General features: G+C 42.6%; 1 protein-coding gene and 2 non-coding genes across 3 annotated transcripts; 1 reads left to right on the top strand and 2 right to left on the bottom strand.

Annotated features, from left to right (window-relative positions):
• Window positions 1–33,859: 33,859 nt before the first annotated feature.
• Window positions 33,860–33,943, bottom strand: Trnas-gga (transfer RNA serine (anticodon GGA)). The gene is given in 2 exon segments: window positions 33,860–33,894; window positions 33,904–33,943. It is a non-coding gene; the product is annotated as a tRNA-Ser (tRNA).
• Window positions 33,944–43,016: 9,073 nt separating this feature from the next.
• Window positions 43,017–43,091, bottom strand: Trnas-cga (transfer RNA serine (anticodon CGA)). The gene has a single exon. It is a non-coding gene; the product is annotated as a tRNA-Ser (tRNA).
• A 56,262-nt stretch (window positions 43,092–99,353) lies between these two features.
• LOC126457217 (cysteine-rich motor neuron 1 protein-like) lies at window positions 99,354–143,327 on the top strand. The gene is made up of 9 exons (XM_050093337.1): window positions 99,354–99,565; window positions 109,069–109,260; window positions 115,464–115,649; window positions 117,496–117,609; window positions 124,635–124,811; window positions 126,511–126,669; window positions 133,695–134,105; window positions 134,332–134,514; window positions 140,565–143,327. The coding sequence occupies exons 1-9, from the start codon at window positions 99,430–99,432 to the stop codon at window positions 140,921–140,923; spliced, it is 1,917 nt and encodes a 638-aa protein (XP_049949294.1). The 5' UTR covers window positions 99,354–99,429; the 3' UTR covers window positions 140,924–143,327.
• The last annotated feature ends 852 nt before the right edge of the window (window positions 143,328–144,179 follow it).

The raw sequence follows: 144,179 nt of genomic DNA, 5'->3' as shown, positions 1-144,179 counted from the left end.
GTCTTGCTCTGAAAATAAATGGCACACCAGACTGTGATTCCTGGTTGTCGGGCCACATGGCGGCAAACGGGTTGGCATCCCACCGCTCTCCGGTGCGTCTACAGAGCCGTCCCCGACCTGAAATCTGCCGGCCGGTGTGGCCGAGCGGTTCTAGGCGCTACAGTCTGGAACCGCGCGACCGCTACGGTCGCAGGTTCGAATTCTGCCTCGGGCATGGATGTGTGTGATGTTCTTAGGTTAGTTAGGTTTAAGTAGTTCTAAGTTCTAGAGGACTGATGACCTTTGAAGTCCCATAGCGCTCAGAGCCAGAGCCTGAAATCTCACTGACTCCATGGCAAGTCATCCTGGGCTTACATTTCAGCAAGATAACACCCACCCGCACACGGCGAGAGTTTCTACTGCTTGTCATCGTGCTTGCCAAAGCCTACCTTGGCCAGCAAAGTAGCCGGATCTCTCCCCAACTGAGAACGTTTGGAGTATTATGATAAGGGACCCATATCCAGCTCGGGATTTTGACGACCTAGCGCTTCAGTTGGACCGAATTTGGCACGACATCCCTCAGGAGGACATCCAACAACTCTATTAATCAGTGCCAAGTCGAATAACTGCATGCATCAGCGCCAGAGGTGGATCAACGCATTACTGACGTGCTCAGTTTGTGGAGCTCTCTCTCGTGAATAAATCATCCTATTTTTCTGAAATTCTAGTGATTCGTTTGTCTGTACTTGTACGTCACATCTACCGATTTCCGGATTTCCGTCCCATTCGGATTATTCCTTCGTCGTTTTCTTGTCATAGAGTGAATTTACTTCTCTTGATAATCGAAATAGTGGCAAGTTCGGTTCGCGCCACGAATCGCCCTTCGGCGCCACGCGGTTGTTGGTAGGTGAAATGGCGCTGCGGTAGCTGGTGTGGAGGGATAACCCTGGGGCGCGGCCAGCCAGGTGGCTCGAGTCACGCCCAGCAGTGAATCAGCTGCCGCCGCCACTGTCGCCGATTACTTGCCAGCGCCAGCCACGCAGCGGCGCGCACCATGAATATGGATGGCGCCACCACCCCGGCCTCCAGCCTCCAGGTTGCCCTCTGCAAAAAGGACCATCGAAACCGTACAGTACAACAGCGCTGGGCTTCGCGTGCTGATGGAAGCGCCAAGAGTGTTTGCGGTAACCCCCCGTCGTAATTCCATAACTTTGTAAAATCTCATTATCGAATACAGTGCCTACGACAATGGAATCGTGTTCGTGAGGGGCGACGTTCACATCTTCTGACATCTATAATCTGTTGCATTACTGCGCCTTTTAAATTACTAAATTTTTTGTTCCAGTTATTATTAATTTTTCATAGAGTCTATACGTAGTATATGTAACATATACTCGAGCGCGACGGCTCTATGGATTGTATTACGGCGCGCATATCGTTCGAACACCTACGGGAATCACGAATTTGCGAGTAGGAAGTGTAATAGACGAGGCACGCTGCAATACAGTGAGCAGTAAGTTCAGAGTTTGGTCGGACGGAGGCTTATCGGTGTGGCCGAGACTATTAGGACAACCGTTATAGAGAAGTGGAACATCTGGGTTCGGGTCCTGGCCTGGCATAAATTTTCAGCTGTCGCCTTTGCAATAACACAAGGCCCTATGAGGTGGGATTCATGATTTTCCTCCATACTCTTTTCCCTTTCTTCCTCCTCACACCCTCTCGTCTATTTCAGGAATATATATACGAGGACTATTCGGAAAGTCAGGTCCAATAGGTTCAAATGGTTCAAATGGCTCTGAGCACTATGGGACTTAACTGTGGAGGTCATCAGTCCCCTAGAACTTAGAACTACTTAAACCTAACTAACCTAAGGACGTCACACACATCCATACCCGAGACAGGATTCGAACCTGCGACCGTAGCGGTCGCGCGGTTCCAGGCTGTAGCGCCTAGAACCGCTTGGCCACTCTGGCCGGCGGTCCAATAGGTCTCGAAATGAAAACGACAGTAAAAATCCGATGACGTTTTGCACAGATGTGTTGGACAGTGTCTCTAGTATGCCCGTCGATCACGTCACGTCACTCTTTTCAGTTCTGAGCAAACAGTAAAGATCGTAGGACAGTAGTGTCTCCCACCGAATAGGGGTGCACTTTGAGTTGTTTCGCCTGATTTCGCGCAACCACGCATAACGTACCTGTGGTGTATTTCCTTCTTGACAGTTCTCTACCGCACACTGCAGGGACAATGAGGGAGCCCCTGCAGCGTCTTCGATGGCTAGTGTACGATCACCCACGATACATCCCGGACTTGGCACCTTGCAAAGTTCATCTCTGCCCATATGAACCGCTGGATGTGAAGACAACGTTTTGGCTCAGACAATGAACTGCAGATCAGCGTAGAGAAGTGACGGAAGGCACACGCGGCTGCCTTCTATGACGAGGGTATTTGAAAATTGGTATAACGCTACGATAAATGTCCAAGAGACTATGTAGAGAAAAAGCTGGAAGTTTTAGCAAACTGTTGCAAATAACACAGTTTTCATTTTCGCTGTGGTTTACATTTCACAACCAATCTGACCTTACTTTCCAAATAGCCCCCGCGTGCAGTAATTAAGCAAAGTTACACTTAAATTTGTTATCCAGATTATGATTTTGAATGTGCTGATTACATCTGTGAATGTACTTTTCGTGAGAACTTTGCTAATTGAAAAACACAACGAATTGAACTTAATACTATTGTTCGTCATGTGTGATACCTAGTGATCTAATCAATATATTTGGACAAAGTGACATCAGCACTTTGTTGGCAATCATGTGCATAGAAGCGAAGATTTGGAAGAACTAAAGAGTATTATCCAAGAACTAAAACTTGCCTCCGTAGATATTGGCTTGGAAATGAAGTTAATTAAAAGAAAAATTCTAAGCCCAGACAATTAACCATTTACAGAAGAAAACCAATCTACAGTAGCTTTGACGAATTCGTCTATCTTGGGCACGGGATTACACTAGACAAAAACAATCACAAGTTAGAGATTGCTCGCGGAATAGAACTGCGTTGGGCAGCATTTCAGAAACTGATGTTTATCCTGACCAACAAGGATGTCCCAAATAACCTGAAGGCAAAGATCTATAATGCAAAGAAACTGGTAGAGGCGCGCGTATTCAAATACAGCGATATGTAAACAGGCAGAATGCGGCACTAAGGTGAGCAACGCCTTTATAAGACGACAAGTGTCTGGCGTAGTTGTTAGATCGGTTACTGCTGCTACAATGGCAGTTTATCAAGATTTGAGTGAGTTTGAACGTAGTGTTTTAGTTGGCGCACGAGCGATTGGACAAAGCATCTCCGAGGTAGCGATGAAGTGCGGATTTTCCCGTACGGCCATTTCACGAGTGTACCGTGAATCCGGTAAAACATCAAATCTCCGATATCGCTGCGGCCGGAAAAAGATCCTGCAAGAGCGGGACCAACGACGACGGAAGAGAATCGTTCAATGTGACGGAAGTGCAACACTTCCTCAAATTTCTGCAGGTTTCAATGCTGCGTCATAAACAAGTGTCAGCGTGCGAACTATTCAACAAACCATCATCGATATGGGTTTTCGGAGCCGAAGGCCCACTCGTGTACCCTTGATAACTGCACGACAGCAGGACAATTGCGACACCCCACATGTCCAAAATGCTACAGAGTGGCTCCAGACACACTCTTCTGAGTTAAACTTTTCCGATGACCACCAAACTCCCCAGAAATGAACATTATTGAGCATATCTGGGATGCCTTACAACGTGCTGTTCAGAAGAGATCTTCACTCTCTTATGGATCTATGGACAGCCCTGCAGGACTCATGATGTCAGTTCCCTCTAGCACTACATTAGAAATCAGTGGAGTCCATGCCACGTCGTGTTGCGGTACTTCTGGGTGCTCACGGAGGGGGGGGGGGCTACACGATATTAGGCAAGTGTACCAGTTTCTTTGCCTCTTCAGTGACATGCAGACTACCAGTTACAACCTACGGTCTGGGAACTATGACTGAGGCAAGTTCTCGCACACGAAGTGTCATGGAGTTAATTGCAGGCATGGCACCGACATTTAAATTTATTTTACATTATAATAAGTTAAGCAGAAGTCAGCCTCAGGGTTACGATTCGTTTAAATGATATTAGGAGGAGAACAAAGGTAAAAGACGTCTTGAGACAACTGTAAGACTGAAGTGACAGAGGTGACAGAGTGCTGGAGACGTAGTCCGACAAAATCACAGCAAGTCAACCCTCAGAATTATTTACTGGAGAGCATGGGATCACGAGAGAGCAGTGGACGACCCCAAAAGAGATGGTTTGATGACGTGAAGCTGGTGGCTGGAACGTGATGGTACCAGACAATGGAAACATTTGAAAGAGGACTGTGTTCAGCAGTGGACTGAGATAGGTTGAAGAAGAAAAAGACATATGCCATTAAATAGGATGGTAGTCCAACACTTAATAACGTACTTAAAATTAAATAAGGCTAATTAAGTAACCAAATTATTGATACTTAAGTTCTATATAGTCTTTATGGTTCAAATGGCTCTAAGCGATAAGGGCCTTAACGTCTGAGATCATCAGTCCCCTAGGCTTAGAACTACTGAAACCTAACTAACCTAAGGACGTAACACACACCCATGCCCGAGGCAGGATTCGAACCTGCGACCGTAGCAGCAGTTCGGTTCCGGACTGAAACGCCTAGAACCTACAGTCTTTATTTTCTATGCCAGAACTTCCCTATGTGTTTATTAGGTTCCGATCTTTACCACTGAACTGTTGTTGCCATCACTTTTATGAACAAGTTGACATACACTCCTGGAAATTGAAATAAGAACACCGTGAATTCATTGTCCCAGGAAGGGGAAACTTTATTGACACATTCCTGGGGTCAGATACATCACATGATCACACTGACAGAACCACAGGCACATAGACACAGGCAACAGAGCATGCACAATGTCGGCACTAGTACAGTGTATATCCACCTTTCGCAGCAATGCAGGCTGCTATTCTCCCATGGAGACGATCGTAGAGATGCTGGATGTAGTCCTGTGGAACGGCTTGCCATGCCATTTCCACCTGGCGCCTCAGTTGGACCAGCGTTCGTGCTGGACGTGCAGACTGCGTGAGACGACGCTTCATCCAGTCCCAAACATGCTCAATGGGGGACAGATCCGGAGATCTTGCTGGCCAGGGTAGTTGACTTACACCTTCTAGAGCACGTTGGGTGGCACGGGATACATGCGGACGTGCATTGTCCTGTTGGAACAGCAAGTTCCCTTGCCGGTCTAGGAATGGTAGAACGATGGGTTCGATGACGGTTTGGATGTACCGTGCACTATTCAGTGTCCCTTCGACGATCACCAGTGGTGTACGGCCAGTGTAGGAGATCGCTCCCCACACCATGATGCCGGGTGTTGGCCCTGTGTGCCTCGGTCGTATGCAGTCCTGATTGTGGCGCTCACCTGCACGGCGCCAAACACGCATACGACCATCATTGGCACCAAGGCAGAAGCGACTCTCATCGCTGAAGACGACACGTCTCTATTCGTCCCTCCATTCACGCCTGTCGCGACACCACTGGAGGCGGGCTGCACGATGTTGGGGCGTGAGCGGAAGACGGCCTAACGGTGTGCGGGACCGTAGCCCAGCTTCATGGAGACGGTTGCGAATGGTCCTCGCCGATACCCCAGGAGCAACAGTGTCCCTAATTTGCTGGGAAGTGGCGGTGCGGTCCCCTACGGCACTGCGTAGGATCCTACGGTCTTGGCGTGCATCCGTGCGTCGCTGCGATCCGGTCCCAGGTCGACGGGCACGTGCACCTTCCGCCGACCACTGGCGACAACATCGATGTACTGTGGAGACCTCACGCCCCACGTGTTGAGCAATTCGGCGGTACGTCCACCCGGTCTCCCGCATGCCCACTATACGCCCTCGCTCAAAGTCCGTCAACTGCACATACGGTTCACGTCCACGCTGTCGCGGCATGCTACCAGTGTTAAAGACTGCGATGGAGCTCCGTATGCCACGGCAAACTGGCTGACACTGACGGCGGCGGTGCACAAATGCTGCGCAGCTAGCGCCATTCGACGGCGAACACCGCGGTTCCTGGTGTGTCCGCTGTGCCGTGCGTGTGATCATTGCTTGTACAGCCCTCTCGCAGTGTCCGGAGCAAGTATGGTGGGTCTGACACACCGGTGTCAATGTGTTCTTTTTTCCATTTCCAGGAGTGTATTTCATTAATAGATTCAACCATTAATTAAGATTCTGCATAGTTTATAATAATGTAAAATAAATTTAAATGTGGGTGCCATGCTTGCAGTTAAGGAAATCCTAGTGCAATGCATAAAATGATACTATAAACTTAGTCCACAACATATTTTGTAAAACACATTCCTGTCTCGTATAGTCTATTCAGAATAGTAAAATCTAAGTATGTTTTCACCTGTCTCTCTAAATAGTCGAACGCCACCCAGAATCCTCAGTCTAGGCTAAGCCACGCTAAGATCTATGTGCAGTTAGCCCGTAAAAAGTCCGCGGTTGGAAAACTCACAAGCAAAGCCTGTGGTGACAGAGTCCACGCTAACATTTCTTTAAAAAAAGTGCGCGTGAAAGTCGGCTGCTAGCAGGCTTGTACTAACATCATGTAACTAAGTCTGCGACCGACAAGTAACCGCGTAACGTCAAGGTAACTGTCCCCAGCGCGCTAGCAAATATGTAATATCTCCGCGTAATTCTCGCGAGTAAAGATTATACTCGGAAAGCAAACTCGAAATAACTAACTGCTCCATGAACATTACGCACTGGACATTTTAATCATGGTGTTGATTTTCTACACGACAAAAACATATGCATTGTGTCAATTTTTCACTGTTTTCATTGATTATTATGTCACTTCACTGAGACGCCGGCCGAAGTGGCCGTGCGGTTAAAGGCGCTGCAGTCTGGAACCGCAAGACCGCTACGGTCGCAGGTTCGAATCCTGCCTCAGGCATGGATGTTTGTGATGTCCTTAGGTTAGTTAGGTTTAACTAGTTCTAAGTTCTAGGGGACTAATGACCTCAGCAGTTGAGTCCCATAGTGCTCCGAGCCATTTGAACCATTTTGATTCACTGAGACGGTGTTATCAAGATTATGTTTGATGAAAGAAGTGTACGACGTGCAAATGTGAAACAGGGCTTTATCGCTGCAGAATTTACAGCAATAATAAACGTTGGAAGAACCTCTTAACTGAAACAACTGCACTGTGTACGTCTTTTGTACGACCCTAGAAAACAGGTTTTAGCTATTTCACCGAAACATCGAGCTCCGAGACAACGAGGACAAACCAGACACGGGACCTTTACATTCTCCGTCCGGTCATTCTGTTTTATATACTACATTTTACTATCCTACTGAACATCGGTAGCAAAAATATTGTATTATTGGGCACACAGTGACGCGGTGACCGGTGGAACATACAGCAGTTTCAAGTGGTCGGTAACGACTAACTTCGTTAATTGATACCACGTCTCAGGAACCGTGATCTCAGTTGTTACAATGAATGAAAAGTCCGCCCCCGGTAGCTGAGTGGTGCCGGCACGGTAGCTCAGCGTGTTCGGCCAGAGAGCTGTTTAGCCTCTGTAATAAAAAAAAACTGAGTGGAAGGATCAACAAAACGAATTTTAACGGATGTCATGTGACGTCCGCAACGACAAAAAAAAAAAGGCTCAAATGGCTCTGAGCACTATGGGACTTCACATCTACGGTCATCAGTCCCCTAGAACTTAGAACTACTTAAACCTAACTAACCTAAGGACATCACACAACACCCAGTCATCACGAGGCAGAAAGAAAATCCCTAACCCCGCCGGGAATCGAACCCGGGAACCCGGGTGCGGGAAGCGAGACCGCTACCGCACGACCACGAGCTGCGGACCCGCAACGACAAAACACAACGATCAACAACGAACAAAATTTTAAAAAAAAGTGGTCAGCGACAGAATGTTAATCCTCAGGGTCCGGTTTCGATTTCCGGCTGCGTCGGAGATTTTCTCCACTCAGGGACTGGGTGTTGTGTTGTCTTAATCATCATCATTTCATCCCTATCGACGCGCAAGTCGCCGAAGTGGCGAACGGTCTACCTGACGGGAGGCCCTAGTCACACGACATTTACGTTGAATGAAAAAACACCACCAGGATCACTATTTCTGTTATTATTTATCTCCTCAGCAGATCATCTTCAGACCAAAAGTGAGAAAAAAAAAAAACAAAAATGAGGCGACAACATAAAAATTACATAAGTTGGTATTACGGTACCATCAAAGTTACTACAAATAATCTCAACATCATTAAACATATACACACCTGACGTCGCAATGTGTAGTTTGTCAACAATGGAATGAGTGATACAAAACTGAAATAAAAAAATGGCTCTGAGCACTATGGGACTTAACTTCTGAGGTCATCAGTCCCCTAGAACTTCGAACTACTTAAACCTAACTAACCTAAGGACATCACACACATCCATGCCCGAGGCAGGATTCGAACCTGCGACCGTAGCGGTGGCGCGGTTCCAGACTGTAGCGCCTAGAACCGCTCGGCCACACCGGCAGGCCTGAAAGAAAAATATGAAGGATGTAGCGGGGGAAAAATACTATACGCAGTCACTTGACATGTACACGAGTTATTGTCTCGTACGCTAACGTAAGGCAAAGGACGTTCTTCCATCATAAAAAATAGTTTATAAAATTAAACGACGCAATTCACGTAGTCAACGGCTGGCTAGAGTCGGAAGAATATCTGTCCAGAGTGAATACTAAAGCAGAAAAAACAAACAAGGAATAGTCGAGCACGCACCATATCAAACGGCGCGGTCTGAAATCTTCTTGTTCTAACAGACAATTAGCAGTACGCGACTGTGCGCGTATTTAAGCTCAGAACTCCGCCAGAGGGCGCGTTCACTGTACCCTCGACTTAACGCCGTCTGTGGAGCCGCGATTAACTGGGTCTAGCCGTCTGTGGAGCCGCGAGTAACTGTATCTACTTGCCAGCCGCAGTATCTCGAACTCCATGTCAACACCGGGGCTTAGCGTGGAATGCGAATCACTGTCGAATACAAAATCCGTGATTACCCTAAATCAGTTTCCCATTCCGGAATGTTTTGCTCAATAAGTCCAAGACCGATGACATCCATATGTAAGTGTGCTAAGTCACTGGTGTGTTAAGAAGAAACATAGTACGTGTTTGTACTCGTGCAGTCGCTTGTGGACACTTGTAATCGAGCTGCATGGTCGATTAACACTGCCATTGAAATGTGTGGCTCATGAGAAGCTGCTCGCCCATTGTATCCCATTCTTATTAAATCTCTACGCACAGTGCTGGTAGAACTTAAAAAATTCCTTTTCTATTCTTACGTATTTAAACAATACAGAAGTCGTGTGAGCTCTCTATACAAGAATAGTTATGAAGTACAACGTTATCTTCGCCGTACAAAGACTAAACATAATTTTCTTATACATGGTTTCTCTGAAGCGCTATTTCCTTGCTAGGTAACACATTCCATCAGGATATTTTGATCTCATACACTGAAGAGCCAAATAAACTGGTACACTTGCTTAATATCGTGTAGGGCCCCCGAGAGCACGCAGAAGTGCCGCAACAGGATGTAGCATGGACTCGACTAATGTCTGACCTAGTGTTGGAGGGAATTGACACCATGCATCCTACACGGCTCTCCGTAAGAGTACGAGGGAGTGGAGATTTCTTCTGAACAGCACGTTGCAAGGCATCCCAGATATGCTCAATAATGTTCATGTCTGGAGAGTTTGGTAGCCAAAGGAAGGGTCTAAACTCAGAAGAGCGTTCCTGGAGCCACTCTGAAGCAATTCTGGATGTATACGGTGTCGCATTGTCCTGCAGGAATTGCCCATGTCCGTCGGAATGCACAATGGCCGTGAATGGATGCAGGTGATCAGACAGGATGCTTATTCTGGAATTGCACAAGTCTATCGGAATGCACAATGGACATGAGCGGATGCAGGTGATTAGACAGGAAGCTTACGTACGTGTCACTTATCAAAGTCGTATCGAGACGTATCACTCCAACTGCACACACTCCACACCATTACAGAGCCTCCACCAGCTTGAACAGTCCCCGGCTGACATGCAGAGTCCATGGATTCATGAGGTTGTCTCCATACCCGTACACGTCCATCCGCTCGATACAATTTGAAACGAGACTCGTCCGACCAGGCAACATGTTTCCAGTCATCAACAGTCCAACGTCGGTGTTGACGGGCCCAAAGGAGGCGTAAAGCTTTGTGTCGTGCGGTTATCAAGGGTACACGAGTGGGCCTTCGGCTCCGAAAACCCATATTGATTATGTTTCGTTGAATGGTTCGCCCGCTGATATTTGTTGAAGGGCTAGCATTGAAATCTGCAGAAATTTGCGGAAGGGTTGCACTTCTGTCACGTCGAACGATTCTCTTCAGTCGTCGTTGGTCCCGTTCTTGCAGGATCCTATTTACGGCCGCAGCGATGTCGGAAATTTGATGTTTTACCGCATTCCTGGTATTCACGGTACAATCGTGAAATGACCGTACGGGAAAATCCGCACATCATCGCTACCTCGGAGATGCTTGTCCAATCGCTCGTGCGCCGACTATAAAACTACGTTCAAACTAACTTAAATCTTGATAAAGTGCCATTGTAGCAGCAGTAACCGATTTACCAACTAGCCAGACACTTGTCTTATATAGGCGTTGCCGACCACAGCGCCGTATTCTGCCCGTTTACATATTGTATCTCTGTATTTGAATACTCCTGGCTACACCAGTTTCTTTGGTGCTCCAGTCTGTCTGTATAGTCACAGCTTCATGTGGCCAAAAAATGGTTCAAATGACTCCAAGCACTATGGGGCTTAACCTCTGAGGTCATCAGTCCGCTAGAACTTAGAATTACTTAATCCTAACTAACCTAAGGACATCACACACATCCATGCCCAAGGCAGGCTTCGAACCTGCGACCGTAGCAGCAGCGCGGTTCCGGACTGAAGCGGCTAGAACCGCTCGGCCACAGGGGCCGGCTCTTGTGGCCAAGAGATATTTCTAAACACTGAGTTGAGACGTTTTAACTCTGCATATGTTCAGAAAATTGAGTTCTTCGTAACACACACTCAACCGAACATACACCCCGTATTTAAATTATTTCCATTTCAAAGTACAGCTTGAATCTGCGTATGCATACTATGCTGAACGAAGAAAATTGTCGTGAGCTGCGGAAAATCGCCGCATCTGGATAATGCTGCAGACTCACAAAGGCTCTTTATCATTTAAAAAAGTAGGTATGCCCCATATCTAATTGTATTATATCAGCGAGAACAGTAGTCATTCCGTTCTCTACTTTTTTTCCTCTTGCGTTTTTACACTTTACTGTTTCTGGACACATGTCAACATCTCCAGTTCGTCTTCCCCGCCGCGAGACACGATTCTATCGGGAGTGGCAAAGTGGTAACACCGCAACTGCAACCACAGGTAAATCGAACTGTATGTAAATACTCTGGGTTCCACAAGGTAGAGGAAAATTAAAAAAAAAGAAAAGCAGTAAGACTGCGAAAGAGGAAGTTATTGTCACGACTATCGAGTATACTTTTCCACAGCAGGGCCACATAAAACAATCGCATTGCTGATCTGCGGCACTGTAAGCCTCTTGTATTATGCGTGTGTCTACAGAATCAGTGTAGCGCTGGTACTGTAGCTGTGGGAAAGTGAGACCTTGGCGAATGGTCTCGAGACTTAAGGGACGATCTGCGATGGAGAGCTATTAGCATGTTGGCGTTAGGTATAAGGCGCAGTCAAATGAAAACGACACAGATTTGGAAAAAGTGAGTGAACTCTTTATTATTTGAAAAGTAACCGCCATAGCTGTTACTAAATTTATCCCAGTATGAGACAAGACGGTCAATGCCTTCATGGAAAAAGGCTGCAGTTGCCTACGTAACTACGTTTCTATCCAGGCATGCACCTCTTCGTCCGAGGCAACCTAGCAGCTGCGAATGTCGTTCTTTAGGGCTCCGAAAATATGGAAATCGCATGGAGAGAAATCAGGACTGTATGGATGTTTTGTGTAAAGGCTTCCCCAGTGAAACTTCTGCAGGGTAGTCGAAACGACATTGGCAACATGTCGGCCTGTTGCAGAAGTTTCGCTGGGAAGCCCTCAAACATCTTTCATATAGTCCCGATCTCTCCCCATGCGATTTCCATATTTTTGGACCACTGAAGAGGAGCAGAGATCATGAGAGACGGAGCACTGAAGAAAGGCACTCGTTGCCGTCGTTTTGCTTCCCACGAAGCCTGGGTACAATCATGGTTCCGGAGGCAGCCACAAGCAGTTTTCCGTGAAGGCATTGACCGTCATATCTCATATGGGATAAATGTATTAACAGCTATGGTGATTGCCTTTGAAATAAGAACCGTTTATTTACTTTTTCCCAGTCTGTCTTGTTTTTATTTGAGTGCCCCTTATAAAACTTAGATTTAGCTTGCCGGATACGTCTGTTGTTCTAGACAGCGACAGTAATTTCTAACTATTGGTTAAACGCAAGAAAGATACAGCAAAAGACGCCCTTCGATGGCCAAAATTAGTGTTAACCAGAACTGCGTTTCCATCTGAACAATGGTATGTTCTTGCTGAAACCAGCGAAAGCGTTTCTACTGTTAGCCGTTCTTGACAAGGGTAGATGGCAGCGAATCGTCAAAATCGATACCGAACTACTGATCAAGTATTAGTCTCCAACAATCTGCTGGCATTCATTCTTTAGCTTGTAAGACATTATATAGCTTTTTCGTTTGAGAAATCCGAAACCTGGTATCATCCATGAAATAACTGTGAATGGAACGTGATCACTGTATTTTCCACACATAAAAATTTATTCATCCTGGATAATATTAGGGCTAATCTGCAGTATCTGAACTAGAGTTTCACTTGAGGCGCGTCCTAGACCTTTTTTTCTATGTAAAGTGCTCCAGCGATTGTATAAGAAATAAGTGTACGTAGACATCGTCTTAAGACAACGGGATAGTGTGTTGGAGTGCCTCCCAAAGAATAGCTGTGCGTTTTAAAAGTGTTTCACATAGTTGAAGATTCTAATTATAGAACACGGGAATGTATGTAGCTGCACACATACCAACCAATAATAACCCTAAAATAATCTAGAATATATATCATAATCATACAAATAAAATAAAATAAATATAAACCATAAAAATATCATATAGATATCATAAATCACAAAAAAATCAGATAAAGTAATCTAGAATATATATCTTAACATCTCCGACACATTTCTGCTCCGCAAGCTCACTTACGGTGTGTGGTGGAGGGAAATTTGTGTATCACTGTCACTTCCCTCTTGTCCTATTCCAGTGGCGAATTGTCCACGGGAAGAACAATTGCCCATAAGCCTCAGGGTTGAGCTCGAATCTACCAGATTTTACCTTCATGATTTTTTCGTGAGGTACACGAAATAGGAAGCAATACATAGACTGACTTCTAGGAATGCACCCTCACTGAATTTTAATAGTAAACCACGTAGTGATGCACGACGTAGATGTGACGAACATGTGCAGACAGACAAATGATTACAAGTGGCATTTGTTGCAGGATTCTCGAACATATTCTCAGTTCGAATATAATGAATTTCCTTGAGACAGAGAATTTGCTGTCCACGCATCAGCACGGCTTTAGAAAGCATCGCTCCTGCGAAACGCAACTCGCCCTTTTTTCACATGATATCTTGCGATCCATGGATGAAGGGTATCACACGGACGCCATATTCCTTGACTTCCGGAAAGCGTTTGACTCGGTGCCCCACTGCAGACTGCTAACTAAGGTACGAGCATATGGGATTGGTTCCCAAATATGTGAGTGGCTCGAAGACTTCTTAAGTAATAGAACCCAGTACGTTGTCCTCGATGGTGAGTGTTCATCGGAGGTGAGGGTATCATCTGGAGTGCCCCAGGGAAGTGTGGTAGGTCTGCTGTTGTTTTCTATCTATACAAATAATCTTTTGGATAGGGTGGACAGCAATGTGCGGCTGTTTGCTGATGATGCTGTGGTGTACGGGAAGGCGTCGTCGTTGAGTGACTGTAGAAGGATACAAGATGACTTGCACAGGATTTGTGATTGATGTAAAGAATGGCAGCTAACTCTAAATATAGATAAATGTAAATTAATGCAGATGAATAGGAAAAAGAATCCCGTAATGTTTGAATACTCCATTAGTAGTGTAGCGCTTGACACAGTCACGTCGATTAAATATTTGGGCGTAACATTTCAGAGCGATATGAAGTGGGACAAGCATGTAATGGCAGTTGTGGGGAAGGCGGATAGTCGTCTTCGGTTCATTGGTAGAATTTTGGGAAGATGTGGTTCATCTGTAAAGGAGACCGCTTATACACTAACGCGACCTATTCTTGAGTACTGCTCCAGCATTTGGGATCCCTATCAGGTCAGATTGAGGGAGAACATAGAAGCAATTCACAGGCGGGCTGCTAGATTTGTTACTGGTAGGTTTGATCATCACGCGAGTGTTACGGAAATGCTTCAGGAACTCGGGTGGGAGTCTCTAGAGGAAAGGAGGCGTTCTTTTTGTGAGTCGGTACTGAGGAAATTTAGAGAACCAGCATTTGAGGCTGACTGCAGTACAATTTTACTGCCGCCAACTTATATTTCGCGGAAAGACCACAAAGATAAGATAAGAGAGATTAGGACTCGAACAGAGGCATACGAGTACCCTCTGCCACGCACCGTATGGTGGATTGCGGAGTATGTATGTAGATGTAGATGTAGACAATTCCAGAAAAATTGGATGATTTATTCACGGAAAAAAGCTTCACTAGTTAAGCAAGTCAATAACGCGTTGGTCCACCTCTGCCCCTTATGCAAGCATATATTCGGCTTGGTACTGAATGTCCTACTGAGCGATATCATACGCAAGTCTGTCCAGCTGGCGTGTTAGATCGTCAAAATCTCGATCTGGTTGGAAGTTCCTGCCCATAAAACTCGAAACATTCTCACTCGGGAAAGATCCAGCGACCTTGCTGGCCAAGGCAGGGATTGGCGAGCACGAAGACAAGCAGTAAAAACACTTGCCGTGCGCGTCCGGGCATTATCTTGCTGAAATCTAAGGCCAGCATGACTTGCCGAGAAGGGCAACAAAACGGGGCGTAGAATATCGTCGACGTACCGCTGTGCTGTATGGATGCAGCGGATGACAGCCAAACGGGTCCTGCTGTGGAGAGAAATGACACACCAGACCATCACTCCTGGCTGTCGGGCCGAATGGCGGGCGACAGTCTGGCAGGTATTCCACAGCTATCTGGGTCGTATCTGGTCATAGGGGCTCAGTTCGAAGCAGGATTCATCACTTACATCGATTCTACTCCAGTCAATGAGATTCCAGGTCGACGACGTGTGTGGAGACGTCTCAGACAGCAGTGCGATAGCAACCTGACTGTCGCCAACAGCCAAGAGTGATGGTCTGGTACACCATTTCATTTCACACCAGGAACCCTTTGGTTGTCATCCGCGGCACTGTTACAGCACAGCGATACGTCGACGATATTCTACACCCCGTTTTGTTGCCCTTCAAGACAGGCCATGCTGGGCTTCAGCAAGATAATGCCCGCCCGCACACAGCTTGTTTTCGAGCTTGTCAATCCCTACCTTGACCAGCAAGGTCAACGGATCTCTCACCAACTGAAAACTTTGGAGTGTTATGGACAGGACCCTCCAAGCAGCCCGGCATTTTGATAACCTAACGCTCCAATTGGACAGAACTTGGCATCGATATACCTCAGGAGGAAATCAAACAGCTCTGTCAATAAATGTCTAGTCAAATAATTACTTGCGAGAGGGCCATTTTTTTAAGAGTGCATATGGAAAACCCAGTTCCTAGCAAAGAAGGGAAAGCAGAAAGGTGGAAGGAGTATATAGAGGGTCCACGCAAGGGCTGTGTACTTGAGGAGAATATTATGGAAATGGAAGAGGTTGTAGATGAAGATGAAATGGGAGATGTGATACTGAGTGAAGAGTTTGACAGAGCACTGAAAGACCTGAGTCAAAACAAGACCCCCGGAGTAGACAACATTCCATTGGAACTACTGACAGCCTTGGGAGAGCCAGTTCTGGCAAAACTCTACCATCTGGTGAACAAGATGTATGAGACAGGCGAAATACCCTCAGACTTCAAGAAGAATATAATAATTCCAATCTCAAAGAAAGCAGGTGTTGACAGATGTGAAAATTACCGAACTATAATAAGTCACAGCTGCAAAATACTAACACGAATTCTTTACAGGCGAATGGAAAAACTGATAGAAGCTGACCTCGGGCAAGATCAATTTGGATTCCGTAGAAATGTTGGAACACGTGAGGCAATACTGACCCTACGACTTATCTTAGAATAAAGATTAAGGAAAGGCAAATCTACGTTTCTAGTATTTGTATACTTAGAGAAAGCTTTTGACAATCTTGACTGGAATACTCTCTTTCAAATTCTAAGGGTGGCAGGGGTAAAATACAGGGAACGAAAGGCTATTTACAATTTGTACAGAAACCAGATGGCAGTTATAAGAGTCGAGGGACATGAAAGGGAAGCTGTGGTTGGGAAGGGAGTGAGACAGGCTTGTAGCCTCTCGCCGATGTTATTCAATCTGTATATTGAGCAAGCACTAAAGGAAACAAAAGAAAAATTTGGAGTAGGTATTAAAATCCTTGGAGAAGAAATAAAAACTTTGAGGTTCGCCGATGACATTGTAATTCTGTCAGAGACAGCAAAGGACTTGGAAGAGCAGTTGAACGGAATGGACAGTGTCTTGAAAGGACGGTATAATATGAACATCAACAAAAGCAAAACGAGAATGGTGGAATGTAGTCGAATTAAATCGGATGATGCTGCAGGAATTAGATTAGGAAATGAGACGCTTAAAGTAGTAAATGAGTTTTTCTATTTGTGGAGCAAAATAACTGATGATGGTCGAAGTAGAGAGGATATAAAATGTAGACTGACAGTGGCAAGGAAAGCGTTTCTGAAGAAGAGAAATTTGTTAACATCGACTATAGATTTAAGTTTCAGGAAGTCGTTTCTGAAAGTATTTGTATGGAGTGTAGCCATGCATGGAAGTGAAACATGGACGATAAATAGTTTGGACAAGAAGAGAACAGAAGCTTTCGAAATGTGGTGCTACAGAAGAATTCTGAAGATTAGATGGGTAGATCACATAACTAATGAGGAGGTATTGAATAGAATTGGGGAGGAGTTTGTGGTACAACTTGACAAGAAGAAGGGACCGGTTCGTAGGACATGTTCTGAGGCATCAATGTATCACAAATTTAGCATTGGAGGGCAGCGTGGAGGGTAAAAATCGTAGAGGGCGACCAAGAGATGAATACACTAAGCAGATTCAGAAGGATGTAGGTTGCAGTAAGTACTGGGAGATGAAGAAGCTTGCACGGGATAGAGTAGCACGGGAGCTGCATCAAACCAGTCTCAGGACTGAAGACAACAACAACAACAACAACAACATGAGAAATGAGACATCCCATTTCTCGAAGTTATTTATGTTTAATTCGTCTTCAAACGCCGTCCTCACTCGAAGAAAATTAACATGAAAGCATTAAAATATGGTGTATCTCATTCTGTTTATACATCCTGAAAATGAGTTTGAAAAATTGAAACTTCTATGAGGTGAATAAATAGACTTGTAGTTAAGTACTTGGAGGTGATGTTTCATTGTTCTTGTCAGTTGTGAACTGAGACCGGTTATGAAGCATTCTAGACAACAGCCGCCGCCAAGGTAGTCGCGCCATATGGTTGCGATGGCATTTAATGGCCGGAGTGCAGTGTGCGTTGCGCCCGCCGTCGGCTGTGAGCGCGAGCTGGGCAGGACAATGGCCGGCCGCCCACTCGTGCGCGGACGGACACGCCGGCCTTCGACACGGCCGTTCACCGCGCCGCACCGCGCCGGGTAAACCTCCACCTGTTTGCGCTGCACGCATCCCATAACAGCTCCGGCAAACAGCGCGGCCGCCGCTCTGGTTACCACCTCCCCGAGAGATCAGCTGGCCGCGCCGCGCCACGCCACGCTGCAGCAAACGCCGGGGCGCCGCCTGGCGAAAGCCGCCTCCTCTTCAGCACCGCTCTTCACGCTGGCGCCAGACACACAGCGGTCCGCTCTGTACAGTATTCCTCTAAAGCTCTCGCTATCGCAATTTTTTCCAAGTGGGTTTATCTCCGCAGCTGAGAGTGAAAGTTCCGGGTTCGGTTTTTGATTCTGCCAAAGACTTTCACTTGGTAGCAGGACTTAAGAATGTGCAATGTTTAGCCGGCCGAAGTGGCCGTGCGGTTAAAGGCGCTGCAGTCTGGAACTGCAAGACCGCTACGGTCGCAGGTTCGAATCCTGCCTCGGGCATGGATGTTTGTGATGTCCTTAGGTTAGTTAGGTTTAACTAGTTCTAAGTTCTAGGGGACTAATGACCTCAGCAGTTGAGTCCCATAGTGCTCAGAGCCATTTGAACCATTTTTTGTGCAATGTTTACGAATCACTGATGCTGATTTCGATTTCTTCATCGACGTCTGAACGTAAATGACTGATATTTATTTATTTATTTATTTATTTTGACTCAATGGTCTTCTGACTGTTTCGATGCGGCCCGCCACGAATTCCTCTCCTGTACTAACGTCTTCATCTCAGAGTAGCACTCCGTCGGCCGGGGTGGCCGAGCGGTTCTCAGCGCTACAGTCTGGAACTGCGCGACCGCTGCGGTCGCAGTTTCGAATCCTGCCTCGGGCATGAATGTGTGTGATGTCCTTAGGTTAGTTAGGTTTAAGTAGTTCTAAGTTCTAGGGGACTGATGACCTCAGAAGTTAAGTCCCATAATACTCAGAGCCATTTGAGCCATCAGAGTAGCAGTTGCAACCTACGTCCTCAATTGTATGCTTGATGTATGCCAGTCTCTGTCTTCTTCTACTATTTTTGCCCTCTACAGCTCCGTTTATTATCATTATTATTCCGTGATGCCTCAACAGATGTCCTACCATCCTTTTCCTTCTTCTCGTCAGTGTATTCCATATATTTCTTTCCTAATTGATTCTCCGGAGAACGACCTCATTCCTTACCTCTTCAGAACACCCAAATTTCACATTCTTCTGTAGCATCGCATCTCAACTACATCGGTACTCTTCTTTTCCGGCTTTCCCACAGTCCATGTTTCACTACGATAAATTGCTGTGCTCCAAACGTATGTTCTCAGAAATTTCTTCCTCAAACTTAAGGCCTATTTTTGATTTTAGTAATCTTCTCTTTGCCAGGAATGCCCTTTTTGTCAATTTTATATCCTTCTTGCTCCGTCCACCATGGGTTATTTTGGTGCCTAAGAAGCAGAATTCCTTAACTTCATAATAATCATTATTTTTCAAAATCACAAGCAAAAAGAGTAAAATCATTCGAAGACTGACAGAACATAAACATCAGAAAAACATTAACTGTAGATATGTTGATTTCCTCCCAGTAAGTACTTTATTTACGTGTATCATGTAATCTTACGCATCATAAATGTAAAATGTGCTTACATAATTAGAAACGTCATTTTAGCAATAAAAAACGTTCCAAATAATACGAGCGCACTCTGCTTGACTAAACGAAAGCATGAATTTAATAAACAATGAAAGGCAAAAAATGGTTGAAATGGCTCTGAGCACTATGGGATAACTGCTGAGGTCATCAGTCCCCTAGAACTTAGAACTACTTAAACCTAACTAACCTAAGGACATCACACACATCCATGCCCGAGGCAGGATTCGAACCTGCGACCGTAGCGGTGTCGCGGCTCCAGACTGCAGAGCCTAGAACCGCACGGCCACTTCGGCCGGCCAATGAAAGGCATGAGCCCACGATTAGCTACAACAATAGCTAATGTTCTTGCCGTAGCTCGATCAAAAATATTGTTCCTCCACAATTACATTTACCAAGTTGCAAAAGTATCGTTCTGCTGTCGTCATGACAGAAATATTCCCATTAAGATGAGGAAAAAATTATTCCCAGTGCTAACAAGTATCCTATACCCCTGCCCCCTACATTAAAGGTCGATATCGTGTCTTTAAAATAGATGCTGCAATGTTTCAAACACTATAATGATAATATTGAAATACAGTTTTCTGAGCACCCCAAATTCGATATTCAACAAATATCGATGATCATCGAATACCTGTAACAGGACTGTGACAATACTTCACTAACGTAGTGAAGTTGCATGAACTAAAAGCTGCCGAAATTAGAAGTAGCCGCTTCGCAGTTAATAGTTGCACAAACGGTCTGCTTCTCAATGACGCTTTAGAATAGAAGTGAGGTAGCATAGAAGTTTCCAGACACTGATCGTTCAGTTTATTTAATATGTGGACCCTTATTTAGTCTATTTTCCGCCAGCTTCCTATCCTATACCTGTCTTCTCTTTGCTGTATATTACACGAGGGCGATTTTTTTTCAACCTCTGATCGGTCGCGAAATTAAAGCCGCAACGAAAATCTGATGAAACTTTAGGCAGTCGTGATACGCCGTGTCTCTAATATACCTCTCTATCGAGTCACGATGCACTTTTCAATTCTGAGCCTAGGAAGTAGTGTCTCCCGCCAAGTGTGAATTCCTTCTGAGGGATTTCGCCTGATTTCATGCAGCCCACAGGACTTAACTGTCACGCTTTCCCCTCTTCATGGCAACTCTCGGCCACATAGTGCAGCTGCAGCTTTTTCGATGGGTAGTGTTTGATTACCAACCTTAGAGCCCGGACTTGGCCTCCTCTGATTCTCATCTCGTCGCTCACATGAACCGCTGGCTATGAGGACGGCATTTTGGCACGAAAAACGACCTGCAGATCAGCGCATGGACTTGGCGGAAATCATAGGCTGGTGCCTTCTTTGATGAGGGTACTGGAAAGTTGGTACCGCGCTACGACAAATCACAACTCACCGCCCTGTAATTTACGGAAATTGCGCGGCCTGTGCGAAGCCTTCGAGTGCCACATATCTCCGGAAACCTATCAAAGACTTGTTGATTCCATGTGGCACAGAACTGCTGCTGCATTGCCTTTCAAAGGTGAACCAAGACGCTGTTAAACAGGTGTCCGTAATTCTTTTGCCAGTGTGTTTCAATAGGAATGCAAGTGTGCGAGTGTGAGATATTGGCAATGAAAAAAATTATTCGATTACAGAAGAATCAACAAAAGCTAATGGTGTCTCTGAAAGTGTAAATTAACGCAGCTCAGTACAAGCTCGTCCACTTCCATCTCCTGGCTACGGTTGTTAAGCCTGCCCGTAGTTTTCTGGTGAATTTCGGAGGTAAGCTCAGCTTGTATGTAAAAATTAGAGATTTCATGATGAGAGGTTTCGTTTACAAAGCCTGTAGCACACCGCTTGTTCAAGTAGATGCCGCGATTGCTGGCGGCGGACAACAAATGAGGGCGGCTTTCTATATCGAAGCTGTTTTTGGAGCAACTTAAGAAAGCTAAGAAGAATTCACATGAAATTGTTACCACTAATAATTCCCAATTCCATCATTATGCCCGGTAAACAAACCAAAAATCAAAACAATGGGTTGCTTCCCATGAATCTGCTCATAGAAGGCGAAGGCGCCAAGGGCGTCATAGACGTATTTACAAAAAGGGGAAAACAAGGACTAGACATATACAACTTTATAATGTGGGCAGCCACAGCCGTTGACATTCATAGTAAATTTAACTTGAATATAACCGCAAACAGTTTTTAATTGCTGGTTTATTCTCGACCGGTTTCGGTATAGTAAAGCAGCATCTTCAAGTATAATAGTGTCACAGAGTCCATCCTTATGAAGACGGGAAGTAGTCAGCAAATAATAACAGGCAGAGCGTTGGGGCGAAGAGTGCAGGGGATGAGGCACAAAAACTAGTAAGAAACGAGAACGATCTCAGATAATAAGGGACCCCTTTTATTAGGCAAATCCTGTAGCTGCTTGTCGCGAGGGTTTTCCTTTATCAATTATCTGACGTTCATCCTCGGTGCCTCATCCCCTGCACTATGAGCCCCAGTGCTCTGACGGATATTATTTGTTGAATTCTTCCCCTCTTCACGGGGATGGATCCTGGACTACGAACGTTGGGGGCGTCTCCATGTGCTAATCCATGTGACATTACTAGGAACCTGAAGATGTTGCATTAAGACAGTAAAACAGGTTGTGAATAAGTCATCCATTAACAACTATTTGCGGTTTTATTTAAGTTCAATTTTTACCATGACGACTAGACAATACTAAAGTGCGATATTGGACAACTTCAGCAAGAAACTGAAGGGATCGCGGCGTCGTTTGAGGAAGAAGGAAGTACTGTTTACCGTGTAAACGTACCAGCACATTCATCTAGAGATTTATTATTCTTATTACCTGAACTTCAGCATGAGTACACAATTTACCCATTGACAATTACAATTTTTAGTCTTCAACAAGGACTCTCTTTAGGCATCAACAATTACGAAAATGGGAGTATATTTAAACACAGAAATGAACGAATTACACTGAAGTAACTACGATTATTACATAAGATTTCTTTACTATTTAACAAAAATGAAAAAACGTTTTAATTTCTAAACAGAAACGTAATAATTACATTTTTTCTACAAAAAAGATTTACAAACAGGTCTGTAAAGTCACTGCTGTCTGAAGTAAAAGTTATGTTACAATTAGCCAATAAAATGGTGACTGCACTTTTCCTGTAATCCTATGGTCAAATTTTAAAATTCCTAACTGAAATAAATGCCTTATCATTCTTTATTATAAGACAAATAACATTTGTCGAGAATGGTACCCGAAGTTTTCTAAATTCTTGTAGCAGTTCTTGTCTACGTTGCTGGAACATGGAGCAAGCGAAGATTAAATGATTAATATCTCCAACCTCTGAATTGATGCACTCACAAATGGTTCAAATGGCTCTGAGCACTATGGGACTCAACTTCTGAGGTCATTAGTCCCCTAGAACTTAGAACTAGTTAAACCTAACTAACCTAAAGACATCACAAACATCCATGCCCGAGGCAGGATTCGAACCTGCGACCGTAGCGGTCTTGCGGTTCCAGACTGCAGCGCCGGCCGGCCACTCACAAATGTCTGACTTCCTTAGTTATAAGCGATACAAATGAGCAGCGAAGCTACCAGAGTGAATCTCACCAGAGCGATTATATAGATAGCTCTGCGGTATACAGACATTTTATGAGACCAAGGTAAGTGAATTACGCGTGCCAACGGTAGCGCACGCTAGACCCCCCCATCAGGCGGCATGTACCACAAGTGGATCACGCTCGACTCTACTAATCGTGCTACCAGCAATACACTAACACATGATGCATTACATATCAGCCAGCCGCAACGAATAGCTCTGAATACAATTTTGTGCGATCCTTCAACGAGTGAGCTTTCTGAACAAATGAGATATCATATAATTTGAGATTGATGTAGTGTAAAATCATAAATCATTTCTTGTGTTCTCTCGCAAATTTAAGAATAAAAGGTCAATATATTACATTCTCCCAGTGAAATGTGCTACAATTTTTCCCAACCAACTGTTTCTACTCCACATCAGGGCTCTCTCTCTCTCTCTCTCTCTCTCTCTCTCTCTCTCTCTCTTTAATTTTTGTAAATGCTCTGAGCTGAAGAGCAGGATATTGTACCGCTGGCAACCCGCCCCACGCTCATATGGGGCGAGGGAGATGAAGTAACAATAAATAAAGAAAAAAATGAATGCGTGCGCTGCCCCACAGCGAGAAACAGAATTCGCAGCGCTGCCGTGAACTTGTCAAACACATCCGTAATACTTTCCTTTATTCACATGTGATGCTTCCCATTCCTCTTTCCACTGGGACATGACTTCCAGTTTCCTTGATGTAAAAAGTCAGTGGGTGATAATTGGACATCAAAGTAAGCTGCGAATATAGCAGCTTCCTTCATCTGGAGTTACAGCCGCAGTAGTGCAAGAACAGCGTTACGAATTGCTGCTGGATCCTGTAATCTTACCCTCCCACACATCACCATTAAAGTTCTATGTCTCTGCAAAAAAAGTTTAGAAAGCTTCGAGACGCGTAAGATACACAAATGAAAAATATTCTACTTATATTCATTATCTCGCTGTTGTTGTTGGCTCCAGCTCTTGTTGTGTCTATGGGTACATTCTTGAGGCTGTAATTTTGATTTGACGGGTTGCTGAAGACGAAATAACCGATGAAGATTTGCCTGTTGCTATGAATATCTTTTTATTTCATCCCATTCTTCTATACCACACTGACCTAGCAAGCTCCATTTTCACACCACAAATTACATTATTAGAGACACACTCATCACAGGCATGACCACTAGTACTTAACATTCTTCGGTATTCACAATATTTCAAAGAGTTTACAAAGCAAAAGAGTTTACAAACTTTCTCGACAAAAAAAAAATTTTTACTGAATTATATAATTACCTTATAAATTAATCCAAACGTAAATTTAATAATTAGCGTTAGTTCGTGCAATTGATAATATGAATTTTAAGTATGTCTGAAATTTCGTAATTTCAGTTATTTTTAAAAGAAGAGTAATTTTTGCCGTATACCCGCCAGGATAGCCGAGAGCGCTAACGCACTGCTTCCTGGACTCGGGTAGGCGCGCCGGCCCCGGATCGAATCCGCCCGGCGGATTAACGACGACGGCCGGCGTGCCAGCCACCGTGGATGTGGTTTTTAGGCGGTTTTCCACACCCTACTAGGTGAATACCTGGCTGGTCCCCACGTCCCGCCTCAGTTGCTCGACTCGCAGACATTTGAAACACATTCACACGATTTCCACAAAACGCACACAGCTGGGGTACACTAATTCCGTCCCGGGAGGTATGGGGTGGCGGCAGGAAGGTATCCGGCCACTCCTTCAAATTAACCATGCCAAATCCGTACTTAACCCTGCCGACCCTGCCCCAATGCGGGTTACAGGCAGTAGCAAAAGAAGAAAGTAATTTTAACCGTACGTACCGAGGGTAACAAATTGATTTTTTTGTACATTTCAGCCCGCAACATAAAGCATCGTATACAAAATCATAAGAAGTTCATTCAGCTAGACAGTTGATATAATGTTCACCTATATAAAAATCGATAGTTTACATGGTATCGGTTATTTCTATAAAAATGGTAATTTTAGAAGAGGGTGGCCCATTATAAACCCAACTCCTCCTTTATTCGCCCGACCTGCAACCGTGCGATTTCTTCTTCGATTCAGACGCGAAGCGCGAAGAACTATTTCGCAAGTAAAAAAAAAAAAAAAAAAAAAAACCTCAAACGAAGAGATCATCACATCTTAGAGAGTTTGACACTCCTATTTTTTTCTGCCGGGGGGGGGGGGGGGGGGAGGGGGAAGTGGAGGGGAAGGGGGTGTTAAACAGTGAACGAAGCACTGGGGAATAGCGACATCGCTAAAGCAATATTTCTTTTTAAATTTAAATGCCGTTTGCCGGCCGGGGTGGCCGACCGGTTCTAGGCGCTACAGTCTGGAACCGCGCGACCGCTACGGTCGCAGGTTCGAATCCTGCCTCGGGCATGGATGTGTGTGATGTCCTTAGGTTAGTTTGGTTTAAGTAGTTCTAAGTTCTAGGGGACTGGCTCAGAGCCATTTTTTTTAATGCCGTTTTCATTCCTAGCACTGGCATGTACTGAACCACCCTCGTACCTGCCGCGTTGATGGCAACACAGGAGTGCCAGTGGATGCTGCGGACGCGACGGAAAGCTCCGTTAAGGCACGTGGGCGAGCGTGAGTGTCTCGACCCAGGCGCAGGCTGGTGGGCCAGTAAAAAGAGGAGCGGCGGCCGGGCCGCGGCGAGGTGTGAAGCAGGCGCACGCCAAACAAAGGCTTGGCCGCTGCCCCCAGAGCCAGTCCACATGTCACAGCCAAGTCGCAAGTGCTACGCGTCACGAGTGGTTTTTGGGCGACAGTCAACTTCGTGCATGTCGTTAGAATGATGTCAGGGCTGTCTTGCATTTGTTGCACAGCAAAATTGTAAGCAAGTGAGGAATAAGATTTTGTTGAAACCTCCTGGGACGACGCTAAGTGGAGCACGCTATTCGACTACGCAACAATGGCGTGACCAATGACAACACGCGGAAGAGCAGGAACACAAACAATTCGTTGTTTCCAAATGTGTCCAAGACTAAATGACCGTGCACTACAAGGAGTGGCACAGTGGTCCTCTCCTCCTGACAATGTCAGGAAACCATTATTTGGAATATTTAAACAAGTGATGTACAGTAGTAAAAATGTGATTTTATTGTTCGGATGGGCGTTATTGTTTTCACTGTACTTTGCGCTTTTTACGCATGCACATACAGACAATTCAAAAATAAATGCTAATTAGTTTCACACACTGCAAAAAGTAAGTACCATACTCACACATGTTGAGAAGTGAATTTTGTACTGCATGGTATGTAAAAAAAAGTCAACAAGAATGTTTCTAAATAAACTTACATAAAATCACAGTCTGTTTTTACGCTCATATTAAATAAATTTTAGGCCATAAATGCATATTTCACTGTTTTTAGGTTATTAAAATCTGGACCCTAACAATATATATTGAGAAGGAGTTGTCAGAAAAACAAGTTTCTCCAAGATGTGTAGATCCTATCTACACATTTCTATTTTCTGAAAGTTATTTCCCAGTAAATTTTGTTTCTCCAAATACACTAGTTTGTTTTCATTCTTAAATCGTTTCAGCATTAATCAGTGTGCTACAAACGCAGCTTATTTAATGTGCTTCATTAATTCAAGGCTGTGGGCTTTCCAATTATGCCTTTGATCTGTCGTAAGGCGAAAAACCTTGTATTATCTGCGGAAAGGACAGTATTTGAAGTTCGCTGTCAGGCCACTCGGAGCGCTACTGTCGTTCCTTGTTTTCGTAGCGTAATACGCTTCGGGCAGTTCTTATAATTGACAGCTACCGTGTCCATGCTAAGTCGTCTCCAGCAGTTCGTCGTGTTTGGAACAGCCAGAGGCAGCAAGGCGTCCCCCCCCCCCCCCTTTCCACCGCCTTCCGCCGTAGTCCCGAGCCGAGTAGGCAGCACGGACAGCGCAAGCGCCCCACACTGGAGGGGCCGCTCATCTACATAATGAGCGTCTGTTTATTATCCCACAGCCAGCGAGTGGACCTGCCCGGCTGCGCTTTTATTGGTCCATTAAAGCCCCCAGCGCTGTTTGGAGAAGCCGGGCCCGCTAGGTACGCGCCTAATAGCCCGGGCCTATACATTCCCCCGCGCCACTCTGTTACTGCAGTGTCTCCCCCGCCGGCCTCCTTTAGCCAGTCGTATCGCACATTCCTGACACAAGTAACGCACAGAGACTCTGTATCTGGCTACAGAATTTGCCAGCAGTGTTTCTCAAAATACCAAAGGCGTTTCTACTTTTGTCTGGAGAGCTAGCGCAGTCGCATTACAGAAAATGGCTCTTTGAAGTAACAGTCGAAGCCATTTTAACACACTCATGCTGTAACATCACGAGGAAAAAAGAATGAGAGGAAGGAGGTAGTTGCCTTCCTGAAGGCTCCATTCCGCTATTCTTCTGAAGTCGTTTATGAAAACGATACATAACCTAAATCTGCTTGACCTGACTTGGACTTGAAGCCCAGTCCTCTCTAATATAATCCACTTTCTCTGTATTATAAGAGATCTTACTTATTTTGGTAAAAGATTGTAATAAAAAATTGAAAACAGTACTCATTTCACAACATAATATTCATTGAGCTTAATTCATTTCATCCAGCGAGATTCCTATTGTTGAATTCCCTTAGAAAAAATTGTTTCGGATTCTGTTCAATACTTACAACACGAATAATCTCTTCAACATTTTGCGGCCCTGTCAGCAACTGTATAAATATTAATTTTAATTTTAATAACCAACAGCCTCAGTTGCACCGTTTACCCAGAATTTACCTAGGTTTCAGTCGGGATAACCCAACCATCTTCAGAATAACAGTAACTACCGCTTGTCCATAGTGGACATTGTCAAGCTAAAACTGCAGTTCCAGTACGGCACTCGTGGCTGCCGCATCGCGGTCGCGAAGTGGGGCCGAGGCAGTTTCAGATAAGTTTTTACACTCTGACGATAATTTATGGATTTGTAGTTTTAGCTTGACGATGTCCACTATGGACAAACGGTAGTTACTGTTATTCTGAAGAAGGTTGGGTTATCCCGACTGAAACCTAGGTAAATTCTGGGTAAACGGTGCAACTGAGGCTGTTGGTTATTAAAATTAAAATTAACAAATAACCTCTTCATTCGACGAAAATGTCTTTCTCCAATCCATTTTTGAGCTTAGGAAACACAAATGACCGCACGAGACAAAGACGCACCATACGAAGAGCTGGGAGGTACTAAGAAACTCCTTTCGTCCACTTATCATCGCAATGATCGATATTCGGATGTTTAAAAGCAAACGAGGTAGTGTTGAGTAATAAGAGTTATTCACTGCTTAATCATTCTGAAATAGTAAATTGTGATTATATCCTGTGAATTTCAAAACTACAGTGCGATCCTCGGACGTAGCTAAAGTTTTGTCTCTGGAATGTAATGGTGGAGCCATGTTTCGTCTATTCACATAATAATGCTGTTTTTTTAATGCCTTTCCCTGAGAACTTTTTTATGGAGTCAAGAAACCTGGCTTATAATTTCATTCGGAAAACTGAAATACCCATTTCTATGAGATTCATAACGTCTCGCAGTTACGAATATTAGCGCGCTCGTCGTTCATCACCATGTGGTGAGATGATTTCTTCAGTAGAAACTGGAATCAGATGTTCGAGGCGTACCAAATATGCAATTCTCGTATGATGCATGTATTAATTTAATTATTAATAAACAGAATGCTGCTGTCGGTCCCCATGAACTTCCCCGTGGACTTCAATATCGCAGATAAAAGCTTTTATCACTACAAAATATTAGATTTTACCATCTCTATGGAAAGGGGCCCCAGATCACTTGAGGCAGCTTCCAACAAGCAACTATCGATGTTTGAATCAACAGTTTCAGTTCTTACGATTATCAACAGCCATGACATTCAGTAAATTTTCGCACTACTTCGTTGATGTTTACGAGAACTTTCGATAACCGGCCGGTGTGACCGAGCTGTTCTAGGCGCTTCAGTCCGGAACAGCGCGATCGTTACGGTCGCAGGTTCGAATCCTGCCTCGGACATGGATGTGTGTGATGTCGTTAGGTTAGTTAGGTTTAAGTAGTTCTACGTCTAGGGGACTGATGACCTCAGATGTTAAGTCCCATAGTGCTCAAAGCCATTTGAACCATTTTTGAAGTTTCGATCCGACGCTGCACAGAGATCACGGAATCCAGGCAGCTGGAGCGTACAAACAACACAACCGGTCTCCTACCAGCTGCTCTAACGGTCTGGTAACGAAATAATTCAGAAAATTAATCTAAATAAAACTGATCCGTACTTAAAGGAAAATGCTCTGTTGCAGTTTATTCGATGCGCTAATCCCCAATTCTAATTTTTGTATGACGATGGAGTATTTCTCTACGCTCCTCGTAGTTACGTTAAGTAACTAATTTCATCCTTGATCTCAAGTTCCCACTGGTTTAATATTCTTCATCTCTTCTCATATATAGGTGAGTGATATCGCTTTCCGCAATTTAGATGACTATATGTAATGGAGTTCACCAGTACATGCCGCAGGAGAATGCGGTAATTAGTTGGCTTTTTTTTTTTATTTTCACAGTAAAGAACAAAAAATTAACTGGCAGTGTGAATACCATCTTCTCGTGATCACGTCGGCTAAAAGATCGTTTGCCGTCTCTGTGAGGGTGTGCCTGAAGTGAAATGGGGAGACCAGGTTGTCGTGATTCTCATTAATTCCACATGAAACATTTAACAAATATTCTTGCATTAATATGTTGGAACATAACTATCGCAAATACGTTCAGATATTCAAATGTGAACATTTACTTTTCAGTGCTTAGCTGGAAAACATAGCTGTGTTACCAACAGTAGTTTATAGCACTAATGTGGAAAGAGTCTTTATGTTGCATCTGACGATATTACTGCGACACAAGTGCGGATTGTACTGCTCACAAAGACAGGAATTCAAAAATGTGCTGTTCGTTTCTTGTAATTTCAATAGCATCCTTCGAAATATTTTCTACAGTTACACATAATCATCTCAATACCAGGTGACTGCACTTGTTAACAAATCCATTATTCTCTCTGGAGACTAGGCAGTCTTACGCACACCAGAAACGCTACCCAGTGTCTTCAGGTGTACCTGTTATGATTCGTACAAAACGTTGTAGTAGGGGCACAGCACTGATGAAATACATTTTTCTCGTGAGATTCGCCACACTGATGAACCAGCAGCATAACGTTACGACATGCAAGTAAATGATCAAATGAAATGTAGCTGCACTTTGACAATATTGTCACAGAAGGAGCTGAGTATCACTGTGGTGTAATGGATATGATAATAAACGGTTGCGTCGAAAGTCGTGAATTCAAAACTCACCTGGACTGTACAATTTTTAATTTCTACATTCGATTCGCGTACATTTTAGAAGTATCCACAAATGACAAGAATCATTGTACTGGAATGTTCTGTAGCTGTATATCTACTGTATGTGTTCTGACCAGAGGCAGTTTGCTCCGCGCTCTTGTATGTGCAAGTGCTGAATAATCCTTCGTTAAGTCAAGTTAGTGTTCGTCATTCACGTACTTACACCTTCCTCTACGTGACATTATTTCTGTTCACATTAAGTAGAATTCGGCAGATTCACTATTCTTATGGAAGAAATATCTTCACACATCTTAGTCTGAGAGACCTGTGAACGGCAGGGACGCCGAAATGGGCTTCAAAGATCTCTAAAAATATCAGTGTAGTTCTGTACGACTTCGCCAACTTACTGCTTAGTTTAACCAGCCTATAGCGTACAGACGAGCAAGGGAAACAACGCCCATTGTTTCTCTTCGGTCACGGAGGTCATCGTAAATTAGGCCTATCGTGTGCCCTCGTGTCGGTGTCAATAGCTGAGGTTAATTTGCTTAATTCCGTTTCAGTCTAATTCTTCGATGGTTAATGACTTCGCTGTCAACTGTTTGTTAAATTCTAATAAAAAACAATTTCTGTCCCTTCCTCCATCAGTCTAAGAAAAACAATCCGTATTATAGAACGTCGATGCCCGCATGTGAGGAAAAGGTTAAGTGTTTGACCCCGTTGGATCTCGTTTGAAGCACACACAAAAAGTAGGGCTACTTGCTTCTAACAAGATCAATTATATGAATGTCAGCGAGGAGAAGGAAGTTTTTTGAGGGGAGAGTGCCGGGAGGGCAGGGTGGGGGAAACACCTCGCTGAAATAAAGTTGAAAGAACACTACCAGTGTTTTCCGTGTATTATTGAAAATAGGTGTGACAGGTTTTTTCCACACTTACTACTGTAAGCAATGGCGAAATTACCGTGATGTCGCGTAGTATTTTCCTGTATGCATAGTCATTTTAGGTGACGTGTTTTTCAGTCCTTCACCATGTCGCTGACAATAAACAAATGTACTGCTTCTAGAGAAGACTTTTGTTTCATGATACGTGATCAGTCGGTCCAGACGTTTGTTAATACGCTCAGATGCACTAGGGTGTGACAGTCCTGGTGTTGCTTTTTACAGAATATCGAGCGATGCGATGGATTTCCGGCATTAATTTTTTAAACGTATTTCATTCCTCTCCGCACTGTCATTTATATTTACTATCTCCGATGCCATGCTGAGTAGTAGCGGGGGAGAGGGGGGGGGGAGGGAGTTATTTAGCTTTGAATTGGGAGGTTATTCGTAGGATTTATGGGGGACGGCTGCAAAAGTCTGAGATTAAAGTTGTGTCCCAGGTCGTTAACACGCAATACGCCCGAAGCTACTTTTGCATAACGATGACTCTCTGTCCAAGGTAACATGCTGCACATTCGGGAGGACGGCGGTTCAATCCCGCGTCCGGCCATCCTGATTTAGATTTTCCGTGATTTCCCTAAATCACTCCAGGCAAATGCCGGGATGGTTCCTCTGAAAGGGCACGGCCGACTTCCTTCCCCATCCTTCCCTAATCCGATGAGACCGATGACCACGCTGTCTGGTCTCCTTCCCCAAAAACAACCAACCAACATGCTGCGCCATCTCTACCAAGAAATCCTTAAACCCAGTCACACATTTTGTCTGATACTCCATATGACTGTACTATCGTTGATAAGCGCTGATTCGGTACCGAGTCAAATGCTTTTCTGGCGCGAAGAAATACTGCCTCTATCTGTCATGCCCCCATAGCTCCCAAGACATGGGATGAGAAATCTGCGAGTTGAGTTTCGCATGATCGATGTTCACGGAATACTTGCTGGTTGGGACGGAGCAAGTCATTCTGTTCGAGGTACTTCATTAAGTTTGAGCTCAGAATACGTTCTAAGATCCCGCAATAGCTGGATGCCAGTGATGCTAGTTTTGTGAGTTACTTCTGCTACTACATGATCCGATCATATTAATGTGATCGCCGTCTATGTTCGACGTCAACCTGCAATACCCACTCACAGACGGTAGGTGGCAACACTAGCAGTGAAGGGTATCTAAAGCGTGGCGCGGAAAAACAGTGCAGTCGTTGTCGTAATGCGGAAACAGAGCGATTTATCTGATTTCCAAAAGGGTGTGATCATTGGCCTTCGGACCAAAAGTGGAAGCGTTTCCGAAACGGCTAAGTTTGTAAACTGTTCGCGTGCCGCCGTGATTAAAGTGTACCGTACACAGCAAATTGGCGCTAGGCAACCGTGGTGCACCACGGACCGTAGCTGACAGGCGTTAACGACGGGGTCAGCCGCTGTGGCCGAGCGGTTTTAGGCGCTTCAGTCTGGAACCGCGCTGCTGCTACGGTCGTAGGTTCGAATCCTGCCTAGGGCATGGATGTGTGTGATGTCCTTAGGTTAATTAGGTTTAAGTAGTTATAAGTCTAGAAGACTGACGACCTCAGATGTTAAAAAAGTCCCATAGTGCTTAGAGCCACTCTTTTTGTTAACGACGCCTGCGGAGATGTCTACGGGCGATTGGACGTGCAACTGTCGAGCAACTGGCAGCCCAAATGAGCCACTGGGCTACCAACAGTGCCTCCTCAACGTCCGTTCAGCGAACGTTGCTGCACATGGGTCTCTGCAGCAGGCACCCGGTTCATCATTCACGCTGACTGCAGTTCATCGGCGACCAAGGCTGGAATTTGCACGCCACTACTGGAACTGGACGTCCATTGCGTTGCGACAGGTGGCTTTTCAGATGAATCACATTTTATGCTCCATCGGACAGGTGGTCGTTGGCGTGTACGACGTGAAACGTCTGAAAGCAAAGGCCCGGTAACAATCGTCGGAAGGGTGCAGCCTGGAGGAGGGAGCGTTATGGTCTGCGAAAATGTTTTTGTGGCATTCCCTGTATGACATCGTCAATCTAGAAGGCACACTGGACCTAACCTACTCGTGGCATTTTCCCTTGGCACGATTGCATCTATCAGCACGACATTGAAATATGTCGCAGTGTATGTCCGTGCACCAGGGTGATGGTTCAAATGGCTCTAAGCACTATTGGACTTAACATGTGAGGTCATCAGTCCCCTAGACTACTTAAACCTAACAAACCTAAGGACATCACACACATCCATGCCCGAGGCAGGATTCGATTCAAATGGCTCTGAGCACTATGGGACTTGACTTCTGAGGCCATCAGTCCCCTCGAACGTAGCACTACTTAAACCAACTAACCTAAGGACATCACACACATCCATGCCCGAGGCAGGATTCGAACCTGCGACCGCAGCGGTCGCGCAGTTCCAGACTGTAGCGCCTAGAACCGCTCGGCCACCCAGGCCGGCGCAGGATTCGAACTTGCGACAGTAGCAGCAGGGCTGTTCCGGACTGAAGCTCCTAGAACCGCTAGGCCACAGCGGTCGGTGCACCAGGATGAGTTTACCGTACTCCCCTGGCCGCTAAACCCCCCAGCTTCAAACCCAACCAAGAATCTGTGGGACCATCTCGGTGGAGCTGTTCGCGGCACTAGTGCTCAGTCGAGAAATCTAGCGCAGCTGGCCATGGCACTGCAGTTGCCATGGCTCCACATCCCTGTCGGTACCTCATTGACATTCCATCTGTACGTCTCACAGTTGGCCGCCCTGCAAAAGGCAGTTATTCAGGCTTTTGACAGGTGACTGGACAGTATATCTTGTAGAGGGGTCTGGACCGCGCTTTCTTCCAACCAGTAGCCACTTTGTTCGAGCGATCGACAGTGTTTGTGTTGGAGCATTAAAGGGTTACGGAGGCAGGGCCTATAAAACAAGCGATTGGGTGTCGGGCTGTGCGTGCCGTGTGGGACGGCCGCATTCCTGGGCGGACAGGGTCCCGGGCCGGGCTCAAATCTGTAGGCGGCCGCGGGTCAAGTGGCTGCCACTGGCGCTGCCGCTGGCGACGGCTTCATCTGCCTGCTGCTGCTGCTGCTGCTGCTGCTGCCGCTGCCCGCCGGCTGTGGACGTGATTTGTGGCTGTCACGGACCAGCGCCCCGCTCCGCCCTGCTCGCATTGACCGCCGGATGCTGGCTCTGCTTCTGCCACGTCCCCGCCCACTGCGCCCGCGCCCTGCTCTGTATTAAGAACCGTTACGTGACCGCACGCTTGTCCGTCCGCTGTTTACAATGGGCTATCGATTGCCCTCTGCAACAGTCAGCCGACACATCCAGCCTTGAAAGAAAGAAATTTATTCGCAGTTGCGAAAGTGTATAGATCTCAGCTGTACAACGACAGTGAAAATTTGTGCCGGACAAGGACTCAAAACAGGATTTCTCCCTTATCACGAACGGTCGTCTTAACCACTTCGCCTATCCGAGCACGCCTACATCTAAATCTACATGATTACTCTGCAATCCACAATTAAGTGTCTGTCAGGGATTTCATAGAAGCACCTTCAAGCTGTTTCTCTACCGTTCCAGTCTCGAACAGCGCGCGAGAAAAACGGATGGTTATGGGGATATTGTACCTGAAATTCACTGAAATTTGACATTTCCTGTTTTCTACTCCATAATGTGATTTGGACTTTCCTGAACATTTTGGTACATAATACATTAAAACCAGACAATTGTGAGACCTTCAAATAATGTTTTGAATGTTGACGTCTGACTCAATTTTCGCGGCTACACATATACTGCCAGAGTTCAGCAGTCATATCTTGGAACTACACAGTCTAGAAGGCTGTGAATTGCTTTGTTTTGTGCCTACTGCTGCGTCTCAGAAGTTGGGATTACGAATAAACAAAACAGTCTTTTGTTTCTGATATTAGTTTTCGTTGAAAGTAGTGTGATTATTTGCTATTTTTGTAGTAAACTAACTTCTATTGCTTTTTATACGTTAATAAAATGAGTAAGTGTAAAAGTAACTTCAAGAAACGCAAATTTGCGGGTAACAGATATGTGAGATGCTGCATTTCCTTCTGAAGTACTTGAAAACACCGACGAAAAGCCATGTCATGCTTCGTGTCCACTTCCACCAAACACTTAGTGTTAATATAGGCAAGCTGGATTTTCTGGCACCTTGCATGAATTTACACACAAACGTTCTCTTACTTTGGCAGTAATGGAGGCAATCAAATCTATTACGGTGATTTGGCAAATTCTAAGCTACTAAAGAAGTGTTTACATGGGAAGACCCAGAATGTGGTTCAAATGGTTCAAATGGCTCTGAGCACTATGGGACTTAACATCGATGGTTATCAGTCCCCTAGAACTGAGAACTACTTAAACCTAACTAACCTAAGGACATCACACAACACCCAGCCATCTCGAGGCAGAGAAAATCCCTGACCCCGCCGGGAATCGAACCCGGGAACCCGGGCGTTGGAAGCGAGAACGCTACCGCACGACCACGAGATGCGGGCCCCAGAATGTGAATGAGTTCTTCAATAATGTTGTGTGGTGCCGTGTGTCTAAAAATGTATTTTTTGGCCTTATGACTCTAAAGTTAGCAGTGTCTGGTGCTGTAATAACTTTTAATGGTGGGAACTATGAAAGACTTAAGATTCTGGAGAAGATTTGGACAGAACACAGCCAAAGCATTGCGGGAACTGGATGAGCTTCGTGTACGTGAGGCAGAGTTAGCTGCTCAACAAATGACAAAAGAAGCAAGAAAGGTAAGGAATAGGCAAGCACTGGGCTGTTGTGACACTGAAGAAGACACAGACTATGGGCCAGGTCAATTCTAGTGCATAAAAGAGGCAGAAATGTAAGTCTGTATAAGAATTTGTAATAAAAAATATTTTAAACCTCAATGTCTCTGAACTAGATTTTTTGCAATAAATGACCCGTTTTCTAAAAAAGTACTGATGGTAGAGACATGAAAATTTCACAGCATGCCAAGTTTGAGATTCAACACATTTGGAACTAGAATAATTAAAATATCCTAAGTTGTTTTGTTTTTATGCTCATTTATTTACAAAATTCTGTCAAAAAATTGGGTGTTCGATTAAAAAAAAAAAAGATAACATGCCCAGCAATGCAATTTTAGTAATAATTCTAGTTCAGTGTATCTAGAAAGGTGCCTTCAGTAATTATGAAAAATTGTAAGTTGGTGTCTTAAAACGTTTCCAAGATAATCGGTCACAAAATTCGATACATTAACATTGGCGGCATAGGACATTCAATGTCCCTTTAAATCTCCAGGATCGACCCATACTTCCATATGTCAATCTGTCGTGTTTATGTTGGTTCCTAGTCACTTCGGTCTGACAGGAAACGAGGCCGCTGACGCTGCTGCCAAGGCTGCAGTCCTCGTACCTCAGCCCGCTGGGTCTTACATTCCCTCCGATGATCTTCGTGTTGCCGTCTGTCAGAAGGTGGTGTCCCTTTGGCGTCGCCACTGGTCCTCCCTTCATGGAAACAAGCTCCCGGTTATTAAGCTCCACCCAGCGCCTTGGACGATCTCCTCTCGGCCATCTCGCCGTGAGGAGATCATTGTAGCTAGGTTGCGTATCGGGCACTGTCTCTTTAGCCATCGCCATTTGTTAAGTGGTGCTCCCCCACCACTTTGTACTCATTGCGCTCAACCTTTGACGGTCGGCCATTTCCTGACGGAATGCCCTTTTTTTTATCCACTTACGTTCTCGTTTGTGGTTGCCGTCTCAGTTACCGTCCGTTTAAGCGAATAACGTGCGGGCTGTCGGCCTCATTTTACTTTTTATCCGTCGTAGCAATACGGCGAACGCCATTTAAGTTTTAGTACAAGACCTCAGTTTCTTTATGGCATATTTTATAGACCTTTCTCCTCGTCCCTGTTTTTAGCTGTCTTCTCTCCCGCCGATTGGGATTAATGTGTAGTCGTTTTAACTCCTTTCTTTGTATTTGTGTTCTACAGTTCTGATGGGAGCGTATGCCCCTAGTTGTTTTTGCGCCCGACAACAAAACAAAACAAAACAAATTTTCATTATCACTAATCAACTGCGCAGCTGAAAGCTAAACGTATTCGCAATTGCAATTAAATTTCTTTTATTTTATACAGCTGTCGACCGCCGCAGCGTCTGTTCCTGCATCTCTGAAGGACATTGCATAGCCTATGACACAGACACTGCAAATAGTAGTAGCAATCCAGCCTTGACGCCACCTCCCGAGTGAAGTTCCGCTTTTAACTGTGCCGCGAGCAGTGGGAGCGGACACAATCTCTCGCCACTGTTCACTGCGTAGGTTCACAGTGATCACTATTTACAGATATTTTTTTCTGGACATTTTCGTCATGGCTACACTTATTACCTATTTTTTTCACCCATAATCACAAGTTCTTCTTAGGATCTTGTAGACATACATTAAAAGGGTGGAGAAAACATTTTAGTGTTGAAAATATTCCTTTCGTCGTGTTGAGTTTTCTGTAGCTGCAGAAACGTACTGTAATTCTGACTTTGCTGCTCCAAAGATACTCCATAAGTATCAGTTGCAGCCGACATTTTACTAACGAATTTTGGATTATATAAATCTTATTATTGATGATAAGTGTTGCCTCCATCTTTAGAAAATTAATAGATATCAATATTTGACTTGGACCGCCCACTTCCTACCTTTGGTTAAAATTGCTTTAATTACTGCATAATTAATTCACTGGTCACGTCTTTCCACGTAAATTCAATACTCCAGAGACGTTCGTTAATATTCGACATTTTTGGTGATGAATTATTAAATTTTTTAACATATCTTTCATTTGCTGTATATACTGTAGTAAAACTATCATGTGATTCAGCTACATTACATTCTTTGCAAATGATCAAACACAATATACAGCAGAATGGCACAATAATGTAATACTTCCAGTATAAATGTAATAGTTCCAATGCTATGAATAGCTCGCCAAATAAAAACTTACAGTTTGGCACGTAGACTAGGCTCCTTTACAAGGTTATTGTAAATGATGGAAACGACCTCATAAATTCAATGTAGCTACATCAATAGACAGACATATTGTGACAAAACTCAACATTCTTACACAAACACCCAAAAACTGTTGTATTGTTGCAGCCGCACTTCAGATCTTTGCCACGAGAGCGCAGCAGTTAGTGAAGACGGTGACAGACGCCGAGGAAGCATATGTTACGCTTGAAATGCATTCACATTAGTCTGCGGTAACAGTGCAGCGACACTTCAGAACGAAGTTCAACAATGATCCACCGCGCTGACGGGCAGCACATTCGAGATTCACGAACAGTTCATGTTTTCTGTGCAGTTTCACGGTTTAAAGTTTTCCTTCTGGGAAAAGATCGTTACAGGACACGTGTATCTGGACGCTCTGGAAAACTGGCTCATGCCACAACTGGAACCGACAGTGTAGACTCATCTAACAACAGGATGGTGTTCCACCCCACTTCCATCAGATGATGTTCGTGATTTCTTAAACAGAAATTGAGAAAGCGATGGATCGGTAGTGTTGGGGTTGATGATCAGCAATTCGTGTCATGGTCTCCGAATCTAACCCCGTGCGATTTTTTTTTCTTTGTGTGGGGTTATATGAAAGCTCCAGTGTTTACACCTCCTCTACCAACAAACCTACCAGAACTGCGAGCTCGGATCACCAGTGCTTTTGAACAATTTATAGGGACACGCTGCGTCGAACTTGGGAAGAACTTGGTTATCGACTTGATATCTGCAGAATCAGAAGGGGGTACATATGTAGGACTTGTAATATATCCAAAAGCCCTTTTTAGTTCTTTTATGTGTGTGCAAAGCCCTGTAACAATATGCCAAATAACATAGCTACAACAGATTTCTGAATTCGCTTCAATCATTTACAATAACCCTGTACAACCTCACAATATTTTATCCATTTAGAATAATACATACTTTAACAATGAGCACCAAATATCAGCGACGAAGTGGCATGTTCTCCTTGGGGATGGGGGGCGAGACGTCGGTTGGTAGGTTTTCTCCAACCGGTACCAATAAGACGCTTTACAAAGGAAGTCTACGACACTGGTCTCTATGGCTCCCGCTTGGTGATGTATAACAAGAAAAAATAAACACAATTATGTAGTTTTATTTACTGCGTCGAACCTAATAAATTAAAGTTACTTAAAAATGACAGAACTCACATAATGTCACTCAGCTGTCCATCAACGTAGTGCACCGAAAAGTTTGTCAGACTACAGGATACCTGTCTTAAGTGAGTCCGCCTCCGTGGCTTAGCAGTCAGTGCTTCTGAGCGCCAGGCGGAGAACTTACAGTCAATTCCTGGCACAACCAGCGATTTTTACCTGTCGCGAGGAATGGAGCAAGATGCAGTCAACCTCGTAAGACCAACTGAGCTTATTGAACGAGAAATAGTGGCTCCAAGGTCTGGATAGCTGACAACGGCTGGGATAGCGATGCGCCGACACAGTGACCTCCAATGCCACATCCAAATGGCGCCATTTGGCGGACAGTGACAAGGCGACTGCTCTGCGTAGTCCTCTGGACCTGACCGCTAAAGTTCCACGAGGACGAAATAACAGTGATAACAATGCTTACGGGAGCATAACAGTTGTTCGTTCGTTCCACACGACCCGGAATAGGACAGGGAAGCTATAATGGGTCATGGCACACAGTGATAAACCAAAACATTATAACCAACTGCTTGATAACGTGTTGTCCCCTTTTGGATAGAAACACAGTAATGATACTACTTTTCATGTATTCTAGAAGTCCTCGGTAGGGTTCCGGAGGTATCTAGCACCAGATGTCCTCCCACAGGTGAGGCAGTTCCCATAAATTAGTAGCTGCTGGTTTTGTGTGCGCGGAGCCAGCGGCCTATGTTTTACATCATGTGGAGATCAGACGAATCTGGCGTCAAATGCATTGTGGTGAATTTACTGCCGTGCTCTCCAAAACACTGTAGCACGATTCTGGCCCTGTGGCACGGACAGTTATCCTGTTGGAAGATGACACCGGCGTCGGGAAAGACTTGAAGCGTGAAGGGATGCAGGTAGTCCACATTCACATTTCCGGCAGTCTAATCAGCCAAGTACTGTATTTAAACAGTTTTTGATGATTCTCTTGTAAAATTATACAGTGAAACTGGTAAAAATAAAACGTACTGATTGAGACTTGTGTCTGACTAGATAAACATAAGCGTAATATTGTCCCTAGTAGCCAGTGACGTGCCGCGGGGCATCTACCGAGCAGCCGTTCGCCTTGATGACGGTATATCTGGACACAATCATCGACCTGCTGTAACGAGCAACGCGACACATCCGAGCAGGCGGCACTTTTCCATCGATACATTGGCCAATGTCGATGAGCCCGTGTCCACTGTAGTCATAACTGACAGTGCTGTTGGGTGAACACTTAAGAGTCTTCTCTGTGGAGCTCCATGTTCAACGAAGTGTGCTGAGTGGTGTGCTCCAAGACGTCCCTGCACCACCATTGTTCTCTGTCGTCATATCTGTCATAGACCGCTTTCTATCCAGGTTTATAGAGTAGGCCAGCTTCCTACATTCAGCAGTGAGGCGTGTATGTCCAACACCTTGTCACCACTCGTGGTTTCACCGTACTTCAACGACTTTCTGTAGGTGCTTGTAACTGTAGCACACCAGTTTCGCTGTTTCCTAGATGCTCGCTGCCAGGGACCGGTCCACAACAATCTTTGACGAAGTCGCTTAGTCAGTGCTTTTTCCCATTCTCGGTCTGTAACGTCGCTAGAATGAATCATCATTCTTGTCTGCTTCTTCGATATGCTTTCTTCACCATGCCAGCTATCAGCACCGCCAACAGCCGACATTGTCCCGCCGTGGGCAATGGTCAAATGGTTTTAGCTCTTCAAAAACTTTCCGTCTGAAGATGTTGCTGCAGCATGTATGCATCGCAGCGCAGCTCCTATGTGAGTATATAAGCACCGACATGTAGGCAAGGAATTAGGTCGGCAGTGGTGTCTTTCCGACGTGAGTGTAGTAAATGCAGACACACGAACTATGGCGTCGTTAATACCAAACGCGTCCTAACAGGAGAAACGTGCTGTTAGTCTTTTCTCAGCTACCGAAGGACAAACACCGGTAGACATCCATCAGAGCATGAACAATGTGTATGGGGCAGAATGTCTGTCGAAAACCACCGTTGTGGAATGGTGCGCCAAGTTCCATGTGACAAGGGGAGTAATGCTTCATCGCAAATGTCGTAACGCGGAAGTTACGCCAACTCAAGTGGGAGGCACTCGAGCACCCGTCCTATGGTCCTGGTCTTTCCCCATTTGATTATCACGCCTATTGCCTCTTAAAAAAGGTCTTGAAGGGTCAACGATTCCGGGCCGGACGAGGACGTGCAGCAGGCACTTTCGAACTTCTTCATGCAGCAGGTGGGTTCATCAAACAGGTTCGTCGGTGGGATGTTTGTCTCAATTCTCAGGGACATTTTGCCTAATTGGTATACCAATTCTGGACTGTACGACATTAGAACGGAACTTTTTGACTGCCCCTTGTACAGCTTGTCCCAGATATATTATGACAAACTTCAAGAGGCTGTAGAGGATGTGTCGAGGAACAAATCTAGGATAGAAACCCGTGACCTGATACGTCATCCAACGATGCTACAGAGGATCGAAGTTACGGGCGATAGCGACTGCCACTAGCACACACCTTTGGCAGCAAACATGACTTCTCACTGCAGGTGGAACGTCTCGCAATGTTGCCTGTCATTCAGTGATCGCGACCGATTGCCACGATCGCTAGTGGAGAAGACAAAGCTAGCTGCTGCACAGAAAGGCCCTATGTCCTAAGAATGCCACGATCTATTGCCTCGGAGGTTGACGGTGACATGGGTTTCCTTCTGCAGTTTATTTTTCCCCAGGAACTCTCTAAAATCTCCAATGTTTTTCGGTATACAGGTGAAAAATAAACTGCAGATGTCTGAAACCGTTATCCACCAAGGCAACAGAAGATCGCATTCGTAGTACGCAAGGCCTGTTACACAGCAGCTAGCTCCATCGTCCCCATTGGCGATCGTGGCCAATAATAAAGAACACAACGAAACATATGGTCCCTCAGCATACAAAGTCAGGTTTGCTGCCGCGCCGTGGCCTAGTGGTATGCGCCGGCGTCTGTAACATCGACGCTCGTTGGATGACGTTTCCGGACATGGGTTCCTATCCCCGATTGTCCGCCCCCGGTAGCTGACTAGTCAGCCCGAGTTCGATTCCCGGCTGGCTCGGAGATTTTCTCCACGCTGGGACTGGGTGTTGTGTTGTCTTAATCATCATCATTTCATCCCCATCGACGCGCAAGTCGCCTAAGTGGCGTCAAATCGAAAGACCTGCACCAGGCGAACGGTCTACCAGACGGGAGGCCCTAGTCACACGACATTTTTTTTATCCCCAATTTATTCCTTAAGGCTCCATATGTAACCGCTCTAAGATAGACGCAACATTTCTGGGAGAAACTTTCTGACAGATTAAAACTGTGTGTCGGGCCGAGACTCGAACTCGGGACCTTTGCCTTTCGCGGGCAAGTGCTCTACCAACTGAGCTACCCAAGCACGACTCACCCCCCGTCCTCACAGCTTTACTTCTGCCAGTACCTCGTCTCCTACCTTCCAAACTTCCTCCATTTCTGGGACACTCTGTATATGCATTTTACAGTGTTTTCTGAACTATATATACTGATCAGCCAGAACATTATGATCACCGACCTACTATCTATTTAAAATCGTCCAGGCAATAGCAGAGACACCTGGTGAGCAGTGACTGCGAGTCACACACTCGCACGGTGCATGTAGTATCAGTACTGTCCGTGTGTAGAATGGGGAAGGCGCGCGATCTATCCGCGTTTGACCGAAAGCAGACTGTGATGGCCCAGAGGTACGACACGAACATTTCGGAAACTGCATGACTTGTCGAGTGTTCGAAGAGTGCTGTGGTGAGTGTCTTCAGGACGTGACGAAACCAATGCGAAACCAGGTCCAGACGCCATTGGGGGTGGACAGCCACTCCTCATTGATATGTCGGACGTTGTAGGCTGGGCAAACTGATAAAATAGGACAGGCGGCGAAGTGTAGCGGAACTGACATGCTGGGCAAAGTACAAGTCTGTCTGAAAACACAGTGCACAGAATACTTCTAACGATGGGCCCCCGCAGCCGCAACCCATGTATGTTCCAATGTTAACACCACGACATCGGCATCTACGACTGAAAAGGACATGTGACTATCGACACTGGATGTTGGCGCAGTGGCATAGCATTTTATGGTCTGATAAAACCCGAAACCTTCTTCATCATGCCGGTGGGAGATCGCGAATTCGTCGTCTTCCACGGGTAGAGCTCCTTGATAACTTTGCTGCGGGACGGAGACAAGATGGCGGCGGCTCTATTCATCGGCGTTCACGTGGGCGTACTCGGGTCCAGTGGAGCTCGTACGAGGCACCATGTTGGCGAAGGAGTTTCGTAAACTGGTTCTAAATCACGTACACCCCTTCTTGACGATAATGCTTCCCGACAGCAGTGGCATTTTTCAGTAAGATGATGCACCATGTCTCAAGACCATCAGTATGATGGAGTGGTTTGAGGAATACAGTGGCGAGTCCCAATTGATGTACTGCCCCGCCACCAGCTCGCCAGATCTGAACCTGATCGAACACATCTGGGATATGATTGAACGTGGCGTCAGAGCCTATCCTCCCTCCAACCCCCCCCCCCCCCCCCTCCGCAATTTAGGGGAATTTGGTGACTTTTGTGTGCAGATGTGGTTCCAACTCCCTCCAGCGACCTACCAACCCCTCATTGTTTCCATGCCACGACGCGTCGCCGCTGATAACCGTGCCAAAGGTGGACATACCAGCTGTTAGGTAGGTGGTCATAATATTCAGACTGATCACTGTACGTTGAGATATTACATGCATAAAATACCAAAATATATTAAAGAGATGAAGGCGGTTACTATGGAGTTTACCGCGAATGAAACGCCAGATGTAGTGATGCATGGGACAAGGAATTCGTAACACTGGCCACAACACAAGGCAGCCTCTGGGAGACCGGTAGCCGCTTTGCCGAACCGCAGCCCCAACCAGTCAGCGCGTGTAACGAGCGCCATCTCAATCCCCGCGGGCAACAATTTTCCGATGCAATTTATTGGCGCGCGCGTAATGTAAATTGTTTAAATTCCCGTTACTCTGCTCTGCTCTGGCTCCTCCTTTCCCCCTTTTTTCCGCTCGCGGCGGGCCGTGTCGGCGGTACGAGGCTTCGCTGATGTAATTATTTTACGCTGAGCTGCACGACGCGGAACGGCCATTCGCTTGCTTTATAACTTACGGCTGACAACTCGTGCGAAAATATCTCTAGAGAATGTCTAGCCGAAAGCTCAGCGTTGGAAGAGGTATTGTTCTAACCGCAATACCGAGACGATATATTCCAGCTCTGACATTGAAATACGAAGTGAAGTTAATGGCTGACAATAGCTGTAACAAATCAGCAGAAAATTCGTTTCGCCCCAATAATGAAATATGTTGCAGCGACGAATGAATTTTAAATACGTCTCCAATCGCGATGAGCCTAACAAGAGAGAATGTACCGAGGGATGTCGGCATGGTGACTCGCATTGCCAAATTATATCCACTTTGGACCTATTTACACGTCACTGAGCCAAAATTGCGCAAAATCCAGGAAACTGTACTGCACCCACAATTAAAGAGTTAAGTGATCCTCAAACAATAATTTTCTGAACTTAAGCTAACATGGATACCACACGGCAACCGTATTAAACCGAACCCTTAAAGAATCACTTTGTTGTCTATCCTTCTGTCTGACCAGCTATTGAGAACCTCTTCTCTCAGGAACGGATAGACGTATCAACTTGAATTTTATGTCACATACTATGATCTGTGGTCCCCTGGCAGTGTAAAAAATTTAAGCTTCTACATCAATACAGTCAAAAGATACGGCAATTTATGTCACATATTTAGATATCTTGCCAGTATATATCGAAATTTTCGATTCTCGTGATGGATAAACTATCTACACTCTACAGTCAGTTCCACAAGAAAGTGTACCCCATAATTTTGAATGTAACGTCCGCAACGACATCTCTGGTTGTGGTCTCGTATCTGTAACCAAAGCGATTTTGCACAGTGAGAGATTTGAATGTTTTGTTTTGTTGGTTGCGGTTTAAAATGAGTGTAAAATATCTGAAGCGTCACGAGGCAGTGTTCCTTGTAAATCATCCAAAGGCACTAAAGTTTTCGTACGGAGGTACTGCTAAAATTCTTAGAAAGTCAAAGATATTCGTTGCAAAGTGGTTCCGACGATGTTTAGAGGTTCGAAACGTGGATGATTTTCCCGGAGAGAGAGCTAAGCTGTCAAGCTATAATTGTTAATGGTGGCCATTGGATTAACTATTAGGTAATTTTGCAATTAGTAATAACATGTGTTTTCATGTAAACATGTATTTCTTTCATACAGATAACGGCGTACACTTTCATCTGGAACTGATTAATTAAATTAAATTAAATTAAATTTGGCGAAATTCGCAAGAAAATCGACTTTGAAGTTTTGCGAATGTCTGTGACACCGGAAAGCATTTCTTTTTTCTTTTTTTTACAGGGGAGTGTGGCACTGTTGTTAAATGCTCGCTTGCCATGTGAGTGGCCTAAGTTCGACTAGAAATTTATATTTGGAGTCAAAAAGGTGTTTTTGAATGTGACGTATAATTACAATTATGAAGACGTGCGATTGTCTTAAAAATGTCAATTAGATATGTGTCTGTTAGCATATATTTGGTGAATTTTATATTTAAATTATGTAGATATTCAAAAGAAACGAAGTAAAAAAAACGGAAAAATTAATAAGCGGATCGACATTCGGAGCAGCAACACCCAGTCACGAGGGTTGTCGATATTATTCCTTCTTTGTGTATTTCACGCTTCACGGAAATGCTCGTTAAACAAGCACCTTTATTAAAAAATTTGCACCGGTTAGGAAACGTACCTAGGGCACCCATATGGCACGCGAGCACTCTGATACAGAGCAACACCGTTACCTTACTTTAGAGTATTAACTTTGCTCGGGAAACTTCAAAGTTGATTTTCTCGAGAATTTTTTAGGATTGGGTCTAACTGCTGTGGGAAAGTGATATTTGGGTTCTGAACTTCACGTACCATAAATATAAAAAAGATACAAAAACCCGATTGTCTTTAAGTCTCCTTGTGAGCCAGTTGCACACTAATGAATTGATTGTTGGGCGTAGAAGGGGGAATCCCGTGTTACCATTCTGGGGAAGGTCGTGGTGGAGGTGGTTAACCCTTGCTTTCTCCCGACCTGTTACGAAGTGTTACGATGGTATCTGCGTCGATGACTATGATGACTACTTGTAATACAGTGTAGTGTTTGTTTTGTTATGAGTGGAGCTAAGGGAGGGGGTGGAACCTGGTGCCGGCAAATAGTCTACTCCTCGTGGTCACCATCAACAATGACACATGCCATCGCTTCTTGAGGTACTGCGCTGAAGTGTGTTTTACTCAGGACATTTGCGGAAAGTATGCTATTCAAGAAATGTACGCCACCACCTCTCCTCCTTTTGCCACTCAAACACTAGAAGTAAACTTTTCTGCAGCTCCACGATTCGAAGCGGCTGCCTCCTAGCATAGCAGCACAACACTGGAGTGCGTTAGTTACCTCGGCTACCCTCTACAAACTCATAAGTTTTCAGTACGATAAAGTTACCGCGTGAGTGAATACCAGGAGCCGGCCGCTGTGGCCGAGCACTTCTAGGCGCTTCAGTCCGGAACCGCGCTGCTGCTACGGTCGCAGATTCGAATTCTGCCTCGGGCAAGGATGTGTGTCATGTCCTTAGGTTAGTTAGGTTTAAGTAGTTCTACGTCGAGGGGACTGATGACCTCATATGTTAAGTCCCATGGTAGAGCCATTGAACCATTTGAATACCAGGAAACACTTAGCAGACGCTCCACTGAGTAAACCAGAGCTTGTGACGTTATGTAACATCTCTGGTAAATGGAGGAGGAGTTTAAAGCAGGAATACTAGATGTTATAGTTATTCCACGATATTTTAAAGAAATGTAATCTGTTGTGGATTGGCAGGAGACCAACCCATTAAATTGAGAGGAAGCCGAAAGGCACGCGTTTAAGCTCACGCAGGCTGGCGTGAGGTCTGGAACAGGACAAGGTAATTAGAACTTAGAAAAAAGGAGATAACTGGTAGAATACTTAACTTTAATCCATTAATGTTGAACGTAGCTCTTGTCTCTACATTATTTACAGTATCAATAGCAACTGATAATGGCGCCTTGCTAGGTCGTAGCAAATAACGTAGCTGAAGGCTATGCTAACTATCGTCTCGGCAAATGAGAACGTATTTTGTCAGTGAACCATCGCTAGCAAAGTCGACTGTACAACTGGGGCGAGTGCTAGGAAGTCTCTCTAGACCTGGCGTGTGGCGGCGCTCGGTCTGCAATCACTGATAGTGGCGACACGCGGGTCCGACGTATACTAATGGACCGCGGCCGATTTAAAGGCTACCACCTAGCAAGTGTGGTGTCTGGCGGTGACACCACATAATCAATTAAGAGCAGTCCATCAAGCAGCACGTATACGGCTCGACAAGAAGGAGAAAAGCAAATGTAGATGCGTTGTCTCCAAAGGGACAACCTTAGAACATACCCCTCTGAATCCGTCAACAGTCACTAGCATGTTAAAAGAGATCATCAATAATTATTAGCAGAGAGGTGTCTAGTGCACAGAAGGACCGCGTTCATCGGACTTCGTCCCTGAAGCGAATGAAGTATTTTAATACTGTATATTTAAATTCGATTGCCAGGATACCGTGCCAAAACCTGTATCGAAAGTAAATAAAGAGAGCTGTTGTAATATGAGAGAAAGTTAATACTGGATTTCAGTGTATGGATGGTATTTAGTTTTCACAATTGCAGCGGCGGCTCTGAAGTGTGATAGACTGCAATCCGCAGATAGCAGATAAAAACATGTATCCCAGTTCTTTGAAAATAAATATGTTGTTGCACTTCCCTTGGGAAAAGTGCCTTTATACGAAAGAGTGAGTGAATATGTCTAATCAAAATTATCTAGCTAACATCTCCCTCGCTGTTGTAATCATACCATCTGTTGCAGTGTGAATTACTCTTGTGTAATGGCTTTTCAGTTTATCTACTCGGTGAACAGATGTCGTACTACGCTTCTTTCTGAAAATAAATAGTAACGGCTCGACAAGAGGGAAATGCAATGGGTGTGCGATTCACAATAGCTTACATACATCACCAGCAAAACTCGCTCGTACTGAATTTTTAAAACTAAAAGGTTATAATTCAATGTTTACAAGAACCGTTTACTTCATTACATTTTAACATTCTAGTTAATCAGCAAGGATTCCTTATTTATATTCTATCTAAAGTTTTACAATGCCCAATGCTCTTTCCGCCTTCAAATCTCACAACGAAACCTTTTTTCGTGTCCATAATCTCACATGTCATTTTCATTATCATTCCAGAAGGAGACAACTCATTCTCTTTCTCCATCCTAGAAGCCAGAACATTCTTAAGAATAATTAATTAAAACATCGCCATACCAAAAACTACGAAATAAAATCCATTTCAACTACTACTTTCTCCTTACCCACATAAGTTACAGTAAAACGTTTGTCTGCTATGAGAAATTATGTTCGTTTCATGAAGTACGGATAACAGACCGCTTGTGAACGAAATTCACGTGAAACTATATAAGTGAAAAAGTGTTCCCTTATTTACATAGGCAGTTGTACTGATTCTTATGAAATCTAACTGTGCTCTGCTGACAAATATCATGAATAAACTACGAGGAAAATTAAACTAGACTTTATAATTATTAATAAGCGACAGCACTTGACATGAGCAATGAGCACCAGCTCACTGCCACAAATGTTAAACCCTGATCTCACTTCATACAACTGAGTGCATGACTTCCTCTGTTGTCCATCCGAACTTTAGCAGCAGAAGCGACCATCATACCTGGGAAAGCTCACGCCATTCAGACTTTACCACTTCAGTATTTCTCTTTTCATCAGGTACCGTTCTCTTCAGTTCATGTCGCGGCAAATTTTCGCTAAGTTCAGTTTACTATTTTTGAACGTAAATGTTCGTACAAATCATTATAGATTTAATTCTGAACTAAAGTATGTGTAAATGATGGTTGTGCTTGTGGTGCTGTTGCAACCAAAACCAGCTATTAATATTTTTTACTTTATTTTCCTAGTTACAGGATGAAATTAAAATATTTCAAGTAAATATTTCGTTTTTATAAAATTAACTTCTATAATTTAAAATTATTGTAACAAGTACACAAAAATATAAAAAGAAATGTATTATTTTAAATCAGCCAAAGCAAACCTTTATATTTCATTATTATTGTACGTTAGTTATATCTGTGAATGTGGTTTGTGGTCGAGAATTTTTGGCGGGAATTGTACTGTGACAAGAGTGGTGAATGAAAGCATAGGTAAGGTGAAGAAAGGTGCTTATCTGCCATCGATGTTTTGGAAACGATAGTAATAAATTGTAAACGATAAAGCATCGATAAAGCATGAAAGTTAAAATTATTTCATAAAATCACCAGTTCCAGACGTAGCATACATACAGTAAAAATCCAGGCATCTAAATGAATGACTACAATCAACAATAATCGAGAGCATCGATTCAAAAGATATATAAAATTATGCTGCACTTTCTGTTCTTGAGTAAATGTGAAAAACAATTCACAAATCTCGTTATTTTTAGACTAAATTGCAATTACACTTGAAGTCTCAATATATTTAACAGTCGAGAACATTGACTGCAGGAGCGTTATACCCTACACTAACCCACTGGTTACAAATCATACATTTCACTCACACAACTCTGAAATATGAAAACATAATATGAACAAACAATATTTTTAAAATGAATTTGCACTAAACAAGCATAGGCAGTCAATCAGAGAACAAATTCACTTTTTTTGATTTGAGTGGAAAAAATTTCTTAAAGCAGCTGGGTTTGAGCATTACCTTTCTTACCATTCCTTAGGGTAGAATGACTCCATGAATGTTAGTATTTTTAAAAAAATCATAAAGAAAAAAATATTTTAACTTAGCTTGGCACCTATTTTTGTTTTTTGCCAAAACGTCTCCTCTACCGGGGCATTCAGAGTACATGATAACATATCACTCCTGCGGGTTACCGGTATCATTTGATTGTATCACTGGTAATATTCTATTTCAAAAATTAAATTTTTGTGAGGTACATGGTTCTACACATAAATGGTTTAATTGGTGATTAAGAAGCAGGACTCAGAAAATTACTCTAGGGTGATCAGTTAATACAGAGATGGACGCGACAAGGTGGACAGGATAAAAACAGAAAATTCTTGCATGTATATATTGATGTAAACTTTAGCTGTAAAAACTGCTCAGAACACCTGCAAAACTCTTATTATCAACTACGAATGCTGAAAGAGTAACTGCCGACGTTTTTGATGTAGAAATCAGTAAATTAAAGTATTTTTTAATATTTTCGTTCACTGATGTCTTGTGCGATATTATTCTGGCGTAATTCCCCACTTAGGCAAACAGTATTCATTTCATGAGAGAAAGTAATTAGAATTATTACTGTTATAGACATCCATTGAAACAACTGAGCATATTAATCACAGCCGCTCAGTAATTTAATCAGCCAAGAAATTTGTTGCTAACAACTGATTGCAATTTGAAAGTAATAGAGTGAAACGTCCCCTTTGGAAAATTATAAATTACTGTGCTGGTAAACCTCTTACGTTATTTGATTTTCGAACAGCTGAGCAAAACTGAACGTACTCAGACATTTCTTTCTTTACTTATTCTGATCAACAGTAAACTGACACACAACATTTCTTTTTTAGCGCAACGCAATCTAACTTTGAATAATCCCTACAAAAGAATGGCGCTGACTAACAATAACCTATACATTTCATGAATCACTTACCTCACAAAAATCTTCGTTACTCAAACTACTGCAATACATCGTGCGCCAATACTGCCAGATAAATAAAAGATTCTAACTACTGAAGGCACTAACAACTGATAGGCATAGTTAGCAAATGAAAGATTTTGATGGAGAACAATGTATTTACCTTAATAGTGTTCAAAAGTCATAATATATATATATCAGTTCATAACATCCAGTCTTACAAATTTCCCTTTTCTGACGGACACACGTCCAGATCGTCCGCTCTCAAAACTCTGCCATCTCTCACCCCACATCCACCACTGCTGGCGTCTCACCTCCAACTGCGCAACGCTACGCGCTGTTCACATCCAGCTGCCACACTACAATAGCAAATATTCCCACAATGCAAACCAGCCACAGACTGCACACAGCACAGTCAGTGATTTTCATACAGAGCGCTACGTGACGTTACCAACATAAAAACGTAAACAGCCTACTTACAAGAGAAATTCACAAGTATCGTACTAGGAAAATACATGATCTGTACTTCCCTGTACCGAAAGTTTTGAAATATACAGTTACGGAGACCTTTGGTAGTTTGTCCATAGAAATAAACCATCTGACAACAGACAATGAAGCGTTTTCACGTGTAGATAAATATGTTTCTCGTTAACAAGCTCTTCTGTTCCATCCAGGAAATATTGAGGAGAAATAAATAGTTAGTTACAAATCTGGTAATGGCCATCATTTAGCCATGTAAATATTATTTAATTACAGATTTAGCTTTTGTTCGATTGACGTGTTCATCTCTTCCGCTGTATGTGCTACGGCTCAAGTAATTTGGCTAACACGAAGCAGAGAAGGAGAGATTTTTAGGGGTAATAAATACGAGCTTTCCAATTTTCGAGGAGCAGATGGTAGGTGTTGAAGTTCTGTCACGCATTTATTCGAGACTTCGATTATCAGGTAAGAGAATCCCTTCTCACCAGAAGTTTACTGGGGAAAAAACCCACCGGAACTGATTTAAGCCGAAGTATAAGCAGCTGCAGCGGCTCAACATTTTCCGCTCCTTACGAATGGCCGATAAATTTACTTTGCGAGCCTCATATTCAGAATGTCCGGAAAATCCCTGCTGGCGGAAGCGCTATATTTTACGTCCCCATATAGGGCCGTATCCCGGCCCTCTTTTACCGTCTGGCTTAGGCGTAAAAGTAGGGCTTAGGGCGGCCAGGCGGCTGTCTGGCTCCCCTTTCTTGCGACGGCTGCTCTGGCCGGAAGAGACGACGCGGAGGCGGATGCGGCGAGGAAGAGAACTGGCAAGAAGAGGCAGCCGCCTGCGGTCGGCCGCGCGCCGCCTTCCTCCGGAGGCAGCTAATTGGGGCTCTGCTGCACAGTCGGACGCCTCGGGCCCTGAGCGCCGGCCACCCTTCAAGGCGAGGGCGCGCCATGAATATGCACGCGACCGCAGGACACCTCGTGATTGGCAACCACCCGGAACACTGCCGGCGGACCCCTTCTCTCTGCTACACAGTCGGATATCACTTCCCCTCTGTTCTGTCACCGATACAACAACGAGCTAGCGTCTGTCCATAGCGGAAACGCACCTACTATTTCCCGATGTGGGCAACACTTAGCTTTGAAAATAAATTGCTAGCCATTAAAATTGCAAGACGATGAAGGTAGCGAAGTGTTAAACTCGCATGAGGTGTACAACATACCTGGATTGGTCCGTAACTTACACACGGGCCTTTCACAATAATGTAACCACCGGCTAGGTTAGATGTCAACGGGCACAGACGGCAGGTGGCAACACTAGCAGTAGTATACCGCGTGGTTATAATTAAACTTTCCCAATTTAACACGTTACAACATGGAAACTAGTTACCGTACGAGGACCAAACTTGGAAGCATTAATGTCAACGATATGGGGAAGAGAAATAATGCAGAATCAGTTCAATTGAAACAATTTTAATGTTTCACCAACTGCGACATGGTCGTGTATACAAACAGTGATCCAATACTGTCAAATGTTTTTTATTCCAGTCTTTGATCACAATATGAATTCTTTAGACGATGACCGGTTTCAGTCCGTAATGACCATCCTCAGATCTATAATATACAAATATATACACCTAGTGAGCAGTGTGTCTTTCAACATAATACAGCAATACGTATCAAAATATACTATCACACAACCAGAGAGATGTACAGAAAATACGGTAAAACGTACCTCTTTTACACCATGTCCTAAAGTGATAAGGCCATAATGGCATCGTCAAAACATATAAATATAATCAGCATAGCATCGTCACATAGATCTAAAATAAGGTGTAGAATAGGCCGCATCGTCCACACAGTCATTGTTGCAACTGGCTACTGAAGTACAGCAGCTACCAGAAATCTGTTTGCCTACATCATCCCTAGATGTCGCTACTGTCGGCTTAGATGTAGCCGTCATTTATGCAAAAAACATAATCTCATAAAAACACATTATGTAAATTATGTAAAATAAATGTAGCAGACTTTTAAAATTGAGAACTATCATAGAAACTAAATTGTGATACATTAAAAGACGAATCCAGCTACCCATATCAAATTATTAAAAATAAATATATGAATAGCATAGGACTGATCCTTTTTATGATGAATTTACGGTCAACAATTAATATGCGTATTACATTGTCTGTAGCAACCTATAAATTGCCTATGAAACATAAAAGGTCTATATGACAGCTGAAAAAAGGACAGATCAATGATCAGCGCCCTCTATAGGGTCCGTCGCCAGAATGTTATTTAGGCGTGCACCGATCTTAAGAACTTAACCACTAGAGGGTTTTACATACAACTGATATATCTCCCACAGGAAACATTTAAACAACATATTAACAGTCAATAAATAAAATTATATAGTCTGGTTATATATTTAATGAGTAAGTAGGACATAATCAGTTACCAAAAAAAAAATGGCTCTGAGCACTATGGGACTTAACATCGGAGGTCATCACTCCCCTAGAACTTAGAACTACTTAAACCTAGCTAACCTAAGGACATTACACACATCCATGCCCGAGACAGGACTCGAACCTGCGAACGTAGCGGTCTTGCGGTTCCGGACTGTAGCGCCGAGAACCGCTCGGCCACCCCGGCTGGCATAATCAGTTACAGGATTAGTGCGATAAATGTATGGAAGCAAGGCAAATGCCTACTGTTCTCGACATAAATCATCAAGTAAGGCTAGGTATAAATACGCGGGGCATGCTTTGGTTATCATAGTACGTTATCAAACAAAGCAAAGTAGGCGCTGGGCACCCAAGTGGGCACATGCTTTTTCGCTTTGTAAATCTCCAACTCCTCCAACAAGTCAAGAGCGCGACCCTTCTCTGCGCTGTGTAGAATACGCATACAACTCTCGATATTGCCTAGGGTGTGGCCGGTTTCTGCTAAATGCATTCCCAATGCAGTTTTGTTATGTGCCTACAAGTGGTCATCATCTAAAGAATTCATATTGTGATCAAAGACTGGAATAAAAAACATTTGACAATTTTAATGTGCTGCTACCGTACATCACACCATTAATATCGGTACCACTAGAGCTACAAAAGGGGCTCAATTTGGCGCCCATCAGTGTCCAGAAGTATGAAGGCGCAGGACTGCATTCTGCACAGCAGAACGAAGCATGTCTATAGGTATGCTGGCTACCTCTCTTGATATGCTGCGCTTCAGATCAGCTCATGTGTGAATGTTCCCCTGGTAAACCCTGCCCTTCAAGTAGCCCCACAACCAAGAATCACAGGAGGTGAGATCTGGTAATCGTGCCGGCCAAGTATTTGGAAACGATCGGCTGATAATTCGATCGTTTCCAAATGTGTTTCGGAGAAGCAGGTGAATTTCACGAGTGATGTGCGGTGGGCCCCATCTTGCATGAAAACTGTTGAGTTCAATGAGTCTCTCTCCCGTAGGGTGGGTATACCATGCTGGAGAAGAATATCGCAGTAACGCTGGCGAGTCACACTGCACGTCATTGGTCCTTGAGCGCCAACCTCTTCATAAAAGAATGGGCCAATTATGAACGTAGCCGTGAAGCCACACCATTTGGTCACACGTTCACCGTACAGAGGGATTTCATGCACAGTGACTGGAGGTGAAGATACCCACACTCGGCAGTTCTGTGTGTTCACCTCACCTGTCAGAGAAAAATGAGCTTCGTCTGTCCATAGGATGGTCCACGTCGTTGTGCATCATGTGGTGCATATGGTGTCGGTTCTTTCGGACATGTCCGAAAGAACAGACACCATATCAGTATATAGTTGTGGCAATACCGGCCATGACCTTCTTCTTCTGTGCGGATGCACACATATTCCCCGAACTCTTACGGGACTTGGTAAGGATGTCTTCCACAAGTAATGAGTGTGTTGGGGTGGGACACAACGAATGTAGTGTGTGGACACATAAGGTGAGAATGTGGGTCTCGCAGGATGCGTGCGCGAGTTAGTCCCTGCAGTCGCACTATTCTCTGTGCCCTCGGTGGCTCAGATGGATAGAGCGTCTGACATGTAAGCAGGAGATCCCGGGTTCGAGTCCCGATCGGGGCACACATTTTCACCTGTCCCTGTTGATATATATCAACGCCCGTGAGCAGCTGACGGTATTAATATAATTTTAATTCCACTTGAGAATGGTTCGAAGCTCCTTCCGTATAGTGGACCGCGGGATGTTCAACTGTCGTGAAACAGAACGCGCACTGCCTGACGATCGGGAACTGCGCGCAACGTTTTCTGCCATAGCAACAGCGATTTCGTCAACCACCTATGATGCAACCGGTCGTCGGCCTGTTCCCGAAGCAACGCCCAGTTCTCCAGTTGATTCGAGCTTCTTCATTATGCTCCGCACAGCAGGTGGAGAAAGAGGACTCTTCCGTAATCGTTTCAGCCGGCGACATTCTCGGAGTTCAGCTGCAGCATTACTGTTGTTTTGATAACAGTGCTTCACCAATAATGCCTTGCTCCTTTTGTCCAAGCCCATGTTGACACGTCAACAAGTGCACTGCGACTGGTCAGGTGTGTGAAACTGTGAATCACGATGACTGATCACCGTACCTGGCGGCCACTGCTTGAACTGGACGGTGGCGCTGTGATGAATGGAAATCATGCACTCCATAGTCTGTACAAAAATGCTTCCAAGTTTGGTAGTCGTACGGTATTAGTTTCTGTGTTATAACGTGTTAAATAGGGAAAGTCTATTTATAGTCACCAGGTATAAAGCGTGTCGGAGGGGAACACGGAAAACAGTGCAGTCGCTGTCGTAATGCGGAAATGGAGCGATTTATCTGGCATCCAGAAGGGCGTTATCATGTGCTTTCGGGCCAAGGATGGAATAATTTTCGAAACGGCTGAGCTTCGAACAGTTCACGTGCAGCCGTGGTTAAGATATACGTGCATGGCAAAAAGGCGCTATTCGAAACTAGCACCGAGCCAACTGTGATGCAAGAAGGATCATAGATTACGGGGATGCGTGATGGCTGCGGAGATTTGTACGGGCGAATAGACGTGCAACTGTTGAGCAACTGACGGTCCAAATGAAGCAAGGGGCTACAGCAGTCTCTTCTCAATGACCGTTCTGCGAAAGGTGCAGCGTATGCGCTTCCGCAGCAGACGTCTTGTTCATGCACCCATGCTGACAACTGCTCGCCGGCGACGTAGACTGGAATTTGCACGCCAGTATTGTAACTAGACGTCCACAGAGCGGCCACTGGTGGCCTTTACAGATGACAGATGGTCCTTGGTATGTCCGGTGTGAAACGTCTGGAAGCGAACAGCCTGCAACAATCGTCAGTAGGGTCCAGGACGGAGGAAGGCGCGTTACGGTCTATGAAATGATTTCGCGGTATTCCCTGCGTGATCTCGTCGTTACGAAATGCACAATGGATCAACAAATTTATGTGTCTATCCTTGGCGACCATGCCCACATCTTCATGCAGTTTCTTTTTCTTCAGCAAGATGGCATCTACCTGCTGGACGATGCAATGTGTCAAAAAGCTCTGGTCACTAAACTGCCCAGATTTAAACACAATCGTGAACCTGTGGGACCATCTCGAACGGGTTGTCCGTGCCATGGATCACTTGGCCGCGGAAATGGAGCCGTCATGGTTCTGCATCCCTGTCAGCACCTTCCAGAATCTCACTGCCTCTATCCTTGCACTTCTCGCGCTGCAAAAGGTCGTTATCCAGGCTTTTGACAGGTGGTCACTTTAAAGAGACTGGACAGTACAGTTTGTCTATACAAATGGAGGTCTGTAGTCAGGAAACAAAGAATCTCGTTAGACAGTGATGCCCCATGCGATCCTGCCCACGCGACTCCACATGGTGTAGAAGGAAACGTCCGCCAGTTTCGCCTGTAGGGTCAGCAACGACAGCGCATGATGGATATTCCAGTGCTCTGTCTGAAGGCTCCTAAAAAATGGTTCAAATGGCTCTGAGCACTATGGGACTTAACATCTGAGGTCATAAGTCCCCTAGAACTTAGAACTACTTAAACCTAACTAACCTACGGACGTCACACACATTCATGCCCGAGGCAGGATTCGAACCTGCGACCGTAGCGGTGGTTCCACACTGTAACGCCTAGAACCGCTCGGCCACCCCGGCCTGCGAAGGATCCTAAAATTACGACACAACGTACCACTGAGTTATCAGATTTTGAGGGAGATATTGGGGAACTATTACTCAGGAAGCATTTAGGAGCAGCAATGTTTGGCAGTTAGTTTTTGTTCAAAAAATGTTCAGATGTGTGTGACTTCTTAAGGGACCAAACTGCTGAGGTCATCGGTCCCTAAACCTACACACAACTTAACCTAAGTTAAACTAACTTACGCTAAGGACAACACACACACCCATGCCCGAGAGAGGGCTCTAACCCCCGAGGGGGCTGACGCCCGGACTGTGGCAAGACCTCCTAGACCGCGCGGCTAACCCACGCGGCGTGAGTTTTTGAAACGCAGTAAAGGGGAGAATTTCTAAAGACCAATAAAAGTTTCTAAAAATAGTTCGATTGACTGGATGAAGTATTAGAGCTAGCCAGCCCATAGCAAGGTTATGCCCCCCTCTTATTGTTAGACATTTTGCTACTACACCTGGTATGATACAATCAGACGCCTACTGGAAAGTGACTCACGCCTTTGTGTGTGTAATAAATGGTGAGTAGCTATTCATTCCTCTTCCAGTCCGGCCAGGCTGTATCCACGCTCACATCAGCCGCTGCCTGCCGACTCATGGTTCAAAAAATGGTTCAAATGGCTCTGAGCACTATGGGACTTAACATCTGAGGTCATCAGTCCCCTAGAACTTAGAACTACTTAAACCTAACTAACCTAAGGACATCACACACATCCATGCCCGAGGCAGGATTCGAACCTGCGACCGTAGCAGTCGCGCGGTTCCGGACTGAGCGCCTAGAACCGCTAGACCACCGCGGACGGCGCCGACTCATGAACTACGTGTGAAAACACAAGCCGCTTTACGCATAGGCACCAGCCATGCACTGCCCAGTGGTACAGTGAAATAACATATGCAAGTTAAAGTATGCTTGGCAATGTTCCGTTTATTACAAAGCAGCCAGAAAAGCCATCCTGAGATTATCACTAATAACGTTTGTTTTCGTATGCATAGATGTGACGAGTTTCGATTTAAACATTTCACTCAAGCAGTGAGAAATTTGTAAAGATTAAATGACATCTCTTTGGCTGTGATCCAAAACGTATTATTTGTATGGAAATAAAAGCAGTCCTGGCAGATGAAGACTGTGTACCGAGCCGAGATGCGAACTCTGGACCGTTGCCTTTCGCGGGGAAATGCTCTACTGACTGAACTACTCAAGCACGCATACTTTAATTATATTCCTGCTGCTGATGCTCCGAATTCTTTTATTTTTATTGAATACCGGTGTGGCGCTGAAGCACTTTAATTATTATGTCGAAAAATTACAATTTTCGGCGCTAAAATGTGTTATTTATAATTAACGAAAGTAATTAATCTTAATAAGACTCTAAAGCTTGGAAAGCATTACCCGTCGCACATAAATGGTTTGCCCAAAACGTACTTAATGAACAACGCCGCATAAAACAGATTCGCAAGGAGGGGCGGGCGGAATAAACCAGCCAGAAAACTGATGTCAAAAAAAAGGAAGGGTCAACAAATTGTTCCCTGGACTCATTCACGAGGCATAGAAAGAGAATGGAACATAACGATACTTTCTGTCACATTAAAACTGCGAGCAAGACCAGGACTCGAACCTGGATTCTTTGCCTTACTTTCGCTTCAGTCCGGAACCACGTGACCGCTACGGTCGCAGGTTCTAATCCCGCCTCGGGTATGGATGTGTGTGATGTCCTTAGGTTAGTTAGGTTTAAGTAGTTCTAAGTTCTAGGGGACTAATGACCTCAGATGTTGAGTCCCATAGTGCTCAGAGCCATTTGAACCATTTGCCTTACTTTGACAATGCTGTTATATGTTATCGACTCTCCCTCCTGCCCCCCTCCCTCTCCCCACAAGCACGCACGCATACACACACACACACACACACACACACATACATACACACACACACACACACACACACACACACACACGCCATTTCACTTATGCCAGTATCTGTGTCCTACTTTCCAAACTACACAGTTGACGATGTTTGACATGTACTGATGCTCTAAAGTAAATCCATAGAAACTGCCTCATTGTCTACATGCGTCCAATATAGTCGTTCGCTCAATTACCCTTCGCACAAGTCTGCCCGCTGATATTAAACTAGCGAGTGTTCTTCTAGCGATTAAAATGAATGATGTTTACAACCTGAGTGGTGTACATCATTAAGTGATATCTTTCAAACTTGGAACATGTAATAAAGCAGCATTGTAATCGACTGAAAATTAATTTAGGGACAAATGAGAATGGAGTCAACTGAATACGTCGGCCGCCGTCACGGTACCACTGAGCGTACGTGTAGCACAAAAGCGTGATTACGTTTCGGAAAGCTAACCCTCTTTTTCTAATCTTCTCAGATCATTGGAATGTTTCCAGAGGAGACGTATCACCAGTGTGAAGGTATTCTCGTCTGCTGTACAGTTTCGAACCGAAGCCTAGCCCACCGCCTGGTTTCAGAACTTGATACGCTGCGATGGCCGAGCGTAATTACGTCCGTGGCTACGTATGGCGTCATCAAAAATGTTCAAATGTGTGTGAAATCTTATGGGACTTAACTGCTAAGGTCATCAGTCCCTAAACTTACACACTACTTAACCTAAATTATCCTAAGGACAAACACACACACCCATGCTCGAGGGAGGACTCGAACCTCCGCCGGGACCAGCCGCACAGTCCATGACTGCAGCGCCTTTGACCGCTCGGCTAATCCCGCGCGGCATATGGTGTCATCAGAGTGGTGGGAATGAAGCACGTAACGACAGCATTCAGGCCGACAGGCGCACGTGTTGGTAAACCAGAGACTGTACTCGGGCTCCATGGATACTACACTCTGACCAGATCTCGAATGTGCGTACCTTTCAAGAAACAATACACTGTGCAGTAACATTAGTGTGACCAACTGCCAAAAGCCTGAATAACCAGCTTTTGCAGCGCGTAGCCCTGCGAGACGTGCAGGAAGAGAGTCATTGATCTTCGTATATCCATAATTGAAACGGATGACGTGGGACGTCAGCTAGTATAATATATGTTAAAAAATGACGAAATTCCTCCAGCTGTATTAAGGTGTTGGTTTTATTGGTAACTAGTTTCGATGTTGTTACATCATCTTCAGGCCCATATTTGTTGACAGCAACCGTATGCGCCTAACACTAGTAGTCAGTGGTGAGATAGGCGTGTTCCATGCGGAAGAGTCATTGAGGTTCTGGGAGGATGTGGCGCCATGCCGACTCCAACTGCCGTGGCCAGCTGCGCTAGGTGTCTCGGATGAGACTCCATCGCGCAAACATCCCGATGGTGGTGGTCCCACAGATTCTCGATTGGGCTTAAATCCAGGGAGTCTGGCGGCTAAGGAAGTACGGCAAACTCATCCTGGTGATCTTCCAACCACGCACGTACACTACCAGCTGTGTGAAATATTCCGTTGTCGTTGTGGTGCATGCTGTCGTGCCGAGGGAAAACAATGTACGCCATTCGACCACAAGCCAAATGGAGACCCAAGAAGCGCCGCTTGTCATACTCTTAAACTTGCCCATGAAAAGCCAAGGGTCCCGAGATCTCGGTCCTGCACACAGTTTTATTGTGCCAGGAGTTTCTAACAGGTGCTGATAAAGCTGTGTGTCCTTCATAGCGATCACTCAACAAGTGAGACTGTTCACGCCCCTTACGTGCCCTATCAGACCTGGTAACAGCTCTAAACACAAACAACGCCAATGCACACAGTTGGCTGTTCTTCTCATAGAGGACTGCAACTTATTAATTTACATGGTGTGTTCATGTACGAAGTTATACTGACGTCCGCCTATTTCTTCTGTGTGCTTCACTTTTTTGTCAGGTTAGTGTATTTCGCTCTTGGTGCCTTCGTAATTGAGAACGATGCGGTAGGCAGCATTACCTTCGTGAAGCTTTCCTGCTGGCTCGGGTGATATCTTGCGGTTCTGATCCTCTTGTAGCTCATGTGGAAAGCATCCCCCGCGTGGTCGGTGTGGATCCATCAGTGGACGACCCGGTCAGGAGCGGAGCTGATCGAGTTAAGCCTCTCCGGGAGACGAGTTAACGAGTTTCCAGCCGGAAGCCGTTCTCCAGGCCGGGCCGCGCTCGTCGAACTACTCTGTGTACAGCCGGGGGCCTGCAGCCCACGGGACGCCCTATCGGCGGCACGTCCGTCCATTCAGAGCGCCTCTGCCGGAGATGTTATTAGTAGCCGGAACGTGCCCGCCGCCTCGCAAGTTGCGTGTTTATGGCTGATTGCGTCTCCCCGTAACGGTTACACTGCTTCAAACTTAGCTGCTGCTGGGTCCTCTTTATGGTGGCTTATCGAGAACTGGGAGGAGCTCACAGTCAGATGCGGCAGTGTTACTAACTCCTACTGTTTGTCAATTACTGCGGTAAACAGCGTAAGTCTTACTCATACATTTCTTTCCAAATAGTCCTCATGAGCGTTCAGCTGTATACAGGGTGTGCTAGGAGCAATGGTCAACACTCATGGATATAACAGGGACGATCATTCGAAGAAAACACGGGTTCAACAATGCATAGCTTAAGAACTAAAGCTAACGATCCACATTGAAGATAGGCAGTTGTTACAAAACATGCTCCCTCTACACCAATCCTCTCTCTAGCGACACTTGCATCATCCACACCCCGCATCCCCACTCAAAATCGACCAAGTTATTGTATACTGCGTGACCTATACTCTTTGTTTGTATATCACTTGATTGCTGGACTGCTTGCTTCTGAACTGGCAGAAACTGGAGGACTTCAGGCTGACAACTCTTTTTGTTAGGCCACTGCACTACTACTACTACTACTACTAGTAGTAGTAGTAATAATAATAATAATAATAATACAGGGTGTATCAAAAAGAATGACCTGATTGTGGTCGGTGATAATTACGAAACATACGACGTGCCAGGAAGGAAATACGTGTTGTTTGAATGGGCGTTGCTTGTAGTTCCAAAATATCGCCCCTAGATGTCACTCAATGGGTCTTCTCAGTTTATAGTCAGTCATAAGTAAGACAGCGTACGCTCAACAGAAGGCGTTTTGTGTGCTGCAGCTTGTAAAGAGTGAGTCAGTGATTTCGGTTCACAGTGCTTTTCGTCGACGTTTTGGCATTGATCCGCCTGCACCGAAAAACATTCCTCGTTGGTATCGCCAATCTGAAGAGACAAGATGCTTGTGCAAAGATGACAGTCCAGGTCGACATCGCACTTCTGATGTCACAGTGGAAAGAATTCGCCAAACATTTGAGCGGAGTCCACGAAAGTCTACTCGACTCTTGATGACTCCATTTTGCAGCAGGACGGAGCTCCACCATACTGGCACAACAACGCACGCCAGTTTCTCAGTAATAATTTGCCTCATCGCTGGATAGGGCGCAAGGGATCCCAAACACTGAAAAATGTTCAAATGTGTGTGAAATCTTGTGGGACTTAACTGCTAAGGTCATCAGTCCCTAAGCTCACACACTACTTAACCTAAATTATCCTAAGGACGAACACACAAACCCATGCCCGAGGGAGGACTCGAACCTCCGCCGGGACCAGGCCCACAGTCGATGACTGCAGCGCCTTAGACTGCTCGGCTAATTCCGTGCGGCGATCCCAAACACTATTCTACATTCTTGGCCTCCAAGATCGCCAAACATGACGCCATGCGATTTTTTTTCTTTAGGGATACTGAAGGAAAGTGTGCTCAAAAAAGGTTCAAATGGCTCTGAGCACTATGGGACTTAACTGCTGTAGTCATCAGTCCCCCAGAACTTAGAACTACTTAAACCTAACTAACCTAAAGACATCACACACATCCACGCCCGAGGCAGGATTCGAACCTGCGACCGTAGCGGACACGCGGTTCCAGACTGTAGCGCCTAGAACCGCACGGCCACTCCGGCCGGCAAGTGTGTTCACCGAGCATTTACCTTGTGACATAGAAGTAGTGAAGAACAGAATAAGAGCCGACAAAAGCAGATACATTGTGTAAAGTTTACGACAAATTTAGCTATCGTCTAGATGTTCTTCTTGCTGGTGCTGATAGATACAGAGCATTTGTAACAGCATAGCTAAAACTTTAAGATTTTGTATTCTGCAATCTATCCCATGTTTGTAGTATGTTTTTATCAATAAATGTGGAGTTTTCATATATGTCATGCCTCTTGAAACACCCTGTAATATTGTGTAGACCTGGAGTACTGCAGTACCCATCACATAACTACTGTTGTGCTGTCAATTAATTCACTTATCTGTTCGATGCGAATAGAGAAGCAATTTCTGGTCGATTGTGTGAAGCACCTACAACTTGGAGATAGTACTTTCATGAGATATTTAATCATATGTGATGTGTGTTTCTCAATTTTACTTTCGTAGATGCATGGTACAAAGTATGTGTGTGATGGATGGACTGTGTGGGAAACATGATGAGTATACGTTTGTTTCACAAGCTGTATCCTTCACCACGTTGCATTGTACATTAAAGCTTGAAAAAATATAATGACTGGTAATTTATGTAATCAGTATTACAGTATTATGAAATTGTGATTATAGTAATGATATTTCAAAAATAATTTAGTTTCGTGACGAAACGTAATCAAATCTTTTGTTTTTATCCTTCAGAAAATATCATTTTACCCCTCAGACGGTAATTACCCTCACGTTGGGAACCACTGGACGGCGGTGTAATGGCTTGAAATACACTGAAGGGCCAAAGTAACTGGTACACCTGCCTAAAATGGCTTAGGGCCCCTGCGAGCACGCAGAAGTGCTGCAACACGACGTTGCATGGACTCTGTCTGAAGTAGTCTGTCTGAAGTAGTGCTGTAGGGAACTGACACCATGAATCCTGCAAGGCTCTCCACAAATCCGAAATCTCTTCTGAAGAGCACGTTGAAAGGCGTCCCAGGTATGCTCAATAATGTTCATGTATGGGGAGCCTGGTCGCCAGCGGAAGTGTTTAAACTCACAAGAGTGTTCCCGGAACCACCCTGTAGCAATTCTAGACGCGTGGGGTGTCGTATTGTCCTGCTGGAATTGTCCAAGTCTGTCGTCATGCACAATGGAAATGAATGGATGCAGCTGATCAGACAGGGCGCTTAAGTACGTGTCACCTGTCAAGAGTTGTATCTAGATGTATCAGGGGTCACATATCATTCCAAATGCTCACGCCCCACACCACTACACAGCCCCCGCCAGCTTGAACAGTCCCCTGCTGAAACACAAGGTCCATGGATTCATGAGGTTGTCTCCATACCAGTACACATCCATCCGTTCGATATAATTTGAAACGACCAGGCAACATGTTTCCAGTCATCAATAGTCCAATGTCGATGTTGACGGGCCCAGGTGAGGAGTGAATCTTTGTATCATGCTGCCATCAAACGTACACAAGTGGACCTTCGGCTGCGAAAGCCCATGTCGATGATGTTTCGTTGAATGGTTCGCACGCTGATACTTGTTGATGGCCCAGCATTGAAATTTGCAGAAATTTGCGGAAGGGTTGCACTTCTGTCACGTTGAACAATTCACTTCAGTCGTCGTTGGTCTCTCTCTTCCGGCCGCAGTGTTGTCGGAGATTTGATGTTTTACCGAATTACTGATATTCATGGTACACTAGTGAAATGATCGTACGGGAAAATCTCCACTTCATCGCTACCTCGGAGATGCCCTATCCATCGATCGTGCGCCGACTGTAACGCCACGTTAAAACTCACATGTATCTCGATAATCTGCCATTGTGGCAGCAGTAACCGATCTAACAACTGCTCAAGACACTTGTCTTATACGACCGCAGCGCCGTATTCTGCCCCTTTACGTATCTCTGTATTTGAATAGGCATACCTAAACCAGCCGGCCACGGTGGCCGAGCGGTTCTAGGCGCTTCAGTTCGGAACCGCACGACTGCTACGGTCGCAGGTTCGAATCCTGCCTCGGGCATGGATGTGTATGATGTCCTTAAGTTAGTTAGGTTTAAGTAGTTCTAAGTTCTAGGGGACTGATGACCTCAGATGTTAAGTACCTTAGTGCTCAGAGCCATTTGAAACATATCTATACCAGTTTCTTTGGCGCTTCAGTGTATATTGAGTGAAGCAGTTCTTACCACTTCAGCACAACTGTGAGCCCGTCTCATCTTCGTCCCTCTGATTCCCACGCCACTGTAATTACGCACATGCTGCAGTATTGCTCATGTGTTCTCCTCGTGCTGCGCCACTGCAGTACAACTGTAACCGAAGATGGAACAGGGGTCGGTCGTCGCCTGGTATCCTATAGGACCATAATTTACTTACTAGGATTGGAAGTACTTTGAATTCTTGAATACACACTCTTGTGCTGAAACGTACAGGATATCGTCCGAGCATGTCCGTCTGTGACAAAAAAACAACAAAGAAACAAGAAATACAGAAGAAAGCAGTGGATGAAGAGAAGGCAAGGAGGAGAACATTGTTGGTACGTAGAGCCCGCAGTCGTGTGGCCGGAGAAATGAAGCAGACACAGGAATGCCGGCATACTTCTCGGCCGCGTACGTTGCTCCTGTGAAAAATGCAGTGGGAATTTTAAGCGCGCGCTGGGACAGATTTAATACGGCAGGCCGGCATTGTTTACCCTGCGGTCCGCGTGGGGCGGGGCGCAGATATGGATGTTTGTTCTGGGCGCCGCGGCCGCGGCGGCGCGCGTCCACGAGTTACGGGGCCTCGCCGGACAGTGGCGCTGCACTGTGCGCACGTGCTGCCACCTGCCACCTGCGTCGCTGCGGTATGTGGAACGCGAAAGCGCGCGAGGTGGGCAACTTCAAAAATGTATGAAAGCAGTTTTCTGGCTACCATTGTTACTTCGGCTGAGAAAAAAAAAGAGTTTGCGGACCCAGCGTTAATGGCACGTAAAAAGCATCGCAGGCGGAGAGCGTAGGATGAATGGGGGAGGGGGAGGTGGAGACTGGAGGGAGTAAACAGCTTCTGAGGAAACAAAGGAAATGGAAAGACTGCTAGGAGCGGAAGAATACGAATATCTAAGGAAATAAAGTAAAATTCGTCACTCAAAAAATAAAACTATCAAAGGCCGGAAATGAAAATGCTCTAATGAAAAGGGGAAAAATGTTCTTACTTTGGCCTTACTCTGTACCAACCTTAAAAAGTGAATAAAATTGCAGCTTCCACAAGAGAAAGGAAAAAAATGGCACAAACGTCGTATGTGGCGCTAGACCAGAGTCCTTAAAAGAAAGCGGGAGGAAATTGTGGTTTAACGAACCATCGGTGAAAGAACAAGAACAAGACAAAAATTCAGCTGTGGGCATACCAAAGAAATCGTAGCGGCATTTGCCGAAAGTAACCTAGGGAACCTGGCGACTGGATCTAATGAGATGCCCATGCGATTCTAATCAGCATATACAAAAGAGCTTCCCTCACTTCTAGCAGCAGTCTCTCGTATGTTAATAGAGGAGCGAGGTGTTCCCAGTGATTTCACATTTTCAAGAAGGGTCGTCGAACAGACGCACAATACAGTACTATATCATAAGCTTAGATTGCTAAAATCAGTCTGTTGTAGAATTTTAGAATACGTTTTAGACTCGGATATTAAGATCTTTCTGCAAACCGATAGTCTTCTCTGTAGAAATCACCATGGATTGCACAAACAACAATCGTGTGGCATTCTGTATGCCCACGATACCCAGAAGAGATCGATATAAGAGGAAATCAAATGGAAACAAGACCAGCATGGCACGGGCGTTGGTAAAGCAGGTATGTTGAGAATCAAGAAGGAACAGCGCAAACGTTCACAACTGTGCCATTTGTCTGTTAGACGTACTTGACGGGAGGTCAGAAAGTCGTGTGTAGGTCCGCCATCACTATGGAGGCAGGGAAAGAGCAACAGCGAGGTGTAGTGCAGTTCTTGACAGCGGAAGGAGTCTCAGGAAATGACTTCATATCCGAATGTCTACTGTGTACGGCGAACACAATATGTCACGTTTCAATATACACTGAAGAGCCAAAGAATGTGGTACACCTGCCTAATATCGTGTAGGGCCCCCGCGAGCACGCAGAGGTGCCGCAACACGACGTGGCATGGACTCGACTTATGTCTGAGTAGTGCTGGGGGGAACTGACACTATGAATCCTGCAGGGCTCTCCATTCATCCGAAGAGAGTATCAGGGTGTGGAGGTCTCTTCTGAACAGCACTTTGCAAGGCATCCCAGATATGCTCAATACTGTTCATGTCTGGGGAGTTTGGTGGCCAGCGGAAGTGTTTAAACTCAGAAGAGTGTCACTGGAACCACTCTGTAGCAATTCTAGACGTGTGGGGTGCCGCATCGTCCTGCAAGAATTGGTCAAGTCCGTCGGAATGCAGAATGGACGCGAATGGATGCAGGTGATGAGACAGGATGCTTACGTACGTGTCACCTGTCAGAGCCTCACCAGCTTGAACAGTTCCCTACTAACATGCAGGGTCCATGGATTCATGAGGTTGTCTCCATATCTGCAAACGTCCATCCGCTCGATACAACTTGGAACGAGACTCGTTCGACCAGGCAGAATATTTCCAGTCATCAAAAGTCCTATGTCGGTATTGACGGGCCCAGACGAGGCGTAAAGCGTTTGTCGTGCACTCATCAAGGGCACACGAGTGGGCCGTCGGCTCCGAAAGCCCGTATCGATTGTGTTCGTCGAATGGTTCGCACGCTGACGCTTGCTGATGGCCCAGAATTGCAATCGCAGTAGTTTGCAGAATGGTTGCTCTTCTTTCACGATGAACGATTCTCTTCAGTCGTCGTTGGTCCTGTTCTTGCAGGATCTTTTTCCGGCGGCAGCGATGTAGGAGATTTGATGTTTTGCCGGTTTCCTGATATTCACTGTATAGTCCTGGGACCAGTACATAAGATCCTTAAATGGTACTGAGGCAAATTACACCAGTAGAAGGCATGGGCTGAAGAAGCGTTACACTGAACTACTGGCCATCAGACCTCCTTTTGGAACGCACATGTCTTACAAGAACCAAGGGGACACAGACGGTGCTCCAGGAATCGACCTCCGATAAGGTCCGGCAACAAACACTTTCGCAAGCAATGAGATAGGCAGCCAAGAGTTGCATTCACTTCACAAGATGGTAACTCAGACTAGTGGCAGTCCAACAGGTGACTAATGATAATCTTGCCGAAGCTACCTGACGTCCGATAACCAAATACAACGATGGAACAATACACGAACCCAAGTCACTGGAGAATCGCGAGGTATCACAATGGTGGAGGTGTCTCTACTTGAATTGAAATGCACTCATCTTAAAGCTTGCTGTATCCGGTTTACGACGAAGTCGTGCACCCTCGTGACGACAGCCCTTCCATCTGGCAGTCCATGCGTGCCGCCAGCGGTCCCTGCGTGTCACGCACTGCGGGGACTTGGCTCTTCCTAAGTCCCCAACCGAACTGGCCCACTCACACGACCCGGAAAAACAACGACGTCGCCCCGAAGATAGGGCAACAGTTACTACATACCGATAACCGCCGCTGCTGCCACTATAAACAGCACCAACGCGAGCTGCAGCAGAGCTCAATTTTCTAAGTTCGAACAGCCGGCGTTACCCAGTAACGTGGAAGTCTCAACAGCTGCCGGCCAGGAAGCGTAAACATTTCAACACCGTTACTCGGCCAGGAAGACAAAGACAAACCCCACCTCACCGCTACCTCAGAGATGCTGTGTCCTATCGCTCGTACGCCGACTGTAACATCACGTTCAAACTCACTTAAATCTTGATAACCTGCCATTGTAGGAGCAGTAACCGATCTCGTTGTCCTATACAGGCGTTGTCGACCACAGCGTCGTATTCTGCCCGTTTATATCTCTCTGTATTAGAATACTCATGCCTATACCAGTTTCTTTGGCGCTTCAGTGTATAAAATTTGGATCTTGTAATGGTGCCTTTTATGTGTGGCCAAAATTCTTATCACTCCTCCACGGCTGACCCACGATCTCTGCCTTACACTGTGAATACTGTCCTCTGAACGATGCCAAAACAGCATAGTCGTTTTCCATCGCTCAGCTTTCGGTTTGCCTGTCACAGGGCCAATTTCGTGGAATTTCGCGAAAAGTTTCATCACCGCTCTCTACAGTATGTCACAGAGAGAGATGTGAGAAATACTCAGCAATGATTTCTTCAGAAGCTTCTCGGTGGCGTTGTCGAAATTCTCTGCGAGAAACACTGGTGCCCCTCTCTCCTGATATTAGGACGATCTCTACGCATTCTTATGTCAACGCCATCAGCTTTCACGTCACTTGTAAGAATCATGTTATAACTGGAAAAGGAATAATACTGCGCTCAAATGAAAGGCGCCATTGTTCTTCTCGTACAGCCATCTGTTTGATATGTCACGTGACCCCTTTTCCATCTGAAAATTGCGAATCTCCAAACCAGCCGCCATGTTATTAACATAGCCTCGCTGGTTTTCCGCTTCTCCCATCTCACAGTACGCTTTACATTTCTTTTTACCCATACATTTTTATTTTATTTTAGAGAAGAACAGTTCGATTTATCTGCATCATCTTCGAGAGTGTTGATAAATTATGGTGTCTCAAATGTCTAAAATAGGACAAGTATCGAGAATGGTCGAAGAGACATTCACGTCTCCGTGTCTCATTTATTAAGTAAAACAGACAACAAGGTTTGTGATAATGTGGATATCTATGATTTTCTGTTGCAGTTGTCATCCATGACTATCATATGACCGGTAGCGGTTAAATGCACATTAGGTTTCACCAGACGCTGTGACACAGCAATTAACTGGAGGAGGGAGATTAGTGTTTACCGTTCCATCGACAACGAAGTCGTTAGAGACGGAGCTCAAGCTCGGATTAGGGACGGACGGAGAAGGTAATCGGTCGTCCCCTTTCGAAGGAACCATCCCAGCATTTGTCTTAAGCAATCCATCGTCCTGCCGAAATCGAAAGCACGGCGCTACCCCGCTCGGTAGCATTATTTTAGCATGTATGATTCATCAGTACGTGCCGGTATAAGGAACCGTGTTTTTTTTACAGATTTGCAGAACATACTACAATATCTCAGTATTTTCCGCCGCATTAACCAAAAGAAATTTAACTTAGTGCCCTTCTTCAGAAGGTTATACCTATCGCATTATTTGCAAGTGTCAACAATACGATGCATACAGAAAAATTCCATCGTCTTTGGTTCATAGTGGCTGTACAGAATTAGTATATTAACACGCAACCAGCTGCATAAAGGAAATTTAATTTCTTTACGGGTTCAGACACCTAGCGTCCTCCTTCACAAGGTTGTACCTGTGGCATTATTTGCAAGTGCCAACAATAAAATGCATACAGCAAAATGTCATGGACGTGTGGTTCATAGAGACTGTACAAAAGAAATATACTAATTTTGTACAGACACTAGTATACTAATTTTGTTGTATACTAATTTTCTACAGATACTATGAACCACATGAGCATGGCATTTTACTGTATGCATATTTTTGTTGACAATCGCAAATAATGCGATAGTTATAACCTTCTGAAGAAGGGCACTAAGTGCCCGAAACCGATAAAGAAGTTAAATTTCTTTTCTGCAACAGGTTGCTTATTATTTCGTTGTATCGTCCAATATTGTTAGTTTTGGAAACTGAGCTAAGGAAAAATTTCTTCCTCTTCCTGTGAAACAAAAGATAACACTGTTCTGTCCGGATGATGTAAGATTCCGGTTGGCGGTATAGAAGGCCTGCACCTTTTAAGAATGAAGGCAAGCCGAGAGAAAAGAATTGTAGAATACACTCCTCAGCTGTTCCCATTATGTTGCCCAACGCCTTGTTTTGCGAAGACAACGAGTGAGTCTCATGTTGCCGATGCTCTATTTTTAAATTAGTCGACCACAATAGTATTGCATCTGGGAGTGAGGAAGCTTGAGTCCGTTTATTGTGAGTTTTTATCGTGTTATTTCAAGAGGAGCACTTGAAAGTATATGCACAACTGTCTTGAAACCACTCCCAGTTTTCTTTGCCTCGTGATGACTGGGTGTTGTGTGATGTCCTTAGGTTGATGATGATGATGAGTCCCATACTCCTTTGCAGAGCGTAGGGGAGCGACGCGGGAGGTCCGCGCCACCTTACTAGGTAAGGTCCTAGTGGAGGTGGTTTGCCATTGCCTTCCTCCGACCGTAATGGGGATGAATGATGATGATGAAGACGACACAACAACACCCAGTCATCTCGAGGCAGGAAAAATCCCTGACCCCGCCGGAAATCGAACCCGGGACCCCGTGCTCGGGAAGCGAGAACGCTACCGCGAGACCACGAGCTGCGGTTAGTTAGGTTTAAGTAGTTCTAGGTTCTAGGGGACTGATGACCATAGATGTTAAGTCCCATAGTGCTCAGAGCCATTTGAACCACTCCCAATTCGATGCGTTTGTTCATCGCGCTTGTTAATTATAAAGTCACCGCGTGTTTCCGATAACAACCACGGCTGGCCAAGTGCAATAGTATCATGGACGGGTAATACGAGTGTGACATAAAACATTACAGTCTAACAGCGTCAGCATGTTTTCATTGCATGCGAAGATAGGGAATTAAGTGGGAAGTTAGAATAACAGATGATATTATCGGTATATAGAGTACTAAGCCGGGATCAAGAGCATCTGACAGTGAAGTGCTTATTGTATCCGTATTTATTATACAACGTGAAGTAATGCCTTCTTGAGAGGGTTACCTTCTTGGAAATCGTGTGAATTCTGTGAACCAGAGTTTCCGGTATCAACATGGAAAGGACAGCGAGACGTCTCAACCGATGAAAAGGCTTTCTGTCGCAAGAGTACGTGTCCTGCGTTGTTTGCCTTTTTGCTTATAACTTATCGCATTGAGCCCACACATCCAGGTGCCGCGTCGGCCTCGGAACGCCAAGAGGGACGGCGGCTGCCTTCACTCTACAGGTAAACACAAATCGACGCCTGCCAAACACGGCCTGTGATAAGCGGGGTGCGGCTTCTTGTGGGTTCTGCTCGGGCCTGGATGGCGGCGGGACCTAGCCGCATATGCCCTTCTTTCCTTCCTTCCCTGTTTCAGTTTTTTGCGTATGTCATCAAGGATACATTACTTACATTGAGCTGCAATGGTGTTAACGGTAATACAATATACATAAATTACAGACAAAATAAATTATATCCATTCGTGATTAGGAAAGTTTTAGATTAAATCGATAAGACGCATTGAGTGACATCTCGCGGCGATATTTTGGAACTACAGGCAACGCCCATTCAAACAACATGTAGTTCCTTGCCGGCACGTCCTATGTTTCGTAATTATTACCGTCCACAATCAGATCATTCTTTTTGAATCACCCTGTATCATGCGAATAAAATGAATTTAAAAAAAAAACACTTGGATGAATTACAAATAAAAGAAAAAAAGTAATTTTTGTAAACAGAATAGATATTCTAAGTTTAAGATTGTATAGAAAGGAAAGTTCTTTAAATATTTGTAAGCAGTTTAGTTGGATATCTAAAGTTCCCTTCCAGGAGACTGCATCCTCAGAGACTTTGTGTACGCTTGACAGAGTTCCAGCATATTTCCATAGAGGACATTCTGTGACTATGTGGTGTGTTTTTTTTTTTGTCGCTGGTGTCCGCAGTCACATTTGACACTTTCAGCGATTCCTCTCTTGCCCTGACATCTTCCATGCTTGGTGCGTGTGCAATTTAGGGTGGTCCACAACCCCGTGTAGATCTTCAGAGTCAGGATTGGCTGCGAACCACTCATCTCGCCATGCTGTTTCTGGCTGGGGTTCTTCAGAAGCAAGTCTTTTGCCAAGTCTCCAGGAGGATTTCATAAACTTTAGTCGACGCCTCTGAGTGGCAACACAGCCTTGGTGCCCCGGCCGGTGTGGCCCAACGGTTCTAGGCGCTTCAGTCTGGAACCGCGTGACCGCTACGGTCGCAGGTTCGAATCCTGCCTCGGGCATGGATGTGTGTCTTGTCCTTAGGTTAGTTAGGTTTAAATAGTTCTAAGTTCTAGGGGACTGATGACCTCAGATGTTAAGTCCCATAGTGCTCAGAGCCATTTGAACAGCCGTGGTGCAGTGAGAGCTCGGTATTTCTGGAACATTTCTTCCCTTCCATTTTCAGCGCAACTTGACGTAGTATCTTCAGTGGTTCGATATTAGACAGAATAAGTAGCCGTTCTGTGGGTGTGCTTTTTATTGTGCCAGGTATACTTCTCATGGCCACATTAAGCTGTGTATCAAGCACGTCTGTATGAACTATTCAACCACACTGAGCAGCAATATTCACCGACAGAATACATATGTGAGACGTCAGTTGTTTTCAGAAATGACAGCTTAGCTCCCTAACTTGGTCCAGAGAGTTCGTGCAATATGCTGCTTCCGGTTCTCATTTTTGATGCTGTTTCAGTTAAGTGTTTTCCTTTAGGGAGCGATTCAGGCTCACACAAGGATATTTTGGGAATGGGTTATATGACAGCAACTGATTTCTAAATGCAATTTGCAATTTATAGCCAGCATGCCTGTTACTCAGGTGGAAGGTGGACGATGCAGCTTTGTTTCATTTATTTTGAGTCACCGTACATTAAAAAACCTCACCTAGAGTTCGCAAATCCTGAGTGAGAGTCGTTTCTGAAGTTGTAAAATCATTAGGCTGCGTCACCAATGCTATGTCATCAGCATAGATAAATATTCTTTCTCTCGTTTTTGGTAAGTTGTAAAATATAAATTTAAAAGTAGTGGACCAATACGGATCATAGTGGTAGTCCGTCATTTAAACTGTACACCTTGCTTATTCGACCATTTAGGTGAAATTGGAGTTTCTTGTTGGACAGCATGTTATAGAGTAGTTGTGCAATTCTTTTACATAGAATTGTTCTTCAGAGCTTTAAAAGGATCCCTTTTCGCCATACTGTATAATATGCTGATGTTAAGTTCATAAAGGTGGTCATTGTTTTCTTCTGATTTTCGAAGCCCTTGCAAGTTGACAATACTAGCATTGATCACTGCAACTGCAGTCTGGTCTGAAGCCAGCCTGTTCTAAAGGAATATGTTTCAAAAGTCTGCGATATGCCTATTTCGCTACAGTGCCCTTTTCTAGGTGCCTGTGTATGATACGTGACTTCGTTAACCCTTGTTTCTATTCTTATATATTATAATGGACAGTATTGGGTGATTATACAGTAGTACTTGCGTCTAGCTGTTTTTAACTTCTATAAAACATCGATTAGTGCTGCCATTGTCTAATAATTTGCGAAAGAAGTGAGACAGGGTTGTAGCCTATCCTCGATGTTATTCAATCTTTATGTTGAGCAAGCAGTAAAGGAAACAAAAGAAAAATCTGGAAAAGGAATTTAAGTCAAGGGAGGAGAAATACAAACTTTGAGGTTTGGCGAAGACATTGTAATTCTGTCAGAGACAGCAAACGGCTTAGAAAAGCATTTGAACAGAATGGACAGTGTCTTAAAAAGAGGACATAAAATGAACATCAACAAAAGCAAAACGAGGATAATGGAGTGCAGTCGAATTAAATCAGGTGATGCTGAGGGAATTAAATTAGGAAATGAGACACTTAAAGTAGGAGACGAGTTTTCCTATTTGGGAAGCAAAATCAATGACGACGGTCGAAGTAGGGAGGATATAAAATGTAGACTGGCAATGGCAAGATAAACGTGTCTGAAGAAGGAAATTTGTTAGCATCAAGTACATATTTAAGTACAACGAACTCCTTTCTGAAAGTATTTGTATGGAGTGTAGCCACGTATGGAAGTGAAACTTGGATGATAAACAGTTTATACAAAAATGTGGTGCTACAGAAGAATACCAATGATTAGATGGGTAGATCACGTAACTAATGAGGAGGTACTAAATATAATTGGGGAGAAGAGAAATTTGTGGCACAACGTGACTAAAAGAAGGGATCGGTTGGTAGAACACATTCTGAGGCATCAGATCACCAATTTGGTAATGGAGGGAAGCGTGGGAGGTAAATATCGTAGAGGGCGATTAAGAGATGAACACAGCAAGCAGATTCAGAAGGATGTAGGTTGCTGTAGTTAGTCGGGGATGAAGAAGCTTGCACAGGATAGAGTAGTGTGGACAGTTACATCAAATCAGTCTTTGGACTGAAGACCACAACACAAAACACCTTACAGGCGTCGTTCTTGTATGTTTATGGCACCTATACTTTCATATCTCGATCGTTAATGTTGTAGACTCAGGGAAAAGAAAATTCCCCAGTCCACACAAATTCAGGAATTTACAAAATCTAATATCAAGATTGCGATAAATTTTATGTAAGTCAAACAGGAAGAAATTTCGGAATTAGTTGTCGAGAACACACCAGAAATAGCGAAACAAATATATCCACTTTCTTCAGCCACATGAAAACAGGAAACCACAAAGTAGACCAGATAGAACGAGCAATGTAAATATTACACGTAATAATCTTCAGGAGTTCTGGGAACTGGGGTGATGCAAAACGTTTTTTGATGTGTGTATTTTGTCATTCAATTTCTAACAGTGTAGCTTTATAGTAAAAGAAATGTCGTAAAACTATTTTCTTTTTATTTCGAACAACATTTTCTGTGTCGAAATTTATGAGTCATAAACAATAGTAATTTTTTTGTTACGAAGAACCCCTGAAATATAGGAAGAACGGATCCTGTAATCTGTTATCAATTTGAAACTTCTCTGTGGTAAGAAGTAAAGTTTCAAAATTCATTACAGACGATTACTGTTTTTTTCCTAAGTTATTACCATTTATTTCAGAAGCAGAACAGCACTTCTCCACCACTTTAAAAAAAACTATAGGCTTTTGTATTAGTCTCAAGTTATGAACGGGATGTAAAAATATTTGCACTCAGCGGTAGATAAAGCAAAACAAAATCCATAGCTCTCCTAACTAGATTATTATTTACAGACTTTTTATTCATTTTCTGGGAGTGGAGAAGTGTTGTTTTGGAAATAAACGATTCACTTACTTTTTACTGTCGATGGTCTCTTCAATATGATGACTGTAAAAAAAAAAAGACGTCACAATCTCCTACAACCACGTAGCAAAATCTCCGCACCTACTGTTAGTTTGAACGCTGCAAGCGACTACTACAGCGCACTACTTTAGTATTGTACCTTAATGTACCACTAGATGTCTCTGTCTTGCAATAGCATGAATCGTTTAGAGCGAAAAGTACTGGTGCTTCAAACAAAATTAATAAAATGGTGGTTTCAGGCAGAAACCACTGGTATTCGAAGGGTTAAGCAACCAGGACGGCCACTAAAGGGGCTGTTCGTTCTGACAGCATTTCTTCCACCGGGGAAATTACCCGGGTTCCTCTACCTTACTTCTTGGTACGAGAATAAGCGGACGGAAGTCTGACAGCTACCTCTGGCGCAGACATTTCCCGGATATCTGTGCGCATCGTTAGGGAGGAGTGATACGCGGGCGCACTACAAGCCGCAGATGGGCAAAGAGTGGTATGTGGGCTCCCTGCAGGCCGAGTTAATTACGGTAATTGCTGAAACTCGACGGCACGCCGGCAGCTACCCCACCATCTGAGCGCGCGCCAATTACCGAAGTCGAGTTGCAAACTCGATCGCAGCTTGCCTGGCGAGCGGCAACAGGGCGCCTTATGCGGCTATTAATCGCTGTCAGCATCAGGTGCGGGAGCGAGATTAATGAAAGCCGGCGACGACCGCGCCTTGTGCGCGGATCCGCGCTTACGGCACACACTCCAGGAGGTGAGCTGCGGTGGGAGTGTCTGGTTTCCTGCTGTCTTTCTGTGCCGGTCCCTCTACTTCATCCGCCGCGCTCTACAGGAGCAGGTCTTCCACGAAATTTGGTGTGGATGTAAACCCGCCCGTGATATCGTGGAGATCGGTGCATATACGAGGGGGTCTTAAAAAAGCGAGGTACACGTAGTCACGGCAGGCCAAGTAACTTTTGTTGAATGTGCACTACGCTCATTGACACAAATACTGAACACGACAGTAATTTTCAACATAGCCATCAAGACACTGCAAACGACGATTGGAATGTTCTATTGATCGTTCAATTCCTCGACGAAACAGGGCATATTTTGCGGTTTCATCCCCTGAGATTCCTCGCCACACAGGCTTCACTTAGGCGCTTCTTTCTCTATATCCATCGTGTGTTAGTTCTCACGGCTGGCCGGCTCGAGTGGCCGAGCGGTTCTAGGCGCTACAGTCTGGAACCGCGCGACCGCTACGGTCGCAGGTTCGAATCCTGCCCCGGGCATGGATGTGTGTGATGTCCTTAGGTTAGTTAGGTTTAAGTAGTTCTAAATTCTAGTGGACTGATGACCTCAGAAGTTGCTAAGAGTGGGATTTCAGAGCCGCTTGGCTCTCTGAACACATGTAGATGCTACAGTCTTCATAGCGCCTACAGAAATTCTCCACCATGCGTGCCCTGACAGTGGATATTTCCGTCTGGAATACCATAGCCAGCTTCCCTAGAGAGATTGCCCTTTCTAGTCTAGGCTGTAAACGAGACTATATCTTCTGCATTGTGTAATCGTTCGTTCTTCCACTGCACCATGCTTCCAATTGTAATGCTGGAAGGTTTATTGAAGTAGCTGGAAGTTATTGTGGCGATTCCACGACCATTTCTATATTTACCATATTCCTTATATTTGTGTCGGATTCTGGACGTCCTAAAGGTGTAATAGGGGCATTACCAGCATGGTCTCCAACCCTGCAGTGGGTGTGCTGCTAATTCTACCGTAAGCAGGCCAATCTCTGTATCTCGCCAAGCGCCTTAGCAGCCCATCTGTGCCCTTGGTATAACAACTTCTGTTCAAGCACTCGACTGAAGCGCTAAGAGTTACATGATACCAGATATAACACTTTCCAACAAGTAAAAAAACTTGGTGCTCTACTCAGGTCTCGAAAGAATTTATCTAGAGTTAGGCCATCATCATGTGAAGCGACCATCTTAAAGTCACGAGCTTCATTGCATTAGGTTAGAGGAATGTATCTCGAGATCAAGTACGTAATTCTTATCAGTTGCAGCTGACGTCAATGAAGCTTCCTTTAACCTGACGTAATGGCGTCCGTTACTGGAAGATAGTCGGTTGACCGGAACTGCTTGTCGAAGCTTTTGGTGGCTTCCACGACATCATTTCTTGAATACAGTGACGCAGTTTTATAATTTATTGGCTTTACGTCAAGTAAAGTAACTCAGTACAGTGGTCGACCGATGCAGATTTGTTTATGGCATACGACGAAACAGTTGACGGAAACTTGCTTTAATCCAAAAGAAACCCACGCATCTATCCAGACTATGTGACAAATCGCTCCAATCTGCTGACGCCCGCAGAGAGCTGTCAGTTCGCATCGATGTATCGATTATGCGCGGCGTAAATGGGCACTCGACGGCCTACCGCAGTCGGAGATTGCAGCGCCTCCGGCCCCCACCCCGTTTATCGACCCCGTTCGGCGCTCTGCAGTTCCTGTGCAAAATCGCTGGCGGAGGGCTTCTTCACGAAACTGTGCCTGCTATCAAAACATTATTTTGCTCTTCAAAATGACAACATACCTGCATTCGACGTGCCGTGCAAGGGATGTTCATAAACGCAGCAACATGTGTATCTATAGGATACGGCTGTGGTCTAACATGCGGAGACAAATAACTCTTTCGCTGCATCTAATTAAGGAAAAAAAGCTTATCAAACATGATGAGAAGTTATAAGTAGATCTGAGCTGATATAGTATGTACCAGCTCATGAATACTCACTTCTCCGTTTTTTTATCGAATTTGATTACGCCCGTCACCTGTTACGACTGCCATCATAACTAGTTAATACTCGCGCCTTTATTTCTTCAGTATAAACATAATTACAGTAATTAAACGAGACGTATCCATGTTCTCTCACTCCGTATATATATTTTCTGTAAGCAGTGTGTATAGGATCAATGTAGTTTTCTTGTTTCTGTATGCTGTGGATGCAACATTTGTTTTACGTCGGAATCTGCCCTTTGTTAAACCTATGTACGAGGGTCGGTTAGTAAGTAATACAACACATTTTTTTCCGAAAGCTGGTTGGTTGTATTCACGTTTCCAATGCACCATATTATTCCCCACTCTTTTGGCTTCAGCACCCTATTTTTCAACGTAAAATCCATTCAATGCGATGGCCTTACGCCATCTTACTGTAAGGGCTTGCATGCCCGCATGGCACCACTTTTCTGGTCAACGTCGGAGCCAACCTCTTGCTGCATCAATAATCTCCCCGTCATCCATGTTTCCTGCGGAGTGTATCCTTCATTGGACCAAGCAGATGGAAAATGGAAGTTGCGAGATCGGGGTGTAGGTTGGATGAGGATGAACAGTCCAATGAAGTTATGTGAGCTCCACTCGGGTGCGTAGACTTGTGTGAGGCATTGCTTTGTCATGGAGAAGGAGAAGTTCGTTCGCATTTTTGTGGCGACGATCACACTGAAGTCGTTTCTACAGTTTGCTGAGGGTAACACAGTACACTTCTGTGTTGACCGTTGCTCCAAGAGGGCCGATATCAACCCCTTCAGAATCTCAGAAGACCGTCGTCATGACTTTACTGGCTTAGTTTCGGCTTTGAACTTTTTCTTCGTAGGAGAGGTGGTGTGGGGCCACTCCATGAATTGCATTTTGTTTCCGGTTCGAAATGATGAACCCATGTTTCATCCTCTGTGACGATGTTCGACAAAAAACTGTCTCACTCAGCTTCGTAACGCACAGGCCATTCCGCACACGTAGTCCTTTGTTGCTATTCATGGTCTTCCGTTAGGTGCGAGTAATCTAGCGGGCACGTGCCTTGAATACCTCAATTGGTGGACGAGTGTGTCAGCACTACCAACACAGACGTCCAGCCGAGCAACGAGGTGTTTGATTGTGATCAGTCGATCATCTCGAATGAGAGTTCTCGCATGTTCCACCATTGGTGGAGTCACAGTTGTGTGCGGCCGGCAGCATGCGGGATATCGTACAGGTTTGTGCGACTTGTTGCGATGATGACAGATGACGCGCCCAACGACTTATCGTGCTTTTGTTCACTGCCAGGTCTCCATAGACATTCTGCAAGCACGTCTGAATATCTGCGATGCTCTGGTTTACCACCAGAAGGAACTCAATGACAGATCTCTGCTTGGAACGCACTTCTGTTACAGATGCCATTTTCAAGGCTAAGCATAGAGCCGTCGTCGGTCGGAAGTTAGTGAAACTATAGGGACTGAAGTGAAAATATTCCATGTAGTCCCACAACAAATTTCACATTCTTTTCGACCGAAATTGGTCGAGAAAGAAATGTGTTGCATTGCTTATTGAACGTCCCTTGTAACTTCGTACTGAAACATACGAGGTGGAATTTCAAATTTTCGGGACTGGTGCTGCCATCTGGAAAGTAGGAGTAGTAGATCTTTGAACCGCTGGGTTGCAAGAGCCGCATATCTGATGAGTCAATGTGCGGAGTGGCATCCAGCTGGGGGGACGTGTTGCATGACCACCGTGATTTCCGTAATACTCTGTGTTTGGTGTGCGGCGGTTTTACGATGGGAGGCACAGCATGTTGAAGTGTACACGGACCTTCGACAGACCGCATCTGATGATCCAAACTTCTTGTCATGGGTTATCACCGGCGACGAGAGCTGGATTTACGGTTATGACCCAGAGTCAAAGCAACAATCGTCCCAGTGGAAGAGCCCGGGTGAAGAGCAAAGGGAAGAGCATGACCATCGTTTTCTTGATACCAAGGGAATTGTGCACAAAGAATTCGTCCCACCCAACCAAACAGTGAATTCCGCGTACTATTGTGACGTTTTGCGACGGCTCCGTGAAAACGTGTGGTGACGACGGCCCGAACTTTGGCGTAAAGGGAAATGGCTGCTGCATCACGACAACGTGCCCTGTGACACGTCCTTTCTCACCAGGACCTTTTTGGCAAAAACCAACATGGCGCTTGTACCCCACCCACCGTACTCGCCGGATTTGGCACCCTGCGACTTCGCGCTATTCCCAAGTTGAAAGGCCCTCGGTTCGACACTCTAGAGAGGATTCAAGAAGAATCGCTGGCAGTGATAAACATCCTCGAAGAACAGGACTTCCAGAAAACGTTTGACCAGTTGCAGAAGCGCTGGGACCGGTATGTACGTGCGGATGGGAATTACTTCGAGGATGATGGTGACCATCAGTCCAAAGGTAAGGTTTTCAACAGATGGCAGCACTAGTCCCGAAAATTTTGGATAGCACCTCATATGTATACTTCTGAGTTCTCAAAAGCAACTGTTGTATAACATTTACAATGTTGAGATGGCTGTCTGTTAACAATGTGTAATGATACAGCGTTGAGCCAGGACTGTTCTCTAATGATATCGATGACATTTAGACGTTGAACTGTAACTCACCAAATTATTCTACACTATTCTTCCTGTACAGCCTACCAACACTAAATCCTCCTATACTTGACCCATAGTAAGCAAATAATAGCACGGATAGCGCTTGATGTTGTACCCCTATCACTGGCTGCGAGGAGTTACGAATCGCCGTATTGTGACGGCGCAAACACTTTCTCTTATCTCGTAATTATGACATAACGGCTACAGGAATGACGTCTGGTCACAGAAGTAAAGTTATGCTGAACACAGGATTTAAAAAGAACTATGGTCCACTGCAGGACAACATTAGGGTAATAACTTTGTTCCACAACCATGGCGGAAATCACAAATTGCTGCCTTGCACACGCGGGCGTTGGATTCCTTCGCCTTCTTTATGTTGTATTTTGTTTATTGTGTTCCGAGAAATAAAAGCTACCAGTCTAATTAATAACTATGGATGCCTCTTGTAACCAGACCTCATATAACGTTTGTGAGTTTGTGTATTCCAAAGAATATAAAAGGAGAAGTTCATCTGGTGCTGCCTTATTCAGTCAGAAAGTTTCGAACACACAATTAAACAGTACTTCACCCCATATCTACGTGGTACGCTGATACGCACTTTCGAGTCTAGATAAGGACAAAGTAGCAAAATATTTTTATAGGAAACGGACGGCATAGATACGCCTAGCCTGGACGACAGAAAATTCCATCGTTTGTTATTTAAAAGAGCTATTACCTATTTGTTCGTCACGGAGTCACCACGACTTGGAGATTTTTACTCACAGAGGTGTTCAAGTTTACTATTATTGTGTTTGCTTGTTCCAGAAAGCGCGTTCGCTGTTGTTTCGCCTTTTCTGCGACTGGTGCTACTTTTTCGAAACACTCTTCGGAAATTGTACTTTCATTCTCTTTACACTGCATCGTGGAATCTTTTTATTCCTAGACGCGCCCTAATCTGTGATATCACGTTTATTTCAGACGTGAAACATTTCACTTTCCTCTCCCTACTATATTCCAATAAATAAAGACTTTATGCACTGCGTGCTGTTTTTGAAACATCCCCCGGAATATGCGGTTCCATCCTCCTCACACTGTCTTGAGGGACTTTTTATTTGTTTTTAGTCACAGCTCAATCACACTAACGTGATTCAGTCGTAAAATAACTTTTTGTTTCCTCTTACTAAGAATTACAAATTTTGACTTCTTTTTACTTACAGAAAGGCGAAAGAGCTGTCAACACTTTCGAATCAGACACGATACCATAAAATATTTGATATTTTATTACTATTAGTCGAGGTAAGAACTTCAAGAAAATTTTAACCGACTGAAATCACAAATCCTATGGGATCTTTCGGGAAGCTGCAAATTATAGATGATCCGCCTCATCAGACCTGTTATTCAGGATATAAGACGTTCTTCATTTCAACAAGTTTTCTGATTCCTCTATAGGAAGGGGAGGGTGTGGGCGGAGAAGCGTTTTAGGTATACATATTTAAATTTACAAAACTTCCTTTCACTGTGCTTGCCACATTGTGTTCCTGACGGACTTTCCGTCACTGCTAGTCTTCCTATCGGATGTTTCCTTTTCTTCTATTTTTCTACAAACTACTTAGTAATTACTAACTTAGCGCCCGCTGATTCGCTCGCGTTTGCGTAGTATTACACCAAAAATAAATTTATAAACATATATTAGGCCTAATGGAAAATAAGTGTAGTAATGAGCCGTTTCTTTTTCTATGCAATTCTGACAAAGTCAGTTTGTTGTGGTCAACGTCAATTAGCTTTCCTTGATTCAGTTCATAAATTGCAACATCTAAACTTTTCACCCTAATTAAGGCTTCTAAAGCAAGATTTTTCCGAATGTACTTCTGACCAAAAACCGATTCCGGCATCTGGAGTCCAAGGTTTTCGTTAATCATGACTTTTCCGTTGTTGTGATGATACTTCCATAGAAACTTTCGTCACCTAACACATATTTCTTTGTATCACGAAAAGTGAAATACCAATTTTCATTAATTTAGCTTTTTTTTAATGTAACGAATTATATTCTTAATAACTTTCATTCCCTATTTCACCCTTTTGGGGTTGAATTTCCAAAAACAGTGAAGAACATATAACAGAGATGCGAAATACAAATTTTCGTAGATTTAGCTTTGAAAAGGTTCTCATAATGAATAATTTCATAAAACTTTTCATCCCCTATTTCACTCTATTCAGGGGGTTGAATTTCCGAAAACACTGGAAGGCGTATTTTTTTTTTTTTTTTTTTTTTTTATTTCTAAACTAGAAGCCAAACAACAGTTTTCATAGATGTAGCTCTAAAAATGCTTTAATAGTTCTTCAATAATGATTTGTTTCCAAAAAAAACTTTCACCTACTACTTTAAGCTCTTGGTGGTTGAATTTCAAAAAATGGTGAAACACGAATTCTTCCATTTCTGACCGAGAAGCCAAATACTAAGCCGGCCGAAGTGGCCGTGCGGTTAAAGGCGCTGCAGTCTGGAACCGCAAGACCGCTACGGTCGCAGGTTCGAATCCTGCCTCGGGCATGGATGTTTGTGATGTCCCTAGGTTAGTTAGGTTTAACTAGTTCTAAGTTCTAGGGGACTAATGACCTCAGCAGTTGAGTCCCATAGTGCTCAGAGCCATTTGAACCATTTTTGAACCAAATACCAATTTTCAAACATTTTATTATAAAATGCCCTCACAATGCACATTTTTCTAAAACATTTCACCACTTATTTCACCCGCTAAGGGGTTGAATTTCCAAAAACAGTTGAAAGCTTATTTTTATTTCTAACAACGAAGCCCAATTGAAATTTTAATAGATTTAACTTTAATAACGAAATATTTTCGTAAAACATTTCATTCCTCATTTCACCCCCTTAGCGGTTGAATTTCCAAAACCACTTAAACACGTGTGTTTTTATGAAATTACTTGCCACTAGGGATGTGGAATGAACTCAACGACTGTGATACGACTTTTAAATTGATGGGAAGGAATGGGCGACTGATTGCTGCTCTCGATCATTTTGAACGTGTGTTCTTATTTCTAACCGAGAGAGGTTGAATAACTCTCTAGTCACACGACGAGGCCCATACAACGGGCTTAAAGTGAATTTGCTACAGCTCGTTTAATAGAAGTGACAAAACCTTATGGTTATGCATCAAATTTTATAAAGTTGACTTAGGACATGGCTTGTTTTAGGCAAACATTTAAATAATATTTTATGTTCTGAAGAAGACGTTATTACTAACGTTGAAACCTAGGTAAACGATAAAGTTAACCTGCAACTGCAGGCTGTATATTCTTATATAACCGATTTTCAGTTTTTTATTCCTATTGTTTCCTGTAATAAACGTAGAAATCGAACAAAGACTGAAGAATTTTGACTCTCTCAGTTTCAACATACTCAGAATGAAAATATTAAATGAAATAGGCAAATAAAAGAAAAAATTGTCCGTCCACCGTTCGCTGCCTTCTTCGAAAAGTGATAAGTGGATGACTACAACAAAACATCACCAGTTTTCTCCAACTGATCCTAATTTTTTGAAACTCGCTCAAAAAACATGTTGTAATCTAGGATTATACCACTATATGGGCATTATGAATAATCAGTGAAACTGAGATGGAGCCCCCCGTCGGAGGTTCGCGTTCTCCCTCGGGCATGGGTGTGTGTCTTGTCCTTAGCGTAAGTTCAAAATGGTTCTGAGCACTATGGGACTTAACATCTGAGGTCATCAGTCCCCTAGAACTTAGAACTACTTAAACCTAACTAACCTAAGGACATCACACACATCCATGCCCGAGGCAGGATTCGAACCTGCGACCGTAGCAGTCGCACGGTTCCGGACTGAGCGCCTAGAACCGCTCGGCCCTTAGCGTAAGTTAGTTTAAGTTAGAATAAGTAGTGAGTAAGCCTAGGGACCGATGGCCTAAGCAGTTTGGCCCCTTATAAATTCGCACACATTTGAGCAATTACTATTAACTAACCAAAACATGAAAAAAGGTACAGTGATAACTGTCGTAGTAGCTTGCCTAGATATAATCCAATGTCATTTTTGTAATAACCCCATAAAACAGCGGCGTGCGAACCATTCAACGAAACATCATCGATATGGGCTTTCGGAGCCGAAAGCCCACTCATGTACCCTTGCAGAGTGCACGACACAACGCGCTACACCCCGCCTGGGACCGTCAACACAGACGTTGGACTGTTGATAACTGGAAACATGTTGCCTGGTCGGACGAGTCTCGTTTCAAATTGCATCGAGCAGATGGACGTGTACGGGTATGGAAACAGCCTCATGAATCCGTGGATCCTGTATGTCAGCAGGGGACTGTTCAAGCTGGTAGAAGCTCTGTAATTGTGCGGCGTGTGCAGCTGGAGTGATATGGGACCCCTGATACGTCTAGATACGACAGATGGCACGCACATAAGCATCCTGTCTGTGATCACCTGCGTACATTCATGTCCATTGCGCATGCTGACGGACTTGGACAATTCCAGCAGGACAATGCGCCCACAGATCAAGAATTGCTGCAGAGTGTCTTCAGGAACACTCTTCTCCAGACATGAACGTTATTGAGCATATCTGGGATTCCTTGCAACATGCTGGTCAGAAGAGATCTCCACCACCGCGTACTCTTACGGATTTACGGGCAGCCCTGCAGCATTTATGGCGTCACTACCCTCCAGGACTACTTCAAACATTAGTCGAGTCCATACCACGTCGTGTTGCTGCACTTCTGTGTGGTCGCGCGGGTCCTGCACAATGTTAGGCAGATGTACCAGTTTTTTTTGGGTCTTCAGTGTATGTAAACACAGGCAGCAGATGACCTACTTTCTGTTTTTATTATATACTATGAATGAACTGTTCTTAAGTTTTTAATTTATTACTGTCAACGTAATTTCCTTCGACTTCATTATTTCATAGAAGTAACAGGGGAATGTTTAATCTCTTAAGTTCTATGCAACATTATACTTCATTGCTACGTCATTTGGTTAAAATATTTGCCGAGTAGGGTTGGTTCCATTCTGCAATACAATGGATGTCCAGCGACGAGAGAAACTGCCATACAGACCACACGGGCGCAAGTCTTGCACACTGTACGTGCAAGCGTACCTTCAGCCATGAGACACGGAAACAGAGACGTTATTGTCTCAGCTATACTGTACCGATTCAAAAATGGTTCAAATGACTGTGAGCACTATGGGACTTAACTGCTGAGGTCATCAGTCCCTTAGAACTAATTAAACCTAACTAACCTAAGGACGTCATACACATTCATGCCCGAGGCAGGATTCGAACCTGCTGCAGTAGCGGTCGCGCGGTTGCAGACTGAAGCGCGAGAACCGTTCGCCACAGCGGGCGGCCCTGTACTGATTCTTATGCCATGTTTGTTGCTCTTTTCTGTCGGCATTCTTATTAAAATAGCACTGATCGCTTTCTCCATTTTCTATAAGAATGTAATATTACAAACCAATGCAAATTTTACGAACAAAATTTACTCCCTTTGTGAAAAAAGTATATTTAAAAACGAAATATTTACGCACTACTGCAATGGCTAACTGATATTTCGGTTTTTTACATGGTTATTAGTAAAAATAAACAACACCTATTATAAACGAGGCAAAAGGAAACTGAAGAGTACCGATTATAAAAATACCGGTATGGGTTTTAACCGGTCCGTTTTTCCCATCCTTAGTTGAAACTTGACTGACATGTTCTTTAGCTATCTAATTGGGCGCATGAGCGACTCTTTGTATGGGTTTGTTAGTGCCGTCAATTATTAACTGGGCACAACCAAATAAAGTTTCTGTGTTTGCCGTACCAAAGGGGTTTCTAAAGCGTTTCTTCCACGAATAAGGGGGTTTAAGAAGCAATATTTATTTTCTAGAAACAAAAGATTTTTTCCACCTGTCTCAGTTCGCGATGTCCAGTTACGAACGTCTGAACGAAACTACAGAAATAAAATGTAGGGTTGCTCAGAAAAATCTTTATTCAGTCGTACTAAAAGAACTCTGGCCGACATTTTAGATCCGCTGTCATTTGCCAGCTGTCAAGCTCAACACAGCAGCCGGGAATGCCTCGGCAGGAAGGCGGTAGATACAGTGAAGCAGTCAAGCGTCCCGGAGACGTTCCGGTGCAGAAGTTTTCGCCTAAATAGCGAGCCCATCGTGTTTCGACGAACAGAAGCCGCAGTAACTCGGGAGCGACCCCTAACTTGCGGCGGGCCGTTCGCAGGCTGCACAGGAAACATAAGCAAGTTCTGGGCGACCCCTCCGCCGCAGATATCTGATGCTGAGGCCGGGGCCGCAACTCCGCCGTCGACTTGGCCGTCTTGCGCTGGCAGCCACAACTGCGTCGCGCCAACCCGGCGCGCCCGTCACCCCTCTCTTTGTCGCCCTTCTGCACCCGCCCTTTCCTCGCAGATGTCTGCTGCGCAACTTCGCATTTCACCATGTTTTGTCTGTAGCCGATGCGTGGCAGTTCTGCTAACACTTCCAACTGACGCATTTACCTACATAACCGATGGTAAAAACTGTACCGTTATTCAGTCAGATGTAGAAGAAATATCAGTCAGGTACCCAGATTGACAGAAGGCTCTTTGCCGTAGGGAAAGGTAAAGATAATATACTTCACAAAACTTGAAATGTAGTAGGTTTGACTCAGTAATCAGCCATCTTATACCATTGGCATCTGATGGGAAAATGCAAGGGAGGCCGAGCCTCCTCATATTTCTGTGTTGGTAATAGTGGCAGTAATAGCAATAATTGGTTTTTACACTAAATCTTTATGCAGTTTAGTCAGCGAAAGCGAAAGCCATTAGTTTACGTTACTTCTTCTAAACCACTAGCACTACAGAGCAAGTCAAAGTGCGAAAGCTTAACCCGTAACTGGTACACCTGGGTCCCAGGGACCCGAGCGAAATTTCTTTTTTCCAGCTCCGTGATGTGTGTGGTAGCACTGACTTCCCTCTCCCTGTACTCTCCTAACAATCAACTGGCTACCAGCCCACAACATTGTTGCAGGCGTTTCTTTGTTAGTTTTGTTTCTATAAAGGTGATCGGGTCCCGTGGACCCAGGTGTACCGTTAGTGAAAGTTTTCTTTTCGTGGCATTATTTCCGGTATCTTGGATTTACGGTGTAGTGCTTCAGAAAAATGAGCGAGGAAGATACTACAGATAATCTGAACGAACCATTGGACAGTGATATTGAAGACATAAGTGGAAGCGACAGTGACTATGAAATTAGTGAACATGAAACTGGAAGTGATGAAAGTGATGATGGAGACAGTAACAACGAACAATCTGGAACTAATTATATCTATGGAAGAAACAGATTCAAGTGGTCAACAACACCCAGCATACGTGGAAGAACCTCTCAAACCAACATCATTGCTCCAATTCACTTTCCTGGCATACGTAATGCAGCTAGACAGGTAACAGAAAAGACCCCTCTAGCATTTTGGGAACTACTTTTCAGCAAAGAAATGATTGCAGAGGTAGTACTCAGAACCAATGAAAAGATTATGTCATTGCCACCTGAGTCAAAAAAGAATTCTTTTTCAAATCTAACAGACAGTACTGAAATAAAAGCTGTCATAGGTCTTTGTTATTTGTGGGGAGCCTTCAAGTCAAACAACGAAGATCTGAATGGTTTATATGCTACAAACGGCACTGGTAGACCAATTTTTAGGGCAACTATGCCCTTGAAACGTTTGCTGTTTTTATTACGTTGCCTTCGTTTTGATGATGCAGCAACCCGTGACGCAAGGAAACTCACAGATAAACTGTACCACATCTCTTGGCTCTTCAATTCATTGATAGAAGCTTGTCAAGAAAACTATTCAGTCGGAGAGTACGTCACTGTTGACGAAATGCTTGTAGGATTCCGTGGTAGATGTCCATTTAGGATGTACATTCCATCCAAGCCACGGAAATACGGTATAAAAATATTTATTCTAGCTGATGCCAAAATGCACTACTGTTTGAATGCAGAGATATATTCGGGAAAATCAGCTGTAGCCATCCCGCGCCGTGTCCTCTTACCAACAGCTGTTGTCATGCGGTTGGTTGAACCAATCAAGGGAAGTAACAGAAATGTGACAGGGGACAACTGGTTCTCAAGTGTGGAGTTGGTCAATGAGTTGTCGAACTGTAATTTGACTTATATTGGCACCATGAGAAAGAACAAGGCTGAGCTACCACCAAGCTTTTCAACAGCAAAGGGCAGAAATGTGTCTTCTTCAATCTACGGATACTCTGGTTCTGTAACAATACTTTCACACGTCCCCAAAAAGAACAAGGTTGTCAACCTGATATCGACAATGCACCATGGAGAATGTATGGTGGAAAATAAGCCTGAAATAATCCATGACTACAATAAAACAAAAGGTGGAGTTGACGCACTTGACGAAAAGACGCATAATTACACGACTTCTAGAAGAACAAGGCGGTGGCCTATGGCAGTCTTCTACACTATGCTAGATATAGCAGGTGTAAATGCTTTTGTTTTGTACCATGGGAAAGAAGATACTGATGATGTGACACGCAGAGAATTCCTCATTGAACTAGGTACACAACTCATAAGTGATTGTATGAAAAGAAGATTGGATTCTCCATTTTTGAGAAAAGATATCCGAAATTCCATTTGTGATATTCTAGGCATGACCCCCTCCAAGGCATCAGGAACATCCCAGGTTCACAGTGAAGCTGGTGCTACTAAATCGAAGAGGAAAAGATGCTCAGTGTGCCCATCTAAAAAAGACAGGAAAGCATCCCGGGCGTGTGCCAGATGTCGAACACCATTATGTTTGGAATGTTCCACTGCTTTATGTCCAAACTGTTTCGGTAGTCTGGATGAATGAAATAACTGAAATGGACTGGTGAAGATGCTGTATAATTGAAACCTAATATTTTGTCATAATTTCTGCTATTTTCAAAGATCACATAGTCATTTAGCTGAGAAATGTACTAAAATTTATCCAAAAGTTGTGCCTGCAGAAATTTTTATATTGATTTTGAACTTTTCTTCTGGCTTACTGTTGTGAAGCATAGTACATTTTGTGTTTAAACGTGAAGTTTCAGTTGTCTATCTTACTATTTGTAACTGATGTGCAGGACTTTCCAAAAGTATATTTTTCACATTTCGTATTTTATGCAGTTTATTGTCCTTTTTTGTAACATCTTTAAGGTATGACCATAAATGAGGAATGTGGTTTTAAAACATTAGTAACAAAACATTAATAAAAGTTTCATATTTAAATTTCATTTAAATGTGTTTTTTTTACCAAAATATACTCAAAACTTGGGTGGGTCCCGAGGACCCAGATGTACCTTATGTGTTACAATTTATAGGTGTACCAGTTACGGGTTAACAACCCTAATCTTAAGGCAGCTGGAGGCGCGAAGCATATGGCGATTGTTTGGTTTCGTTTGTAGAGCGCTCAACTGCGCGGTCATCAGCACCCGTACAAAGTCCCAGCTTTTACACAGTTCAATTTTTTTTCACAATCCAATCTAGCCAGTGTCACAAATGATTATGATGATGAAATGATGAGGACAACACAAACACCCAATCCCTAGGAAGAGCAAATCGCCAACCCAGCTGGGAATCGAAGCCGGCCGGGGTGGCCGAGCGGTTCTAGGCGCTACAGTCTGGAACCGTGCGACCGCTACGGTCGCAGGTTCGAATCCTGCCTCGGGCATGGATGTGTGTGACGTCCTTAGGTTAGTTAGGTTTAGGTAGTTGTAAGTGCTAGGGGACTGATGACTTCAGAACTTAAGTCCCATAGTGCTCGAAGCCATTTGAACCATTTTGGCAATCGAACCCGGGACTCCGTGATCAAGAGGTAGCAACGCTAGCCACTAGACCACGAGCTACAGACAGCATATGGCGAGGAGGCTAGGTGCCATTCCAGGGTGGCTGCAAACGCTTCTCAGCCTTACGTCAGTACGAGGAACACCTGAGGACGTACAGTCTGTCCTAATGCGCGTTGCGATGCACTACAGTGGCAGGGGAGGCCAGCAGTTATGGTGCCGCCTCTATAGATTTCTCTTACGTCAGTTGTCCCGTGTACAGTCAGTATGGAGAATCAAATGGTCTGCAAACGAAGGTCCATGGATCTGCCCCCCCCCCCCCCTCCCCCACTTTCCAACCTCTTTTTACTCATTGTTTGCATACTGAAATAATTTGGTTTTGCAGCAGAGCTGTTCTTGTTTAATACCAGTAAGATTTTTTTTCTCCCCACTTCAAGGTATCCCTGCTTTTTCCCATCAGTCTTCCAAACGTACAGCAATTCTCAATAGTATTGTTGGTAAACATATTCCTTCCAACAGTGAAACGAGAACAGAACAGTAACTGCCAATCACGAAAAAAATCCGGGACTATTTGAGGTTTTAAATAAAATAATAGACAGTCCAGTCCCTAGAGAAGTCTGTAGTTAAAAAATAGCCTCCAAAACTTTGTTTTTCTTCTGTCTGTTCTTCAAAGTAAGTTTTTGAAGATTAAACTGTTTTCTAACATTCTCCAGAAAAAAAACTAATGCTGCAGAGTTTTGCAACAGTGCAGTCTGAGAATGCAAAGCTTACATGAAAAACTTAACAAATGAAGGAAGAGTATATCCCAGGATCGCTTATCAGCTCTTGCTTGTACCTCGGTTGAAAAACCGGTACTGTGAATACTTGCAAGCCAAGACACATAGTATGACGATGTGATCTAAGGATAATGGAAGAAGGTCATCGAGTTAATTTTTACAGGTAACAACGCTCAAATGCCCAATCTACCATTTCGTTTGTAAATAAGAGTGTCATTATTAGCATTAGTAGTCGCGGTAGTAGTAGTAGTAGTAGTAGTAGTAGTAGCAGTCGTCGTCCTCGCCACGTCAGATCATGTGGTGCGGTCTCATGGTCTCTGGAGCAGATAAAGCTGCCCACACAGCGACAACAAGCGTTTCCAAACCACCAATACCTACCTCTTGCAATATGCTGATGACACCGCCTACCTAGCCACTCAAGTCTCTCTTGCCTCCTTCCAAAGTCACTTGGACATAATTTTCGAGTGACCTAATACGAGGGAACGTTAAGTAAAGCCATAGAAAATCCAAGCAACCACTTTGGTCACACCATTCAGCGTTTCGATCGTCCAGATTTCCAGCTCTCCATGTACAACCAATCCATCCCTCAGACTAACACAGTACAGTATTTAGGACTAACCCTCGACAGAAAACTAAGGTGGAATGAACCCCTCCTTAGCATCCACCACAAAGCCAGAAACCTACTAAAACTACTAACAGGGGGTCTCCAACGTTCAACCATTTCCCTCATTTATAAATCCATTCGGTAGGCAATGGAAACGCAAAGGAGGAAGTGACCATGAGACATAGATTGCATACCCAACAAAAGGATAACGTTGTACTAGTCGGGGCGTGGAATGTCAGGAGTTTAAATGTGTTAGGGAAACTATAAAATCTGAAAAAGGAAATGCTGAGGTTCAAACTAGAAATAGTGGGCGTCAGTGAAGTGAAATGTAAAGAAGACAAGGATTTCTGGTCAGATGAGTGTACGGTAATATCAACTGCAGCAGAAAATGGTACAATGGGAATAGGATTCGTTATAAATAGGAAGGTAGGGCAGAGAGCGAGTTACTGTGGACCGTTCAGTGATAGAGTTGTTCTCATCAGATTCGACAGCTATCAAACACCGACAACGACAGTTCAGATATACATACCGATGTCGCAAGCAGAAGATGAAGAAATAAAGTTTATGAGGATACTGACCGCGTAATTTAGTACGCGAAGGGAGATGCAAATCTAAAACTCGTGTGGGACTGGAATGCGGTTGTTGGGAAAGGAGTAAAAGAAAGGGTTACGGGAGAATATGGACTTGGTAGTAGGAGAAGTGGAAGAGAAATACAAATTGAATTCTGCAATAAATTTCAGTTGGTAATACCAAATACTCTGTTCAAGGATCCCAGAAGAGGATATGTATTCGGAAAAGGACGGGAGGTATAGGAAGATTTCACTTAGATTACATCACGATCAGGCAGAGATTCCTAAATCGGATATTGAATTGTAAGGCGTACCCAGGAGCAGATATAGACTCAGATCACATTTTAGTAATGATGAAGAGCAGGCTGAAGTTTAAGAGACTAATCGAGAAGAATCAATGCGCAAAGAAGTGGGATTCGGAAGTACAAAAGAATGAAGAGATACGCTTGAAGTTCTCTGAGTCTATACAGTAGATACTGCGTATAGCTCAGAGGCAGTTCAGTTGAAGAGGAATGGACACGGGCAATCACGGAGAAATATTGGAACAAGGAAGATAACTGTGACAAAACTACGGGTAACAGAAAAAATGCTTCAGTTGATCGACGAAAGGAGGGAGTAAAAAATTTGAGGGAAATATAGGAATACAGAAATAATTAATCTACATCTACATCTACGTGATTACTCTGATATTCACAATAAAGTGCCTGGCAGAGGGTTCAATGACCCACCTTCAAGCTGTCTCTCTACCGTTCCACTCTCGAACGGCACGCGGGAAAAACGAGCACTTAAATTTTTCTGTGCGAGCCCTGATTTCTCTGATTTTATCGTGATGATCATTTCTCCCAATGTAGGTGGGTGGAACAGAGTGTTTTCGCAATTGGAGGAGAAAACTGGTGATTGAAATTTCATGATCAGATCCCGTCGCAACGAAAAACGCCTTTGTTTTAATGATTGCCAATCCAATTCACGTATCATGTTGTGACACTATCTCCCCTATTTCACGATAATACAAAACGAGCTGCCCTTCTTTGTACTTTTTCGATGTCATCCGTCAGTCCCACCTGATGCGGATCCCACACTGCACAGCAATGCTCCAGAATAGGGCGGACAAGCGTGGTGTAAGCAGTCTCTTTAGTAGACCTGTTGCACCTTCTAAGTGTTCTGCCCATGAATCACAGTCTTTGGTTTGCTCTACCCACAATATTATCTATGTGATCGTTCCAATTTAGGTTATTTGTAATTGTAATACGTAAGTATTTAGTTGAATTTACAGCGTTCAGATTTGTGTGACTTATCGCGTAATCGAAATTTAGCTAATTTCTTTTAGTACTCATGTGAATAACTTCACACTTTTCTTTATTCAGGGTCAATTACCGCTTTTCGCACCATACAGATATCTTATCTAAATCATTTTGCAAGTCGTTTTGATCATCTGATGACTTAACAAGACAGTAAATGACAGCATCATCTGCAAACAATCTAAGACGGGTACTCAGATTGCCTCCTATGTCATTTAGGAATGTAAAAAATAGGAAGTGCAGGGAAGCTAAGGCGAAATGACTGTATGAAAAATGTGAAGAAATCGAAAAATAAATGATTGTCGCAATGACTGGCTCAGGATACAGAAAACCTATTAATTTAATAAAGAATCATCAATATTCTCCAGAAATGTGTTATTTAAGAAACTTCATTTATGGCCTTCTTTTATAGTTTTAAACTTCTTACCAATTCGTGTAACCTTTAGCTGAAGCGCAACATGTCAAGGTAAGAGGTACCCGTCAGTCTTCTTACAAAAGGAAAACAGACCGTACAGCCTCGTCTGCAATATTGCGCAGAAAACATTAACCTTCGGTGAATCTCTTTCTTGTCCCACCATTTGACGACGATTTACAGACTCCCACGCTCTGGCATTATGGCGATTAACCTTTCCAGATGAATGGAAGTTTGCTTAGTCGCTGAATATCAGCTTGGAGGCGAAATGTTCATCCTCAAGTGCATCGTGCATTGTGACGTAAGATTGTAGACGCTGGTCATAATCTTCTGGTTTTAATTGTTGCACGAGTTGCAGACGGTACGATCGCAAAATTTTCCACATATTTAAATCATCCACATATTTTGGCGCATTTTTCGAAGTTCATTGCTTGCGCGGACCATCGATTTTTGTAGGCTGTGTACGGAACTTTCCCTCGCCATAGCACACTATTCTGTTTATAGAGACAACCGTATATATACGAGGTGCATTCAAGTTCTAAGGCCTCCGATTTTTTGTCTCCGGACTGGAAAGAGTTAGAAACATGCGCATTGTTTTAAAATGAGGCCGCGTTCATTGTCAATACGTCCCAGAGATGGCAGCACCGTACGGCAGATGGAATTTTACCGCCAGCGGCGAGAATGAGAACTGTTTTAAATACTTAAAATGGCGACGTTTTCCTTACTTGAACAGTGTGCAATCATTCATTTTCTGAATTTGCGTGGAGTGAAACCAATTGAAATTCATCGACAGTTGAAGGAGACATGTGGTGATGGAGTTATAGATGTGTCGAAAGTGCGTTCGTGGGTGTGACATTTTAATGAAGGCAGAACATCGTGTGACAACAAACCGAAACAACCTCGGGCTCCCACAAGCCGGTCTGACGACATGATCGAGAAAGTGGAGAAAATTGTTTTGGGGAATCGCCGAATGACTGTTGAACAGATCGCCTCCAGAGTTGGCATTTCTGTGGGTTCTGTGCACACAATCCTGCATGACGACCTGAAAATGCGAAAAGTGTCATCCAGGTGGGTGCCACGAATGCTGACGGACGTCCACATGGCTGCCCGTGTGGCATGTTGCCAAGCAATGTTGATGTGCAACGACAGCATGAATGGGACTTTCTTTTCGTCGGTTGTGACAATGGATGAGACGTGGATGCCATTTTTCAATCCAGAAACAAAGCGCCAGTCAGCTCAATGGAAGCACACAGATTCACCGCCACCAAAAAAATTTCGGGTAACCGCTAGTGCTCAAAAAATGATGGTGTCCATGTTCTGGGACAGCGAGGGCGTAATCCTTACCCATTGTGTTCCAAAGGGCACTATGGTAACAGGTGCATCCTACGAAAATGTTTTGAAGAACAAATTCCTTCCTGCACTGCAACAAAAACGTCCGGGAAGGGCTGCACGTGTGCTGTTTCACCAAGACAACGCACCCGCATGTCAAGCTAACGTTACGCAACAGTTTTTTCGTGATAACAACTTTGAAGTGATTCCTCATGCTCCCTATTCACCTGACCTGGCTCCTAGTGACTTTTGGCTTTTTCCAACAATGAAAGACACTCTCCGTGGCAGCATATTCACCAGCCGTGCTGCTATTGCCTCAGCGATTTTCCAGTGGTCAAAACAGACTCCTAAATAAGCCTTCGCCGCTGCCATGGAATCATGGCGTCAGCGTTGCGAAAAATGTGTACCTCTGCAGGGCGATTACGTCGAGAAGTAACGCCAGTTCATCGATTTCGGGTGAGTAGTTAATTAGAAAAAAAATCGGAGGCCTTAGAACTTGAATGCACCCCGTATATATATATATATATATATATATATATATATATATATATATATATATATAAACACAGAGTAAGTGCACTTGAAGCCTGTGGAACAGTGTGGAGTGCAATGCGTTAAAAGGGATTGCGCGGGTGCCGCAGTGAGAGAAAGAAATGTTTGCACCTTGGGGCCTCTCTTGCGAATTACGGGCCCCGAAGGTACCGTTCGTCTTTAACCTGCGCCGTCTCGCAAATCCTCTTATTCGCGTGGCACGGCTTCTTCAGATAGCGACGACGGCAGCTGCGTCTCTCGTTTCCGCTTCTCCATCCGCACTGCCGCTCCCTGCTGAATGTCTACATCAAACGAGCACAGGAACCTGTTACGATAAAAAAATATGTGACGTACTAGTCCCCGAGAGACTGACACGAAGCAGCTGCATGACAGCATCCTCTGCATTCTACGAGGGTAAGGCGAAAAGACCTCTAGCTGGCACCGAGGTGCCCTTGCTATTAGTGAAATTTTATTTTTTATGGTTGTAAACATCAGGTGTCAAATCGATCTCCGGATTACTTTCGGAGCACAATTCTTTTTCTTTTTCCACACTAATGCATTGACCGTGCTTTACTCAGATGAATAACGCCGAATGAGATGGCACAGTGGTAAGAGTTTGGGTTCGTGTTTCACAGGCGTGCCGTTCAAACCCACGTCCAGCCACCCAGATTTACGTGTGCCATGATTCCCTCAAACGAGTTAAGGCGAGTGCCAGGAGTCGGCCGATGTGTCCGAGCTGTTCTGGGCGCTTCAGTCCGGAACCGCGCGACCGCTACGGTCGCAGGTTCGAATCCTGCCGCGGGCATGGATGTGTGTGATGTCCTAAGGTTAGTTGGGTTCAAGTAGTTCTTAGTTCTAGGGGACTGACGACCTAAATCACATAGCAGGTGACTTGACAATTGGCACAGGCAGTCCCAGTTGAGGCTTTCATTCGTAACTTCTACATCCATGTGAAAGAAGTAATCTACATTCGATCCCTGTATTATTATTAAAAATAGAAAATGTGAACTTATAATACATATCGTTTGTTTCTGGAGCCATTTTCAATATGCAAAATATATCAGTCAGAGAGGTTCTTTTTTTAAAAAAATAAAAATTGTTCTTCAACTTAAAAAGTCTGGGTTCATATCTTCTACACTAGTTTAACAGTGCCAAATATATTGTTACACGTGCTCCTATATGTTATTGCAAATGCTTGTTTCTAAATCTTAACTGCAACACAAAAATTTATTATTCAAAATAAGAAAATATTTCCTCAAATGCAGATGATGCTGCTTTCATTCAGAGACAGACATGGGCAGACTGATTGAACTGTTTTTCCTTACGCATAAATATGCTTCATTATATTTTTTTCACACAAATCTATTTTACTCTTCTGTTATGGCAATGCACACACATTCTATTAAAGAAGTTGCTGAAATTTAGTTGAATGTATTTACATAATATATTTTCAACTTTTTGTTATAGATTCCATTGATGGATGCAGCGATGGAAACTGTGCAGAAATAGATTGCCCTGCAGACTCTATCCTTAGTACAGATGAAATGAATGTGACATGCCTGTGTGATCTAGAGAACTGCACACAGCCAACATGTGATGGACGAGAAGCACAGCTTCTCCACAAGGCAGCTGGACTTCCTGGAGACTGCTGTGATGTGTTTGAATGCCCTGCTACTGAAAGTACGTGTTCTTAGCAAAATCTAAAATATTTTTAATAGGATTTCATAAAGCAGTGTTATTATCAGCTTTAATGCTCAATCAACAGTGAAACCCTACCAGTGGGAAGACACATACATGCATTACCCAAGCAACTTTTCCTGGAGTGGAGTCTGAGTAATGCTGGAAGAAAGTTATGTGTTACACACTGATTGCCTAGCAGTGTAGAGTGGTGTAGTGGGAGTAAGGTGTACCTTCTTTGCAATATATGGTTCTATATTCTTATACTTTATACCAAGCATTGACAATGGGAGAAGTGAAACACAGATACAGTGAACATGTTTCGTATAATCATAACTGAAATAACCCACGTATATATTCAAATCTACATCTACATCTACATCCATACTCCGCAAGCCACCTGACGGTGTGTGGCGGAGGATACCTTGAGTACCTCTATCGGTTCTCCCTTCTATTCCAGTCTCGTATTGTTCGCGCAAAGAAGGATTGTCGGTATGCCTCTGTGTGGGCTCTAATCTCTCTGATTTTATCCTCATGGTCTCTTCGCGAGATATACGTAGGAGGGAGCAATATGCAGCTTGACTTCTCGGTGAAGGTGTGTTCTCGAAACTTCAGCAAAAGCCCGTACCGAGCTACCGAGCGTCTCTCCTGCAGAGTCTTCCACTGGAGTTTATCTATCATCTCCGTAACGCTTTAGCGATTACTAAATGATCCTGTAACGAAGCGCGCTGCTCTCCGTTGGATCTTTTCTATCTCTTCTATCAACCCTATCTGGTACGGATCCCACACTGGTGAGCAGTATTCAAGCAGTGGGCGAACAAGTGTACTGTAACCTACTTCCTTTGTTTTCGTATTGCATTTCCTTAGGATTCTTCCAATGAATCTCAGTCTGGCATCTGCTTTACCGACGATCAACTTTATATGATCATTCCATTTTAAATCACTCCTAATGCGTACTCACAGATAATTTATGGAATTAACTGCTTCCAGTTGCTGACCTGCTATATTGTAGCTAAATAATAAAGGGTCTTTCTTTCTATGTATTCGCAGCACATTATACTTGTCTACATTGAGATTCAATTGCCATTCCCTGCACCATGCGTCAATTCGTTGCAGATCCTCCTGCATTTCAGTACAATTTTCCATTGTTACAACCTCTCTATATACTACAGCATCATCTGCAAAAAGCCTCAGTGAACTTCCGATGTCATCCACAAGGTCATTTATGTATATTGTGAATAGCAACGGTCCTACGACACTCCCCTGCGGCACACCTGAAATCACTCTTACTTCAGAAGACTTCTCTCCATTGAGAATGATATGCTGCGTTCTGTTATCTAGTAACTCTTCAATCCAATCACACAATTGGTCTGATAGTTCATATGCTCTTACTTTGTTCATTAAACGACTGTGGGGAACTGTATCGAACGCCTTGCGGAAGTCAAGAAACACGGCATCTACCTGGGAACCCGTGTCTATGGCCCTATGAGTCTCGTGGACGAATAGCGCTAGCTGGGTTTCACACGATCGACTTTTTCGAAACCCATGCTGATTCCTACAGAGTAGATTTCTAGTCTCCAGAAAGTCATTATACTCGAACATAATACGTGTTGCAAAACTCTACAACTGATCGACGTTAGAGATATAGGTCTATAGTTCTGCACATCTGTTCGACGTCCCTTCTCGAAAACGGGGATGACCTGTGCCCTTTTCCATTCCTTAGCAACGCTACGCTCTTCTAGAGACCTACGGTACACCGCCGCAAGAAGGGAGGCAAGTTCCTTCGCGTACTCTGTGTAAAATCGAACTGGTATCCCATCAGGTCCAACGGCCTCTCCTCTTTTGAGCGATTTTAATTGTTTCTATATCCCTCTGTCGTCTACTTCGATATCTACCATTTTCTCATCTGTGCGACAATCTAGAGAAGGAACTACAGTGCAGTCTTCCTCTGTGAAACAGCTTTGGAAAAAGACATTTAGTATTTCGGCCTTTAGTCTGTCATCCTCTGTTTCAGTACCTTTTTGGTCACAGAGTGTCTGGACATTTTGTTTTGATCCACCTACCGCTTTGACATAAGACCAAAATTTCTTAGGATTTTCTGCCAAATCAGTACATAGAACTTTACTTTCGAATTCATTGAACGCCTCTCGCATAGCCCTCCTCACACTACATTTCGCTTCGCGTAATTTTTGTTTGTCTGCAAGGCTTTGGCTATATCTATGTCTGCTTTGAGGTTCCCTTTGCTTCCGCAGCAGTTTTCTAACACGGTTGTTGTACCACGGTGGCTCTTTTCCATCTCTTACGATCTTGCTTGGCACATACTCATCAAATATGTAGTGCTGTACAACAAAATGAAATGTAGTATGTGCTAATGGCAACTACTACACAGTACTGCTGTGCAGTGTTTGCCATTAGCAGATGTTATACTTCATTTTGTTATATATCACAAAACATTAGAATGCATCAGGCACATTCATTATGTCTGTCATTTTTCCCTTCACAAATACTTGGTATGAAATATAAAACCTGTTGTTATGGTCTTCAGTCCAGAGACTGGTTTGATGCAGCTCTCCACGCTACTCTATCCTGTGCAAGTTTCTTCATTTCCAAGAAATTTCTGCACCCTACATCCTTTTGAATCTGCTTAGTGTATTCATCTCTTAGTCTCCCTCTACGATTTTTTCCCTCCACGCTGCCCTCCAACACTAAATTGGTGATCCCTTGATGCTTCAGAACATGTCCTACCAACCGATCTCTTCTTCTAGACAAGTTGTGCCACAAATTCCTCTTCTCCCCAATTCTGCTCAGTACTTCATTAGTTACACACGATCTACCCATCTAATCTTCAACATTCTCCTGTAGCACCACATTTCGAAAGCTTCTATTCTCTTCTTGTCTAAGCTATTTATCGTCCACCTTTCACATCCATACATTGCTACATTCCATACAAATAGTTTGAGAAAAGACTTCCTGACACTTAAATCTACACTCAATGTTAACAAATTTCTCTTCTTCAGAAACGCTTTTCTTGCCATTGCCAGTCTACATTTTATATCCTCCCTACTTTGACCATCACCAGTTATTTTTCTCCCCAAATAGCAAAACTCATCTACTAATTTAAGTGTCTCATTCCCTAATATCCGTTCGCTCCCTGTATTTGTCGCCTGCCATCTTCAGAATTTGGAAGAGACTATTCCAGTTAACATTGTCAAAAGCTTTCTCTAAGCCTACAAATGCTAGAAACTTAGGTTTGCCATTCCTTAATCTATCTTCTAAGATATGTGGTAGGGTCAGCATTGCCTCACGTGTTCCAACATTTCTTCGGAATCCAAACTGATCTTCCCCAAGGTCGGCTTCTAGCACTATTTCCACCCGTCTGTAAAGAATTCATTTATCTCAGTGGAAGTATATCTTAATTCCATCACACCATTCCACACTGCATTCTAAATTGTAGCAATGTCTTTAAGAATAATAATTTTGAGTAAAAAAATGTATGTGTGAGTTTCTGGGTAAATGGTGGCCAGGCAGACAAATCATCCTTACATCAACAAATAATAAGATGGTACCTTCAGTAAATAGATTGACATGACTGCAGGGTACGTTACTGGCACAGAGACACCAACTGTACAATAACGCAACCCACCAATGTTTCCAGAGAGAAGTACCTTACACTGTTACCATAGCACACTATATGATCAATATAAACTTTATTATATGAATTAAATAGCATTTTCTATCCTCATTTTAATTCAGTTTTAATGCACAGTATTTGTTAAGAGTTTTTTTTATGAAGACATTAAGCTAAATATTCTAGTGCAATGACCCTTAATAATTTGCTGAGCCATAGTCCAGTGTTACATTTGGTATTGTTCATCGCGATGAAGTGTGTTTCACACAACATGTCACAAAGTTACCATTATACCAGTTAGCCCAAAGTCTAATCTGAAAGGTGTGCAGATATCTAATCTGATAGGTGTGTAGATGCTGGCGCTTGGTTGCTTGATAGGGTGTAAATGAAATCTACTGTCACTGTTTCCCTATCTGTAGATAGACAGGATCTCACCTGATAATCAGTTTCCTGGACCGTGGAGACAGCCGCCTTCGTCATGTGTTGCAGGGAATTGTATTGCCTATTGTCTGTTTCATAATAACTGACCACTGACGTTTAGCACATATTCTGGGAACACTGCATTACGAACATCGGTGCGTTGTACCTACTACAGATCTAGATCTACATTTATACTCCGGAAGCCACCCAGCAGTGTGTGGCGGAGGGCACTTTACTTGCCACTGTCATTACCTCCCTTTCCTGTTCCAGTCGCGTATGGCTCGAGGGAAGAACGACTGCCGGAAAGCCTCCGTGCATGCTCGAATCTCTCTAATTTTACATTCGTGATCTTCTCGCGGGGTGTAAGCAGGGGGAAGCAATATATTCGATATCTCATCCAGAAACGCAACCTTTCCAAACCTGGACAGCAAGCTACACCGCGATGCAGAGCGCCTCTCTTGCAGAGTCTGCCACTTGCTTTTGCTAAACATCTCCGTAATGCTATCACTCTTACCAAATAACACTGTAACGAAACGCGCCGCTCTTCTTTGTATCTCCTCTGTCAACCTGACCTGGTACGGATCCCACACTGATGAGCAGTACTCAAGTATAGGTCGAACGAGTGTTTTGTAAGCCACCTCCTTTGTTGATGGACTACATTTTCTAAGGACTCTCCCAATGAATCTAAACCTTGCACCCGCCTTACCAACAATTAATGTTATATGATCATTCCACTTCAAATCGTTCCGTACGCATACTCCCAGATATTTTACAGAAGTAACTGCTACCAGTGTTTGTTCCGCTATGATATAATCATACAATAAAGCATCCTTCTTTCTATGTATTCGCAATACATTACATTTGTTTATGTTAAGGGTCAGTTGCCACTCCCCGCACCAAGTGCCTATCCGCTGCAGATCTTCCTGCATTTCGCTGCAATTTCCTAATGCTGCAACTTCTCTGTATACTACAGCATCATCTGCGAAAAGGTTCAAAATGGTTCAAATGGCTCTGAGCACTATGGGACTCAACTGCTGAGGTCATTAGTCCCCTAGAACTTAGAACTAGTTAAACCTAACTAACCTAAGGACATCACAAACATCCATGCCCGAGGCAGGATTCGAACCTGCGACCGTAGCGGTCTTGCGGTTCCAGACTGCAGCGCCTTTAACCGCACGGCCACTTCGGCCGGCCCATCTGCGAAAAGCCGCAAGGAACTTCCGACACTATCTACTAGGTCATTTATATATATTGTGAAAAACAATGGTCCCATAACACTCCCCTGTGGCACGCCAGAGGTTACTTTAACGTCTGTAGACGTCTCTCCATGCCGGAATGCAAGAAATGTCTGTTTTTATTTAGTGTATGAATATTACATCTTACCTGAAATGGGGGTGACATACGGGCAAATATTGAAGAGTGCTTTTTATAGCTTTTTTTCGGCTTGTGTCAATTTTTAAGAATGCATAAAAATCAGACCGTAATTAGGAGAAAAATTTCGTTTGCACAGTTTAAAGATGCAGCCTTGCTCTATTTGCAGGAGGATTTTCATTATATTTCTGATAACTCGTTTCATCGCTATAATGTCAAACGCAAGACGCTGCGATTGAGCCTACCGTTGTAGCTATTGCGACGGAGAAGGCACTGGTGTTAAGCTTCAACTTCTGTTGGATACATCAAATGTCTTTAATAATAATACTCCGCTTGTTTGTTGCTTAAGAATTTGTAAAGCAATTGTTCTCGTAGCTGCAACGTATGCGAGACTGGTGGAGCATAGTTGTCACACCAGCGCGCCGCCACTGTCGTGAAGCGCCATAAGCGCCTGCTCATCAGCGAACAACTTCGTTGTGACATTCCAGTACAGCATTGCCGTTTTCAGTTTTTGTTGCGAGTAGAGGGAAATAACATGATAAATTGCAAATAAATGCTCGATGTGCAGGCAGCTCATAATAAATGAACATATGTATAGCACATTTCAATAGTAAATGGAAAAGTCGATTAGCTCGAATAAATTCTTCAGCAAACAATGATGACTTAAATAAAACCGCCCTTAATCGCGTTCGCTGCTGGTTGACGTCTCCCTGCTGCTATTGCAGCATCGGTTCTACTGCTACGTTCAGACAGTGGGCTCTTCGTGCATAACCCTTTCCGTTCTTCATAAATGTCCAGATAAGTTCAGTGGCTTTCAATTCGCAGTGCGCTACAAACAACCACAGAAGTTTAATTTTCTTGTTCACTGATCGTAATATACTTTTCTAAAGTATTCCTGCGCCCTGAAGTGCGGTCGCGCGTGTTCCATTCGGCCAGCTTTAGTAAATTCCTCATGTGATGTGGTATTAGATGGAAGCTCTATAGTATTGCCTTCCAACCATCCAGTAATAGAATCCTTTCTCCATCTCGTAGATGGATTTCGTGATACTGGATTGATTATCGTGTGATATGGAGCCTGATCTAAAAAATGGCACATCTTTTTGGTAATTTTTCGAGAACGCTCCTAAACAACTCTTCGTATTGTGTAGAATTCATTTCAGAATGACAATCTGCACCTCCTTTTTGTCCACTAAAACATAAGCCAGCGTTTTGCTCGAATCCATATTTGCTCCCTTCGCGGCACATTATAATCCTTTTCCCAGAACCGAACGGTGTTTAAATTCCTTCTCTCCAGCCATTCCACTCTTGAATGTTTGTTCTGTGATAAGTGTACACATTTTCTGATGCGTAAGGCATTTTTTTGTTCCTGTCAACAAAACTTTCTGGAACGATTTGCACCATACCAACTCTCATCAGTGTAATAAATTGTCCATTCTATCTGAAGCCCAATTTTCGAACAGCACGCCAAAGGGTTGTTTCACTTATATCAGGAAAATCTACCACTTCTTCGACTTCTCTAGCAAGGCTCCCACTGTTCGAAATCGTTTTCCACAAAGAAGTCGTGGATTTTTCTTCTTATGACTCCTTGTGTAAACTCGTCAAATACAAACTTCTGCAGCCTGTCAGAACTCGTTTTTGGTGATACAACACATGAAGTTTCTCCACATTTTCTCGCAATTCGCTTCGCTGTACTTTCACTAATACCGAGACATTCGGATGTTCTCATTACTGACTGTGATGCGGGACTGCTCGCGCCCTGTTCTCTTTCGGCCCCAAAGTAAGCACGCACACTGATCACGTTAGATTTTTCACAACTCCGTAAATGATGCTTGGTTTCACACAAGCACAAGGGAACTAATTATGTTACGAGCACTGTCCCACACGAATACCTAACAACAAATGGGAGGATGATTGTTTCCTATCTGACAGGAAGCCACGATGTAAACACTGCAAAGATGAACAATGAAGTGGAAATCCTGTTCAGAGGTCCGGCAACATCGCACACGCGAGCAAGCGGCGCATAGAAACGCAAAAGGAAATAAATTAAAGTTGTGATATTAGCGCTTTCTTTCTTCCCCCTCCCCTCCCTCCCCTTTGCAGCTCTCGAAAACATAGCACATTACCGAACACTATTTGCTAATTATCTTCGGGGGGTCTTTGTTAGACCTTTACTAAGTTGGGGGGATGCCTGGAGTTGGGCATCTACCACTGACTCCCCACCCCCCACCCTACTCCCCGGTGGTGTCTGAGTTTAAGCCGCCCATGATCGATCCTGCCTCCGGCCTGCGCAGATGGGAGGGAACGTCATAATTGCGCGAATTTTATTCCTATTTCTTTTCCTTTACCCAGCATTGGAACACGTGAGGCAATACTGACCCTACCACTTATCTTAGAAAATAGATCAAGGAAAGGCAAACCTACATTTCTAGCATTTGTAGACTTAGAGAAAGCTTTTGACAGTGTTGACTGGAATACACTCTTTCCAATTCTAAAGGTGGCAGGGGTAAAATACAGGGAGCGAAAGGCTATTTACAATTTGTACAGAAACCAGATGGCAGTTATAAGAGTCGAGGGGCATGAAAGGCAAGCAACGGTTGGGAAGGGACAGGTTTGTAGCCTGTCCCCAATGTTATCCAATCTGTATATTGAGCAAGCAGTAAAGGAAACAAAAGAAAAATTCGGAGTAGGTATTAAAGTCCATGGAGAAGACATAAAAACGTTGAGGTTTGCCGATAACATTGTAATTCTGTCAGAGACAGCAAAGGACTTGGAAGAGCAGTTGAACGGAATGGACAGTGTCTTGAAAGGAGGGTATAAGATGAACATCAACAAAAGCAAAGGATAATGGAATGTAGTCGAATTAAGTCGGGTGATGCTGAGGGAATTAGATTAGGAAATGAGACACATAAGGTAGTAAAGGAGTTTTCCTATTTCGGGAGCAAAATAACTGATGATGGTCGAAGTAGAGAGGATATAAAATGTAGACTGCCGATGGCAAGGAAAGCGTTTCTGAAGAAGAGAAATTTGTTAACATCGAGTATAGATTTAAGTGTCAGGAAGTCGTTCCTGAAAGCATTTGTATGGAGTGTAGCCATGTATGGAAGTGAAACATAGACGATAAATAGTTTGGACAAGAAGAGAATAGAAGCTTTTGAAATGTGGTGCTACAGAAGAATGCTGAAGATTAGATGGGTAGATCACATAACTAATGAGGAGGCATTGAATAGAATTGGGGAGAAGGGGAGTTTGTGGAACAACTTGACAAGAAGAAGGGACTGGTTGGTAGGACATGTTCTGAGGCATCAATGGATCACAAATTTAGCATTGGAGGGCAGCGTGGAGGGTAAAAATCGTAGAGGGAGACCAAGAGATGAATACACTAAGCAGATTCAGAAGGATGTAGGTTGCAGTAAGTACTTGGAGATGAAGAAGCTTGAACAGGGTAGAGTAGCATGGAGAGATGCATCAAACCAGTCTCAGGACTGAAGACAACAACAACATTTTCTTAATTCAGTCATATATGTGCTCCTAACCCAATAAAATTTTCCCTGCGGCTCAGATACTGTGAAACCATCAATGTTCTGATCGCACGTGACAGTCTCAGGAGTAGCAATATGTTGCTTATTTTTGTAGTCGGCATCACTGAAATCCCACAAACACCTATGCAAAGCATAGATATCCGAAAAGCGAATATTATTCTCCGTTCCCCCACTTCATATTTCAGTTTGTCTACACTCTACGAACACACATAACCTCAAAACTCATGCAACTAGTGTTGCCAAAGTTGGAACACGGCGAGAAGTGTTTATACTTTAGTTTCAGCAACGTGTTGCGCAAACGCGCGGCGAGCATGCGCAGTGGCCGATAGCATAGTTGCCGGTAGCCTAGTGTCATGTAATATAGGCTTTTTAGTATGCTGTGTTCAACCCTTTGTCAGTCCACCTGGGGGCGTCATTTATTGTGAACAAGTTTCTCAGTGCAAAATACTTGGTTGTTGATTTGTTTGTTTATTTTTGTTTTATTCATAATATTTTATTTCCTGGCTATGTTGTTCTTGTGTGTGGCACTTTTCTCTTTACTGTTACAGGTACAAACTATCAGTGTTCATGGAATAATGAGTGGAAGAAGAATGGCACAGTATGGTCAAAGGATGATTGCACTGTCTGCAGATGTGAAGATGGTATTGTTGTTTGCACTGAAAAAGAAGTATGTCCTGAGATACCTGCTTCATGCCCTGAGAAGCACACACCAAAAGGAAAATGTTGTCCAGTTTGTCTGAGTAAGTGGAGTATGCAGTTCCAGTTTGAGAAGATTTTTCGACATAAGTATCATAGTCCCCCCCTCCCCCCCCCCCCCCCCCCCCCACACAATTTTTCCACAGAAGCGACTTATCATTCCCTATCTCCTTCACACTCTAGATGCCATTCCTTCATTCCTTCGGCACTTGGTAAGATATTTAAAAGTAAATAAAAAATCAAGTGAGCTTGTAAATGAGTTGTTTCCATTACTAATTGTGATACACTCTGTGTAAAATTTTGCACTAGAGGCATCCCTCTGAGCTTGACACACCAAGTGGACATTTGTGTTGCTTGGGCCTTAAGCTGGCCCAGGGAGTATGATACCTCTTACAGTAGGTATTCCTTCTAATGTTTGTTTGTATTTAACAGGAGACTAAAGTGTCACCAATTTCACACTTATTGATGGTAATTGCATTTACAACTTTGGACATATGCACCATCATTTGCTGTGTATAAATTTGAGGTGTATAAATGTCATTGTCATCATCATCATCATCATCATTATTATTATTATTAAAATAATAATAAATATTAGTATTATTAAATGATAACTGTTACCAAAGAAAACTATTACTTCTCTCCTGTTTTTTTTAGCTCCTGTCTATTAGCTTTAATTTCCCAGAATTTACAGCTAGTAGTGAAATAGTCAAACTAGAAAAATAAATAAAGTTTGCTGATAAATATAAATACTTGTTATTCTACAAAATTCTCCCTCAACAAACACACTGGTTAATTACAGAGCACCTTTAAATATTGTTGTAAGTATTCAATGCCATACAATTAATCCTTCTCACACACAACTGTTTATATAATAAACACTAACAACTGATATTTGATGATCCAACTGTGTAACATTCTAATTGGATGTGCTGTTTATGTCGTTCTTCAAAGGCCAAAGACATCTACCAGAGTATATATAGCCTGTGAAAGCAACATTAGCATACAACTGTTGCTCACCCAAACTGTCATTACCAAACACTAGAAATAATATTTTACATCTGTCTGCAGCTGTTGGATTCAATCTTAAACAACATTAAAGGCAAGCAAATAGCTCCTTCAAATTTGCCATTACAGAACCACAGTCTCAAGCAAAAATGATGATCAGAGAACAATTAGAAACAGACATTCATATCTACACCAAAATTTGTAATCATACTGATTTATGGAGAACATACGAAGCTCATCTTAGCAGTGTTCAATTACATATACTCTCATCAAAAAAATATATTTTACATCATGTCATAGCTGTCAAATTCAGGAAAAGTAAGTATAATTTTGCAGAAATGATCTGACAGGAAATGTATCCCAATAGTAACAGCCTGGAAACTGTAAATCACCAATCACTTTTTCACAGTTTACACTGAATGAAATTCATATGCTGTATCAGTTGTTGCTTCTTTATTAACATTTAGAAAGAACAACCAGTGAAACCCCATTAAACCATTCAACAGTCTGTGCTTCTAAGACAGCAGAACTACGTAAAATACTAAGAAGTAGTAGCATGGAAAAAATAAAATGTCTTTGCTCTTGTGTCAAAGGCAGCAGGAAAAGACGTCTCTATGACGAAAGTGCTCTGTTATGCTGCAGGTTCTAAAGCCAGTCATGTCAGCTGTTAATTATATAAGATCACATGCCCTCAGTCCCGTCAGTTGAGCCAGTTTATTGACGAGATTGAAGAAAGTTCTTACCATATTATACAGCAGTACGCTGAGTTAGCAGTGGAAAAGCTCTGATGCCGTTTTTTGAGCTCTGAACAACAATCAAAATTTTCTTGAATTAAAGGATTCGTCCTCTAGCTGATTTACAGAATAGTGAGCAGCTCCCTTCATGATTTCCCATGAGAAACAAAAGAAAAGTGAAGCAGAAAGAAGAAACTACATAAGGTTGAAGAATAACTACATGACAGAAATTAAATCAGTCAAGTGCAAGACGAATGATGATTACATTAATAAGTACCAAAGTAAATGTAAAGCAGCTTGGACTGTTGTCAAGACTCATCTGGGTAGAAGTACATATTTTAGCAAAAATAATTCTTGTAACTCTGGTATTATGTCAGATAATTTCAATATATTCTTCATTAATGCTGGCAATGTGAATAAAACTGCTGCTACAGAACATAGCCATAAACAAGGCAAAATCCAAAACTCAAATCATGGAAACTTCTACCTACAGAATTTTGAAAATGTAGTTCGTGTATTTAAACTGGAAGAAGTAAAACTAAGCAGTAACACAGCTGCAACAGAAAAATTAAGTTACTCAAAATTGGAAGACATTTATGGTCTCAGCAATTTTGTGTTGAAAAGAATTATGGATGTAATAGCACATCCACTATGTTCTTTTATAAACCAGGTGTTTGTCAACAACTGTTTCCCCTCATCCTTAATAATGACAGTTATTACTCCTGTGCACAAAAAAGGTGACAAATCTTGTCCTAATAATTACTGCCAAACCCGTCTTGTATCCATCCTGCAAAAAGTAGTGAAATATTGCATACAGTTCCTAATCAGTGAACATCTGTCTGTGAATAATATTGTTAGTGAGTCACAGTATGGCTCCCAGTCTGGCTTGTTAACAGTAATAGCAGATGAAAATATTATTTTGTTTATACTATTAACATTTGAATCAAGATTACCTGTTAACACTATCCTCGAGGATCTCAGCAAGGAATTTGACTCTGTCAGCCATTGAATTCTGCTAGGAAAACTATACTGCTAATATTTTAGAGGCTCAGAACTATCTCTGATCATATCCTATCTGAGTGACAGAAAACAAATTATGCAATTCAACTATATGAGGTCAAATGTCTTGGACATCAGGCAGGGTGTGGCACATGGTTCTGTGTTTGGGCCTTTACTCTTCATAATACATGTAAATGATTTGTCCAGCATTATGTTGTATAAATCCACACTCCACACAGATGACACCACTTTTTTACAGCTGGGAAACTTTTAGGAGCATTGAAGCAGCAAAGTAGGGATGATCTCAGAGCAGCCAGTAATTGGTTGCAAATCAACAAATTGCATATTAATCATGAAAAAACCTGTAACTATTCCCTTTAGTTTATGCATTAGAGATGATGCCAATATGGCAATGATTGTGCTTCATCTCAACTTCTTGGGATCCATCTTTACTCAAAACATGAAACAGTCATACCGATTATATCTTTACTAAGTTGACATGTGTTCACATATTTGTAAGGTAAACTAAGGTCTCGTGTTAGTGATAAGCTATTGCTCAGTGCATACTATGTCTTTCTCCACACCCACTTAACATACACCATTTTGTTATGGGAGAATTCCCCCGAAGCAAAATAAATTCTCATTTAGGAAAAGAAGGCAATCAGATGCATCTGGGGACTCAGAAATAATGAGCCTTGTAGACCATATTTCAAAACAACTAAAAATACCAACTGTAACATCCCTCTTTATACTAAGCTGTTTATACATAAAAAAGAATGTCAATACAGTCACAAACTACTACAATCTGTTCATCAAACTAACATGCGCCTGAAACAGCAAATTGATCTCTTAAGAAAACTCAAGATAGTTACAAATACACTCTAAGACCAAAGAAATGATGTACCATGTAGGAATTATCTGAGTGGGATGGAAATCGATAGATGTGATGCACATGTACAGACAGACAAATGGTTACAGTTGTGCATTAAATCATCAAAATCCTGATCTGTATGTGGGGGCCCTGCCCACTATGCACCAAATGTTCTCTACCTGAGTAAAGATCTGTCAACCTTACTGGCCAAGGTAGGGTTGCCGAGCAAGAAGACAAACAGTAGAGACTCTTGCCATCTGCAAGTGGGCATTAACTTACTGAAACGTAACCTCAGGATGGCTTGCCATGAAGGGCAACAAAATGAGGTGTAGAATTTTGTTGACATACCGCTGTAGTGTAAAGTTGTCACAAATCACAACCAAAGAGGTCCTACTATGACAAGAAATGGCAGCCCAGACCATCACTCCTGATTGTCAGCCAATATGGCAGGCAACAGTCATGTTAGTATCCCACCGCTGTCTGGCACATCTCCAGACACATCTTTGATGATCATCAAGGATCAATTTGAAGTGCAACTTATCATTGAAGACAATTCTACTCCATGCCAAAAACATGCCTGGAGAGGCCCTCACTGTGGGATACCAACCTGACTGTCACCTGCCATATGGCCTGACAACTACAAGACATGATCTAGGGTGCCATTTCTTTTCATAGCAGGATCCCTTTGGTTGTCATCCACAGCACACTTACAGAACATTGGTACCTCTGTGAAATTCTATGCACCATGTTACTGTCCTTCATGGGCTTATATTTCAGCAAGATAATGCCCGCCCTCATACGCAAGATTTTCTACTGCTGGTCTTCAGGTTTGCCAAATCCTACTTTGGCCAGCAAGGTCATCGGATCTTTCTCCAATTGATAACGTTTGGAGCTTAATGGGCAGGGCCCTCCAACCAGTTCTAGCGTGCCCCATCATCATCAGTGTTCTGCCTAAAGGCAGGTTTTCACATGGTAGTTCTCCAGGCTGTCCAGTCTTCTGCCATCCTCTTCAGGTCTGCATAATTTCCCCCTCCCTTTATGTCGTCTATCAACTTGTATCTCCTTCTTCCTCTCAGTCTTCTCCCACAAACCAATCCTTCCAAAGCATCTACTAACAAGCACTCCCTTCTCAGTGAATATCCCAACCAGTTCTTTTTCCTTTCTCTTACAACCTTCAGCAGACATCGTCTCTCACCATCCCTTTCCAATACTCTTTCATTACTCACTCTTTCCATCCAGCTTATTCTCTTCATTCTCTTCCACATCCACATCTCAAATCCTTCTAACCATTTTTCATCCTCTCATCTCAGTGTCCATGTTTCTGCCCCAAATAGTGCCACACTCCAGAGAAAACATTTGCCAAGCCTTTTCCTTAGTCCTTTATCTAATTTGCCACATAAGAGTCTCCTCTTTCTGTTGAATGCCTCCTTCGTTATGGCAATTTGAATTTTCACCTCCTGGTGACATCTCAAGTCTTCAGTTATTGTGCTTCCGAGATATTTAAATTCACTTACTTGGCTAATGGTAGATTGTCCTATTTTAATATTGGACAGTCTGCATCTTGTACTGATGACCATACTCTTTGTTTTTGCTGTGTTTATTTGCATCCCATATTCCACACAAGCTTCGTTGAGATCTTTCAGATCTTTGAGCATGTTATTCACTGCCCGCTCACTTTCTGCCACTAATACCATGTCATCTCCCTCCTCCTTTCTCAACCGGGCTTGGGACCGGCTATGGCGGAGTTTAGCGTGCGCCGATTAGACAAAATTAGGCACTACATCCCTCAGGATGACATCCAACAACTCCATCAATCACTGCCAAGCTGGATACTATTTGCATAATGGCCAGAGGCGGACCAACGTGTTATTGAGTTGCTCAGTTTGTGAAGCTCTTTCTCTTAAATAAAACATACAGTTTTTTCTGAAATTGTAACCATTTGTTTGTTTGCACATGTACATCAGCTCTATCGATTTCTATCACTTTCAGATAATTCCTTTGTGGTCAGTCCCTCTTTCTTAAAGCGGACATGGGAGTAAAACTATTTAACATGTTGCCAGTACAGGCACACAGTGGGTCACATAGTTCAGGTCTCGTGACAATAACAAGCAAATTTGTTGGTTGGTTGGTATGCGAGAGGGGCCAAACGGCGAGGTCATCAGTCCCATCAGATTAGGGAAGGATGAGGAAGGAAGTTAGCCATGCCCTTTCAAAGGAACCATCCTGGCATTTGCCTGAAGCAATTTGACGTGGGTTTGAACCATTGTCCTCCCAAATGTGAGTCCAGTGTGCTAAATACTGCACCATCTCACCCAGTATAGTTTCATTTAATCTTAATCTTATGTAAGTGAATTCTGTATGGTAAGTAGGTATGATGAACAGTTTTGTACCTTGGTAGACAGTAATGATGTACAGTATCACCAAATGTGTTATTTATGTAACTGTAAATGTAAGTGTGTATGTACATCACAGATGACATCAGTTGCATTTAATGGTCAAGGATGGATGATAAATAAATAGTTTTATTGAAAGTCATTATGGTTGACAATGAAGGTATTGCAAGTGTTAATAACAAGTCTTTACAAGTGAATGATTATGTATAATGTTTCCAATACCATCATTTTGCTTATTTCAGCTGACACACCTGGCTGTGTTGTTCATTCAAAGAGCATGGTCATGAAAGATGGAGAAAAATGGCAAGAGGATCCATGCACAACATGCCTTTGCACTGATGGGAAGAAAGAATGTTGGTCTTTTATGTGTGAAATAAAATGCTCAAACCCAAAACATGTAGAAAATGAATGCTGCCCCGTTTGTGAAGGTAATGAAGATCACTTAATATTGTAATATCTTTGAATTAACACTCTTTCCAGGCACCTGAAAAGTGTTATTGTAAATAGTATACCAATAATTCTTTGGTCCATATCATCCATAAATGGCATATGTGCAAGATGTGGTAAATAATTTAGGAACAAAATTAACAACTCACCAAATAATAGGGCCATTGAGTCATAACAAGCACATAAACAAGGTTGGAAACTCGCTATCTTTCAAATGAATCATTTTTCAAGCTAGAGCACCAGCAAATAGAAGAGGATTTGAGCAGGCAGATAAACAAGAAATCCCATTCCTGCATTGTCATATTACAAGACATGACAGTGTCAACTAATGCAGTTTTTTACTGTTAAAAGGATGCAAAGTATCACACAGAACCAGTTTTGAGATATTTTGGCCAGTGTGCTATATTAGTTTATACAGCAGCATTACTGAACTTTGCAAGATGCTTTATTCGGTTGCTGCCCATATATGCAAATTTAATATATCAAGAGGGATCCAGTCTTCAAGTAATAGTAATTAAATCTATGATAAAATGCTGTCATCTTAGAGAAGTAACCCAGGTAAGAGACAAATTTGGTAGCCACCTCTGTTAATCACAAATATGTAGCACCTAGAAGGTGATGATGCCATGAGTATTACTTCCTAATTTATAGATTAATTTCTTGATTTATATATGACTGATTACAGGGCACTCACTGCTCAGTTCATATAGCTCTGTGGAGTGGCAGGTTTATATTGGTTGTGTTCAACTTTGTTCATTTGTACTTCCAAATTCAGCTAATCAAACTTCTAGCTTAATAACAATGCTGATAAACAAAGCTAAAATTGTTCACTTCAGATACATGTCTACCATGTGGAATTTTCTCTTGACAAGGAGACTAACTCTCTAAATCAACGGTAAAGTCAAGGTTACAATGGTAAACATGACACTGTTCTTTCCATTCTATCACTTGCAACATATTGTTCCAAGACGTCTCAATGGTACAGTCATACTTTTGTGTAGTCGAATTGGTTGCTTACACTTTCACAAAGTCAAATCACTGGCAAACACAAGTCACTCATCCAAGGCTAGACACCTTTTTAACCACTCATAGTGGAACAAATATCATGTAGAAATAATACCTTCTCTCCAGATTCACAATCAACTGTTCACATCAAACTCCATCCACTCACTGTTTTCTGATGTATGCCAAGAACAGCGCTTCTCATGTCTATTTGGTCATGGTGATTGCTGGGTTAAGTTGGCCAGTCTCAGGCACATCTGCCTTTCTGGCTTAAACAAGCTCTGTTCAGCAGTATAGAAATGGTCTTTTTTCTTAAAGTAAATCATGAACTGCTTTCTCTTTTATGAGTCTGTAATATATTTGTTTAAACAGATTTGAAAGGAATCTACCTACAGTCCAAACTGCACATCTTTAAATATGAAATACCAGAAGATTCAGTTTTGCGAGTGGGTCAGGAATCAAACTTGTCTGATCTGCTCTGCTTACATGAAAACACAGTCTTTAAATTTGTTAAGGATTCATGATTAAAGCACATGTATCAAATGTGCTATTTCAAATTACTGTGGTTTCCTTAAAAATGATACATAGGATGAAAATTTCAATAAATTAGCTTTATATATTTATGTATAAAAGTAACATTAAGATTATAATAAACACACACACACACACACACACACTCACACTCACTCACTCACTCACTCACTCACTCATACTCTGCTTATCCACATCTTAATGCTTTACTATTTGATATCATTACCTGTTTCATTGTTTTGTTGTTTTCTTTTGAATAGATCACACAAAAATATATTGCTTGAATTGTTTCAGAAGGTGAACATGCCCACAAAGTATCTCAGTGCCCAACACTTAACTGTTCGCAGTACTGCCCCAATGGACTTGAAAGAGATAATACCGGATGTCCCATATGCCAGTGCAAACAAGGTAAGTTACAGAGCCATTGTAACAGTCTTATGATAAGAAAACTCAAAGCAGAATATGTTAATAAAACTTCCTATTGATACCAATTATTATTTAGAAAAGAAAATGAATGAATTCGGAGGAGGGTCTGTTAGAGTCATTTCTGTGTAAGAACAATGTATGATTACCATGTCACTCCCCAGTATTTGGGAAACCAACATGAACTTCTTGCTTTCCAAATAACTGGGAAAAAGCTGTGACACACATAAAATAATGATACTTCAGTGAAACCCCAGGGAAAGGAGATATTACAAGCAATATTTCTGTATTGAAAGACATCACATTTCTTCCTGAGTCTCTCGGTTGCACAAAAAGTTTGATGTTTTGCAACATGACTTTTCAGAGGAAGATATACTTTCTCTGGTAACAAAGGCAAAATTAATTTGGAGAAGTCATCCTGGAAAAGTTTGTTAGCAGCAAATTGGTTAATACTGTCTCAAGCATCTAGCAAATAAAATTCACATCCCTGGGTTGTTAAACAGAATTTACAAATTTAATTTCATAAAAGCTCTGAAGAAAGATTGAGTAACAGACTGTGTGATGAGACAATATGGTAGATGAAAATGATCAGAGGGGTAATAGTGTAAAATAAGGAAAAGAGAAGGAAAACAAAAAGAAAATGAGAACTCCAATGAACATTGGTAAATGAAGAGGCAGAAAAGAGGAAATACTCAGAGTATTTATTTATTTATTTATTTATGCATTTATTTTACCTGGCAAGATTAGGGCCTTCGGGCCCTCTCTTCCACCTACCCAGGCATACTCAGATTCAACAAATTTTAGTTTCTACAGAACATTAAGGACATATAACATGTTATACAGTATTAATGTTAAAGAAAAAAAAGAGAGATTATGAAAGTAGTACAATGATAATTATAACAATCAAAAAATAATTATAACAATCAAGAATGATAATAATAATAATAATAATAGTAATGACTATGTATATGAAAGTAAACTTATTTTTCTTTTATGAATGTCAGTCCTATTGCTAGTTGGGAATTTACTCGTTATATTCTTGCAGCTTGTGAGTTATTCTCATCAAGCAGAGACATAAGACGATAGAATGGGGTGAAAGAGATATAGAAGAGGTAGATAGGTTATAGGAAGAGAAATAGAATGGTAAAATTCGAAGCTCTGATGGAGAGGAGAAAGAAAAAGATGAGAGGGGCACAACAGTGGTGGCTATACCGTCCCTAATATGTAAGTCTTGAGTTCCCTCTTGAATGTTGAGTGGTTCTGGATAAGATGCAGATCACAGGGGAGCACGTTCCATAGTCGTATGGCTGAGATGGAGAATGACACGGAGAGATTTCGTGTTATGTAAAAGGTACAGCCAAGATGCTAGACGTGTCCGATCTGGTATAGCGGTTGTGGAATGATGATGGGTGTTTAATGTGAGAAGATAAGTATTGCGGGCACCAGTGGCTAAGAAATCGATGAAGTAAGCACATCGTGTGGAGATCGCGTGCCTTATGTGGGCATATCCAACCTAGCTGGGAGCATGAAGGACTGATATGATCATACAACCATATATTGCATATATATCTAACGCAAGCATTCATCACTAGCTCGAGGCATCTCGAATTTTCACTATTTGTGCCATGTTGAACTACATCACAGTAGTAAAGATTAGGCAAGACTAGTGTTTGGACTAATTTTTGTTTAACATGGGTTGGTAATATTTTTCTAAATTTTTGAATTGCATGTAGGGAGGAGAGCGATTTCCGGCAAGCTGTGACTGTTTGTTCTTCCCAGTTTAGGTGTTCATCCAAGATTATTCCAAGGTGTTTTACTGTTTTTTGGTATGTTAGTTGGGTACCATTGAGGAGTATTTGAGGGACTGGTGCGCGAAAGTACCGACTGATTAACTTTGGATGAGATATAAGTATGACCTGGGATTTCTTGGGGTTTAGTTTCAGACCTAGGTTCTGTGCCCATCGAGAAACAGAGCAAAGATCTGCGTTCATACTCGCTACTGCGTCAGCAGTGTTCTTGGGGCTTGCAGTTATGTACAGTTGGATGTCGTCGGCATATAGATGGTAGTTGCAGGAGTGAATCACTGAAAGTATTGGTGAAGGAAGATAGTAAGTAATAGTTTAAATGGAAGAATGGTAGTAGCATTTATTAGCATAGTTTTTAAGTAACTGAGAAAACAATAAATGGTATTTTACCTGTCTTGTGACAGCAGTGACTTGCAGATAACCTTCATGGTGATACATTCCCAGATGTGTTCTCACCCGCATATTCTTTTCTGCAGTTTCATGGCACAATGATTGAATACAGATACCTTGTGTGTCCAGCAATACCAAGTAGTTGTTACAAACCCAGTATCTTTTAGTCAATTTTCTACATACTTCATTTGTTATGGTTGTGTATGGCTGTTTGCACTAGCCTTATATAAATAGACAACTCACTATCTGTTGGCATGACATTTCTGGTGCCTGGTCATCTTTTCCTCAGATTTGTATCTGCCTTCTCTTCTTCAACATTATAATAATTGAGCCCAATCTCAACTCATCTACTATGCATATTTCCAATTGATAAAGTCCTAGAAGCGAACTTTTTCATTAAGTGGAGTTTATATTTAAATCAAACTTCCAAACAAATGTTGCTGACAAAGATCGGGTTCTGAGTTCCACATCACACACATTTTTAATTTGTTATTGTTGCAACAGCTTAGATTAGAGAATTTAAAAAAAGAAAACTTGCACAGTAACAAGACTGCTCTAATACAAGTCGAAGGCTGTGAAAGGGGACACTAGCAAAGAACTGAGTGACTGAAGGAAATCAAGGAGAAATTTGGGAAAGGGAAGTATAATTCACAGAGGAGAAATAAAAATTTTAAGATTTGCCAATGACATTGCTATTCTGTCAGAGATGGCAAAGGAAAGGGCTGTTGAACAGAATGATGATGATGATGATGATGATGATGATGATGATGATGATGATGAGGTCCCATTCTCCAAGGAGCATAGGCGACAATGTGGGAGACGTGTACTGCTGTACTAGGCAAGGTCCTAGTGGAGGTGGTTTGCCATTGCCTTCCTCTGACCATAATGGGCATGAATGGTGGTGATGATGATGATGATGATGATGATGAAGATGACACACCAACACCCAGTCATCTCAAGGCAGGAAAAATCCCTGACCCCGCCAGGAATCAAACCCGGGATCCTGTGCGCAGGAAGCAAGAACGCTACCACAAGACCACAAGCTGCGGACTCAACAGAATGAAGAGTGCCTTGAAAATAGGTTACAAGACAAACATTTAAAAAAGTAAAATGGAGGGAATGGAATATAGTCAAACTGAATCAGACAATGTTGAGGCAATTAGAGTATGCAATGATACATTAAAAATAGTAGATGAGTCTCTGACAGAATAAAAATATCATCGGCAGACCTTAAAGGTTTTATTTTTCCTCTGTGGATTATAATTCCCTTTCCCAAATTTCTCTTTGATTTATTTCACTCACCCCATTCTTTACTACTGCTTTTGTCAATTGAAAAAAGCTACTCAGCCTCACAAAAGAAATCTACAAGCCAGTGACAATTATAAGCATTGTGTGCAGTCAAGGGAAATTTGGATTACTGTCATGAACAGTCACAACTCACCCCTAAAGGTATTTGTGTAGGGACAGCCAAACAAGTCTAGGAACAACAGCTTAGCAGCACCGACAAAGAATCATACTCAACTACCACTACAGACAACACAACAGAGAAAGCTATTATCGAACTATCAACAGGATCTGACCTCACTGAGGAACTGTGTTTGTGAGTAGTAGCCATTCTGTATCAATTTTCTGGTGCCCTCAAATTCAGATTGAAGAAAAGATACACCAAGCAGCCCCTTGTAAAATACCAGATCAATACTGGGTATCATCCACCAATTAGCCAGCACTCAAGTAGAGTGTCACTAGGTGAACAATAGTTAACCTGGGAGGAAGTAGAGGAAATGCTGCGAGATGAAATCACTGAACATTCAGAGAGTCCTTGGTCCTCTCCAGTGGTCCTTGTGAGGAAGAAGAGTGGCACATGGCATTTCTTGCATTGACTACTGAAGACTGAATGAAATCAAAAAGAAAGATGTGTATCCATTGATGCACACTGATGACTCCCTGGACTGGTTGAAAGAAGCTATGCACTTCTCAACTACTGACATGTAGACAGCCTACTAGTACATCAATGTTGATGGGGATGACCAGAAAAAGATTGGCTTTGTAACTCCTTATGGCCTCTAAGAGTTCAAATTCATGCCGTTTGGACTATGCAAGAATCCAGCCATCTTTGGACATACGACAGACAAACTGCATCAACACCTTAAACGAACAATGTGCCTTTGCTGTCTGTATGACACCATCATTTTTTCAAAAACATTTGAAGAACATCTAGGCTGACTGACAGCGTTGTTGAAGTATGTTCAAAGTGAAGGTCTATGCCTGAATCCGAAAAAGTGCCTCTTCAGTGCCCAAGAAATAAAAATCTTGGGGCACTTAGTGAATGGCAATGAAGTCTGTCACAGTCCAGAGTAAATAAGAGTAGCTACAGATTTTTTGACTCCTCAGCACATTTGTGACATGAGAAGTTTTCTTAATATGCTCATACTACTGGCAATTCATAAAGGACTTCTATACCAAGGCATACTACTTGCAAGAACTACTGCAGGGACAAACCAACATTTTTTGGAACAAGGCACAAGAAAGGTCTTTCCTTGCTTTTAAGGAGGTGCTAGCATTGTATCCAGTTCTAGCATTCTATTAAGAGAAAGCCAAGACAGAACTACACACTGATGCTAGCAGTTTTTGGGCAGTGTCCGTTCTAGCAAAAATTCAGCAATGTGCTGGAAATGTGATAGCTTATTCCTCCAGAGTACCCTCCAAGTCGGAAGAGAATTACTCTAGAACCAAATAAAGTATCTTGCAGTTGTCTGGTGGGCCATCAACAAATTCCAGCCATATTATTTGGAAAATCGTTCATAGTTGTGAGGGATAAAATTCTCTATGCTGACTGACTAGCTTGAAGGATCTATTAAGTTGACTGGTGTGGTGGGCACCGAGGCATCAGGAGCACAACGTGACAATGGTATACAAAAATTAAACCATACAAAAGGATGCTGACTGCTTTTCAAGGAATCCTTTGGTATAATACTGCAGTGTGGATGGAATCTCAGTAATTTCTGCATTAAATGATGTTGCTGCTGATCAGAGGGAGATCCAGCATTGCTGAATACCATAGAAGCCTTGAAAAATGAGGAACTGACCAAGGCAGGATTACAGTTAATAGATGTAACTTTATTTAAGAGGACCCATGATCTATGTGGTGGAAATGGTTTCTCATCATCCCAATTATCTGGAACTTGGAAGACTCTAGACCGAACCAAATGCAGGTATTACTGGCTAGGTCTCTACCATTTCATTAGACACTACTTGTGCCACTTTAAGGAGTGTCAATGACAGATGCACATGCTGTAGTTACCTCCGGGGCATCTGGTATCAATCCTGCCTGCAGCAGCAGCATTCCACTAAAGTGGGGAGGTTCTTGAGTCTGACAAATTGGAACAACTGTATAATAGCCTGTACTGATTGCCACACTTGTTATGCTATCACCAAAGCTGTGCCAACTGCTGAAGCTCCAGAAATAGTGATTTACTTGTAGAAGACATCATTCTGAAGCAAGGACTACCCTGGGAGATAATCTCTGATCATGGAAAAATTTTCCAGTTGAGACTAGTGCCAGAGATAATTTCACATTGTGACATAAGCCACAGGATGACAACTTCCTACCATTAGCAGATAAATGGCCTCACAAACACTTTAATAAGACATTGGTAGATACGCTCTCAATGTACACTGATGCCGAACAGAAAGATTGGGATACGATGCTGACCATCATGTCATTCTCATACAACACAGCAAAGCAAAACGCTGCAGCCTTCATACCATTCTTTCTGCTCCACAGTCACGAGGATGAAATGACAATGGATATATTGCTCCCCTTTCAGCTGGACAATACTCAGGATGACTATGTGAAACACCTCATTACAGGATTGAAGAAGCAAGACAGCTAGCTTGCATATGGGGAAAGGCTGAGAACACTATAACTCTGAGCACCAGCCAGTGAGATACAACCTGGGAGACTTGGTATGGATTTTTACAGATTTGTGGAAAGTGGGACTATCAAAAAGGTTGCTAATGCATTATTTGGGGCCATACCGTATCCTTCATCACATGAAAAGCCAAAGATATCATCAAAAAGACAAAAGAGCATAGATGAAATACTACTACAGTAATGAGGTGCAGATAGATGATGGGAGGTTCAAGGAAACTGAAGAACCACCAGATGATCATGAAGCTTCAATGGTAATGGTCACTTTTAATGCTCATAGAGTAGAAAATGTAGCAAATTGACCAGAACATGAGAATCCACAAGTGAAGTCATACAAAGGACCATTAACAAGATTTAGATCCAGGGTGCTGTAGTCAGCTCCAATAATGACTCCTCGAACAGTGTGTCACTGTTTCTCTAGGCGAGGGAGCAATGCCACCAGCTCTGTTGCATGCGGTGTGGTATAGCCATTAGCATCACTGGTTAGTGTGCTGTGGGTCACCAACTCAAACTTGCCCACCAGCAGTTATTTGTTATTTGATATTTATCATTTCTGGAATGTCTTGAAATATCTTATGTTTGAAAAGTCTGTTTAAATACTAACATGCTGGAGTATTCAATATTTGTATAAATAATCACATTCTCCATTCAGGAGATATGGCTGTACTTTGCTGTAAGTAATAAATGTGCATTCAGTAGTAAGTATTTAACTTCATTTATGACCCTGCCATTGGATTTGGAGTTGATTGTGGTTTAGATGTGACAGTATTTTGTAGTGAACTATATTTGTGGATAACATAAGACATCCAAACATTTTATGTAAACACTAACCATTCTTATGGCTAATGCATACATTTGATTAATTAACAAATTATTATTTTTAGTGAAAGAAGTTGAAACTGATACTACTCCTTTGCAACCTGAGGATAATACTGAAGGTAAAGAAGAAGGTGAGGAACATGATTATGAGGAAGAAGATGTTGATGAAGAACAAGAAATGGAAGATGATGATGAATTGTATCCAGTTGAAGAATTGTCTGAAAATATGTGCAAAACACTTTGTAAGTACGGGTTTTACAATTTTACTGCTGCTGTGATAAAAATCAGGACATGAATAATCTGATCTTGGCATTAAACCTGCATCACAAATAACCTGTGGTATCCTGTAAAATGTAAAAATTGTGGTCTGAAAGTCTTTTATTGCTATGATCAAGAGTCAACAACTAACTTAAGCATTATTTAAAGATCTCAGTATTAAAAATAATAAATAACAATTACACAGTGCAGTAGTATTAATTGCCAGAGAGTTTCCTATAAACATAAGTTCATTTGAAACCATCAGATTGATGGAGGATGACTTTATGGCATCAAGAACTTTGTTGATCCATCAACTTAGCAACCACGAACACAATGATGGCAGAAAGTGGAATTAACCTTTCTGGTTGTCACTCTTGTATCAACTACGTTACATTGTTCCATACCCCTGACAATTTCTGCACCATAGTTGGCCATCCACAAAGAAATAGTAACCACATATTTTGTTATTCGGGCAGGGCTTAACAACCTACCATTCGATGTCCCCTATGGTGAGGAACTTTTGCCCAGTATTCTTCCCACATATCCCTAAAGAAGCACTCTGCTATCCATCCAACCAGTGAAGTGTCTTGGTCTATTCTTGAACCACTCTTACTGCCAACCCCTTGCCCAATCATATTCCAGTGATCCAATAGTAAGATCTGTCCTGTGTATAAGATAATCACTTTCTATATTAGTCTTACAATAAGCAACAGCTAATGAGTAAATGGTAGAAAATTTGTGAATGAAACTAAGTAATCAGCTGATAACAGTGAACACACTTTGCATCCTTACATGGGGCCATGACAATCAAAGAGCTGTAACCTTAGATAACAGCAATTTTTATCTGCCATTAAGATTAAAATAGTCCATTCTGTTACAGAGTATATTACACATCACAATAATTTGATTTCTTTAGTTGCCTTCTGGCTCATAGCTCGTTGATTCTCCTTCCTCTCTCCCACAGCCTTCTTGTCAACAGAAACAGCCTCTCTGAACTCTTTACCTAGTGATGAGTGTCCAGTGTCCCTCCAAATCATTCCACAGCTCAGCATTCCCCCTATTTCCTCCCTATTCCATCTACCTTTACTCACATTCTCTCTCTCCTGACCCTGTTTCTCCACTGTTATTTTATTTTCTGGTTATGTTTCCATTATTTTCTCATGGTGACTTCAAGATTTTCCAATTTACCCTATTTTTGCTTTATTAATTCTTACCGTTATTACTTCATCTTCTTTAGCTACTTGCTCTCATTCTGCCCCTATTTTACAAAAACTTTTTCTCCTTCCTGTCTGCTAAATGGCCTTCTTTCAGTTGACACTGTTCCTTTGTTCCTATCCCATGTCCTTCCTTCCTCTCTGTTTCCATTCTGCAAAATCTTCTGTCATCTTCCCCTTCCTCCTGTTCTGTTTCATCTGTTTCTGACAAGACCATCTTTCTGCTACATCATAAGTGTATGTTTATTTATAGTATAAACTCACTCTCTGCTCCAGGGGAAAACAAAATTTTGATACCCCAGAGGCAACAACAACTTATGAGATACATACACATTAGTTTTCATTTCTTCTCTGATGTGAGTGGTGGTCTGTCTTTTCTGTCCTGGAATTTCTACAATTCCGATAACCATTTCTTCTTCTCAATCTTCTGATATATATACCCAAATTCTAAAAGAAGTTCTTTTGGCAGCTGGACATATTTTTGAAGATGGAATGACATGGCCTGATGGGTGTCACCAGTGCTACTGCCATGCTGGTTTGGAGATGTGTAATGTAATTAAGTGTCCTGTTATCAAATGTGACAAACCCATCTTCAATCCACCAGAAGACTGCTGCCCACACTGTCAAGGTGAGATAAGGATATTTTGAATATCTTCATTGTTAGCATAACATTTATTGTAATTTTGCAATGTTTTGTTCTTATTGTGCATAATTTTTCAAAGAGTAGCATTTATCACAAGAATCCAGAAGTAAAAATGCATTTGTTTCATTATGACATGGTTTTTTTGCCATATATTCAACTCTGAATTGAAGATGACTCTGGCATCTCTACATTCAGTCTGTGAACTGAGTTTTACAAATTTATGGAAGCTATTTTTTTTTACTTTCTGTCATAGTTTTGCAATGTCATTATGGAATATTATGTTCCAGGTTTACATGTAGGCTTATGAGGATACCACAATAGTCCATTGTCTATCAAATTCTCAGGCTGTACATGAACCGAATACATTTTGGATATACTAGGACAAAATCTGCTCCATTATCATCCACTGGCATATCCTCTGGACAGTCTGTGCCTATGATTGTAGAAATAATGGTATAACATATGTGCCTTAGGACACATTCAGAAACTGTATGCTGTAATGCATCATCACTTTCACACTTAATTACAATGAGAGGGATCACATTATCTACAGAACTCATGGTTTGGTCCTCTGTGTCTTGTATTGCAATGATACCACTATGTGTAGCTACAGGGCAGTAACAAGATTCCACATAGGCCTTCTTTAATTAGTCCTCCTGGCCTCTTTTGAAAGTCCTTGGAAGCCATAGGCTGGCACATAAATCTTTCATTTCTTTGTTATCTTCTTTCAGCATAACTGTGGTGCTGCAGTCTCTTTACCTACAGTTATTTCTCTTTTTATTTTTATTTCATAGTTTAGTAAGAAAAGAAAAATGAGTGCCAGTTCATCTCTGTATCAAAACAGTATGGCAAATTTCTATCATCAGTTGTGATGTTGTACTTCCAACTTTAACAGACTGGAAGAAAAGAATGTCTATTCTGTTTTTGTCACTAGAGATGAAAAGCAATGAAGCACAGTTTTATTTAATATCTGATTCATTGTGATATTAGAAATAAGCACTGACTCAGTTGGTCAATAATGAAAAAAGAAGTAGCTATGACCTCTTTAATGAACTATCCAAGCACCTGGCTCAGGTGATTTACTGAAACCCTTACCCACCCAACTCACCTATGAAAAGCTGGGTGACTTTCCTGTAACTATCATCCCCCTACCCCCATAACAGTCTCAATAGATACAAGGTATCTGCTTCCACCATGACCTACTTTTCCAGACCGATGACAAGTTACATGCCAACTTGGAGTGACAGGGTGGGCAGTTTGTCTGTCATGTCTAGTGATGACCGAAGGACAATAGGATTGATACTGGAGCCATCATTTGGCCTCTGAAGGCAAATCATTGAAAAGGTCAAGGTGGTGGTATATCAGTGCAGTGTGAAACTGTATGTTCAACATCCCATGTAGTGCTTCAAATGCCTGAGATTTGGGCACATGTCATTGAGTTGTAACACCAGGTCCACCTGTAGGGACTGTGGAGATCAGTTGCACATAAACACTCCTTGTGCCCCTCCATCTGCGGTAAGAACCATTCCCCCTGTTCACTTGTCTGCTCCGTCTTCCAAAGAAGAAGGAAAATCCAAGAACACAAGACTCTTGACTGACTCATGTATCAGCAGGCCAAGAAGAAATACGATCATTTTCATCCTGTATGTATGACAATGAAATTTGCTGTGGCTATAACAAGACAATCCTCTCTAGCAACAGTACCCTCACCCTTCGTGCCTTCTTCACCAGCCTCTCAGGGATGCTTGACTACACCCATTCCCCTGGTGGTCAGTGGCCCTCCACCTACTGTTTCTCCCGCACCAACTTTGGGAGCATTAACTCCCCACCCACCAGGGTTGTTGTTCCCCAAGCCACAGCTGGAGACCCAGCAACCTCCCCTGACATCTCTCATGTGGAAGGGGTCCCTTGGGGTGCTCATCTTGCAGGATTCTGCTGATCTGCAACTGGGTACCAGCTAGAAGCTGAAGGAGCTACAGGTTGCTGGTTGTGGGACTTCATGTTCCTCCTCTGTCCCTGAGACTGGGACAGACAAGCCCTCGCAGACATTGAAATCATTGGCAAAAACATCAAGACCCCCAAGGTGAACGAGTTTCTTGTGGTCCCCATGTCACAGAACCTTGTGTGTTTCACCTCTGAACCTAATACAGTGTTCCTGATGGCCCTTGTGGCACCACCTATTTTGGAACTTTATCTTATGTGTTTTCCTTGCTTTCTGCTTTGCCCTCCAGGAGACTTGGTTCCCAGCATTGCATCCCTCTATCCTCCATGGCTGCTGGGGCTGTTGATCAAGTTTTACGTTTGCCTGTAAAGTTGGTTCCTATTCCCCTCTGTGAAGCCGGGCACATTTGCCTTCTTGGCTACTGGAGGGATTGGAAGGATGCCCCAGTGCCTGCACTGGCCCATGTGTCCCAGGGCTGCCCTTGGTTGGTGGCCAACCTAGCTCCTGTCCTTCCCACCTTTTGTAATTATTCTTATTGTTTTACATCTTTTGTTGATTTACTGTCCATCATCATTGTTCATTTTCCTGAAGTGTTATCATCTTATGATACTGCAATGTCTGTGGTGCATCTGCTCATGATAAGTGGAAAATACAGGTTTGAGTCCCTGTCCGGTACAAATTTTCATTGTTGTCATTCCATTATACAGCTGATGGTTGTCCATATTTGCAACTGCAAATACATTTAATGTATGTTATCATCTTGTCCACATGCTAGTTTTCTTGTGGTAATAGAGTGAGAATCTTACATTGCATAAGATGTCCCAGGGGCTTCCAGCTGCTTTCTGGGCGGAGCAACTCACTCACCTACATCCTCTTACCCCTCTCTTACATCTGCTTGCTCCTGTCTCTTGGTTTTGTGGATTCTCAGTTAAATCAGATTCCTCGGTATTTGTCATCTGTGTCCTTCCTCATGAAAGACTCATCCTGGCTTGATGCATATAATATGGAGGGGTTGATAGCCTCATAGTTTGGTCCCTTTAACCGCAGCAATCCAATCCAATCCAATCCAAAATTATGTTAATAATTACATTCAATAGATTATGGTATTATCACTCAGTAGTTCATGTGTTGCACTTAATCATAAAGTAAAAACATTGACTTAGTAAATAAGACTTCATAACTTTATAAAATTGTGTCTTGTCTTCAATAGACTTTACGCTTGTGGCAAGCTTATTGATCAGCTGAAGGCCCATGTGAAATGGTCCCTTTTGATGAAGTTGTGTATAAGCGTGTAACACATACGTGTTTCAGTTTATCGTAGTGTAACATTTGTGAATGTCACTGTTTTTCTTTAGACTGCATTCCATTGGCACTATGTAGTTTTTTAAAGAATTTTGCTGTCTCAGAACAATGTTAAGATTTCAAACTTTCTGAAAAAAGATATGCAAGAGTCTCTAGTTTTGCTTCCATTAATGGTCGCCATGGTTCTCTTCTGCCAAGAGCAGCTGGAGAATTATCCCAAAATTATGCGGTGATGGGACTGATGGGGTTAAAGGGACCAAACTGTGAGTCCATATCTTACATGAGCCTGTATGTATGAACAGTATGCACTTTCTACTGTTTTCTGACTTGTAGCACATTCAGAGCCACTAGCAGATACAACAAAAGTATTAGCCTAAACAACCGAACTAGGTTAATAATTGGCTCCTTTTACCGACCTCCCGACTCAGCAGCATTAGTGGCAGAACAACTGAGAGAAAATTTGGAATACATTTCACATAAATTTTCTCAGCATGTTATAGTCTTAGGTGGAGATTTCAATTTACCAGATATAGACTGGGACACTCAGATGTTTAGGACGGGTGGTAGGGACAGAGCATCGAGTGACATTATACTGAGTGCACTATCCGAAAATTACCTCGAGCAATTAAACAGAGAACCGACTCGTGGAGATAACATCTTGGACCTACTGATAACAAACAGACCCGAACTTTTCGACTCTGTATGTACAGAACAGGGAATCAGTGATCATAAGGCCGTTGCAGCATCCCTGAATATGGAAGTTAATAGGAATATAAAAAAAGGGAGGAAGGTTTATCTGTTTAGCAAGAGTAATAGAAGGCAGATTTCAGACTACCTAACAGATCAAAACGAAAATTTCTGTTCCGACACTGACAATGTTGAGTGTTTATGGAAAAAGTTCAAGGCAATCGTAAAATGCGTTTTAGACAGGTACGTGCCGAGTAAAACTGTGAGGGACGGGAAAAACCCACCGTGGTACAACAACAAAGTTAGGAAACTACTGCGAAAGCAAAGAGAGCTCCACTCCAAGTTTAAACGCAGCCAAAACCTCTCAGACAAACAGAAGCTAAATGATGTCAAAGTTAGCGTAAGGAGGGCTATGCGTGAAGCGTTCATTGAATTCGAAAGTGAAATTCTATGTACCGACTTGACAGAAAATCCTAGGAAGTTCTGGTCTTACGTTAAATCAGTAAGTGGCTCAAAACAGCATATCCAGACACTACGGGATGATGATGGCATTGAAACAGAGGATGACACGCGTAAAGCTGAAATACTAAACACCTTTTTCCAAAGCTGTTTCACAGAGGAAGACCGCACTGCAGTTCCTTCTCTAAATCCTCGCACAAACGAAAAAATGGCTGACATCGAAATAAGTGTCCAAGGAATAGAAAAGCAACTGGAATCACTCAATAGAGGAAAGTCTACTGGACCTGACGGGATACCAATTCGATTCTACACAGAGTACGCGAAAGAACTTCCCCCCCTTCTAACAGCCGTGTACCGCAAGTCTCTAGAGGAACGGAGGGTTCCAAATGATTGGAAAAGAGCACAGATAGTCCCAGTCTTCAAGAAGGGTCGTCGAGCAGATGCGCAAAACTATAGACCTATATCTCTTACGTCGATCTCTTGTAGAATTTTAGAACATGTTTTTTGCTCGCGTATCATGTCATTTCTGGAAACCCAGAATCTACTATGTAGGAATCAACATGGATTCCGGAAACAGCGATCGTGTGAGACCCAGCTCGCCTTACTTGTTCATGAGACCCAGAAAATATTAGATACAGGCTCCCAGGTAGATGCTATCTTTCTTGACTTCCGGAAGGCGTTCGATACAGTTCCGCACTGTCGCCTGATAAACAAAGTAAGAGCCTACGGAATATCAGACCAGCTGTGTGGCTGGATTGAAGAGTTCTTAGCAAACAGAACACAGCATGTTGTTATCAATGGAGAGACGTCTACAGACGTTAAAGTAACCTCTGGCATGCCATAGGGGAGTGTTATGGGACCATTGCTTTTCACAATATATATAAATGACTTAGTAGATAGTGTCGGAAGTTCCATGCAGCTTTTCGCGGATGATGCTGTAGTATACAGAGAAGTTGCAGCATTAGAAAATTGTAGCGAAATGCAGGAAGATCTGCAGCGGATAGGCACTTGGTGCAGGGAGTGGCAACTGACCCTTAACATAGACAAATGTAATGTATTGCGAATACATAGAAAGAAGGATCCTTTATTGTATGATTATATGATAGCAGAACAAACACTGGTAGCAGTTACTTCTGTAAAATATCTGGGAGTATGCGTGCGGAATGATTTGAAGTGGAATGATCATATAAAATTAATTGTTGGTAAGGCGGGTACCAGATTGAGATTCATTGGGAGAGTCCTTAGAAAATGTAGTCCATCAACAAAGGAGGTGGCTTACAAAGCACTCGTTCGGCCTATACTTGAGTATTGCTCATCAGTGTGGGATCCGTACCAGATCGGGTTGACGGAGGAGATAGAAAAGATCCAAAGAAGAGCAGCGCGTTTCGTCACAGGGTTATTTGGTAACCGTGATAGAGTTACGGAGATGTTTAACAAACTCAAGTGGCAGACTCTGCAAGAGAGGCGCTCTGCATCGCGGTGTAGCTTGCTCGCCAGGTTTCGAGAGGGTGCGTTTCTGGATGAGGTATCGAATATATTGCTTCCCCTTACTTATACCTCCCGAGGAGATCACGAATGTAAAATTAGAGAGATTAGAGCGCGCACGGAGGCTTTCAGACAGTCGTTCTTCCCGCGAACCATACGCGACTGGAACAGGAAAGGGAGGTAATGACAGTGGCACGTAAAGTGCCCTCCGCCACACACTGTTGGGTGGCTTGCGGAGTATCAATGTAGATGTAGATGTAGATGTAGCAGGTTGTACTCGGGGCTGGTTTTTCTTGCGCCACCCTGTACTTTCAGATAGAATTTCAGTTAATGATTTCAGTTGCTAGTCTTTGTACATAGCTTTGACCTTTTGTAAGTGATTTCTTACGAAAGATGAAATAGATTTGTTTGTCAGTCCTCATTTAAACCCGTATTGAGATATACTCACTATATCTTTTTTGTTAATGAGGCCCACTGTGGCATATCACTTGTTCTAAATAAAAGCTATCAATGGAATGTCTATTGCTGGGTTAAGTAAGCTATCAATGGAATGACTATTGCTGGGTTAAGTAATATTTATAAAACTTCATGACATGACCACTCTCATAAAGGATCTCAGATGATTTGTCCTTTCAGAGATAGCTATGCTTGCAATGAGATGGTTTTTCTTTCTTGCAAAGAAAAATCTTTCTTCTTGGGCATATGGATACTCTTTTGAAAAGTGTAGTATGTGGTAGTTCACTTTTTATTGATTTCAAGTCAATAAATTACAGCCTGTAAGACTGCACTTTAGTCTCTTCAGTCTTATTTTCACTGTCCATTTTGTTCCCTCCTTTACCTTTTCAACTCATATTTCAGTTATTCCTTTCATCTAACATTTTTCATTCATATCTTTAAATATCATAAGTTTGTTGGCAATATCCCTTATATGAATTGTATAACATTTAATATACATTGTAACATAAGAGATATGAATTGCATAAGACTCAATACATCTGAATATTATAAGATATAGTAACCAACAATAAAAATTTTGTGCATACATGAGTATCTGAACTGTTTCTATAAACTGGAGAATGCATGTTTGATGTGGTTAATACAGGATTATAAAACTTAATCCATTGAACACTTTCAGATAACGCAGAGGAACAACCACAGCATCAACCAACCACTGGATGCTTCTCTGTTGATGGTTTATTCCACTTGGAAGGAGAAACCTGGTCACTGAATACATGCACAAGATGTCTTTGCCACTCTGGCCAGATTATGTGCAAAGCTGAAGAGTGCCCACCAACACCATGTTTGCAGCCTGTCTTTCACAGTGACAGATGCTGTCCATCCTGTCCTAATTTCACATTACCGTCAGTGGAAGATAAAGAAGCGTGTGTCACACACAGAAGAGCTCATGGTGAATTATGGAGAGAACACAGTTGCAGCAGCTGTATCTGCAATGATGGAAAGACAGAATGCTTCTCTGAAAAATGTCCTGAAACACAATGTGAGATATCAGTATTGATTAAAAACCAGTGCTGCCCAGTTTGTCTTGGTGAGTTTTCTTTCATTTAATTGACTCTGCGAGCTTTGATCTCCAAATCTTTCTATAAGTTTTCTTCACCTATCCATTCATTTTAGCAATTACATGAAAATTCTGTATGTTGCTTTTGTCTCACACTCTTTAGATATTCTACAGAAAAACTATCTAGAGCTGTAAAACTGAAATCAGTTATATTATGTAGTCATCTATTTTAAGCCAATTACTTTAATTCCTACAGATAAAGGCATATCAAGCAGCTGCACTGTTGGAAACATAACATATAAATCTGGAGAGAAGTGGGATGAAGATGACTGTAACAAATGTGAATGCCTGAATGGAGAAAGATTTTGCATTAGACAGACCTGCTCAGAGAAATGCCCAAACATGGTTGCAAGATCAGACTGCTGTTCTACATGTGAAGGTAAAAAAACGAATTAATGGTCTATATATTATTGCCCTAAATAAAGTATCAAAGATTTTCATTTATACTTCAGCATTATTCTTGTTTGTTATCTAGATATTTAGAAATGGAATTTTATTCCTCTATGATACAATTATATTTGCTTTTGTGTGAGTAAGGGTGTTTGCTGTTGTAAGAAGGCAGTCATATTTTCATGGTGCACCTTACATTTTGGGTGTGTCATATTTTCCTACTTTCTTGCCTTGTCCTAGCTACTCTGGTATTATTACTATTCTACCTGAACTGTAGCAGGTTTGTAAGTAACATATGCCAGTTCATTTTCTATTTAATTCACCATTACATGGTGCACACACACACACACACACACACACACACACACAGAGACAGAGAGAGAGAGAGAGAGAGAGGGGGGGGGGGGGGGGGGATAGAGAGAACTCACAGTTCTCTGCAGGAATTCATGGTTGCTATCACTCATCACGTGATGTCAGTACAAAAAAATTCAAATTTGTTTGAAAACTATAGTGCATTCAAGTAATAACTTATTATCTTTCTTTGCATTAACCTCCTTGATGTTGAAACTGTGTCACTAAGCATCTCAGGTTCAGCTTTCTACAAACAGTTTATTTTAATTGGTTCATGTGAAATTTCAAATAAAACCAGTAACCACATATATTAGTTTATAATCTGCATTTATTCATGAGAAGAGTAATGCCAGTTCAGAATAACAAAACATAGCACAGTAGCTGACATCACTGCATCACACTTATCATAGGAGAGCACATCAGAAAACACATCAGCTCAACATTTCAGCAATAAACAAAATGCCTGTCAGTGCCACAGCTTCAAAAAATGGCTGGCACTCTGCAAATTTCAAATAAATTTTGACCTCCTTACACAATTGATTAAAAGTGCACAATATTTGTTATACAAATGTATCAGATTTCTAAGATTGTCATGAATAAATTTCATAGTTTCATAGTGGATGCTATTTATGGAATTACAATTTATGGAATTACAATTTATAGTGTTTATATTTTAAACATCACTTTTCTCTTTAGAGGGACTTTTCAAGTGTTGTTTATTAAGTTAAAATTATAAAAGTCTAAAATGAATTCAGGTGTGATCGAGAATACCAATAAGGTTGTAATGCTACTGATCTGATTCTCACAGTCTCTCCTTGGCAGCACCACTTTTGATCACCATAATGCTGGAAGTATAAATGAGTGCAGAATAGCATTTGCTCAAAATTGTACATACCGTCACCATTTATATTGTGTTAAAACACACATTTATTCTTCACAAAGTTTGATTAATAGGAATGGGAACAGTTTATCAACTATGAAAATTATACTAGCACACTGAACCAGACCAGCACATACAATTACAGTGGCAAAGTTAACTGTTCTATTGAGTCACAAAAACAGTTCAAATTCCTATGAAAAAGTCACAATTCACACTTAGCACAATCCCATAGTAATTTATCAGAGAAAAACACACTCTGGTTGTTCAATTAAGTCAATATGTATCCTGTCCAACAATCACTAATTTTGATGACAATAGCTTTCCATGCCAGTTGTAAATCATAACACAGTTTAGTAAAGACATTCATTAATTTATGTTATAGAAATCACTCAGAAGTTATTAAACATCAAGGATCTTGAGTTGCACAGTTTCTGGTGTGCACATTTCTGCATACAGAACCACTTGTAATGCAACTGACACAGTTCATACTCATAAGCTTTCAAACTCTTTCTGAAATTTTAAAAAGAATTGCTACACCAACTGGCAAAGCTGGACAGTTTTTACCATGAAATACTGCGGAGATATAATAATAAAATCCTATGCTAAGTTTGTGAACCATATTTAAAACTATTTAGCAGGCAAGACCCTAAGAAACATATTAATATTATTTATTTTATGACCTGCCTCACAAACATAAGTCTGATTCAGCACAGAGTTGTAAGAGAGCTCAAATAGCAAAAGTTACTTGAACCCAACAAACCTCGGAGCATTCTCAAATCAGCCAGAACTGAGATGCAGAACATCATGCTGCCTTAAGAGCTAGAGAGATAGAACAGACAGAAGCCCATCACATTTTAGACACTTAGCATCACTTGTCTCATATGGCTTCTGAGACATTTGAAGATCCACAATGACAACTTCATTTACATGCTGTACGAAGGAGTTATCATGTTTTTACATATAGAACATGGAAGCCTTTTATAAGGCTGTATTTCATTATGAGCCATTAACTGACTATGTAAAACATTGATTAGTCATCTTAAGGAGAATTCACCTATATATCAGCATAACATACATTTATACATACACACATACATATCTACATCACTATATACCCACTACATACTATATACCACTGTCTTCCTTACTCACCATCACAACAAAACTACTAGTATTTTGGCACAGAAGCCATTAACGGCTAGTTACTTATAAATTATAGCAGAATTAGAGTAAAGAAAAAAAACCTAGTTATCAGCAGGAACTGAAATATGGCAGATGAGGTAGAACCACCGAGTTGTGCCACAAGGCATATTTTGAAAATGTGAATTATGATGCAATTTAAATGTTTCATATTTTGATAAAATTGCTATCCAGTGAGACTGGCAAGGAATAAAATGCATTCTCGATCCTCTGCAACGTAAGCTTCCCAGTGAAGCTGAATTTTGAAAAGGTGGTTACTTTTAATAAGTAAATATATTTGCAAATTATGTTTTTAATTTAATTTCTGAAACTTCCTGGCAGATTAAAACTGTGTGCCCGACCGAGACTCGAACTCGGGACCTTTGCCTTTCGCGGGCAAATGCTCTACCATCTGAGCTACCGAAGCACGACTCACGCCCGGTACTCACAGCTTCACTTCTGCCAGTATCTCGTCTCCTACCTTCCAAACTTTACAGAAGCTCTCCTGCGAACCTTGCAGAACTAGCACTCCTGAAAGAAAGGATATAGCGGAGACATGGCTTAGCCACAGCCTGGGGAATGTTTCCAGAATGAGATTTTCACTCTGCAGCGGAGTGTGCGCTGATATGAAACTTCCTGGCAGATTAAAACTGTGTGCCCGACCGAGACTCGAACTCGGGACCTTTGCCTTTCGCGGGCAAATGCTCTACCATCTGAGCTACCGAAGCACGACTCACGCCCGGTACTCACAGCTTCACTTCTGCCAGTATCTCGTCTCCTACCTTCCAAACTTTACAGAAGCTCTCCTGCAAACCTTGCAGAACTAGCACTCCTGAAAGTTCGAGTCTCGGTCGGGCACACAGTTTTAATCTGCCAGGAAGTTTCATATCAGCGCACACTCCGCTGCAGAGTGAAAATCTCATTCTGGAATTTAATTTCTGTTTGTTTAATATCCTGTAGTGAGGACAGCTTTCTAGTTTCCCCCAAACATTGTGGTCATTATCAAACTGGATTGAGTGCTATTGTTATTTAAATTGTTTTGCAATCTATTGGTTTGGATTATTGCAAATTTCAAACATGATTGTGATCATGGTTTGTCAACAAACATTGTTCTATTTGCTACACATAAGACTATAATACAAATTTTGTGACCTTGGATAAGCACAGATATTTCACATAGTTTTTTGAAGACTGACATTCCAATTACAAGCATATTCACTGAAAAAGGAGTGTGAAAACTTAGAGTGAAGATTTCAGTACCCAACAACATATTCTGCAAGATTCAATACCTCCCTAGATTACTTAGTGAACTGACTGAAACCATGACTAAACTGTTGTATGCTACATTGAGCCAGCTGAACACACAGTGCCTGCAGTTCAGCAGGTAGTCTGGGGTGAGAGGTTGCATCAGTTGGGGTGGGTACAGGAGTAAAGAGACGAGAGGTGGGAGGGAGGATTGACGAAGAGCAGCTGGCAGCTCAGCTGGAGGCAACAGGTGTCCAATACAGGAATGTGGGAGAGAGAGGAAGCAGGAGCATGGAGTAGGAATGCGACACACGGGCACCAGAGCTGAAGACATTGCGTAGTGCATGATTGCAATGACATGGAAAAGTGGATTGGGAGAAGATGAAGCACAGAGGACTGTTGGATAGGGTGGATAGAGGGTATGATGCAGTTTGTTCACAGTGACTGAGGCCGGGAGGATTAAGGGAACAAAGGATGTGTTCAAAGGATAACTCCCATCTATGCAGTTCAGAAAAGCTGGTGTGGGAGGGAAGACTCCAGATGGCACAGGTTGTGAAGCACCCATTGAACTCGAGCACCCTGCTTCCTCTCTCTGCTGCATTCCTATCCTGCACATCTGCTGCCTTTCCCTCCCACATTCCTGCTCTGCCTTCACCTGCTGCCTTCCTCCCAGTCTGCCAGATACCCATCCCCAGCCTTCCCTCCCACTTCCCACTTCTTTTCTTCCTCTACCCATCCCACCCAACACAGCCCCAGGCCACAGGCTATCTGCCGAACTGCAGTCATTGTGAGTTCATCACAATGTAGTGTTACGTGTGTGTGTGTGTGTGTGTGTGTGTGTGTGTGTGTGTGTGTGTGTGTGTGTGTGTGTGTGTTTTAAAGGCAAAATACTTATATACTTATTAAAAGAAAGAGTGAGATACATTTTATTTGAACATTTCACAGCGAGAGAGGTAGTGTCACATTTGTTGAGTGACAAAGCAAAAGTGGAAATGAATTTCTTGTAAATATTTGGATCATTTACAAAAGAATACAGCAGAGTTATGCGCACCTATTTGTCACTGCAAATGAGATGTGAATCCATCATTTCAGGTCAGAAATGGAAGAGTAGAATAGCGTTCAGATCAGTGGGTGGCATTCAGTGGCCTGCCACTATAAAAAGTCTGAGTTGATCAAATCTGGCAGTGTTTTATGGCTGTAAAAATTATTTTTCTCATTGACTACATTTCAGATGGTAATAACTGGCAAATAATATGGACCAACACAACAAATAATGTGAAAAGATGCCTGTATTGCAAAAGGAAAAAAATCTCTCATCAGGAGTATGAACCTGTTAACGAAGGTTCTTGGCAAAGACAAAATTAAAGTATCTGATTTGTGACTTCGACTACCCATCACATTCATCAGATTTTACACCTTAGGACTTCCAGGCAATTCTGCATTTAAAGATATGGCAGTTGTAAATGCATATTTTGCACACCTTGCAGAATCACACCTCAGGCCTATCGTGAGGAATGCTGATAAGCTAAAAACCCAAACTAATGATGAAGCAAAGCCTCTGTAACATGTCATAATTTAAAATGTTTAAATTTAGCCACTAGTTATGTTGTGTTTATTTATTTAAGGATTAAATACAAAATCACAGAAGAAACCTGTAAAAAATGTTTATTTTTAGTATAATCTACTCTCTAGAAAAACATAACTCAAAGTCTAGTAACCTGAAAGGTGACTCTACCAAAACATAACTGCAGCTTCGATCTGGGAAAAAAAGTCATACGTTTCCATACCACAAATTTTGATCATCCCAAGAATATTCCTGGGCATGAGTAATTTTCCTTTCCATTGTATTACTGCCTACTTCCACACTTGATAATCACATCCTACTTGCAGATGGGGAAGGAACACTTAAGCCTCTTGACCATTACTTAGAAGTGGTTCTATACTTTCACAAATTCTACTGACTCACTGAATATTTTCATTTCCAGAAAAGGAAACCTTGCTGCTAAAGATACAGATTGAATTCAGTTGAATTCTGCATATGTTGGCAATGATTCATCTCTTGTGTTTTAGTTATACAGAGGTGTTTTAATTGCCCATTACACTTTTTAGATTTAAATTTTCAGCTTTCAAAATTCAGTTTTATAAGGTTCACTGATTAATATTTAGTGTCATAAAAGTTCCTATAATACAAACAGTTAATGTTTTTATTGTTGTTTTTTTGTTGCCCCAGGAGAATCTTTTTTTAGCCTTGGAGTTCCAAATATCATACACCTGTCTAAAGCATGAAGCTACCTTAATAGTAATTTAATGTCAGTGCAGTTTATCTGATTTATTCTGTTATTCTGGCCAAACTCACAAAAATAATATTGTTAATTCTTTCACAGATCATGCATCTGGAAGAGCACCTGCAGAAGGGCCATTATTTGATGAGAGAACATACAGCATTATTATTGGACTACTATTTTTCCTGGTTGCTGTAATGGCATTCTACCTAATGTGGCAGTGTTACAGAAAGAAGCAATACAAACTGGGCAGTCTGAAATCGTGTCCCAGTTCTGCATATAATAATTATGTGCACAGAGATTCTTTTGCACCACCTCGCTATACTAGTGGGGACAGGCAGTCTAAATGTGAACCTTGTCATTACAAATATGTCCCTACTTATGACACTACACAGTTTAGTGACTTTGTAAAATCACCATCATTTGGAGCAACAGAAAAGACTGCATTGGCTCCTGTATGAATGACTAATGACTGAAGTAAAAAATGAATCGTCTTTTTTGTTTCTACAAAAAAGAATAAAAGATAGTTTCACTATCAAGTGTTATAGTTCCTCGGTTTCCATCCACAAAAAGACATCACTCTAAACACTTCTCATAAACTGCTTTGAAAGACTTGCAAGCTACAATCTTTATAAAACAGCAAGAAGATTATGTAAGAGTGGTTTGAGAGTCAAGTGCATCCTGGGGAAACTGAAATCTGATAGAATAATACAAGTGAACAATATGCAAGACACTATGTCTTCAGGTTTTACAAGGAATATAGTATTAAAGGTGTATGAAAGAGCTTGTTTTCTGCTTCCATTACTGTGTAAAATCTTCTATGAAAGTTTGGTTTTACTGTTAAAAATGTAAGAGGTTATAACATGATTTTCTTGTATCCAGTAAAGGAAAGTAAATCTCTGTTACAGTGATACAAATGCAAATTAAAAAGAAATGATATACATGAGGATGTTTCCTACTACTTGAAAATGCTTAAGAGTTAAAGCAATGTGTGTAAGAAATTGTCAGCAGTAAGAGAAGAAGTATTAAGTACTTATATGTGTATTTTTATGAAGAAATTAAGGTAAATTTTATAGCGTTACAATATGAACAAGTGATTGTGCTCTCTGAAGAGTTGCTGCATCCAAGCACTGAACTATTTTCAAAGAATTGAAATGGCACATAATGCAACTAATCTTTATGGTTACTCATTTGTCCTTTTGGCAAGTCATGTGCAGATTTGAAAAAACAAACACACTGAACTTTTAATTTACTGGTAATAAACTTTGAAAGCAAAAAATGCAATTATTTTCTAAGGAGAGAAATACACTGGCTAAAAGTTTTAACTCATAGTTCTACATTGCCTATAATGTGGCAAGCTGAAGAAGTATACTGAGTTTAATACTGCTAAAATAGTTATTACATAAAATCAGATTACAGCTTTCCTACTAAGAAAAAGACTGCTGTTCTATGTATCCAGAGTATGCATACAAATACACATTTGAAGTTTCCTTCAATGAGTTATATTGATCTCATACATTTGTAATGGCGTTAATACCTTCATTTATGTGAAATGAATGTAGAAAATTTATGATGGATTTCAGAAGAAATCTCTGTATGTCAAGCATAATTTTTAATTATTTTATTTTAAATCACAGCTATACTGTGAACATTTCTCCATGACAGTATGGATGCCTGTGCTGACATACAGTGCTCTTCTCTTCATTTATAAGGTGTGAAGTTTACTAAATGAAATGAAATGTGGCAAAATTTCATTATTTAACATTCCCTGCTTACTGTCAATATTGTGGGCTTCCAGATGTGTGCCATCTACAACTTAAACTTAAACATTTTTCCACAGCTGTTGTATTATTTGCTGCCAATGTATGTAACTTCTGTCACTAAAATTTTAGCCTACAAAGTCAAAACTATTCTTCAGTATATATGAAACTGTGATATACATTTAAAGGAATAGAGTCTCTTATATTGACACCATATTCATTTCTTCATTTGAAACGTGAATGTTAGGAATTCTAAAAAAATAATTATTTGCCATCAAATAAATAAATCTATTTGTAAGAACAATGTTTAAGAAACATTTGAAGTGACACTTTTCTCAGGCGAATAGCCTAATAAATTGATTTCAAGAAGTAAATGTTGAGGAACTTATTGTTTCTTTTTCTGGAATGATGCAATACAGATGAGGACATATGTATGATTCAGCACAGACAATATAGGAAATATCAACTGAAAGTTATGTTTTCAGTAATATGTTGATGTCAGAATTTAGTATTTTTGTAATGAACTCTACATAGTTAAAATATACATTTATATTGCTACTATATGACACTATCATGACCAATAGCTGACACTGATATTACTGTATTTAGTTTCACCAAAGCATAATAGCTGAAACTCAGTATTTTCACATTTTATTATTTATGCTACTACAGAAATTTAATTTCATATAAGGTATACAACATATTTTATTACATATTATTTTCACTTGTGCTGCACACTTTAGGTAAAGTGCTTACATGAACATAGATATGTCTGCTGACTTGGGTGAAATACCATGAAAATCATTACTCCAGCCTCAATGTGTCTTTAAGTGAGGCAATAAATTTGCAAGTGACATCTGGTTTGTGTTTTTGTCACTGACTGTTTCGTGTTACATATATTCAGTGTTAAGAATAATCTGCATGAATAAACAACATCTACACGTACCACAACCATGAATTTCCTCGGAAAATTTAAAAAAGTCACTTTTGTATTCTTTCGGTGCATCAATGAGTACTTAAAGATAATCATGTATGAAACACTATCTTGTCTTAAGAGAGAAAGATGTACTGTTTGAAAGTTTTTAAATAAATGTGCACTGGATTACTTTTTGTTGGTTGTTACTCAACTAACCACATTTTCTGCTTGTGTATTTCTATTTGTGTATGTTAGTTTTCCTAGGGCATATTCCTGTTTCAGGATTGATTTTATATGATTTGAATGTGCTACAGCTCAGTATTGTGTTAAGATCAGAAATGCAACTTGTCATTCATTCCATAGATTTCTCAAGAAATCATGTGAGCAATATGATAAGTCCTGGATGATGTGTTCTGCGCAGTGTGTTAATGCAAAACTTCAAAAACTACCCAGCTATAAGAGCATTCGCATGTGACTGACACACTGCCCCTCACATGCCATTGTTTGCATGTGAATGTTTCCGGCAACAAGTTACTTGCACAGATAACTACCAGAAACATCCATGTAACCAAAACAGTATCCATCTTATCCAAATAAATTCCAATGTGTTCTCTAGGCCTTCTTTGGGGGTAAATTAATCCAAAACACATTTATAGATGAAACAGCTTCCAGCACAACAAAATACTGAAGCTTAGACAAAACAAATGATTATAAAGCATGAACTTCATATACCCATAAAGGAAAATGACAGGAGAGATGAAATTTCAGCAACCTTGTGCATATCAGAACATCACATGGAATGGAATAAACACATATCAATGGACACGAGCTAATAGCATACTACAGTAAAACCCCTAAGAAGAAATGGGGAGTAGCTGTAAATGAAAAGAGATGGAGTTAAGTCCCGAGCCCTTCAAATCAAGGAATGTTGTTTCGGACAGGTTATTGAATGCTGTGCTATATGTGTGAACCAGAAAATACACATGTTTGTAGTATTGACAGATTACTGGTCACCAGATGGAAGTATCATAGCTTTGATAA

This window comes from Schistocerca serialis, chromosome 2 (assembly GCF_023864345.2).
Source record: "Schistocerca serialis cubense isolate TAMUIC-IGC-003099 chromosome 2, iqSchSeri2.2, whole genome shotgun sequence".
NCBI classification, from domain to species: domain Eukaryota; kingdom Metazoa; phylum Arthropoda; class Insecta; order Orthoptera; family Acrididae; genus Schistocerca; species Schistocerca serialis.
This window is presented reverse-complemented; position numbering and strand designations above follow the sequence as displayed.

Excerpts from the sequence above, each read along its gene's own strand:
- LOC126457217 (XM_050093337.1), top strand. The coding sequence starts at position 99,430 with ATGAATGTGACATGCCTGTGTGATCTAGAGAACTGCACACAGCCAACA. Across the intron at positions 124,812-126,510 it reads AAATATGTGCAAAACACTTT|CTGGACATATTTTTGAAGAT; the intron begins GTAAGTACGGGT and ends TTCTTTTGGCAG. Across the intron at positions 126,670-133,694 it reads CTGCTGCCCACACTGTCAAG|ATAACGCAGAGGAACAACCA; the intron begins GTGAGATAAGGA and ends GAACACTTTCAG.